This window comes from Dermacentor variabilis, chromosome 6 (assembly GCF_050947875.1).
Source record: "Dermacentor variabilis isolate Ectoservices chromosome 6, ASM5094787v1, whole genome shotgun sequence".
NCBI classification, from domain to species: Eukaryota; Metazoa; Arthropoda; class Arachnida; order Ixodida; family Ixodidae; genus Dermacentor; species Dermacentor variabilis.
Window position 1 is genome coordinate 153,069,136 of NC_134573.1, and position 122,015 is coordinate 153,191,150.

General features: G+C 47.2%; 3 protein-coding genes across 4 annotated transcripts; 2 read left to right on the forward strand and 1 right to left on the reverse strand.

Moving 5' to 3' along the window:
- Window positions 1-45,256: 45,256 nt before the first annotated feature.
- On the reverse strand, window positions 45,257-91,383 carry und (methionyl aminopeptidase und). The gene is made up of 12 exons (XM_075696301.1): window positions 91,210-91,383; window positions 90,672-90,782; window positions 90,146-90,190; window positions 87,343-87,448; window positions 85,978-86,083; window positions 82,690-82,745; window positions 78,433-78,614; window positions 75,879-75,973; window positions 73,574-73,670; window positions 72,512-72,615; window positions 62,108-62,223; window positions 45,257-50,086 (listed from the first exon to the last, which is right to left on the reverse strand). Exons 1-12 carry the CDS (start codon window positions 91,361-91,363, stop codon window positions 49,834-49,836), a joined length of 1,425 nt encoding a protein of 474 aa, XP_075552416.1. The 5' UTR covers window positions 91,364-91,383; the 3' UTR covers window positions 45,257-49,833.
- A 3,966-nt stretch (window positions 91,384-95,349) lies between these two features.
- LOC142585508 (uncharacterized) lies at window positions 95,350-99,955 on the forward strand. Of its 2 annotated transcripts, none has more exons than XM_075696303.1 (3): window positions 95,350-95,561; window positions 98,807-99,019; window positions 99,496-99,955. In XM_075696303.1, the coding sequence occupies exons 1-3, from the start codon at window positions 95,492-95,494 to the stop codon at window positions 99,795-99,797; spliced, it is 585 nt and encodes a 194-aa protein (XP_075552418.1). In that variant the 5' UTR covers window positions 95,350-95,491; the 3' UTR covers window positions 99,798-99,955. The 2 variants fall into 2 exon arrangements, with proteins under 2 accessions (XP_075552418.1, XP_075552417.1); XM_075696302.1 differs by having other exon boundaries at window positions 95,356-95,561; window positions 99,493-99,955.
- A 7,788-nt stretch (window positions 99,956-107,743) lies between these two features.
- Window positions 107,744-115,831, forward strand: LOC142586327 (uncharacterized; the record flags this gene model as incomplete). The annotated part of the gene is made up of 5 exons (XM_075697575.1): window positions 107,744-108,083; window positions 110,497-110,603; window positions 113,253-113,446; window positions 113,543-113,660; window positions 114,276-115,831. Coding segments are annotated over 5 exons (951 nt in total), but the record flags the coding sequence as incomplete, so codon positions are not given.
- Between the last annotated feature and the right edge of the window lie 6,184 nt (window positions 115,832-122,015).

Here is a 122,015-nt window from a genome sequence, read left to right on the forward strand (position 1 = left end):
TCCTACAGCGCGTATAGCGAAATTTAGGGACTTCAGACACAGCAATACCGTGGGCGTGCTTTCTGGTTAGGTTACTGGACTGGCTATTTTTAGCCTGTTCTTTTATTCTTAAGAGCTTCGAAAACTGGGAGGTTATCGTAAACATTTTCCTTCAGCGAGTTTAATGCAAAGGACCTTTACGGAGAAAACATTCATACCTACTTGGCTTTTCTCACATACGGCTTACACCGCCTGTGATCCGTAGATTATAAAATCCATAAACAAACTATGACTGGGCGCTCACTGAAGCACATATCTGCTCTTGTATTCTGAGTGAGATAAGAGTGCTCTACGAGAAAACTATCACCTTTGAGGCATCAGTCAACTGAGTGCAAGTTCACAAGCACCCACAGTCAGTAGCACGTCCAGGCTATGCTCCACCTTTCCAAGCGCAATAAAGCACGCACGTACATCCGCAGCAGCGTTAATGAAAATTAACTTGGAAACAGCAGTTTGATCTGATTAATCACGAACATCCTCAGGTAAAAACACACCCTCCAGCTCTGGCTTCGTCTCTCTTACAAAGAGCTCTTGTGTGCTTATACACATTCAATTCACAGTGGCAACACGGAAGCCGGTGCGCACATAAGCGACGCACCATCATCAGGCGTGCACCCCGTGGAAGGGTGCAATCAATCGTCAACAGTATAGCGCAGCTCTTACAATAAAGTCCGAGTGCACTCGAGAACCTCGCGTCGTCATCGGGAAGGGAGGGGGGGCGGTAGCTCCCACTCGTCGAGGCAGCCAGCGGTCGTCCAACGGGAGGAACAGCAGCAGCATCAGCCTTCACCATAATTAAGGGGACCACCGCGGCTCGGCTTCGAAGGAGATTGGGACGTGGGAGAGAGAGAAGCTTCAATGTAGAGGAGGACGACGCGCGGGGTTGAGACTCGGCGGCAGCCAATTTCGAACCCGGGGTCCCCCCGGACAGAGTTTGGGACCTACGAACGGAGCAGCGAGCTCTCCGGTGGGCAGTCTTAATTGCGTAGACTTCTCTCCGTGGAAAGGGGGAACAAAAGGACCGAGTGCCTCTCAGCGCGGAATGCGAGAGAAAGGGTCGCGGCAGTAACCGATCGCTCGCGAGCAAATGAATGAAATAGAAAGCGAGCTGTTCGTTCCGAGATAGACTGCCGTGCTCGGGTTCTGCGCCTGCGAAAGGAGCAATAAGGGTTACGAAAGGGGGGGCGAGGAGGTAATAGGGATAGAGGAGAGGGCACTTGCTCGAGTATTGGCTTCCCCGGGTTCCCGTAACAAACGCTGCCTTCGGCCGCCGCGAACAAATGTTTGCCGTATCGGAAACCGTGCCTCCGATGTCCCACACGCGTGTTCCTTAATTCTGGGGACATCGCGAGGGCGCACACATTAGAGCGGTTACTATACTACTGCGATAGAGCGGTTACTATACTACTGCGGGTGTATTGAACGACGAGGCGAGCTGAGCCGTAACCACACCGCAATTTCCTGCCCCCCTAACCATTGTTTTCTTATTTTTTCCCTTTACCTTACTGCCCAAAGAGGTTAACCGATCACGATGGAGCAGCAGATACCAAGAAACTCGGCGCTTAGTAATCAACTCGAGTTATTCGAAGCGGAAACAATAAGGACAGAGATATAAACGAAAATACAACAAGAGTTCTTCGCTATTGCTCAAGAGGTACCCTGCTTTTGAGCTCATTATAATGTATTGCTTGTCTTCGCTTGGAAGACGAAGCACGTAAATCACGAACTAGGTAGAAGCAGAAGCGAAGGGGGAACCCTTAATAAACAGCCTTTTAACTTTAACATCTTTAACCTTTTTGATATACACACGTGTGCTTAACCTTTTTCCGGGGACTGCGTTTCACCTACTAACAGCCTAAGGTTATCTCAGCGCAAGAAACGTCGGCATTACTTGGAATTTAATCGAATGCTATCATTGAGTCTCTGTTGTGTATGTTCTCACCGCACCTTGTTTAATCAGATTGTAGTAAATTGTGTAGTACTTCCTGGAAGGCACACGGGCACCAGCGATTGCGCTGGAACCTTCGACGAGTCATGTATAAAAGCCTATGAGGTTGCCCCGCAAATAAGATTTTCGACAACTGTGCTCGCCGCTATCGTTGTGCTTCGAGTGTCAGGTGTTTATGGGGGCACGGGTTTATCCAATGAAAAGTTAGCCTCGTGATTTACAATTTTGTTACTGTCCTCTTTGCCGGCACTACAACGTAACAGTATACATAATTCCTTCATGCATTTTCGTCACTCAGGCAGCCCTTTGAAAGTTGGCGCAATTTCCGTTACATATTTGTTCGGCAGGAAGTCGTCGGAGACGTCGGCGCAAAGAATTCCTGCGCGTTGAAATAATACCTTGCTGGTCTCCGATTGGGTTCCCAGGAGTTTAAGGTTTAGGTTTATAACATGGGGAATGTTAACTTATGAACTAAGAACCAGCGATGTGTTATTCGCATCCTCTAGCAAGGTTACAAATATATTTTCTAAAAAGTGAGAAAATGTCCTGCCCCCCCCTCCCCTGCTCGCCATGCATGCAAATTTTGAGAGCCAGAGCAACTTTAAGCCTACTAGTACTTCCTGAGAAACAAAATACGAGCAAAAAACACGAAGTAATGACAGCTGATACATACCTTTGCATAATGCAGCTATAAAAGCGAAGTCAGTAGCGATCAAATGCGCCACCAGTAAGCACATCGAAAGAAGGCGTATAGAGTTTCGGCAAGTCAGCCGGTTTTCCCAGATTCACAATTTCTTGCTTCTTTCTTTCTTGCTTTCTTGATTTTCTTGCCTTTCATTTCTTTCTCGCACCTTTTTTTTTCAAGCACGTTTCCTCTTTCTCGAAACTGTTCTCCCTGTTACAACTCCTTTGTAAAACTTCTTCCAAAGTAGGCATCTCTCATCTCTTTTGCAAAGTGAATATTCAAGAAACTCGCTACCCAAGCTTTTCCTAAGCCGAGAAGAAAAACGTAAGAAAAATAAGATAGGAAATAAACATCCAATATAATAATTTTAAAACAAGAAGAAGAAAAAAATTGTGAGGAAGAAGAAATGCTCCGGCACACCATCGTTTCCTCCGACACCCGACACTAAAGAATGCAAGTCGCGAGGCGCGGAGCAACGCAGCTCTTCATGCAAAGGGAGACACTTGAAGCGGCGGCAGTTTCTCCATCTGAGTTTAAGGAGCGCTTCGCGAGAATGATAGTTGTCTGCGGAAGAGTTTCAGATTTCGCAGGAGCAAACTTTTCTGGCCCACTTTATTATTCTTATTTTTTTTTACCCCGCCCTCTTCTTTTTTTATATATATATAACCTCGGCTCTCATGAAGACAGCTTCCGTGCTATACATTTACCTTCCTTTTGCTCCCAAGAGACCTAGCTCGGCGAAGTACTTGTACTGAGAGCCAGTAGGTTCCTTTATTCTTTTTTTTTTTCACTACTTCCTTCTGGTTGCTTTCACTGCAACGCTTCGAAATACTGTCGGCTATACGAGTAGGCGTAAGTATGGCAATGTATCTTAGAGCTTGCGAGAAAGAGAGCGTGGGCGTAGGCTTGGGAAAGCAAGAGAAAGATTTCTTTTTAACCCTGTGCTCGCAACAGTAAGATGTGGTCAAGACTGTAGCTGGACCAGTTTACAGGGTCTTGGAGCGCCGATAAAACTATGTTCGTATTTACACACAGGCTTGAGTATGACCCGCCGTGGTGGCTTAATTGATATGGTGTCGCACTGCTAAGCACGAGGTCGCGAGATGACATCTCGACCGCGGTGGATGCATTTCGATCGGCGTGAAATGCAAAAACGTCCGTGGTGCCGCGCATTCGATGCACGTTAAAGAACCCGAGGTAGTCAAATGTAATCCGGAGTGTCCCACTACGACATGCCTCACAATCAGATAGTAGCTTTGGCAGATGACACCCCCGAAAAAATATATGTACAGTAATTTTGTGTACTATACTAACTGCTGAATGTTTTGTGCACCTCTTACATCATTTCTGATATATTTCCGCTAGGTCGTGCCCTAACGATTGCACGCTCTAACGACACGTCGCTAGAGAAGTTTCAAGGTACAGCTATTTTCCGTTTACAGCTCTCCTCCTTGCACGTTAAAGAACCCCAGCTGGCTAATCCGTCCATCCGTCCATCCATCCATCCATTTCTGATTATGAGGCACGCCGTAGTGGAAGACTCCGGAAATTTCGGCCACCTGGGGTTCTTTAAGGTGCACCTAAATCGTAGTACACGGGTGTTTTCGCATTTCGCCCCCACCGAAACGCGGCCGCCGAGGCCAGGATTTGATCCCGCGACCTCGTGCTCAGCAGCACAACACCATAGCCACTGAGCAACCACGGCGGGTATTGTACCGCCTTCGTGATCGGCCGAGGTAGAACATGTTTTTTAACCGGAGTACAAGTTGTACCCCTCTTGTAGCATAGGCCACAGGACATAGACATGGGTGCATACGATCGCATAAAATGCCATCGGAGATGACGCAACAATTCGCGTTCCTCTCGCTTATTCTTGTCCAGTATCTACAACTATGTAGAACTCAACAATCGACATGTCGTAAACATGCGTGGAATGACTGCAGCAGAAGTCATGCCGTCGCCGTCTTACAATCGTCGTCACCGTTATCACCATCTCGCTGCTGTCGTCACATACACGTACACTTGCGTCTCGCGAATAGCTGTTCGACTTACACAAACACGTTGGACCACCCGTAACGCTTTGCGGAACCCCAAACAATGCTGGATTTCGAGCTACCTGCAAGATGCTTCGCATAACATCAATTCCCAAATGAGTGGGATCTGTATACTCTTTCGTACAATTTCCTCTTTCTTTACCGCATCATTTTTACATTTCAATCAAAACGACAGCTTGATTTGTCATTTGTCTGTTGCCTTCGTGTGGCTGTAACTAACGTTACCTGTCTGTATTCGAAGTCGGAAACGGCAGTCTCTAACCCGACGATATACAATTGTAATTAAGATATACACAGCCGCCCGCGGGTTCCGCTCGACCGATCTTAATAAGTGTAACGGTAATGAATATGAGTACTCCCGTGAGCAGTCGCTCAGGGAAGGTCGGGGGCGATTCGGAGGATTAGCAGGGATTTACGTTAAGACCACGGACCCCTAATTAGGATTCCCCGACTCTGGTTCCTTAATCAACGCCGAAATCTCCGTGCACCTGCACTTCTGCATTTTATGACCTCCATTAAGACGTGGCCTCCGGCTGCCCCTGACAGCTTACCCAAGCTTGCACACTCGTGCTAAGAGCAGGCGAACGTTCTGGTCACCAATCCATCTGCATCTTGCCGCGAGGCAACACGTAAGCGAGCGTAAGAGACTACGCTATTAGACAGACAGGATGAACAAGCAAGTGGTAACTGGCAGGGCAACATCAATTTTTTTTCAGCAAGTGATGCAAAGTAAGAAGATAGGCCTCTCTGGGAGCCGGCTGTTATCGCGGTCATCGTCTTTGTTGTCGTTGTTGTCGTCGTCCTTGTCGTCGCTGTCGGGGTTGTTTCGAGAGCTTTGCTTTCACTGGTGCAAACGGCTGTGACCGCACACAATCGCCCTTCAGTAGGCAATTTCCAGACTAGGTTCCTAATGCATAACTGTTGAATAGTACTAGCTTATTTTCCTTAGATGCGACACTACACCTGCGAAAAACGAACTCGTTTTTTACAGCGGTGGTGGTGCGGCCGTTCAGTTCAGAGTTCAAATAGATTGGCGCTGTAACCTCCGTGCACGTTTTCTCGCGTATAAGCAGCGAAATATGGCTCTAGTATAAGCTGCATCCAGTTTAAAGCGTAATCCCGCGTAATAAACACACTCGGGTAGTAGACACTCATCCACAATTAATAGGGGGGCGGGGGGGTGGGGGTAGATCTACGGTAAACTCATTTTTCGCGAAAATGTAGGCCCGAACCCTCGTTATCCCGAACCATCGTGCAGCTATGTTACCGAGAAGGACACTGTTTTCCACATGTTGGCTTGAACACAGAAAGTTCACAGAGAATGCACACTTCCTAGCTCATTCACCTTTACTAATTTTATCGTTAATTATCGAATATCTCTGGCGTGCGCGCCTGCATTCAACTCGCCTTCGCTGTCTGAAACATACGCTCGACGTCAAACGCAGGGCTATATGCGCAGATTAGTTGGCTTGGCACGACAACCACGTGCAGTAAATGCGCCGGTATCATGGTACCTATGCGTGACAAGTAGCAGGGAGCGGGTCAGCTTATTCTAATTAGTCTTATTTTTCTTACAAGCTCGCAGTTGCCCTAAATGCGCATTGTTTGTTTAGCTATAACGTGCGCACGCGCGATGTACACATGATTGCATTACACCATAAACAACGCGTCACTTCTTCATCACATGACACCACAGGTACACGAGGGACGCGTAAATTTTGTCCGCGCATGAGTGCTCGAAAAAAGAAAAAAGTCGAATAGAGCCACCGTGCCTTTAAAAGAGAGACATAGAAAAAAAAAACGGCGGAAGGCAGGGAGGTTAACAAGACGGACGTCTGGTTTACTACTCTGCGTCGTGGCAATGGCACCGAGTCTTCGGCTAGTTGGCGCGTATTTGCGGTGTATCGGCGAAAAGCCGGTTGCTCGCGAAAAGCAACGCAATACGCGGTGGTGCGAAAAATAAAAAAAAAGACGTCAAATCACATAGAACGTACGCCACATGCGCCTGTGGTGCTTGTGAGTGCAGCTCCTCTCCATCGTGACGAAGGCTTGCACATCAACGGACATGTCAGCCTTCGTTTGTTTCGCACCATTGCTTCTAATAAAGTTATCCAGTGTCCTAAAAAGCGCCCAACGCAAAAGCAGCTGGTGAGCAGCGCCTGCAAACGATCATGGGGTGGTCATTTTCAAGTTTTACGCTATGAAAAACAAAAATTACTTGCGGCATACAGCACGATTCCATTCCTTGAGCTCGACTATTCAGAGAGGTGGACATTAGTTGCAAGAGAAGTCGAGACATATCATCAACTAATTGACGTAAGTTCACTAATTAACTTCTTAATTAATTACCTTTCAGCAAATATTGCAACTTACAAATTGTACAAGGTTGGTTTGCAAGACATATCCACTAGGAACAAATATTGAGGTTTACAAGGGTTTCGAGATGTGCATCATCTACATGGCGGTAAAAAATTCACCGTTGTTCCACCTACTTCTTTAACAAAACGCCCTTCTTTACGTATTGAAGCACTAAAGTAACCGGAACGACCATGTATTTCGTCGCGCACTTTGGCAATCAATATCTCAAAACTGGCTTCATCCTGAACATTCATTCTAAGCGCATACGCCTTGCAAACTCACCGGCTACTATTCGTAAATTGCAATGTGCGCCGCAAAGTAATTATTTCAGAAGTTGATAAATGTATTTGCGTTAACTAGTTGAATACGTGTTTCGGTTTCTCGTGCAAGTAATGCTGCCCTCTTTGAACATTCCAGCTGAATGAATGGAATTCCGCTGTCTGCGACAGGTGATTTGTGTGTGTGTGTGTGTGTACGTGAAAATTCGGTAAAACCTAAAAGATGATCACCCGGTAGAGTTCGACACACGCGCCTGAATATTCCGCAGCGTGGTTTTCAAGGCGCGCCCGTTTAAAACGCGCTTCTGGGAGATAGGAGGTCGAAGACCGAGCTCGGATCGGAGGAACTCCGCGCGGGGCGCAAACCGCCACACTTCGAATCAGCTGCGTCGGCGTTTTAAAATATTGCACTCGGGAGAAACTCTGACAGCTAGCACGCGCGCACAGCCACCACGCGCGGGGCTCTGAATTTTGTACTGTAGCATTCGCCCTCCCCCCCCCTCCCTCTTTCCCATCCCTCCACTCCCCGTCGAACCGCATCTAAACTTTCCGCTTTTCGGAGAGAGCCCGAAGTATACGCGGTAAAAAAAGGAACAAAGAGAAAAAGGAACAAAAGAAAGGAAACGTAAACGGCTGGCCGACGATGCACAGCCGATATTACAAACAAGATTCGATGGATCACGACGACGCGCTATACTACAGAGATTGAATTCGGGCAGGAATCCTTTTTTTTCCTTGCCGCTATTACGAAAAAGAAAGAGATAAAAGGCGAACGCGTTTGCGCGGTGAACACATAAAGACATTTGCGAAGCGGAGACAGCATTAAAAACGGTTTCGAATCTAGAGCTCTGGCAAGAAAACAACGCTTCGCGAATCAGGATCGGATGGGTGCGCATCTGTGTTGCACGAATTGGAGGGTTTTCTGCGAGAAGGGAAAAGGGGGGGAAGAGAGAAGGAAAGTTTTGTTGAGAAGACAGAAATGTCATGAAACTAATAAGAAAAAGAAAAGACATACGCACCGCCTGCGCCCACCCCTCGAATACACGGACGGGCAACAAAACGCTCGTCGGAGCAGCGCGACGGCTGGTTGGAACCGCGCGTTGCGATCGCGTATACATCATTTATTAAGGACGCATTTGTGTCCGCTCGACGCGTTTTGTTTACTGCGCCTGCATGTTTCGTGCCGCCGTGTTCGGACGCAAACCAGTTGCGTGCAGTGCGAGCCGACCACACCGACGGACGAACGAGCAGCGGCGGATAAGCCACGCGCAGGCTTCTTGGCGACGGAGGAAGGAAGCGGTCGGCTGGACACGTAATAACGCTTATTAGTCGCTGAATTCGGCACGCGAGAGGCATCGAGCAACTCGTCATCGCCGTCGCCATCTGCCTAATTAACGCACAACCCTGCTGTGCAACGAGCTTTCCCGGAGACGACGCCAATTATGCGTATCCTGTACGAGCTGAGAATGCCCGGGTCCGGACGGGTTGCTACTGGAAACTCGGGCAATTACGCTCGTTCGAATAAAATATCACCGGTTTTGCCGAATACAATGGCTCGCTTGCAATTGATTCCTGTGCTGGAGTCACGTTCATGGCGCACGAAGAGACGTTCAGGTGCACGTTTGACCGCGTCGAGTGGAAATGGAAGCAAGAGCAGCCGCAGCCACTTCCTCCTCGCCCACCTTCCTCCCCCCCGACTATAGTTCGAGGGTGATTGTGCTTGCCGACATTTGTTAGATCTATCTGAACCAGGAATACCGGACAATGCGTGCGATATAGCTTACCAGCATCCCACCTGTACAGCATTTGCGATGAACCATGATGGTGCGGTAGGTGCTGAAGCGATGCTGGTATCCAGATCCGCATTATGAGCGTGGGCTTAAAACTGGTAATTATAGTCTATGAGATAACAAATACATGCATGTCTTAACACAGAACAGCCAGTTAACAAGTTGGTACGTATGCCGACGTATTGGGATGTCCTTAATGTAACCGCAGTAATGGTGCTTCGGCATTCGTGACGCTGAGTTCGTCACCTTCTTTTCAAGGAATACCACGTCGTTAAGCACTGCGTTAGGAAATGCGCCTCCATTCCAGGGTGTCGTTCTCATGCAAGACATTTAGCAAACCCAGCATCAATAGCATCGCCTGGATCACGATGCGCCTGAAACACTCACGTCTCGGCAGATGAAAATCCTGGCCTCCCCCGTTGCGCATCATTGCAGGCTCGAAAGCTCTGACCATCTACAGGAACGGTACAGTAAATCAGCAGCGACTGGCGCAACGAGTTATTTGAACGGGCCACTAGTCGCTGCGGCTTCATTTCTCGGGTCCCCAAGAAAAAGGCGTGTCGCTTTATGAGAGCAGCGTCAACTGCACACAACAACCGTAGCTGCCGACGCAACACAGGCTCCCGTATCCGCGCGAACCCCGCTGCGCAGCGCAGACCGCGTTTTCTCGAAGAGCTCGAAGGATTAAACTGAAAGCTGTTAGAGAGAAAGAAAGAAAAGAAAGAAAGAAAAAGAGCGGTAACAAACAGGGAGTGTGAGCAGCGGTGCCAGATCGGAACTGGGGATAGAAGCAAAGGCGACGGCGCTCATTCAAAGCTCGTTGCGTTCTTCGCCGCCCCACAATGGCGGGTGATTGATACGCGAGCGATCGCGCCGCTGTATTCGAGCCGTGTGCCGTGCAACGCGCGCGCGCGCTCTCTGGCGTGGCACGAGAGAAAAATGTGATGAGGGGTGGCAGCGGAGGCGGCGAGAAGTGGGAGGAGCGTTTCAGCACTCCTGGCCCCCGTCGCGGAAACTGTCGCGATAAGAGCTAAGAATTAAAAGATTTCAAAAAAAAAAGAAAGAAGATGTTGCGCGCATGAAAGATTGAGTAGGAAAAGAGTGAACGGTATCGGTGTACGCTCAAGCGCATTACGGCAGTGAGACAAAGACGTCGCATGCATCCCCCCGTGGAAGAGCGGGAGAGATTGAAGCGTGTATCAATCTGACGAAAAGTACCGCTTGAAGTTCCCCTGTTCACTATTCTTTCTTTTTTTTAAATCTTGCGTTCAATTGCAGGACGTTTTCAGGAGGCCGCCGTTCTTACAGAGCTCTGTTTGGAACTTTTGCAAGTGTTTTTGATGCCTGCCTTCCTTTTTGCGATGATCAGCTACGCCTCGCCTCTGGTCTGAGCTTTCCCCACCATGCGTGACTTCCTCGTACATGTTCGAAGCCTCTTATTTTCGCGTTTGCCTAATCCCAGGATGATGGACCTTAAACTAATGTGAAAGTTTAAACAGTTTACAAAGCAGCCATTCCTACCGCACTGCCCGTTTAAAAGAACCGTCGCATGAGTCTGTGATGCACAGATACGGTTCCAGCAAGACAGTATAGTAGAACAGTCGCCTGGTACATGCGTTTGATTGATGTGGATTACAGCATATGCTAAACTTTCTATATGCTCGGGCTGTTCTTTTTCTGTCCTTCCTAGCATCATTTTTGGGTAACACGAGACCTTTGCGTTCCAAAAGCTGGCGTCCCACAAGTTGATTGACAGCTTATACAAAATGGGGACGGTGATAAGAAACACGGAGGAAGGAAATAAACTAGGAGAGAGTATTGCGTCACGCAACCGAGCCTTGGCAGCGAACTCACCGTGAAGCATTTCTCCTCGCTTTTTCCCTCGCAGTATCGGCCCAACACGTGACCTCTGAAACAGTCTATTGACCGAGAACATTTGGTTCCCGGTAGTTTTTATTCGATGCGCACTTGTTCAGATGCCCTGTGGTCTTTCGCCTCACAGCAATTGAGCATGTGGTGCAACATGCACCAATACTCTTCACTATTTCAATGAGTGCCCGATAACTTATCAGATTTCCTGTTTGCTAAAAGACAATCCAGACAATATGATCACTACTACTCACTTTCAATCATTACTTACTGATAAATAAAAGAGAGCACTATTAATTCGACTTTACCGGGCTATTTCTTCATTCACGTCCCCTGCTTGCTCCTGAACCAGCAATGTTCCACTTTCTCCATCTCCATGTTTTTCTTTCTTTCCTTTCTTACCTCAGCTTTCGCGTTGTCGGCTCCTTGTTTACGCCGGCAAAGATGGAGCATTTCCCCGAGGAGGACACGACAGACGGAATGTCTGACTTCTCATCGCCTGTGCTTTTCACTCTCTCCTTACAATATACTTGCGCATTTACATATTCACTTCACATACCTCCCCACTGCTTTTCACTCACACACACCTCTCCTGTTACTCTTCTATATCTGTACTCTTGTCCCAGGAATATCATGCATCTCTGAGTTCCTGATTTTCAGAGTGAACCTCAGTGAGTACGGGCACGAAGGCGTCACCCGGCTCACCTGCCGGGCACTTTCAAGGCTCAACAACCTGAAGACTGTAAAGTTTCTCTTCTTTTTTTTTCTTTTCTTTCTTCCTGCTCTTTCTATCTATTTACTTTTTTTGTTTCTTTACTTTTCTTCTACATGGCATATTTAATCTCATTTCACGAATAAAACACACGGACAGAGTTAGTCGAGACGTTACATGCCATTTCAATACTGGCCTTCTCCCGAATACCATCATCAGTTAACTTCAACCTTTTACTTCCCACTTTTACTTACCGCGTACACCTCGGTATTCGTCGTTTATCTATATCTGGCTTTCTCACTAAATCTCCTTTTCGGTTTTCTAACCCTCTTCCTCTTTCTCTTAATTGGCTTCTAACCTGAGATACGTCTGGTGGTGCGGGTTTTCCTCCCATTTATTGAGGTTCCCTTTCGCATTGAAGGGCTCAAAAATATGCCCTGCCATAGCTCTGCCTGCATAGCGAGAGCGCTAAATCCTGCCACGCTCTCTGACATGAAGATCACGGGTTGGGTGCCGATACGCTTGGTTTCTATCGTGTTTCGCGTTGCTTTCACCTAATTTTTCCCTCCTTCTTGATAAGCAAGAAGCAGCGCTTATCACCTGTACGCTTTCGTTATGGTATGCGCTTAGCAATGGAAAGGTCGCCAGTTAACATGTCCTAGCGGCTCCAAGTGCGCAAAGCCTTGTGTTATCCTGGATGGTCCTCGATCATTTCTTCTTTTTCTCAACTAATTCATGGTGTTTTGCACACCCACAAATTTTTAAGTGCTTGGTGAGTTCTCAGCACAACTCCTGGCGAATCCGGGAACGTAGTTCCAAAATTTGTCTCATAAAACCACTGTTACCGATTCGCTCTCACGGTGGCTATCATCTAGTTATTCTTTCGTTTCAAACAATGATCGGTTCTCATGTTTCGTCTAACCTCAAGACTTTCTTAAACCTAAAAAGAAAGCAGTCCTCATTCTACTGTGCGACAGAATGCACAGGCGATGTCTCACAGCCTTTTATAGCTGCGTGCGCCCTGTCGCAGCGTTTACGCTCGATGCTATTAGGTAGTTTCCTTACCACTTTGATGACATTATCTTCGACAATCTTCGTATTGCTTCCGGCATAGGTTACTGTATCGACCAGATGGTCGTTCTCCTACAGGTATACGTTGCCGATGCCAGTCGTTTGGGCTCCTCGGGAAACGAGACAACATTCTGAAGGCTAACAAACCGGTTAAGCTAAACTGGTTAACCTCCCTGCCTTTCCTGCTCCACTTTTTCCTTCCTTCCTTTCTTCTGAAGCACAAGATACAAGTAGTCGCATTCGTCACCCACACATCCCCGGGTTTGATGTGCCGAGCCTTATCCAGTCCCCAATGGTACTGGAGCGTTAAAATTCTCGTATTCCGCATTACAAGCGAGAGCATGCGCAGTAGCGCAGGACATGTGCCGTTTAACTACATACATGCTAGATACGCAGAACGGTCGGACATTCTTGCCTTGAGATAAAAAGTGGCAGGCGGCATCGCGTGTGTGTGCTGTCTGGAAATTTCTTTCATTCGCTCATGCGTTCGTTCAGGTGCTGCCGTAAATATGAAAAGCTCCGGCGAAAGGTGCCTATTCTCGAGATTCACGGCTCAAACGAACGTGGCACTCGAGTGATAAATAAGGCTGGCCTCATCACATCGGGAGCGCTATACAAAACTAGAATATTAGGTGACTCTAGGGAGCGCGGACATGCGAATGCACGCATTCCGGCTCCACATGTCTCTACACATTATCGCATTATTGGCTATGTGCAGAGTGCACGTGTTCGATCAGCCTGCAGTTCCCTCGACGGGCGGCCCCTTTGTCGCTAGCTCATCAGTTTCTGCGAAGCCAGCGTAGACACGCTGTCTCTACTTCTTATTTGAAGCCCGAGGGAGTTATACACGCGCAGCATAGTGGTCTGTGTTCTTCGACAGTCTGTGCGGCGCCTGTGGGACTGACCCCAGTTTTCGCAATGCGTTTGCAGAGCGACGAATATGTACAGCGTCGTATGCCTACTGCGGCAAAAATATCGGTTCACGGCCTTTTTAATGTGCTCAAAGACTGACGCCACTTTTAAGGCTCAACAACCTGAAGACTCTGAAGTTTCTCTTTTTCTTCTTGCTCTTTGTCTCTCTTTCCTTTTTTCTCTCTCATATCATATGACGAATAAAACGCATGGGCGGAGTTAACCGAGACGTTACATGCCATTTCAATACTGGCCTTCTCCCGAATGTCATCATCAGTTAACTTCAACAGTTTACTTCCCACTTATACTTACCGCCTCCACCTCGGTATTTTTCTTTTACCTATATTTCCCCTTTTCACTCAATCTCCTTTTCGGTTTTCTAACCCTCTTCATCTTTCTCTTAATTGGCTTTCAACCTTACTGATTCGCTCTCGCAGTGGCTATTATCTAGTTATTCCTTCGTTTGAAACAATGATCGGCGCTCATGTTTCGACTAACCTCAAAACTTTCTTAAGCCTAAAAAGAAAGCAGTATTCCTTTTACTGTGCGACATGATGCACAGGCGATGTCTTAGAGGCTTTTATAACGTCGTGCACCCTGTCGCAGCGTATCCCCTCGATGCCATTTGACAGTTTCCTTACGTCTTTGATGACATCATCTTCGACAACCTTCGTATTGCTTCCGGCATAGAGAGAGAGAGAGAGAGAGAGAGAGAGGAAAGGGGAAAGGCAAGGAGGTTAACCAGAGAAAAAGATCCGGTTGGCTACCCTACACTGGGGAGAGAGGGGAGGGGGAGGTAAAGTGGCAACAAAGTAGAGATAAGGAAAGGAAGGAGCGTAGACACACAATCACAATCGGTCACTGGCACCGAATACTGTCACCGCACAGCACAGTGACACTTGCCGCACTATCAACATCTGTTCAGGCTACAGCCGCCTGTCCAATTCTGTCGCCCTCAAAAACCGCAACAGTGCCCTCGTCGCCCTCTGCTGCGATGGCTTGTGATGGCGGTATTTTAAAATACGTTCCTCTGTGAGAGGTCTTTGGTCAAAGCGCGCTATCGCGGTTGCGAGTGATTGTCTCTGCAAATTATATCGAGGACAGTCACAAAGAAGGTGTTGAAAAGTCTCCTCGTTACCACAGTCCTCACACGTGGCGTCGTCGGCCCATCCAATTCGGTAAGCGAAAGACTTGGTGAAAGCCACCCCTAGCCATAGTCGACAAAGCAGGGTAGCTTCGCGACGGCAGAGTCCAGCTGGAATACAAAGGCGTTGAGGGTAGTCAAGATTCTGGAGTCGGTAGTCGTGAAAACTTCCAGCGTTCCAAAAGGAGAACGTGATGTCACGGCTGATAATTCGAAGTTTTCGAGCGGCATCTGTCCTTGATAACGGTATCGGCTCCTCTTTGTCCCCTTGAAGAGCCGACCGAGCAGCGTTGTCAGCGTGTTCGTTCCCTATGACTCCGCAGTGACTTGGAAGCCACTGAAATGTCACGTGGTGTCCTTTCTCAGTTAAGGTATGAACGAGTTCTCTAATCTCAAATACCAGTTGTTCGTTTGGTCCGCGCCGCAGGGCCGATAGCAAAGATTGCAGTGCAGCCTTCGAGTCACTGAATATTGACCATCTTCGAGGTTGCTCTTGGCTGACGAGACGAAGTGCAGCGCGAAGGGCTGCAAGTTCCGAGGCCATCGGTGTCGTTGGGTGACATGTCTTGAAACTGATGGTGGTGGCTTTCGCTGGGAAGACCACGGCTCCAGAGGAACACTGGAGAGTTGCCGATCCATCAGTATAAATATGTACGTGTTCGGCGTACCTCTCGTGTAAAAGGAGCAGAGTTAGTTGTTTAAGAGCAGGTGATGACAGCTCAGATTTTTTCCTGATTCCTGGTACGGTGAGGTGCACTGCGGGTCGAGCCAAACACCATGGAGGAATCGATGGCTTAGTTGCGGGGGTGAAGCCTGACGGGAGGCAGGTGTAATACTCCGAAAGCGTAGTACAAAATGCTGCCTGCGGCCTTTCTGACGGTAGTGTTGCCAGATGGTGGGAACAGGCACGGGCAACGTGCCTAATGTGCACTCTCAACACTTCTACCGCAATGTGTGTTTGTATAGGTTGGTCCCGAGCAAGCGCAATAGTCGCTGCTATCGATGTGCATTTTGGCAAACCAAGACAAACCCTGAGAGCCCGAGCTTGAATAGCCTGTAGAGCACGAAGATTTGTCTGGCAGGTGTTGTTCAGTACGGGCAAACTGTATCTCAAGAAGCCCAGAAAAAGAGCCCTGTACAATTCCAACAATGCATGCACTGACATTCCCCAAGTCTTTCCTCCCAGAAACTTGAAAAGTTGGGAGATTGCTGTCAGACGCTTTTTCAAGTAGGTCACGTGCGGGCTCCATGAGAGATCTCTATCAATGATTATGCCAAAAAATTTGTGAGTCTTCTCATAAGAAATTATCTGGCCATTTATTGATATGGCGTAGGGTGTCATTGGTTTGCGAGTGAACGCCATCAGTGCACATTTGTCTGACGAGATTTCAAGACCTTGGTTGCGGAGGTATATAGCTATTAGAGTAGCAGCTTTTTGAAGTCTTGCACGTATCTGAGGACGTGTCACACCTGAGGTCCATATACATATGTCATCGGCGTACATTGATATCTTGATCGCTGCTGGCAGATGATCAACGAGACCAATGAGTGTGAGGTTGAATAGGGTAGGGCTTAGTACATCGCCTTGAGGAACACCTCGGTACGTGTAGTGTAATGCGGTTTTACCATCACCGGTACAGAAAAAGAACGATCTCATAAAAAGGTAATGAGAGATCCATTGGAAAACTCGACCACCTAGACCAACCATCTCAAGAGCATCGAGGATAGCCTCGTGAGATACGTTATCGTACGCCCCCTTGACATCCAAGAACAAAGCTGCACATCAAGTCTGCAATGCTACACGCCGCGCGCACGGTCACGGTTTCGTCGAAGCACACGGAATTGGATATAGAGTTGGAGCGACTTCGTGCACTCCGTCGTCGTGCGGAGCGGCGTTACCGGCGTACAAAATCCATCGAAGACCTTAGGACAGCCAGACGACTACAAAAATAACTTCAACGTCGCATGGATAGATTGACATCTCGACGTTGGGCAAGATTTTGCCAGTCACTAGACCCCCGAAAACCACTTTCCCACATCTGGAGAACCATACGTGGTCTACGTTCCTTCCCTGAACAACGCTTCCCATTCAAAGCGCTGGCGCTCTTCCAGGGGCGGCTAGAGGCTGATGTTGCAGAAGACTTTTGTGCAAGGATCGCTGGCCAAGCCACCGGTCCAGGCTTTCGAGCCCCCAGTCACATCCCTGTTTCACGTGACGGCCGCATGGATCTTCCTTTCATAATGGAGGAACTAGATGCGGCTCTTGCTCTATGCAGGCGTTCTTCATCCGCGGGACCAGATGGAATATCCTACCGCGCCTTGAACAACCTGAGTGATGGCGCACGGAGAGAACTGTTACATCTCTACAACTTATCTTGGCAGGATGGCATGGTTCCCGAAGAATGGAAGATAAGCCGCTTGGTCCCTCTCCTGAAGCAAGGCAAGTCCCCACTTGAACCCACCTCATACCGCCCAATAGCGCTGGCCAGCTGTGTGGGAAAGATAATGGAAAAGATGATCCTTGCCCGCTTGGAGTGGTACCTGGAACACTACAACATGTTACCGAATTGCATGGCTGGTTTTCGTCGAGATCGCTCTTCAGTAGACAGTGTTGTTGATCTCGCTACGTACGTCCAGCTTCAAAAGTCACGCTTCCGGCATAGGTTACTGTATCGACCAGGCGGTCGTTATCCTACAGGTATGCATTGCCGATGCCAGTCGTTTGGGATCCTCTGGAAATGAACACCAGCGCTCATCGCTGGTGTTCAGCACGCGGCGCGAAGCACCAGGCCCTCTTGCCGTACACGTCCTAATCACAAAAGCGAGCTTCGCCTCATAAACATGCTTATTGTGGAGAAGCGAGTCCTTGTGAGCGTTTCGTGCGCTCGGGACGCCTGGTCGCAGGTAGCTCCTTTAGACGTGCCGCAGGTTTCCGTGACAAAAGCTGCAGCTTAGTTGCGCATTTCTGGCCGCTGAAAATAAGTGTTTAAATGAAGTCAGGCGGCCGTGCGAATAGCCGTTTGAAAAAATTCAAAGTAAGCGGCGTGGTTTTCTTTTCTGTATATCCCGAGGCGAAAGCTTCATCCAAGCAATCTGCGAAAATACAGACACGCACGAACCAATATGCATATATGTTTTGCAGTACGTCTGTATTTGTTCGGTATGTCGAAAATAAGTGGCCGGGAAACTGGCTGCCTGTCTAAATCCATGTAATGCCGCCAGCTTGGACTAAGAGACGCCTCGCTTCCGACGAGCCGTTTGCAAGTATACAAGCGTTCAGATTTCCTACGTATAGAAATGCAGTTCAAAGAGAAAATGCTCACAAATTCGCGAACATGTATCATGTGGCTTTTATTAATATTTTTGTAGCGGAAAAAAACCAGTACACGTCCAAGTCTCAAAAGACCGCGACGAGTCATTCAGCAAACCCACAAGCGATTCTAACAAGCTATGATCCACTTTCTTAACAGAGGGTTTTGCCCCTGATGTTTTATTTCACCGTATTTATGCCGACAAAGTTATATGCGACCCTTGGGGACAGATTCTCAATTATTTTCGTTCGTAAACAAGAAATGCTTTAAAACTATCTGGCGTTCATCCGAGCGCGTGGCACGCGCTTGTTCGCGTTATCGCATTATCGCGATATATGAAACTCATATGGTAACAAGAACGCTGGCTGCGGCACTTTGCGATACGGGCAAGTTAAATTGCGTCAGTCTTTTAAAAAGGCCGTGAACCGGCATTTTTGCCATAGTAGGCATACGACGCTATACTTATTCGTCGCTCTGCAGACGCATTGCGAAAACTTGGGTCACTCCCACCGGCGCCGCACAGCCTGTCGAAGAACACAGACCACTGCGCTTCGCGTGTATAACTCCCTCAGGCTTCAAATCAGAAGTACAGACAGCGTGTCTACGCTGGCTTCGCAGAGACTGTGCTCGTTGGCACATTACATGCCCCTTGAAAACATTTGATGCCGGTAGGACATCGTAATCATGAATTAGCGGCGGCATTGCGAAGTATTTTTTCGCCCCATTACACGAACTAGGTAACAAAGTACTGATTTCTGTTCAACGCAGAGCTCGAACTATGGATAGATGGGTTGGCAGGGTACTGTTCACATAGCTCGCTGTTTTCTTATTCTTTTATATTTTCTACTTTATTTTCCTTTTTATGCGAGAATTGCAACACCCTGGGTCGGCTTAAATTCGAAGAATTCGTGAGTATCCGTGGCTACTATAAAAATGGCGCCCCGCTAACTGGAACTCTAAAGCACAGCACTGTAGCCATTACTATCAGCAGCCGCGCATTACTACAACTCGTTTTAATGGTATACGCCACACTGACCACGTGCAGTGCGGGCAGAGTCTCTCTTTCCTTTTCTTCTTTCTTTAATTTTTTGCAAGGTTCACTTTCGAAGAGACACTGGCGCCGAGCACTCCGTGTTTGAGTGTTGCCTACAGGGAACCAGGGCAAGCACGTGGCTGGCGCTCAAGGTTGGTAATAAATGTTATTTACTCTTTTGCGGCTGTTGTAGTTTACTATTATTTCGACCGGATTACATCCGAGGAAAGACTTCGTTTTCTGAGTTTTCAAATTTGGGAGGTCGGCTTGGAATCGAGGCCCGCATAAATATTCGAGTAAATACGGTATTTCCAAATGTCTTGTCTCGAACACTAAGCATACACGTCCACGCAAGCACGCACACAGAGTGCAGTCCTTTTCCTTTTGTTCCTTTTTTCAGAGTATACTAGAACTAAAACGCTATAAATAAGCGGAAAATAATGAACTGGGTGCTCCGCATCACTGAAAACGGCAGGGATGTTCTAGTACAAGGCGGAGAAGACTGAGGAGCACGACCATCCGGGAAGTTTTTGCCAGTATAGAGATCGGAAACACAAAGACGACTCTGCTGCTCCTGATAAACGCTGATGAAAGGGCCGTCGGCGCAGGCGTCGAAGCTAGGGAGCATGAATTGGTACGAAGAGGAAAGTGTAGGGGAGAAACGAGAAAAACAAGGAATAAATGGTGTAAGACAGAAAGGAAAAAAGAATGAGAGAGAGAAAATGGTAAGGGAGTGCCGTTTGTTTCCTTCCTCTGTTCTCGCTCAGGCTCAGGGCACTTCCTATTTGCGTCCCGTTGCTTATCGAGAGAACGCGAGACAGCGAAGAACAAGTATAACAAAAATAGGAACATAAAGGCGTGCAACGTTGGTGTATAGGGACTGTCTGTTTCGTAGGCGCCACGGAAAGATACGTTCGTCGAGACCCATAGTCTGAGCGCTGATTCGGAGCAGCATGGCGGAAAGTGAAGACGCCTTCCGTCATTGGAATAATCTACTGCAGGATGCTGTTTGCACAATAAACCACGACACAATTTGTCCAAAAGCTGAAGAATGTTTTTAACATCAATTGATAGTCATATTCGAATTCCTGCGTTTATTGCCTGTCGATATTAGGTCTTGTTTTGTATACACGTACGCTCATTTATATGCATATTTGCTTTCTTGATGTTGCGAGCAATTTGTGTGCATTTCTTCTTTTTTACATTTCTGTAACAAGCCCAAGTAATACCCAGAAAGGGCCTTTAGAGTATGAGAAAAAAAGAGAACGGTGATATGGTTTTTTGGCATGGTATTGAGAAGATATTGCTGATTCTACACAGGTTCGTGCAACGGTACAGCAAGCACCAAGAGGCACATGATTAAAGAAAAAGTAGAACCACGATCTGTTATTAGTCACGTCGTAGTGGGATACTCCGAATAAATTTTTACCACATGGGTGGGCCTAGCCAGGTGACGTTGATCTTGCTTACGTCTATGGTGGACAAAATAAAGTTGTTTCACTCACTCACTCACCACATGGGGCTCTTTAACGTGCGCCTAAATCTAAGTGAACGAGCGTTTTTCTTTTTTTGCATTTCACTCTCATTGAAATGTGGCCGCCGTGGTCAGGATCGAACCCGCTACCTCGAGCTAGGCAGCGCAATGCCACAGCTACTGAGCTACGACAGAGGGCCTCACGAGAAAAAACGTTTTAGAAGTGTTTCAACGGCGGCTATAGTTGATATGAGATGCCTTGAAGGTGCAAGTTTTGCTGCTCACGTGGAAAACACAAGGACAGTGACGTGTAAACAAGAAACGTGCGCGATGTCTGTACGCGTTTTATGTTTACGTGTCAGTGTCCCCGTGTGTGTGTCACCCGAATAGAGCAATCTTGTAACCAACAAGGGCATTACATGGGCTTTCGCGCATGCGCGACGGTTCACCGATGTGGAGGGCTTCCATCACAATTTCAGTTGTAAGTTAGCGCTCGCGTGCCCCGTTTTATTCTTTCAGTGTCGTGTGTTTCTCGCTATTTAAACTTTTCTTTTTTTTTTCTTCAATAATGCGCCCCACATCGCTTTCTCCTGTGTTCTCGACTGTCCGTTGTTTCTGGTCATTGTGACACCTTTTAAACAAAAGTACGCAAATTTGTGCTCGCCAATCTATACGCGCGATAACATGTACGTCGCCGCATAAGTGTTACTCTGTGAGTTCACTATTCAAGGAGCCTTCGAGCCACAGAAACGTAGCTTGCGCTGCTTATCAAGAGATGAAAATACCGGCGAATACAAAGGGCAAGCTCTCTGAGAGCACCGCCCGCAGTGTTCGTAGGTACAGCGGCGAAAGGTTTCTACAGAATAAAAACCGATGAAGGAGCACCCCCGAAAAAGAAAGATGAAAAGCGTTCGGCGCTGGAGACACGTCGGCATTCTGTGCTCAGTGGAATGAAAATGACTCTGGACCTCATCATGTGCTACCTGTCTGATACGTGACGACGCTGAAATACGCATGTATGCATTAAATTTTTTTTAAATGCTGGCTCTCCCGTAATTGAGAGTAGATGTAAGCATGAAATCGCTACCGGAAAAGCAGATTGGTTGCATATGATGATGAAAATGTGTGTAGTGAGTGTTCTCAACGGCACACCACAACACACTACACCGCACCACGCCATACTGTTCACTAGTCCATAACGCAATAGTTTCCTGTCGCAGACCGAACCTCTTTGCGAGTCTCGGTCAAATAGCCATCGGCGGTGCGCCGGTTGCTACCGGCTTGGACGCTGCCGGCGCGCCGAACGCGCCACGGGCCTCACGGTCCACTGGCGTTGAAAAGAGCACAGTCAACTCTGTCTCAGCGCGAAAGTATGACAATCAAGTGTATAATGCACTGTATCCGCCTTTTGAACGTCGCTATTGGAAATGACGCTGTTCTCTTCAGTGTACTAGAAGTTACAGCTTGGGCGATATTGTGAACAAACATTTAGAAGAACTCGGAAGCAATTTTTTGTATCTTGTTCGCGAAGTAACTAGCCTATGTAATCTGGTCTTGACTGGTTGCCCGGATGATCTCGTTTTGTTCTCGCAACTTGCCCTGATGTTCTCGTTTGAGCGCCCCGATAACAGCTCTGATTTTTGGCTCAAGATCACTTGAAGGCACCGACAACGAGAGCTAAAAACATTTCATGCTTAAAAAACCTGGATCCGCGCTTGGGTGAACCCGTAACAAGGCAAAACCTTTCACGTGAATGGGCTTCGCCGCACTATAATTGTTATTGCCGTGGTGCACCCTTTACAGGAGCAAAATCTGGAAGCTGCAATGGAGCACTTGCGGCGTACCAGCGGTTTCCGAGTAAAGGAGCAATGACTCTTTACAATTATTATTGCACTAATGCAATATTTCTGGACAAAAATGCAGCCCGTTTACTAGAACGGTGCCCCCCTTACGTGGCAAGCGCACACACGTCAGGCAATTTTTCCGTATTATGATAAATATTGCCATAGTGCACTCTATTATTTAGTGCTTGACAACTCGGCAGTTGCAGCGGTGCATTATTTACAGGGATAAAGCTCTGGAAGCAGCTTCGCCATATCATATATAATTATGTCTTTGTGCACATTTTACAGGGTAAAAAAATATTCGGCCCTAGCGAACAAGCAATGTACTGTGAAAAGCGCAACGAGATAGACGACACTAGGCGACATCTTTTTTTTTACAACTGAAATTTTTGACAGCCGCCATTCTGTCCTAAGTACCTGTTCTAACATTTACAGCTGTACAAAACTTCTTCATTACGATCAAAACAGCACAACACAGAGTACTTCGGCACCACAGTTCACTCGCATCATTTGCAGTCTTCAACAGCTTCTTTGTGTTACTAGTATTATTGCCGTGTTGAAGTACTTACATTACAAAAGTTTGTAGGCTAAGATTGGTGCTACCGCGATGCGGCTTTATCTAAAGAAAGGTAGGGGCTAAGGTAGTCTCATGAGATTATATTTATTACTATCATAGCACACTGCATAACACAGCATAGCATAGCATAGCATAGCATAGCATAGCATAGCACAGCATAGCATATCACAATCTTTGCAGGCAAAAAAGAAAAACAAATACGAAAGCGCCTCGGCGCAGATATTATTCAGTTTCGAGAGGTAAAATCTTTAGACCTTTAACTATTACCAGACACCACGAAAATACTCGATACGAAAGCTTCGCTCTCAATTTGGAAGATAATTTGCTGTCGTATCGATGCCGCTGACATCACTGACCGCTGCAGTTGCAAAAAGCACAGACAACTCTGTCCCAGCGCCAAAAGATGACAATCAAGTGTATCGTGCCCTGCATCTGCCTTTTGAACATCCCTATTGGAAATGGCAAATAAAACTTCAGCTACTAGAAGTTATACTTTGAGTGACATTGTGAACAAACATTTGGAAGAATTCGGAAGCAATATTTTTTAACTTGTTTGGGAAGTAACTTGCGCATGTAATGCGGTCTTGGTTTCCCGGGTGCTCTCGTTTTCTCAATTTGCCCGGATGTCCTCGTTTGAGTGCCCGGATGACGGCACTGGCTTTTGGGCAAAGTCACTTGAAGGCCGACGACAACGGGAGCTAAAATCATTTCATGCTTAAACATTTGTCCTATCCACAACGTGCGACAAATTATTGAATGATGGGGTTTAACGTCCCGTGGTACTACTCCGTGGGACTATGAGAGTCACCGTACTGGAAAGCTCCGGACCACTTTTGACTACGTTGGGTTCTTTAGCTTGCACCTGAAGATGCGTAAGTGCAAGAGCACTTTTGCCTTTCGACCTCATGGAAATGCAGCCGCTGCGGCCCGCAGTCGAACCCAGGACCTCGTGCTCGGCGGCAGAACGCCGTAGCAGAACGCCAGTGCCCCCGCGGTGTCTAATGTAGGACCGAGCATTGCACAAAGGAAAGCGAGAAAGCAGGTGTTGACATCGACATCGGCATTGTTTCTTTAGCATTGCGTCACTGTATGAGATTGCTCAGGTGACGACTACCTGAAGAAAGGTGCAAGTCTTGGGGCCACTGTAGGTGTTCCATTTAATAAAGGAACTTGCATACAGCGTAGAGGAACGGCGATGAAAGAAAGCATATTCGGACAGAACACTTTGTGTTATCCCTTGGATTTTGTTATTGTTTTTCTTTTTTTGTGTGTGCTACACCTTCACCTACATATTCTTGAAGAATGCGCAAGGATACTTTCGGTACGCATATTTAACCCGACAATAGCGGACAACTCAGAGGGACAGTGGGTGCACACCCGCAACACAACGAACAAAGTACAGTCAGTCGGCCACAAATGTTTACGGCACGCGGTATTTGGGAAAAAAATCTGAATCTGCGCGAAAATATATCCACGAATTCAAAGTTTCACTGTGTAGTATAAACTAAAGGCCGCATGTTTTAACGGAGCATTGATCCTCATTTGTCGCGGAACCCGCGCCCCGTTAACTTTTGTGGCCGATTGTACTATTGCGGACAACTGAAACTCAAATGAGAAAAACCAAATAAGAATAGAAAAATTGGAAGATCAAGAAGCTAAGATAGAGTGCCTATTAGCGTACTTTATTACAGCTTCGATGTGCGATATATAGCCTTCATTTTAAAGAAAAACGAGCCGCATCTCCATTAAGAAATACTACAAAGAAATTGCTTAATTTTTCAGTGTGTCTTATACCGGTGTCACAAGGCCACTTTCGAACGCAATAGAGCCCGATACGAATCGAGATTTTCGACCGCGATTGGTACCCTCCCACACCTTTCGCAAAGAAGCCAACCGCGACAGAGAAATTTGATCCCTACAGGGCTCAATCGCAATCGAAAGTGCGCCGTGTGACACCGGCATAATTGTCCTGATTACCTTTCATTTGCCCACAACCACATTCGTAACCATGAGACAGACTCGCCAGAAGTGTGCGTTTCTGCGACATTTCTTGTCACACGCGCCAAAATTTACCGAGAAAAGTTGGGTATGTTTTCTCGCAGTTAGCTACAAGTAAATTTCTCCTGGAGGTTCATCCTGGAGAGCCATTTCAAGTGGATATGCCGTGCAAACTCACCGGCTACAATTCGCAAATTGCAACGTGTGTTGTGAAGTAATTAATGAAACAATTAATTAGTGTACTTAAGTCAATTAGTTGAACATGTGATTTCGCGTGCTAGTAATGTCGGCCTCTTCGAATAATACAGCTCATGGACAAGAATGATGCTGTCTGCCGCAGGCGATTTCGAAAATTCCGGAAAACTTAAAAAAATTACCCCACGGGCATGTGTGTCGATATATATAGTCGTTTAACTCCTCAGCAAAATTGGCGCCAGCCGAAGGGTCCTATATGTCGTGAGCGCCAAGTGTGCATACGTTAGTTTTGTCGTGCGCATCATCACCGTCGCAGAACGCGTGCGGTCCCGATCCCCGTATACCATTGGTTTCCCACATAAAATTTTCAGTTTCGTCCGAAAGCGAAGCATCGAAAGCGACAACAAGGCTTAGCGTTACGTTTAACGTTACGTTGCAGGCGTCGCGACTCGGGGGTGCACGAGATGAGACCAATGGAAAGAAGCCGTCGGCGTTAAGTTAACGTCCAAAGGAAGGATCACATAAATTTAGCTTGGCGTTCACTGTTCGTTCCGCCCTGAACAGTGTATGCACTGCGGCGTGGTCAATTTTTTTTAAACCTCCTTGGGTATGGTAATGAACTCGAAGGGGGAACTCGAAGGGTCCGATACATGAACTTTATGAGCAACCAGCTGATCAATAAACCCTCGTACGCTACACGAAGTCATCAAACCCTACCGTAGTCGAGACCCTCGCTAGGAGATGAACGAGGAGACTGTTGCGTTTCGCCTGCGACACGTGGTTTTGCCGGCGCGACTGCGGCGGGGCGGCAGACATTTTGGCCCGATCGTCGTCGCCGCAACACTCATCGCCAGGTGTTTCCAGGCGCGTCTGCGGCGATGCGACCGCCTAGGGATCCTCCTCGCATTCCAGTCATTGTGCCCGAAACCGGCGATGCCAAAGCAGGGATCTCATTCCAGTTATTGGGCCCGAAACAGGCGATGCCAAAGCAGGGATCTCGTTCCAGTCATTGTGCCCGAAACAGGCGATGCCAAAGCAGGGATCTCATTCCAGTTATTGGGCCCGAAACAGGCGATGCCAAAGCAGGGATCTCGTTCCAGTCATTGTGTCCGACCAGCAGCGCCACGACAGGGTGCTACGAGATCGTGCGCAGCGCCACGACAGGGTGCTACGAGATCGTGCGCAGCGCCACGACAGGGTGCTACGAGATCGTGCGCAGCGCCACGACAGTGTGCGTCACCATTAGCCCATTGTACATTCACGTGCTCGTCTTTTGAGGGGTTCCTTCTTGCCCTCAACTGCGAGAGTATAAAAACAGCTGCCCCCGGACGCCAAAAGGAGGGCTCCGATTTCTTCTGTTGAGTGAAGTGCTCTCCCGTCTCTCTACTTCGGTCAAACCTGACCGCCAACTCTTTGCGATGTTAAAATAAACAAGTTGTTTCGTTGTTACCAGTCGACTCATGCTTTGCCGGGACCTTCGGATGCTTCCAGTTGTACCCCAGGCCGCCAGGCCAACGCTACCCTTGGGGCTTGCGACCCAGGTACAACCACGGGCGTCAGCGCCGAGTTCCCAACAGATCGTACCAGCGGTCGGATCCAAACATCTGGTTGGCAGCGGTGAGATCGCCTACGACTTCAAACAACGGTCTGCCAGCGGCGAGATCGCGACAACGGAGGCCAGCAGCAAAGAGATGCAGTTGACAGTATGCTGAGCAGCTCAACGACGATCCGGGAGCAGTGCAACGAGCCCTGTGTGACGACTGGTTGCCTGCAGCGGAACGACTGCGCGGAATTCCTGCCTGCGAGGTTTGGTGAGTGCGGGACTTTCTTCTTCTGAGCTTTGCCAGGCTTTTTGTTAGTGTCAGAAACAGAGCTGGTAATTGTGGTTGTCGTTGCTGCCGGGTTAGTTTGCGGCAAGACAATAGTAAGCAGTAGAGAAAGCAGCATTCAGAGCAGCCATGGATTTGAAGTCGTTGCGCAAACCGAAATTGTTGGAGCTTGCAAGAGAGTTGGGTCTGGATGTCTCAGACAAACTAAGAAAACCTGAACTGCTAAAGGCTATTCTTGAGTTAGAGGCTGAGGATGACGAGCTGTCGGAATGCCTTGAGACTATTGAAGAGAGGGAGACTGCAAAAGAAAAAGAAGAGCGTGAACGTAAAGAACAGAAAGAGCGAGAGCAACAAGAGCGTGACCGTCAACACGCTTTGGAAATGAAGCGTCTTGAGGTAGAAATGGAACGCGCTCGTAATGGAAGTCAGGCACACGGTGCAGGAGAACGCGTATTGTTCAAAATGACTGACCTGATGCGGCCGTTTAAGCTTGGAGAGGACATTGGTTTGTTCCTGGTTAACTTTGAGCGAACGTGCGAGAAGCAGGGGTTCTCTCGGGAAACGTGGCCACAGCGCTTGCTCACTTTGTTACCCGGCGAGGCGGCCGACGTAGTCGCTCGCTTGGATAGAGAGGAAGCAGAGGATTTCGACAAAGTAAAATCGAGTCTGCTAAAAAAGTACCGGCTGTCTGCGGAGGCGTTCCGTCGGAAGTTTCGGGAAAATGAGAAAGGCAAAAGTGAGTCATATACAGAGTTTGCGTATAGGCTTATGTCGAACATGCAGGAGTGGCTCAAAGAAGAGAAAGCGTTTGGTGATCACGATAAAGTTCTGCAGTGTTTCGGGCTAGAACAGTTTTATAATCGGTTACCGGAGAACGTGCGATACTGGGTCTTGGATAGGCCAGACGTTTGTACGGTGGCTAAAGCCGCTGAGCTAGCCGAGGAGTTTGTGACGCGTCGGGCTCGCGGAGCTAAGGACGGTCAAAAGGGTGAATTTGGCTCGAAGTTCGAGAGGCCGAAGTTCACACCCATGAGAGCAAAGGGGAACACGCGTAGTGCGGATGCGAGTGGAAGCAGTGCGACCGAACCTAAGGAGACGGCGGCAGCCGAGGCCGAACGCAGAAAGCGGTTCGAGATGAGGCGAGCGGGCGTTTGTTATACGTGCCAGAAGCCGGGTCACTTTTCAGCGCAGTGTCCGGAAACAACACCAAAAGTTGTGTTTTTTTCAATAGGCAGCACTGACGAGAACATGAAGCTTCTCGAGCCTTACATGCGAGACCTCCTCGTGAACGGGAAAGAGTGCCGAGTGCTTCGCGATTCCGCAGCTACGATGGATGTAGTTCACCCGTCTTACGTAGAACCCCATATGTTCACGGGCGAGTGCGCGTGGATCAAGCAAGCCGTGGAAGCTCATAGCGTGTGTCTGCCAGTAGCAAAAGTGCTTATTGAGGGACCTTTCGGAGCGCTTGAGACGGAGGCGGCAGTGTCATCTATGCTGCCACCCCAGTACCCGTACCTATTTTCAAACAGGTCCGATCACCTCCTGCGCGAGAAGGGGCTTTTGTTTGGTGAAGCTAGTGTTCAGGCCTTAACCAGATCGAAGGTTCGGGAGCTCGCTGCAAAGGCGGTAGTTGCGGGGCCGACGTTATCAAACAACGAAAAAGGGTCAGAGGCGCAGCAAGCTGATATTCAGAGCACGCCCGAACTGAATAAAATTGAGTCTGTAGCGTTAAAGGCGCCAGATACTGGAGAGGAACCGCCCGACACGGGAAAGTTAGAAGAGCTATCTACTGATTTGCTCATCGCGCCTACGTCAGACGGACTTGATAGGTTGCTAAAAGTCAGCCGGTCGGCTTTGATAGCCGAGCAAAAAAAGGATGGCAGCCTGGAAAACGTGCGCTGCAATGTCAAAGAAGGTATCGCCAGGAAAACTGCGCGTTTTGTGGAAAGAGGGGGAGTCCTGTACCGGAAGTATCTAGACCGCAGAGGAGTGGAGTTCGATCAGCTGGTCGTGCCTCAATGCTATCGTCAGGATCTGTTGCGCTTGTCACACGGGGGTTCGTGGTCCGGACACCTAGGAGTTAAGAAAACTAAGGACCGTCTCTTGCAAGAGTACTATTGGCCAGGGTGTTTTCGGGACGCAGACCATTTCGTGAGGACATGTGACACTTGTCAACGGGTGGGCAAACCAGGGGACAAATCGAGGGCGCCGTTGAAATTGGTACCTATCATTACGGAGCCTTTTAGACGGCTCGTTATTGATACTGTGGGACCTCTGCCGGTAACAGCCACGGGGTACAGACACATTTTGACTGTGATCTGCCCAGCGACAAAGTTCCCTGAAGCAGTGCCGCTTAAAGAACTCAGCTCAGTTGAGATAGTTAATGCACTACTGTCCATATTTGCGCGAGTTGGTTTTCCTGCAGAAATTCAATCAGATCAGGGCACAGTGTTTACTAGCGCTTTGACGACAACTTTTCTCGAAAGGTGTGGGGTAAAGCTGTTACACAGCTCAGTGTACCACCCACAGTCGAATTCCGTTGAGAAGCTCCACTCCGTCATGAAGCGCGTGTTGAGAGCGTTGTGTTTTGAACATCGAACTGACTGGGAGCTGTGTCTGCCTGGGGTGATGTTTGCTTTAAGGACCGCGCCGCATGCGGCTACGGGGTTTTCGCCAGCTGAACTGGTGTACGGTCGCTCGCTTCGATCTCCGCTTCGCATGCTTCGAGAATCATGGGAAGGTAGGGGCGACGACCCAGTCGTGGTGGAGTACGTACTTAAGCTCCTCGAACGCTTAAGAAGGGCACAGGAGTTGTCAGGTGAAGCAATGGCAAAGGCCCAGCAGAGGGCCAAGGTTTATTATGATCGGACAGCCAGGGCCCGTCGTTTTGAGGTTGGCGATGAGGTCATGATATTGCGCACATCGCTAAACAACAAACTAGACGTGCAGTGGGAGGGCCCAGCACGAATTGTTCAGAAACTGTCGGACGTTAACTACGTGGTAAGTCTGCCAGGAAAGCGGAAAGCACAGCAAGTTTACCACTGTAATCTGCTCAAACCTTATAGACAAAGGGAAGCAGTGGTGTGCCTGATGGTAAACGTTCCTGAAGAGCTTCCGGTCGAGCTTCCGGGACTAGGCTCAGTGACGAACAGGGAAGACACCGGTCAAGTCATTAGTGACCTTATCAGTAAAGCACCGCTGTCGCCTGAGCAGAAAACCGAACTACACCAGCTATTACAAGAGTTTCAAGGTCTGTTCTCTGAGAGGCCTGGTAGGACTTCGGTACTTACTCATGATATAGAACTTACCTCCCCAGAGCCAGTACGATCCAAGGCGTATCGGGTGTCACCCCGCCAGAGCGATATTATGGAGGCTGAGGTAAAGAAAATGCTACAGCTCGGTGTTATTGAGGCAGGTGAGAGTGATTATACCTCCCCTTTGATTTTAGTTGAGGTACCGGGCAAGGAACCTCGTCCTTGCGTCGACTACCGCAGGCTTAATTCCATCACTAAGGATCAAATTTATCCGATCCCTAACATCGAGGAGCGCCTTGAGAAAGTTAGTAGCGCTCAGTTTATTTCCACCCTAGATCTTGTCAGGGGTTATTGGCAGGTTCCACTTACAGAAGAGGCTAGTAGGTATGCGGCGTTCATTTCACCAATGGGAACATTCCGTCCTAAAGTGTTGAGTTTTGGTTTGAAGAACGCGCCATACTGTTTTTCAAGTCTCATGGATAAAGTGTTGCGGGGACAGCAAGAATTCGCTTTACCGTATCTAGACGACGTAGCGATATTCTCCGCATCCTGGTCTGAGCATATGGCACACTTGCGGGCAGTGCTAACCCGCCTGCGCGAAGCGGGCTTGACAGTCAAGGCTCCTAAGTGCCAGTTAGCACAGGCCGAGGTTGTCTACCTCGGTCGCGTGATTGGTCAGGGTCGTCGCCGCCCCTCTGAAATAAAAGTGGCCGCTGTGCGAGACTTTCCGCAACCGCGCACAAAGACCGATATTCGGTCGTTCTTGGGTGTCGCCGGCTACTATCAGAGGTACATCCCTAGGTACTCTGATATCGCGGCTCCCCTGACGGATGCTCTAAGAAAAACAGAGCCTCAAACAGTCGTCTGGGACGAGACAAAGGAAAGAGCTTTTAGCGCCCTAAAGAGTGCCCTAACAAGCCAGCCTGTGCTACGATCGCCAGACTATACAAAAGGGTTCATTGTTCAGTGCGATGCTAGTGAGCGAGGCATGGGCGTTGTACTGTGCCAACGGGAAAATGGAGAAGTAGAACACCCCGTCCTGTATGCTAGTCGTAAGCTGACCAGTCGTGAGCAGGCGTATAGCGCCACCGAGAAAGAGTGTGCGTGTCTCGTGTGGGCCGTTCAGAAATTGTCATGCTATCTAGCCGGCTCGAGGTTTATCATTGAGACGGATCACTGCCCTCTCCAATGGCTGCAGACCATCTCTCCCAAAAATGGCCGCCTCCTGCGCTGGAGCCTCGCTTTACAACAATATTCCTTTGAGGTGCGTTACAAAAAGGGGAGTCTCAACGGTAACGCCGATGGCTTAAGTCGAAGCCCCTAACGTAGGAATCAGCCTCAAAATTGTTTGTTACTGATGTTTTTCTTCCTGAGGCAGGATTTTTTTTAACATATTGCTTTTGTTTAGTGTTTCAAAGTGATGATATGCTTTCTAGTGCAATTTTTCAATTTGTGGACGCGTTCTGAGTGATGCTAGACTACTGTAAGGAACTAGGCAGTGGTATAAACAGGGGAAAGAGCCTGGCAGGGCTTAGTGAGGGTTGTGCCGTGCTTGCTGACTGAGCGGTTGAGTTTTCAGCGTAGTTCTAACGCTTGCCGGGAACGAGAACAAAAATGTGAACTCTCCCGAAGTCACTTTGCAGTGTCCCGTGCGAACCTGAACGAGAGAACGAGGCCTTCTCTGTGCGCTGCGCTCAAGAAACGTCAAGGGACGCCCGACTTCGGTTATGAGCATCATCGAGCGACATCCCTCCGGACAGCGGATGCAGTCCCCTGTCCATCGGGATCTCCTTCCCCCGGCGGGGCGGTCTGTTGCGTTTCGCCTGCGACACGTGGTTTTGCCGGCGCGACTGCGGCGGGGCGGCAGACATTTTGGCCCGATCGTCGTCGCCGCAACACTCATCGCCAGGTGTTTCCAGGCGCGTCTGCGGCGATGCGACCGCCTAGGGATCCTCCTCGCATTCCAGTCATTGTGCCCGAAACAGGCGATGCCAAAGCAGGGATCTCATTCCAGTTATTGGGCCCGAAACAGGCGATGCCAAAGCAGGGATCTCGTTCCAGTCATTGTGCCCGAAACAGGCGATGCCAAAGCAGGGATCTCATTCCAGTTATTGGGCCCGAAACAGGCGATGCCAAAGCAGGGATCTCGTTCCAGTCATTGTGTCCGCCCAGCAGCGCCACGACAGGGTGCTACGAGATCGTGCGCAGCGCCACGACAGGGTGCTACGAGATCGTGCGCAGCGCCACGACAGGGTGCTACGAGATCGTGCGCAGCGCCACGACAGTGTGCGTCACCATTAGCCCATTGTACATTCACGTGCTCGTCTTTTGAGGGGTTCCTTCTTGCCCTCAACTGCGAGAGTATAAAAACAGCTGCCCCCGGACGCCAAAAGGAGGGCTCCGATTTCTTCTGTTGAGTGAAGTGCTCTCCCGTCTCTCTACTTCGGTCAAACCTGACCGCCAACTCTTTGCGATGTTAAAATAAACAAGTTGTTTCGTTGTTACCAGTCGACTCATGCTTTGCCGGGACCTTCGGATGCTTCCAGTTGTACCCCAGGCCGCCAGGCCAACGCTACCCTTGGGGCTTGCGACCCAGGTACAACCACGGGCGTCAGCGCCGAGTTCCCAACAGATCGTACCAGCAGTCAGATCCAAACAAGACGGAAAGCCTAAAGGGCTGATTTCTCTGAATCACAACAATAAGAAGCCAACAGATAATGAAGCCAAGGAAAGCAAAGTGAAGTTACTTGAAATTTGAATTGAAGTGTAAAAATGATATATTAAATGGAAATGAAAGTCGATTAGAAAAAAAAAAATTGGCAGCGGCTTAGCTTGGCTAAGCCTAGTGGATTGCGAAAGCAATCTTCTGTTCAGGTTGTAGAGTTCCATATTGCTCATCGAACGTGTAGATGCAGTCTCGTCGCCATTTAAAGCATCCATAAGGCTTGCTGTCGAACGATCAGGGGTCGCCAAAGTCGCGTCAGCATTGAGAGCATGCATGATACTTGTAGACGCACCCAGATCAAGAGATGTTGAACGCATTCGCCTGGCTGCATAATATGCACGCCGTTTAGCTAAACGTTGTTCCCGCTCTTCCTCCGTTTCTTCCGCACGCCACCGCTTCTTAGCTGCAGCACATCGTTGCAGCTTCACCTTATACACATCATCCGACATACCGCGGAGGATTCGCTGGGACGATCGCGACGAGCCGAGTTGGGGGGGTCGCTTTTCCACAGCTGGCATGACGTCACACATAGGTCACGCTAAAGGTCAATGGTGGACTCTCCGGGACGACGGCCAAGAGCGGAAAGCTCGAGCAGTATTGCTTTCGCAATAAAAAGAAACATGCCGTCGGTGGAAGCCAAACCCACAACCTTCGCATTACATTGATTCATCCTTTCTGATACACTTCTATTCAAAACTTCACATAGCTTCTCCTATGCTTTACCTTGACTTCATTATACGTATGTTGGCTTCTTATATGCTTGCGTGTTGTACGCACAAAGCTGCTCAGCGAGAACGCAACTGTGCGTGCGCACAACGCTCACGCCAACATTCGAAGCTAAAGTCCCTAGATTTCATGCTCCTGTAAAAGCGAAAAATATCTAGGGACATTAGTCGAAGCCAGGGACGGCTGCCTTCGCTCCGGCAGTGCCGATTGTATAGAGCGTAACGGTGCCTCCACAACGTTCAAAGAATCCCTGAACAAAGATGTTTATTCTCTTTCTCTCTCTCTCTCTCCACGTGGTTTTCTCGATTTTGGAGTCAAACACACCGAGCCTCTCTGAAGGCCCTACATTCCTCCGCGCGCGGGACGCGCATGCGCCGTCGATAGGAGGACAGCGCGACAACGGCGAATGCGCCTCGAGCCTCCTTATGTAATTGCTATTGCATTAATATTGAGAGGCGATGGCAACTGGTATTTTCCTAGTTATAAGTTTGCCGGGCTAGCCGTCCCAAAGGGTAAAAGCGTAATTCATTTGGGGACCAACGTGTATGAACGTTGAAAGGGTCTATTCTCGTGTAGGCAATTTCCCGGCTTTAAATGGTCCTACTAGAAAGCGAGGAGGGAAGGAGGGGAGGGAATGGGACGCGACCGGCTTGGGGCGTTTTCTCTCCACACGCCGACTGCGCATGGCGGTCGCACCGCGGCGCGCGAAGATCACGGCTTCACGCTGCAATGCACCGAACTGCCTCAGTGTCGCAAGCGAAGTGGCAGTCGAGGACCACTTCGCCATGCGGCACTCATTCTTCTCGATCTGGCGACGACGCGTCTCCTCAGCGCCGGAAACGTTCGAGCCTGGCGGCCTTTTCATGTCGGGCCGAGCAGAGCTGCATCCCAGACACCCGCTTCTTTCCGGCCCCCGTGGGCTCCTGCTGGCGTTCTCTATGCCGGCTCGCTGCAGCGGCGTCGTATTGACGGAACGTTTACGTGTGAATGCGGCGTTGGTTCTTCGATCGCGTGGCAAAAGCGCCATGGGCGTATCACTATATGGTGTCTCCCTTTCAGTGCAGGCGCTTTTGTGCCACCGAAACGCGCTCTGTTTTCTATACGTCGCTTCTCTTATTTCTCTAGTCGAATGTGAGATCCTGCAGTAGAGGTTGAGCGGAGACGAGTTGGCACAGTGGTGTGTTTGAAAAGACGGCACGAAACTGCGAGATCAGAGGAGATGAGAAAACACACGCGACTTGAGAGCCCATCACGTGCGTTTACTTTCATATGTTCGTTCTATACCCGTATACCCTTACTCCCGCTGTCTGTTCAAGTACGTGGTTCTGCTTTGCGATGAAGTTGAAGTGGACAGCCATTTTCCTTGTTGCCTATTTGGTAGAGCGTTGCGCTATGCACGACGTTGTCCGCTTATGAAATGTCGAGGAATCAAAATGTGAAGAATTTTTTTTTTCTTTCTTGGGGGGGGGGGGAGGGGGGGGCATAAGTGGCCACACCTTTCCCGGGCAAATTTCTGCCCCGCCAGCTCCCCACCCTTTCTTCCTCTCCGAAAGAAATATCTTGGCTACTCCACTGCTTATGGGAGAATTTCCCCGCAGGAAAAGTGCTCGGAGTGTGCCCCGCTATAACGCATATGGGAAAAAAAGCAGGGTAAACGAAATGGCCAACTGAACATGCACAATTTAGACGTAGGTATAAGGAGGGCAAGGAAAAGTCGTCACGCCAAGTATAACGAAGGCAAATGAATTCCATAGCCTCACGGATACTGCGGCTGCAAAAATAGACGAAGCATCCGCCTACAGTAACGTCATCGCCATCTGGCTCTGCGGAGCTATTTTGCACTCGAAATAAAGTGTCTGTCAACATGTAAGCAAATTGGCGGAATAAGTTTGCGTGTTTTCACCGCAATATAAGCCAACCACAGAACGGGGCGATCGAATAAAGGGTCGTGAGAAACGTCGTCTTCGATGTGGGAGCGAAGGCCAGGCAATGCGAACATTCGGTCTAACGCTGTCGTCGGAGGCGACAACAGATCGACCTGGGACACAGTCATACTGCAAGCTCTTGTTGGGCTCTCAGAATATATATCTGCATTCGCTCACCCCTCGTGTTGCTATAGTTGAGCGTCGTGCCTAGTTAAATTGAGCTTGGGACAGACCCGATTCAACGTGGCTCAATTCTCACAGTCTGTCTTCACTGTGACCGCCAGTGTTACGGTGCCCTTTGAAGGGTGTTTTACGGGCTTGATTTATAATTGAAACTAGCCGTTTACAAAACGAGCGTTCTTTCCTCCTTCTTCCGTGCTGTGGTGACCAAATAAAGTACAAATTCGCAATTCAAACAAACAAACAAACAAATAAATAAATAAATAAATAAATAAATAAATAAATAAATAAATAAATAATAAGCGTGGCACATTGTTGTGTATATGTCAGGTAACGTGGGCGGGAAAGTAGAAGTAGCGGAATTGAATCCAATCGCTCCTATAGTTTACACATTCGACACAGATTCCCTTTCAAAGCGTAACCCTGACAAGACGCTTTGGCAACTTCTCAAACGACAGTTTGCGGGCTTCGTGCCACTTAACAAAACCGCTGACAGCCACAAACTAGGTAATGGCGCTGCCTTGATAAGCACCCGTCGCACGCCCATACCGTATATAGTTTCTTAACTCAAAATGACGCAGTAGTGTTGTTTGAGTGATTGATTGTTTGTTTCTTAACGTCATTTATCGGCTTTTGTTGCACCATTGCTGTCCCCGTCAGGGCAGGCCTAGAACTCCTCCACTGCCGCAGTGGTAATGGGTTGGAGTGGGGTTGGCGATGGTTAGGAGTAGCAGAAATCGAGACGGACTGCCCACACGGATACTGATTCCAAAGTACCTGACTCCCTCAGTGACGTAACCAATCGAAGGCGATCGAATGTAAGAAAGAGGCGAAAGAGTAAAAAAAATACAGTTTAAGAAGAAAAGAGAAAAGGAAGAAACAAAAGGGCGATGCTCGGACAGCCTCGACTCTGCTGCGAAACGAAGACTGACACTGAACACTGAAAGCCGATCGTGTGCTGCAAGCCGAGACGAAGCCGTGGCGAAGCCCCTCAATCACGACGCGACGGCGAGGCACTGCTATTCTGCGCCCCGGTGGCAGTCGCGCCACGCTCTCGCAAATTGTAGGCTTCGCCGCCCGGCACCCCCGCGGCACAATGGGAACTCATCCCCAATCCCGATTCGGGAGACCGGCGCCCGCCGAAGGGACTCTAATGGCCGTTTTCGATCCGGCTTTGATTAGTGGTCTGCGAAGGAGCTCCTGGTCCCCCACGTCCGTGCGCGGCTCACGTTGCTGTACGGCGCGCCTCCAGCAGCGAGGCCTCTACGGAGCTAAGTTCGCACCGCGACGCTGGCTTTGCTGCGCAACCTTCTAGTTAAGCAGTGAAGCAGAAGCAAGCGAGTAAAACCGGGGTGGACAGTGCGAGTGGGAGTTGCCACGTTACGTAAGGGAATTCCTTAGCACGCACCGGTACTTAGCCCTTTGATGTCCAGACCTTACTTTCGCTATGTAGTGGCGCAAATCACTGCCTAGAGTTTCAGCTTGCGTCAAGCATTACAAAACACTTGGCAGCCACAACTGCAGATGAGCGCTACGTAATGCGAATTACATTTCTGTTTATTAATAGGTGGGCACTCACGAACCATGGTAATTTTCTGAAGCGAGGCATATACTGTAGGCTGAAAAGATGGAATGTTTATATTACATTGCGTTGTTATAGACTATGATTATGTACAATTTTGTTACAGTACGCCCATTGTTGCAGTAGGTACAGTTATACATATGTACATCACTGGACATAATTACTCAATGTCCATCGGTTCACTGGTTTCGAGAGAATTTCGACCGTGTATTGACCAGTGACATCACTGACTGTGCGGAGCAAGACCAATGAGCGTCATTGCTGACGTCAGTGCTCACTTGGAACAAACCAGGTGCTCTACACCTAGAATGCGAAAGTGAGTAATTGACGGCACACAGATGTCAGTAAGACCAACAGCGGTTTCTGTTACGTGACCCTTTGAACCGTCAGATGACCTCTATCACTGAGTGCTATCACTGAGTGCGTGGTAATGCTCTGGTAAACTTGAAAGTCACATTAAGCGATATCTGGGCGTTTGGTAACAGCTGTGCGCTCCAGACGCAGCTCTTAGTTACAGTTTGATACGATGTGTTAGACTGCCCTGCCTTCTGGATTGGCCCACGAAAACGGTAAGATACCCGGCAGGAAAAACCGGTATACACTGCACAAGAATGCTTCGCATTAAAATATACTATCAGAAAGAAATTTAACCTCCATTTTTGAAGGCGCCAGAGACTTGTTCTAATACGTTAGCATTATGAGTGTCAAAATGGAAAAAAAAAAGTGCGTGTGTGTGAAGTGTGGAGAGCCTGTCACGTGATAGAGGAGTCTGTGTGTTCTGAAGGAATTCTGAGGATGGCACTGTTCTCGAGATATGCGCCGTCAATGTCGGGCTAAAAATGCACTGTTGTTACACTTACCTTCTTCTTTTCTTTTTCTTTCTGAAAACACTGTTTTGTACATCGAATCACAAAAGTAACTGGAACACCAATGCATTTCGTCCGACACCTTGAAACTTAATATCTCGAAACTGGTGGACTGCTGAAAATTCGTTCCAAGTGGAAATTCCTTGCGAGCTCACCGGCTACAAATCGTCTATTGAAATATGTACCGTAAAGTTATTAATTAAAATTTTAAGTAGCATAATTGTGTTAATTATTAAATTAAGCATTTCGATTTCTCGCAGAAATAGTGACCGTTTCAGCGAGTAATTTGGATCAAGGGTTAGAATTGTGCTAACGGCCACAAACAATTAAAAAACAATTGGACAGCTAAAAAAGTACCCTGTATATATATAGCACAACTGGCGATGGTCTTCTTTGGATATCCGTCAGTTGCACTTCGTTCCTCGAAGAGGCACGACGTGTGTCGAGGGAGCGTCTCAACAACACTTCACAATGTGGTGAACGCGATTTAAAAATCCGGGACCTCAAAGAGGTGCGACGCTTTTCTCTTGCATTTACAGCTAAATTGTCATTGAATATTTTTTTCTCGAGAACAGAAAGAAGTAATAATGTACGAGCGAGCTCAAAGTTACGTTTAACGACATCTTAGCATTCTTCTAGATTAAGAGCAGTTCCCTATGCTTTCTTTGTGGTGTTTACCCTTGCCTTCGTAACTGAAACATCCTTACCAACCAAAGTAGCGAAGGAGGCCAGTGGGTGAGGAGGGCAAGGTGTGAAGGGGGCAGTGGGCACTACCTCCTCCTTTATTCTACTCCATCTAAAGATGTGCCGGTTCATCTCATGTCATTTGGTCTCACCAATGGCATAAAGGTAATTCAACAGGTAATTGGGAATAGCGTGATGGCGCCACATAATGAGCGCAAATTTCCGATACGCTAATTTATGATGAAATATTCTTTAATGACTGCAACAGAGACCTGCCAAGATTACGTGCATGTGTATACAGTAAACCGACAGCCGCTAAAGGCGGCGAGGAACAGCGGCTGGGAGGCACTGCCTGAGGGTTCGCCGCTCACTTATCCTCCTTCCTCTTTTCCTCCTTCCTTATTTATTGGGCGTCGCTGCACTCAACTACAATCAGATTAGTAGCGCCTCATCCAGACAAAAAAAAAAAGACTATGGTGAATGAGACGTCTAATTTCACACAGAAAATGCTTAAAAACGGAGGCGGCGCAACCAAGAGCGGCATTTTACGTACGCGTCGTTGAAGAAGAGGTTTTCCAACATTTCAATTATCTGTGGCAAAGACAAAACGCACTAGTCAACTATCAATAATTTGAGCTCCATTAATACGACTTTCCGCTCAATTCGAACGCACTAGAAGACTCCGGCGAGTAGCCATACATTACTAAGGAAGGAAAATTTGTCTAGCTCGAACGCGAAAGCATACGCTTCGGTTAATTCTACACATACCGACCCCCACCGGCGCCCCCTCATGCCCTTCTACTGCACCCCCCCCCCCCCCCCGCCCTCACGAGCGTTTACCATAAATAAAAGCTTGAACACACAAGAAATTCAACAGGCGACGTTACTGGTTGCCTAGTCGTGAAGTTCTATCTTTCAGTGGCCGACGGGGGCTCCTTTCGTCCGTGAAGCCATACGTTCCCGCTTGTTTTGTGTCGTGTCACGCCCCCATATTCAGCAGTGTGCTTCATCCGTACAGCAAGGCGTTGCGTGGCATTTACACAACGATGCCTACCCCCCCCCCCCCCCCTGATCGAGGATACGAAAGAAACTAGTTGGGATGTTGAGGTGTTCTAAGCAGGAAATAAAGCGGTAAAAAGGAAACGTATGCGGGCATCGGCATACCTGTTGGTCGAAGAGGTGTCGCAATGAATTCTCGAGGTGAGGAACCATTCCATCCTTTCATTTTCCTGCCGTTTGTTAATGCAACCTTTCGGATAATTCTACCAAATCCTGTAGCCTCTTGAGCATCGAATTAAGGGAAGTCAACTTATCAGTAACGTGAGTGGGATTTAAGACACACAGGTCGACGCGCAGTCCGCGTCTTCCATATTAAAAAAAAGTGCTACAGAAATTCTGAGTATTGTCTACTAATGCGTAAGCATTCTTTGGCTCGGCTGTTACTTCGCTTTTGCTTAAATGCTTTTCCTAGCTTATGCATGCCTACCCAACAGTCTTCCGGTGCCAAAGAAAAAAAATACGTCTTCTGAACTTTGTGGAGATGAGTTGCCAGGAAGCTGCATGGCCCCTTCAAAGTGATCATCTGAGCCGGAACGTCGTCGCAACCGGTTTCAGTACAGCTGTTCTCTACACTTTTTTAATTTTATTTTCTCTTTTTCTTTTTGTTACGATCTTGACGCGGCGATGGCGACGCCACCAGTTCTGTTTAACGCTACTAATCATAAGCTTATATTTTTTTATAAACAGCAGCTTCATAGCAGGCTTCTCTGCAGGCACACCCGTAATGCGAGAAAGTAAGCTTTGAAGGCATCCTGACAAGAACGATTTCCCCCTCCCCCATCTCTCTCTATCTCTGATCAATTTCATTTACTTTAACACGAAATTGTTTTATGCCGGGGCCCACCATCAACTTCCTGCAACGGATGTGACGTCGGCGCGAACGCGTCAAATATAGTCTCTCTTGACAGGGATGGCACCGCCATATATGAGCGGTGAAGCGAAGTACTGCATCATGCCACTAACGAGCGCCGAAAGTGAGCGCTGGTCGTCTCAGCGCAGCGGAGATTCCAACGCGGCGTAGCCTGGTGTAGGTGGCGTAGGCCTTCTGCTGAGGTGACGACGCAGTTTCCGCACATGGTTTGTCCTTCACGTCGGATTAGCCTGACGGAGTGCAGCTAAGGATTCCGCGTCGGATTAGCCTGTGACGCCTCGTCGCCCACTGAGTGCAGCTAAGAAAACTAAGGGAACTGCTGCGCTAAGCGGCGCAGAAAGGCAACGACGCCGACGGGCGAATCTCGCTTCGGTCCGGCGTCACGCCCGCGTGAAGCAGAACGCCTTCGCGCCTTCGTGGCACGCGCTGCGAACTCTGCCACTCGCATTCCTGAAGCTGAGCGCGTCGCAACTCAGCTGGCTGCCAAAGACACTGCGGAGCCGGAACAAAATGCTCGCCCCTTCGCCGATGCGACTCGGCGGCAGGACGCCGCTCGCCAACATGACGCCGCACACCCGTCGTGGTTTCTCAATGGCTATGGTGTTGGGCTGCTGAGCACGAGGTCGCGGGATCAAATCCCGGCCACGGCGGCCGCATTTCGATGGGGGCGAAATGTTAAAACATCCGTGTGCTTAGATTTAGGTGCACGTTAAAGATCCCCAGGTGGTCGAAATTTCCGGAGTCCTCCACCACCGCGTGCCTCATAATCAGAAAGTGGTTTTGGCTCGTAAAACACCATAATTTAATTAAAAAAAACAAAAAACAGGACGCCGCACGTCAAGCAAACCTGTGACACAGTTGCCGACCCGCAAATCGTGCGCCTTTCGCTACAGCGGAACGCGAGTTCACGAAGCGATTTACTAATAACCCGTTCGGTTTCGCTTCTACGGCTTGCGAACGCCTGTGGTTTACGGCGGATTAGCGCAGAGCTCCGGCGCGTGCGATGAACAGCTTCTGCGAAGACAAGCTTCGCTTTCGTGCTCTACCGATTCCAATGAAATAGGTATCAACCATTTTTTTTTTTCGTTTCAATTGTTCCTTATTGCTTATAAAGCTACCAATCGTCTACACTTACAACACTATAACAATTAAATGTCTTTAACTTCACAAATTACGCACTTTTGTGCAGATACAAGGCATTACACTTTTCGCGTGACAGACAGATTTTGTTGGAGTGCTCGCCAAAGAAAGCTTACGCATTAAACCGAGAACGTACGCTCCATAATCTAATGTGATCATATGGGATGTTCCAATTCATACCCACACGTCCATAGGCTGAGTCTGATTTCTTTAGAATGCGATTCCTTCGTGATCGATAAAACAATGAATTAACCAGGTCCGAGCAGGCACTACCAAAATCATGAACGCTGGTGCGGGAATTTGAAAGGGTTCCATAAGTTCGGTAATTGCAAGACCACGCAGCGACGATCGTACGTGCAAAGTAATACGCACTTATGTGCGGTCGCGAAAGCAGCCGTAAATCCAAGCGAAGGTCCACAAACCTTCTTCGTCATAAAAGCCCGTCTGGCGTACCTCATAATCATATCGTGGCTTTGGCACGTAAAACCCCACAATAAAAAAAAAAAAGAAATTAGAAGAGCTCGTTTTCTCGCCAGAAGAGACGAGGTTAGAGCGCACGCCTACAGCGCATAAATAGCAGCTAACAACTCGAACGTTCCCCGATGTTCCCGGGCGAAACGCAGGAACAACTGGCGGGGAAGAGAGCTAGGCTGTTTTCTGCAGCCCTTTGGAGAGCACGACTCTGTGCCTTGTGGAAGGGGCCATAAACAGAAAAAAAGAGAAGATAAGTAGATAAATAAATAAATAAATAAAGACAGGCAAGGTCGTAGGGGCTGCCACACTCATGGCTGACAGCGGCAGGCAGGCGGCGAATTTACAGGTTAGACACACGCCCCGCGTCCTCCAGAAGCCTGTAAGGAGGTGCTTGAAGCCGGAGCTGTGGTGCCGGCCGGGGAACAGAAGTTGCGATACCGAGACCTCAAGAAATACCAGGCGTCGCGCAAACCGCCGCCGCAGCAAGGAAAACGGAGATCGAGAGAAAGGATGGAGAAATCGTTACGTAAATGTCACGTGACCCTTCGGCTGTGATAAGAGGGAAGGCAGGAGGGAATGTCACTTGCGGGCGCTGGTCGGGGCTGTGCGAGAGCGCCTCTGCTGCGAGAAACGTAGCTCGCCCTCCCGCTCCATCTCCTCGCAACGCTTCGTTTGCCCCAGTTTTCGTCATTGTTAAACCCTTTTCAAAGTCGTACGGTAAAGCACTCACTGGTAATGACCCTTTAGAGCCTCTACAACATCCAGCGTGTAAGTAGGAGACGTATTCTCGCACGATCACTTTGGCCGAAACTATCGCCTTCGCGTTACGTATTACTCAACCAGCCAATCAGGTCATCCGGTTTTGCTCAACCAGCCTATAAACGCGCACTGAAAGTGATATAGAAGAAAGCCGCCTTCCAAGAATATGCTCCGAGAACATCTGACGAGCCTATACTCAGGGGCCCTTCACGGTACCCAACCATGTTTCGTTCTTTTTTTTTTTTAATGACCCAAGCTAAACTGCGGGAGATTAATGAAAACATAGTAGAGGGACTGAATTTTTGGTTCATTTGTAGTGGTGCGCGAGTAGCAACTCTTTAGAGCAATTTCGATATTGCCAGAAAAGAATTGAATATTGAACTTTTCAAATCCTTCAAAATAATGATCAGCAGTTTTCAACATTATTCTAAAACAATATTCACACTCTAGCGTAGTCAGAACGTTAGCAAGTTCCTGTCCTAACACTGCATGTTACAAAGCATTTATTAAAACAAAGTCTAAATGAAGTCTTCAGAACAAATAGGAAGTTTGTTCGCCTTCTCCTAAAAAGCAATGCCAAGCTTTAATTTTTCTATCCCTTGGAGACACTGGCTTAATTGACAAGCTCTAGCCTGTTTATACAAACACCATCACCTTTGTTTCACCTGTAAATAGTGATGAACATATTCTTTTTCTTTTCTGCCCTTCTCCTACTAGGGCACTTCTGTTCCCAGTCTCGTTTCCTATGCAAAGTAGCATATAGGCGCCTATATCTCTTGGAGACGAAATTCTCCGCGTTTCAATAAAGTGCTTTCTCTCTTTTTGTTCCCTACCCAGCATTTTTCAGCATACGAATAACTGCGACTTAGGAGGAAAAGGCTAGCTCTCTCAATGTCATAGTGCGCTCGAGTTGTGTTTTATATCTACTACTATGGCTGTAGAATAAAATTTACTGCACTTTTGCTTCAATTTTATGCTCGACCGGGCACACTAAATGACTTACGTTGTTCAACAACTATTGGATATTCAATTTTAGTTATTAATGCCAGCTATTCGATTCGAGCACCGGAAACTTTAAATTGGATACTAATGCCCCATTTGGTTCGAAGACTGAATCAAATAGGGCATTATTCGATTCATTTGAAATTTTCAAATATTTGTTCACCCCTAGAGTTTTTGTTCACGCTGTTCCAGCATTATGCCTTGGTGGACTGCCTCTGTGTTAAGCAAAATATTCGTTACTTTTCTCAGTGTTCCATGAATCACAGGATCAAGGTTGTTCTGGCAATCTGGAGAGCTTGCTCTTTTGGAGTGTTTTCTGCTGATGGGCATTTGGTCTGAGCGCTAGCTCATTCAGTGCTTTTCCAGCTCTCCTATTGGACTTGTTAGCATCTTCCTTTCTTGCTGATTGACAGCGCAGTTAATTGATACAACACAAAGAAAGAGGCACACACACACACAGTGTGTATATATGTGTTTCTTTGTGTTGTATGAATCATTGCGATATCTATCGAAAAGCATGCTAAACCAAATCATTCAATCCTCAACATTAGCATATCTTTTCTTTTTTCTTCCTATTCACTGTGACTCCTCTAACTACCTTTGCTGTGCCCTTCTTATCTGCTTTCTTTTGAGACAGGTGGCTGTAAAACAGTTCTGGAGGCAATTCCTATCTTGTCTACAACTCTCGTTTTTCAACTGAGATAAAAAATAATTTGTCACCTGGCCCAGCTATCTGTTCCAAAGCTGAGAAAGTAGACCAACCTAGCCAACGAGCCATCATAGCAGAAAAACAGACCTGCCTGGTTTGTGTACCAGTCAAATCAGCTCTTAGCATGCATTCAAAGGAACTGAAACTACACAAGACTACAAATTCAAACAGGTTGACAGTTTCCAGTTCAAAACATGCCTCATGAACACTTTTATTGAGCAAACAAAGGCCTTTATAAAACTTTCAAAAAAATGGCAATGCACAAGATAGAAAACAGCAGCTACCATCGCTCAATATCTAACCATATAATCAAACTTTAGGCACTGAGGCAGTTTCCACAGAAGACGGAGAATGCCTCAAGATAAGTGGAAACAAACCATCTGATGACAATTAGGGTGAAGATGTTTATGCACTGCTTAAACCAGGAAGCGATGGGCAAACAGGACCCGTTGCAGTTATACACCGCCTCCCGGGTTCAATGCTTTTACATCCTTCACTGATCTGCAAGCAAACTTCTTGCATAACTACAAAGTATTAAAAATAATGAGTACAGAATTATTTTCATGCAGATGTTTAGCGAGATGCTGTGTATAATTTTGAATAAAATTAGACAGCATTCACATTTCCAAATCACAATTCTAATTTCTAGCAGCTTTATTCAAATGCATTATAAATCTAATTTGCAAAGTTCTTTCCTCTGTATTTGCAAGCATTACTAAACACATCAGTTCAGCTTCATTACGTCAACTTCCAAGAAAGTGTGTGCTATGGAGGATTAGCACTGCTCAGTATTGAGATGCATGGTTAGCTCACATATCCAGTGAGCAGTATTTTTTGGAAATTCTCACTTAGGTAAAGACCAGTGCATTGTAATGATAACATATGACAAAAACTATGCCTGTCAAATGGCCACAAATAAGATCCAGTTGCAGAACAACAGAATGTCCATAAAGTTTTTCAACACCTTCTGGTTTCGACAGCTATTTCTGGTTGAAGAGCGCTAAGAAGCAGCTCTTGAAGTTTCACACTTTTTGCTGCTTGCCAAGAAAGCACGTTGGTGCAAATTAAATATGGTAAAAAGCACTGCCGTCTTACTTAAAGAGAGTGGCAATCTTCTTGCCACTTTAAAGCTGCAAAATGCATTACCTCATAACATCCGGTGACACTTTAATTATACACTAAAACAGTGACCAAGAAACATTTATCAAATGAATATATAAAGTATGCATCTTGTAAAAGAGAGTTAACCAACAGAGAATCCATATTTTCAACAAGCATATTATGCACTCATCTTTATTAAGTGCTGATGCAGTCCTCAACAAAGTCATTATAGTAGTTATTACAATTACGTCAAATTAAAGGCATGAAAGAAAGCACAAAGAAGTGTAAAATGCTTGAAGAAAAAAGAAAGGGTACAGTAACAAGGCCAAGGAAGCAACACAACGCTGCATCCTACAGATTCTGTAAGGAACTATAGGCACTGGACCCACAGATACCCTGCAGGGACAGCAGTCAATGCTTCACAAGAACTGTGCGTCTTGCCAACAATGGGCTGTTAGCGTGAACAAACATCTTTTTTTTAAGTCTTTTAAGACCACTACAGCTTTGTGTTGAGTGTTAAGCACTCCATTACGCAAAAGTTTTCAAGCTGAAGAGCTTGTGACCATACACGATATAATGGCACATAAAACTGCTGTGTGTTTGGTCGCATAGGGCTGATTCTTCAGTTTGGAGGTAGCTGCTGTGCTATATCAAAACAGACTGATCTGTGTCAAAGAGCACAGTATTATGAAACAGCATCAAGTTCAGTCTGGCTCCGAGTACTCTGATCGGATAACTTTTGTACCTGATGGTGTCTGTCTTGTATGACAATGCTCATCAGAGACAACAGTACATTCCACTTTGTGTAAACGTGGATGCAGACAAATATGCTGAGAGTGGACTCCATGTCTTCACCCAGTGAGTGCCAAAGCACAATGGAGGCATGAAGCACACACACCGATAGTTCTGGTTGGTTATCCACCTAAACCAATGGGGAGATGTGAACACTTGCTTGTAACGCACCCGTTAAATGCTGCATGCTTGTCATATGAAGACCATGTTTGCAAATCCTCACCCCAACTCCCCTTCTGGGCTAAATTGACTTGCACGAGAACCTTACTACAAAAGTGCAGGCTTGGAAGAGAGCACTTAAAATCCTCGTTAAAAGTTAGGAGTGGTTTTATTCAATGAATTACGAAACATTCCGATAAGCTGCTTCATCAATTAAAATTCACTTTCATGAACAAATGAAACCGAAATAGTGCCATTTAAACATGAAAATAAACATTGGGAGATTTGACTTGATTTTATATAATACCACTGCACGTCATTTTTTGCTACAAGAGCGTTGCACATTTAATCAATCAAATCTTAATATAATTCCTAATTTTAAAAAAATGTATCAAGGCCGTAATCAAGAGTACTATGACGTGCCTTGCCCCAGCAACAGTCTTGTCATACTAACTTCATTTTCCTGTTAGGGTTCCCTTTGTTCACAAGAGTACTGCATGATTTTGTGAAAACCGAGAAGCACTTGCTGCTTTATGTAGAAAAAAGTCCAATACTCCAGTGTGTCTGATTCCCATATTGCAATTACTGCGAACAACAGCTTAAAACTAGCCATAGGTATGCAGACTGCATGAACATAGTGGGTCACCTGGTTGCACATAAAAAGCTCTCATAATTTCGAGCAACATGTAAGAAGCTTTTCCAGACATACACGTTTAGTGGTGCACTTCCTAGCTTATAAAGGCCGCTTAATTTTCAACATTTCAGTGCAGCCTGGCCTGTTCAAATTCCCAAGGAGGTACTCACTACCTCTCACTCCAATCCATGCATATAAGAACAATCTCGGAAACAGAGTGGCTTGATTTTGTGACATCCTTGCGGAGCCCTTTTCTATCAATCAGTTATGAATTATGATGCATCATCTCCCAGCTCTGAGTGATGCACCTCCAACACAATGAGTGTTGACTGTTGCAAATGAACTAGTGAACAGACACGTTTAACCCATTCCCTGGATCACAACTGCTATTTAAGTTCTCAGCCTTGCTTTCATCATTGTCCTTCCTGCACAGAGTGCAAAGTGATGCAGCAAAGAAATAGCACACAGCAATCATGGGGGAGATGGAGACACCCTCTTAGCATCACAGGCATCAGCGTGGTGGCTCTGCTGGTTACTGTTGCACACGAAATTGACAATTACTGCCCTTGGATGAACAAATGAACCCACAAGCTTATCACGTCCTTCCTTAGCTATAAGAAGCAACCCAAAGGGTAGTTTCAATGTTGCAGTTGCAATACAGTGCTTTTCATATGCAGCCAAACGAGTTGTATGTTCAGTCATTCAAGCCAACTTACCCAGACATAGTTAGTACAATTCCAGTTAGTGACAGCCTGCACTAAATATGTGCTCTGGGAAAATGCCAGAACCGGCTGATGAAAGAAGCAAACAAAAAAGAGCAGAGTCAACAGAATATACCATTTAACAAAAATACAAACTAATCAACAAGCATGAAGCTACATGGGGCATCAACTTTGCTTCCAAATAAAGGAAGCACAACAGCAAGAGAGCAGGCAGTGATCTAAAAGGCAAGTTAGCATGCTACTGGCAAATTTTGTAGGCCAGTCTCAAAGGTGGCATTGTGATAAAGTTTTCTTCCAATGTTAATGCTCTGCATAAATAAAAGCTGGTGATAAAAAAGAAAATGTTCAGCTTTTTATAATGCCAGCAGCACAAGTGCAACACCAACACAACCAGAAAGCAATTGCCTGTGGTAATGATGGGACCCTCCCAACTCAAGCCCCATTGAAAAAAATGAGAAAAAGAACTAATGCGCAATCATGTTGTCGGTGCACCAACCATGTGTATATGTGCTCTACTTTCAAGAGAATAACACCTAGAATTCCACAAACTCATCCCACAACTATAATGACACCTGTTAATTTTATGACCTGTGGCCACGAGACAATAAGTGCAGGTTAAAAAAGGTCAAGAAAAGAGGTAATGTGAAATTCAAATGAAATCTTTCTCGGGCTTTCTATCTTTCTTTTTTCCTTTGAAAACTACTCACTCTTTTCTTGGCAAAAACAACTATCCCACATAGCTCCAACATTACAATTTCTGCAATATTCACAGTTCCGCAACCTAAATCAGGCACCAGTTAACAACAGGGCTAAACGTACACAGTCATGAGTTCATGCGGATGCCCAAAAATGCAAATTAGTTCCAATCAATCAGAAAAATGCTTCTGTCCTTGCCAGCTACATTCTTGCATGTTTCTAATGGCCACTAAATTTGTCTCCAAAATCCTCCTATAAAGTTCTCAAGCCCTCAGTGTACCGTGCAGTCTACTTTAAAAGAGAACGTGTGAGCACAGGTACACATATTGCACTGTGGCAAGTTTGGAGGTGCCCAGTTTTAAGGCAGACTTCCACTACATGACACAGGCTCCAGTGCGCAGTGGCACAGCTCAATGGCATTGCTTCAGCTGGCAACTGCACCTGGTGAGCTCCCAAACTGTGAGCCGTGCATTTGCAAGTTGCCTTTACCAGTGGGCTGCACAACACACACCCAGAAATGAAGGAGTATGCAAGACACTAAAAATTACTGTCATTCGGAGGAGCAGTACCTCAGCTGCATTGCTAGCTTGCGTTCTAGACCACTGCTGTGTGGCGGGATGGTCTATAACAACACCAGCACTTTTGGGGTATCTCAGTAGTCTGTTCCACGACTGATAACCTCCTTGCACGTCGGGCGAAGCAGGATGGTGTGCTCAAACTGGGCCGTGTAACACCCCTTGGTGTCGCACAGAGGCGGGTACGGGTCCACAATGCTCTTGTCGCAGAGATCCTTGAGAGCCATGAGGTACTTTGTCTGGCCCAGCCTGTCAAGCCAGCGGCGGCAGAAGGCCAGAGTGCCAAAGTTCTGGTTGATGACGCCCAGCAGCTGCTTGGAACGTGGAAGCCTGTCCGAAAGAAACATGCAAATGCTCTGTGTTGCAAATTCATCATGAGCTGAACAAGTGTGCTGAACCAACGACACACCGAGAAGCAGTAATAAAGAGTTTTGACATAATACAGTCATGAGCAACAGCACTAGTGGCCACTTATTGTGTCACCGTGTTGAACCCAAGCATGCAAGGCTTTTATTGCTATGATAAACTATGATGCGTCGGACGCAACCAGAGTTGGAAAGTCAGAGGAAGGAAACTACACCCTAAAGGAAAGAAAGACTTGGCCACAGAAGGGACAGCAAAATGACGACTACAAATCTGAGCATTGGCTTTAGTGGCCAAACTCCAGAGCAATTGCACCTTAGGAGGCGAAGACACGCAACTCACATGGAACACGAAGCTCTTGCATATGAACGGCTCCTTTATTAATGTTAGAACTAGACAAAAGCAAAGCAGCATCAGAATGTGCAGTGTTCAGCAATTGGAACACAGTACTCGGAGCGCGCGGCGGCCATAGCTTTCTTTTTGCCCCACTGGTGTGCGCTGGGCAATTGCCATAGGACCAAATGCAGCCACAATGCATCACAAAGGCTCTCACTTTCACCTGTTACAACAATGCATCAGCTCGGTGTCCCCAGAGCTCATAGTCGACGCAAAAAGTGCTTTCAACCATGCGCTAAGCGTATCGTGTTTCAATTGTAGAGCATTGTACGTACAACTGCCTAAAGACCGTGCATATCCGGGCTTTCCGCCATTTCATATGGTGAGGCCGCGATGAGAACCGATAGTCATAATTCAGTAACTGTTTGTGCATTCAAAATGTGACATGGTTGTTCTTATTTGGTTCCTCGAAGTATTTCAGCAGCGCAAAACAGAAGAAATGATGGAATATTCAACCAACATTTCTGGCGGTAGCACCTGCTGCACTCAACCCGGCTGTCACATGCCATTAGATTCATGGCACTGCCGCACGAAGCGCCACCGCTCCAAACTTATCCTGCGCCCGGTGCCTATTGCGATGCTCGGGTGCTGTGTGTGTGATCCCCACATTGGGCCAAGGTCAGAGAGCGCTTGCAGGGACAGAATCCACTACCGTGTCAGCCTGTGCAGTCTGTCCGCTGCACCCAACGCTCCTTTTTTGCCTAAAACAAAGTGAAATGCTCGCTTGGGCGGCATCAAGCATGAGAGACTCTGTAGTGTACATAATATGTGGGACTGCACATGCCCTTACACCGAATACAGTCAACATCAGATTTTGCAGACTCCCTAGGGGTAGCGAAAACGTCAGAGAAAATGAATGACACCTTTCACTGCCCCACAGGCACATTTGAAATAGTTTTGAAGGCTTGCCAGTACACTTGATAGACATATCGGTAATGGTACCATTACCCACGACGGCGGGTGCACTCATTTATTATTGAGGAATATTTACTGTGTCCCATGACAGTGGCCCCTTTTTACTCTTAGTATACTTCATTGCAATACATCATGCATGCTCCACCGCGTAAAATCGCTGTATTGCGGCGAAGCTGATTTTGGGAACTGGCATCAGTTAACACTTCATGCTTTCTGCACTTCGTAGCGATCAGCGAATTACAGAGGCTAAATTGGCACCATTGCTGACAGTAGAAACTTGTTTTAATGAAATACAGTACAGAACAGCAGGAAGCCTGGTAGCAAAAGTCGAAGCAGCTAGGCCTAGCATTGCCGCAGTGGTGACTATGGCTGCCAGTGAATCGGTGCGCAGGAACGCGAGTTCGATGTTGCAAGATAATCAAAATGGCGGCAGTGGTGGCTTCAATTAATGCCATTTCAGACCTGTGATCATGGCAACAAAGCCAGAAAATCGGAGGACAAAGAGATGTTGCAACCGAAATTTCAAATGTATTTATACGTTCGCTCTATGGGGTATGTGGTGGTGCCGCAAAGGCAACCGAATTTTCGGGCATGTCCGAAAAAGTGGTCATTGACTCAAATCGGTCGTTGATCAAATATGTGAAAAATCAAATATAGTAGATATTCGACTCACTGATATTCGAGTATTCACACACCTACTTATCATAGTGTCCTTGATGTACCTACTACTCATTGTATTGCCTCTGACATTTTTTTGCATAATTACAGCAATAAATGGCTTTTGTGTGAGTGCCTGCGTCATTTCCTTTGTTCCTGAGGGCAAAGCACAGAGAACCGACTTTCACACCAAGTGTGTTGCAATGTATTACACCAAATGTATTGCAATTTATCAGCTTTGGCTTGCCATGCAAGCCAAAGCTGATGATGCAAAGGGCCACAGAGAAAAGCCGAATGACTGCAAAGGATTGTTTCTTGTTGCATCTTCATCACCGAAATAACTGCTTCCTCTAACGTAGCTGTCAAGACTCATCCAAGTTCACTATAGCGGCACAACAGGTCTTGTCAGCATTTTGTGAATGTGACAGCGGAGTGCTGCCTGCATGTCTGCAATTACATAAAGTGTTCTTCATTGAACACAAGTGGAAGCTTTTGATCACAAAAGAAAAAAAAAAAAAACAACGCTAGCGTCCAGCAATGAGCTCTGCACTAAATCTGATGCCTGCAACACTCCGCCAGCATGTTCACCAAGTGCTCATAAGCTGAATGATCATTGAGAACATGAGCAAATGTGTACTTTTTAATGATTTACAGTTAGACCTAGATATAACGAAGTTCAATATAACAAAATTCTTGATGTAACGGCGTATTTCACTTTTCCTAATCTCTTGTCCCTTGAACACCATGTATTTAGAACCTCAACTTAACAAAGTGTGTTTGTATGCGATTTCAATATAATGAAATTTTCACTTCTGCCGTAAAAAAATGCCAAGACGATAAATGGAAACTTCCACGGACGTCGAAGTTCAAATGACTGAATTACAAGCATCTGTTTGCAAACATACCTCTCAAATCGCACAGTGTGACAAGAGTGACTGCCGCAGTGACACCGCATCATGTTCCATATAAAGTCGCAGTCAAGGGCGACATGTTCCTATCGCGGCCCATGCACCTTGTGCTTTAGGTGCGAGTGAAAGTGTGTGAGGGGGAGACAAGAAAGAGTGTGGCTTCACGAGTGCCGCCTTTCTGCGCGAGTAAAGGGAAAGAGGGAGAGGGGCACTCGCTCGTGGTAACGCAATCAAGCATGTGCGAGAGAAGCGGGGCCAAGATACATGCTACGAGGATTTTTTTATTTTTGGCAAAGCACGGAAAAAATTCTGGGTCTCTCACATGACCTTGCGACAATACACCACGGTAGCAATACCAAAGCAGCATTTCGAAACTTTGACAGGGAAGACAGCGGCAGACATGGCGGCTGTACGCACGACTCATGCAGCTTTCCCCAATGCGCAAGTGCGCGTTTGTACAGTGATCTGCTACACAGCATAACAGACACCGTTTCATGGAAACACTGTACCTGATGCTGCGTGGTACCAATTGTCCCATGTGGCTTGCATACAACACGTCACCTACTAAGGACACACCATGACTGTGCCGGGATGCTTGCTGAAGTAGTATTTTTGGGCAATCACTTTCAGAGATAGTGTCACGTGGTGGTTACGTTGAAGAACACAGTAGCAATACTGTGTAAGACAAAACTAACTTTTATTGGGTGAACCTGTGCCCGCAAAAACAGGCTACACTTGTAGCACAACGATAGCAGCGAACACGGTCGGCGATAGTCGAAAATCTGATCAGCGGGTCAAGCGCGTCGGCTTTTATACAGCAGTCGTCGAATGTTCCAGACTAAGCGTTGGGACCCGCGTGCCTTCCACAAAGTTCTACACCATTCGCGTCATGCGATGAAATCTGATAACACAAGGTTCGGCGACAACAGACAGCCGGATAGAAGCATCGATAACTTTCCAGAAACTTCGGATACATGCAGGCGCGTCCCGCGCTGTGCGATAACATTTTTTAGGCAGCAAAACGTGGTCGCCCGATAGAGATAACTACACGTGTCAATACCCCCCTCTTAAAAAGCATCGACCCGATGCTGCATACAAACGAAAGTAATAAAGAAAAACACCCGTAGCAAAGAAAACAACAAAATAAGGAAGTTCGTCAGCATCCGTAAAAGGGTTTCAGAAGCACCACGTGGACCACTTCAGATCGTGCGCGGCGCCGCTGTGAATGCGAAATTCCGTCTGGCACGACCTCATAGTCCAGTGCGCCAATACGTCAAATGACCTTGTAGGGTCTGAAATAGCGGCGCAATAGTTTCTCACTCAGTCCTTGTCGGCATATCGGGGTCCAAACCCAAACACGGTCGCCGGGCTGGTACTCAACAGAGCGTCGGCGGAGGTTGTAGTGTCGGCTGTCGGTCCTCTGTTGGTTCTTGATCCGTAGGCAGGCGAGCTGTCGGGCTTCTTCGGCACGCTGGAGATAGCTAGCGACATCAACATTCTCTTCATCAGTGACGTGGGGCAGCATGGCGTCGAGCGTCGTCGTCGGGTTCGTGCCGCAAACCAGCTTAAACGGCGTGATCTGTGTTGTTTCTTGCGCCGCCGTGTTGTAAGCGAAGGTTACATACGGCAGGACCGCATCCCACGCCTTGTGTTTGACGTCGACGTACATTGCTAGCATGTCGGCGAGGGTCTTGTTCAGGCGCTCCGTGAGACCGTTCGTCTGCGGATGGTGGGCAGTTGACCTCCTGTGGCTTGTCTGGCTGTACTGCAGAATGGCTCAGCTGTAATGTAATAAGCTGTAATGAGCTCAGCTGTAAAAGCCCTTCCTCTGTCGGTGATGAGGACTTCTGGGGCACCATGTCGCAGCAGGATGTTCTCGACGAAAAATTTCGCCACTTCAGCTGCGCTGCCTTTTGGTAGAGCTTTAGTTTCAGCAAAGCGGGTGAGATAGTCCGTCGCCACGACGATCCACTTATTCCCGGATGTTGACATCGGAAACGGCCCTAGCAAATCCATCCCAATCTGCTGGAATGGTCAGCGAGGAGGTTCGATCGGCTGTAGTAATCCTGCTGGCCTTGTCGGTGGTGTCTTGTGTCGCTGACAGTCTCGGCATGTTTTGACGTAACGGGGAACGTCGGCGGTCAGACGCGGCCAGTAATACCTTTCCTGTATTCTCGACAGCGTCCGGGAGAATCCGAGGTGCCCAGCGGTTGGATCGTCGTGTAGGGCATGCAGTATTTCTGGACGCAGCGCTGACGGTACAACAAGAAGGTAGCTGGCGCGGACTGGTGAGAAGTTCTTCTTCACAAGCAGGTTGTTTTGTAGCGTGAACGAAGACAACCCGCGCTTAAGGGGGGACGCGGGTCTTGAAACGGCAAAAAATCACAAAAAAGTTGATTTTCGGAAAAGTGCATTTTCGCTACGTTTATACATTGAAGAATCCCTCCGCGAAATCTAGAAGCTAAATTTAATCGGAAAATAATAAAAAATCGCGCTTAAAGAGGCCAGGGTGAACGCGATATCAGCAAAATTTGGTCAAAAATGTTCAAACTTCGCGCCGTCACCATTTGCGAACGCGGTGGCCGATGGCCGCCATCTTGCGCTTGTTTTGAAGCTGTTTTCTTTGTGCGCATTTTGCACCAGTTCAAAATGGCGTCAGTGAAGGGAAACCGACGCTATCGTGTCATTTCTGGAGGATGCGTCCGTGCTGCCGATTGGCCAAAGCGCGCACACCCCCCGCGCGCCTCGCTCCTATTGGTTCGGTGCTCGTCGGCGCGCGCTCGACCGCTCTCGCGTCTCGCTACGTTTGTTTATCTCTGGTTTCATCGCGCCGCTGTCTACGTTTGTTCAGCCGCTTGCTTCGCGACATTTGATAAGATGCTCATTTCGCTGCCCGGATGGCTGGAAAAGATTGTCGTCTCAAGGCTACCACGCGTCAAGCGGCTGTGGAATGCGCGACGGAAGGCGGCTAGGCCTGTCATACTCGCGGAGTTGCCGGTCTGCCTGGACATTCTACCGGATTGAGTTCCGAGCTGCAAACTGGCACGTCTAGCGTCAACACTTCGTCCGCCCACGCCACGCGCGTTGGCACAGATCGTGCAGGCACCGTTTCCGTCACGACTGAAGAAAGTAGCGAGCGCGCAGCGAGCGCCGGAAAACGTTCGGAGCGCCGGACCTTCGAAGTGCTAACTCCAGCAAGAAGCGAGAAGCCTCTTTGAGCGCAAGGAAGCTGGTGAAAAAGCGGCAAAAAGATAGGATGTATCGAGATTATGCCCCTGGTGAATTTCCTTGAGATTTTATTGGTATGTTCTCAATAAAAATGTTGCAGAATGTTTTTCCTTGATTTCTCAAAACAACAATTCCGACAGACTTCCAATTTTGGAGGTAAAATAGCTTCTGTCCTATTTCAGCTATCAAATTAATTTTTTTTTTTTGCCAGAAAGATAAATGTATGCAGTAAGCAATATGCACCTTTTCAAAGCAGCACTCTTCTCAAAAAGTTTTTGAAATGGGTCAGGTGCTTGACATGTCAAGATGGCATTTTTTTCTCACAACTTTGATGAGCTCTAACTCTTGCTCAGATTAGCCTAGAACATTGAATAATACCTATTGGCACTCCCTGAACATTCTAGATAGTCTTTATACTCAAATTACTGTGTTAGGGCTTTCTGTTTAGATGCTAATTTTCCTCCAAACAAAGGACTCAGCTTATACAATGCATTTAGAGTGTATCAGAAACTACTTATCCTGTGGCAAAATTAATTATATTTTTAGAATCTGCATATTAAAATACACAAAGTGTGAAAATTTCGTTCAGATCTGTCCACAAATAAAAAAGTTGTATTTCAAGTGTAGAGGCTCCTCCCCCCTTAAATGCCCTAGGGACAACGTCGGTCTTCCCTTCCAAATACTCGATGACGCCTTTTAGCTCAAGGTCTGCTCGTTGCTGTTCAGCGAAGTCTTCCGCACTTATTATCCCAAGGAAGGCGTCGTCGTCCTCGTCGTCTTGCGGCAGGGGATCGATGGGGGCGCGTGATAAGCAGTCGGCGTCGGAGTGTTTTCTTCCGGACTTGTATATTACCGTGACGTCATTCTTGCAGTCTGAGGCTCCACCGCGCCAGCCCTCCTGAAGGGTCCTTTAAGTTAGCTAGCCAACACAACGCGTGATGGTCGCTGACGACTTTGAATGGCCTGCCATAGAGGTAAGGGCAGAATTCAGCTGTAGCCCAAATGATGGCGAGGCATTCCTTTTCAGTCGTAGAATAATTGCTTTCCGCTTTTGACAGCGACCGGCTAGCATACGATATCACCCGTTCAATTCCTTCTTTCCTCTGGACTAGGATGGCAACGAGGCCTAGGCTACTGGCATCAGTGTGGATTTCGGTATCAGCGTCCTCGTCGAAGTGTGCAAGTACCGGCGGCGACTGCATGCGTCGTTTGAGTTCTTGAAATGCTTCGGCCTGCGGCGTTTCCCACTTGAACTCGACATCACATTTAGTTAGATGTGTTAGCGGCTCCGCGATGCGTGAAAAGTCCTTGACAAAGTGCCTATAGTAGGCACACATTCCAAGGAATCTGTGCACTGCCTTCTTGTCGGTTGGCTGCGGGAACTTTGCGATGGCAGCTGTCTTCTGTGGGTCGGGGCGTACTTCTGATTTGCTGATGACGTGGCCTAGGAACAAAAGCTTATCGTAAGCGAAGCGGCACTTTTCTGGCTTCAGAGTGAGCCCTGATGACTTGATGGCCTCTAACACTGTCGCAAGCCGCCTAGGTGATCGTCGAAATTTCCGGCGAAGACAACGACGTCATCCAAGTAAACAAGACCCACGTGCCACTTCAATCCTGCTAACACCGTGTCCATGACGCGCTGAAACGTTGCAGGCGCCGAGCACAGTCCGAATGGCATGACCTTGAACTCGTAGAGGCCGTCTGGCATGATGAAGGTGGTCTTTTCGCGATCTCTCTCGTCGACTTCTATTTGTCAGTAGCCAGACTTGAGGTCCATCGACGAGAAGTATTTAGCGTTGCAGAGCCGATCTAATGCATCGTCTATCCGTGGAAGGGGGTAAACATCCTTCTTCGTGATCTTGTTGTCGAAGATAATCGACGCAAAAGCGTAGGGTTCCATCCTTTTTCTTCACCAGAACTACAGGAGAGGCCCACGGGCTTTTTGACGGCTGGATGATGTCGTCGCGCAGCATTTCGTCGACTTGTTGCCTAATAGCTTTACGTTTTCACGTCGAAACTGGGTAAGAGCTCTGGCGGAGTGGTCGAGCGCACTCTTCGGTTATTATGCGATGCTTTGCAACTGGTGTTTGTCGAATCCTTGATGACATCGAAAAGCAGTCTTTGTATCGTCGGAGAAGACTTCTGATCTGTTGCTGCTTACTCATAGAAAGGCTTGGATTCATGTCGAAGTCTGGTTCGAGGACTATGCTCATCGGGGTAGATGCGGCAGAATCCGAGAGGACAAAGGCATTGCTGGTTTCCCTAATTTCCTCAATGTATGCGATTGTCGTGCCCTTGTTGATGTGCTTGAACTCTTAGCTGAAGTTGGTTAGCATAACTTCCACTTGCCCTCCGTGGAGTCAAGCGATCCCTCTTGCGACGCAAATTTCACGGTCGAGCAGTAGATATTGGTCGCCCTCGATGACGCCTTCTACGTCAGCGGGTGTTTCGGTGCCGACGGAAATAATAATGCTGGAGCACGGCGGGATGCTCACTTGATCTTCGAGCACACTCAAGGCGTGGTGACTACGACAGCTCTCCGGTGGTATCGCTTGATCTTGCGACAGTGTTATCGATTTTGACTTCAGGTCGATGACTGCGCCATGTTGATTCAGGAAGTCCATGCCGAGAATGACATCTCGTGAACACTGTTGGAGGATAACGAAGGTAGCAGGGTAGGTCCAGTCATGAACGGTGATTCTTGCCGTGCAGATTCCAGTCGGCGTAATGAGGTGTCCTCCAGCAGTCCGAATTTGAGGGCCTTCCCATACAGTTTTTACTTTCTTCAACTGGGCAGCGATGTGTCCACTCATAACGGAGTAATCAACTCCTGTGTCTACTAAGACGGTGACTACGTGGCCGTCGAGAAGCATGTCGAGGTTGGTGGTTCTTTGTCTTGCGTTACAGTTAGGTCTTGGCGTCGGATCACGGCTGCGTCGCGTGGACCTGTGACTGGTACGTGGCGTTGTCAGGTTGTCTTTCGTCGTCGTACTCTTTGCTTCCACACTTCGTCGATACGGCGGCGTGTCATTATGTCGTCGAGGTAGTCTATTCGGCGTCTTCGTCGGCGGCGGAGGATCTTCGTCAGTTTGACGAACAGCAACCGCACCTCCATCGGTTGCTGCTTTTAATTTTCCGGATACGGGGTCGCTGACCGGCCCCGGGCTGGGCCAGTGTATGGTCGGCGCTGTGGCGACAGGTAGCGGCCTGGTGATGGCGAACGGGACGGTCGTCGAGCGCTCCACTGAGTGGCGGCGAGGTAGTCGGCGATATCGTGAGGTCATTCACCAAGCTGTGGTCGCAGCGCGTTAACGGCGACACCTCGCAGTCTCATCTCCCGGTATGGGCATCGGCGGTACACATGGCCGGCTTCTCCGCAGTGGTAGCAGAGCGGGCGGTGGTCGGGGGCGCTCCAATCGTCAGTCTTCCCTGGAATGCTGCGTGGGTTGACGGGTTGGCGTGCTGGTGGCGGGGTTGATGGTGGTCGACGGAACTGTGTAGTCACTGGTCCTGGCCGTGGGCGTGGAGGGGGAACGTGACGGCGGGCTACAGCGGCGTATGTCATCGCTTGCGGCTGAGGCGATTCAGGGGCTACTCTGAGTTGTTGTTGGAGCTCCTCACGCACGGCGTCGGCAATCGAAGTCACTTGAGGCTGTGATGACGGGAACAGCTTCTGTAGCTCCTCCCGCATGACCGCTCGGATAGTATCGCGCAGGTCGTCGGTGGGCTGAACTCCCGCGTAGCTTGTCGTGTTCGGGCGGCGGTCGAATTGCCAGTTTCGCATCTCGAGTGTCTTCTCGATGCTGGTGGCCTCGCGAAGAAACTCGTCGACGGTTTTTGGTGGGCTTCGTACCATTCTGGCAAAAAGTTCCTCCTTCACACCACGCATGAGTAGGCGGAGGTTCTTCTCCTCGGGCATTTCAGGATCGGTGTGGCGAAATAGACTGCTTATTTCTTCTGTAAAGATGGCAACATTCTCGTTTGGTAGCTGCACTCGGGCGTCCAGCATAGCTTCGGCCCTTTCCTTGCGCACGACGCTTGTAAAGGTGCGCAGGAAGCTGCTACGGAACAGGTCCCACGTTGTCAAGGTCGACTCCCTGTTCTCAAACCACATTCTGGCGGCGTCTTCTAAGGCGAAGTAGACATGCCGCAGCTTGTCGTCGACGTCACAGTTGTTGAATGTCGCAATTCGTTCGTAGGTCTCCAGCCAGGATTTCGGGTCTTCAGTCGCTGCTCCATGGAAGGTCGGTGGATCCCGAGGTTGTTGTAGGATAACGGGGGATGCTGGGGCAGCCATTGGGGTTGTCTTGACCACGATCTTCTTTGTCGTCTCAGGTAGAAGTCCGTGCTCTAGGGGCAGTCCTTGCAGTCTGCGGCTAGCACGCTGGTCTTGGGCGATGTTGGTTTTGTCATTGGGCTTTGGGCTTGGATCGCGGCTTTGCGGGGGCGTTCGGTACATGAACGCACAAGCACCTCCACCAGATGTCACGTGGTGGTGACGTTCAAGAACACAGTAGCAATACTGTGCAAGACAAAACTAACTTTTATTGGGCGAACCTGTGCCCGCAAAAACAGGCTACACTTGTAGCACAACGATAGCAGCGAACACGGTCGGCGATCGTCGAAAATCTGATCAGCTGGTCAAGCGCGTCGACTTTTATACAGCAGTCGTCGAATGTTCCTGACTAATCGTTGGGACCCGCGTGCCTTCTACAAAGTTCTACACCATTCGCGTCACGCGGTGAAATCTGATAACACAAGGTTCGGCGAGAACAGACAGCCGGATAGAAGCATCGATAACCTTCCAGAAACTTCGGATACATGCAGGCGCGTCCCACGCTGTGCGATAACATTTTTTAGGCGGCGAAATGTGGTCGCCCGATAAAGATAAGTACACGTGTCAATAGTTTCATTTTTGCACAACTTGCTACCAGCCTTGTGCACGTACAGTGGATAGCGTTTCTGACAATGTGCTAGGCTCGCAACCCATGCATAGTGCCAATAGCGCTGTCGGCTGTATACTACGCCCAGTGCCGACTCTCGTGAAATTTTTCAAAAGTGAAACAATATGCAAAAGCGATCGCTTGAGAATACTGTCCCTGTACCATGTGCATGTGCGTTTGCTGGCAGACCTGCACTGTGCAAGTGCAGTCAGGTTTCTACGTGACCGCACCACTCCTGGCTGTGCACGCTTGCAGTGCGTATCTTGTCGAGCCAATGCACTGACGGTGGGCTACTTTCACTTCTGAAAGTGACATGCACTTGAAGCGGTCCTGCTCAATGAGATGGCAGAGAACGGAGGTGCTTTTGGGTTATTGCCTATTAAACATGTGCAGTAAGCTTACAACAGCAGCTAAGCCCTGTGCCCGCCACACACACTGGCGAGCAGGCAGCTGAAGATGCTTATTGTGATAACGTTGGCGGTGATAAGTCGAACTGGCACGCCCATCAGATGTTACAGTCCTTGCTGAGGCCATCACCGCACTTCCATGCATTTCTGATGCTTATCCGTAGAGGCATCATCGCATTCGAACCAAAGCAAGAATCATTTGTCGACCTGTCACCGTACTTTCCAAAAAGGCATAAAAATGTTTGTGGCACAGCTTGGCGCTGACCACAGCGCGAGCTAAGGTGACGCAGATGACCATTACACGACAAAAAGTGATCGTGGTAGGCACTAACCAATAGTCATTTGGCTTTAGTGGTGAGCCAATAAATACATTATGTTCTAGGGTGACTGGGCCAGGAATTTGTCATTACTATGTTTCAAGCGGGTATGTAGTAACAAGGTTTTACTACATTTGACTGCTGTTGATTGGTTTGAAAGGTTTGTGGCTCACTTATACATGCACCATGAGTGACCCGGGCTCTTCACTTTGCTTACCTCAGCGGCACACGACCAGCATCAAAATTCTTCATGTAATGAGACACCTCCATGTCATCGTGCACGTAGCCTTTGCCCGTGCTGCCAAAGGTTTCAATGGCGTACACTTCACCTTCCTGCAATGCAAGGACAATGTATTGTAGACTTGTGATTCCCATTTGGCACAGAGTTCAGAATGAAATAATACAGCACGTAAAGGCCAACTGCAACAAAATCTTACTTGGCTAAATTTGTTATAAATGACAAGTATACACCATTGAGCCAATCTTGGCGAAGCAGCAAAGCTGGTAACTAGTTTTTTTCTTAGCGGCATTTACACAACACCTCAGCAGACGATGTGTGCCCTTGGTGGCATAGCTATGACATACATCCCAGCATGTCATGTCCGAAAGATATTTTAGTGCCCCGTGGGGGCACCGGGCACTCAGGCTGGCTCATGCACCCACGCCTGGAGAAGCACAGAGACCAATTAGAGCATGTGATAGCCCAAGCTTTTCGGCGGCAAAAGGACTCGTCACAGCACCTTGTGGGCACCACAGTATCTACGCTATGTAGCAGTGTGGCATCCGAGGTTGCACGAATGCACCCTTGCTATCTCAGAGGTCGTGCCGCAGAGCCGCACATTAGGTCATGCTTCCCTGTCAGCACGTAGTAATGGCCGTGTTATTTTTTTTGTTGTTGTTCTTTCAGTACCAAAAACTACTTGTTATGTGAGCTCTTCGTGATGCTTCTGCTCGTATTTCACACATCAAATTTTGTGTGGAGGCTCCTCAATAACTAGATTATCTTAAACAAGGCTTTTTATGGGGTCCAACTCTTTGTTGCAGTTGGCCTTTTAGGAAGATGAAATGGGATATGCTACAAACAGAACGTTAGCTTGACTGACTGACATACAGCTGACTTTTGTGATTATGTCACTTGAATCAACTCGCCTTTTAATTCAACCACAATCCTAAGTCCTAAAGGGTCGCTATACATGTTACAGAAATCACAATTTTGCAAGTACTATCTGCAATGTTGAACTGACAAAAAAACACTGTCAGCTTTGGCTACAGAGGTGTACATTTCCTTGAGGTCCAAGTGCAAATAATTTATTGATAATAAGCATCCTATACACACAGGCACTTACAAACACAAAAGTAGCATGAATGGTACTGTGCTTCACTGTGTGCGGACGCTCGACTTTCACGCATCCCCTGATGTTGTTTATCCCACATGATGCTTGTGTCTCCTGTAACCTTGCTTCTCCGTATAGCTAAGTGCCACCAGCAGGGGGTATGGTTCCAGATTAGCATGAGAGATGGTGCGAGTGTTGCACTGCTGACGCCACCTAATGGCAGGGTTAATCAGAGGGCAAAACCTCTTGGCCTGTTCCTCTTTCGCTCGGGGTCGGCTAGCTGCGTGGACGTTTCATGCGCTCACCGGCTGTTCACGCAACGGAATGAATGCACAAACACGATTGTTCGAACGCATTCGAATGCAGAAACGAACGCATTTGCACAGCAGCATGCAGGCATGCGGCTCACGCAACCAGGCACGTGCAAGAGAGAGAGAGAGAGAGAGAGAGAGAGAGAGAGAGAGAGAGGTCAGTGGAGAAGTGCAATAGTGAGCTGCTGCTTGTGCGCAGCTGCACAGCTACGCGCGGCAATGAGAAGAACCAGCATTACTCTACGACGCATTCAATGTGGGGACGCGGGAGTCTTGAACTGCCAGGGCGAACGAGTGCCAGAAAGTACTCGGCCCGAGACGGTTGGGGACCTTTTGGGTTTTGGAGATGAATCTGATTCACTATATCCATTGGCAGGGCAATTTTACTTCATTAAAACAAGGTTTTAAATACATGGATCTCTATGGAGAATTTCAAGGGGAATTTCATTTACTTTGTTATATCCTGTTTCACTATAACAAGGTTTGAGTGCACCTTCACTACACCCAATATTTGTTATTTCCATACGCGCCGGTATATTGGCAAAATGAGATCACGATCAGGGCTACGTGAAAGGAACGTACAGTTGAACCTCGCAATAATGAAATCGGCGGGAAATGCAAAAAAATTCGCTTTCACCAGAATTTTGTTGTTGCGAAATGAGACAGCACAGATAGGTAATGCATTGAGGAACAAAACTTTACTGTCGAAATTCCATTAGCCTACTTTGGCAAGCTTTGCTTGAGGATATAGAACCTCACTGCCGCCAGTACAAAGTGCACCGCATTCGTCGATCAGAAGTGGCAGCACTGCCGTGGAGCAGTATTCTCGGTAGATTGCTTTTGTAGGTACGATCACTTTTGTGAGCTATTGCGTAACTTGGCACCAGACGCAAAGCAACAGTACTCCACGCATGCAGCAGCATTTCTCCACTGCATGCTGTCACTCGTAGAAGCCGACGCGTCCAGTGCCGAGCGCGAAAGTGATCGTATTTCGTACACCCGAAGGAAGTCGATCGAAAATACAGCTCCTTCGCGCAAATCCACATCCGGCGCCAAATCTGCATGCGATGCCTGTCGGGTGGCACCAAAACCAGCGTTCCTTGACACTCGTTCGATCACGGCTCGATGCGTAGCACTCCATGCTGCGACCGCCATCTCAAGTGCCATAAAGAATTCCACATTGGTGAGAGGTTGATTTACTTGTTTTTGCTGCATTTTTCTCGCTGTGGCACACATACACACTGCGCTAGGTGTGCGAAAACCATCGTTACATGTCAGTAGCAACATGCTGGCGCTTCAAATGGGCAATCAACAAACAAGATGGCAGCCATGGCGTGTGTCCGGGGTTTGGTTGTTTTTGTAAACAAACATGGCGGTGACCACGTAAGTGTAATGTGGTGGTGTTTTACGCAATTTTAGAACGAAGCAATCACATTTGAGCACATTTTATGGGCTGCTAACCTGGCACGAGTAGGTAATATACACTGTTATGTTCCAGCACATTTCGTTGATGCAGGATTGTAGTACAGCAACATTTCGTTGGCGAGAGGTACAAATGTATTGAATCTTATAGGTGTTTGCAGGGGATGATGCGAAAATATTTCGTTGTCGCAAGAATTTCAGAGTCGTGGGATTTTGTTATCGCGGGTTTCGACTGTACTGTATCTACATGTGTAAGGCCTTCACCCGCACTTTGGAAAGCAAGAACATGAGGAAAAAAAACTTTCACTAAATGGCATAGACATGTCTTCGCTAAATTCCACATGTCACTCCTAGACAGCCTTAGCTGTTCTGCCGACGATGGCCTTACCATCTCTGTATCCTGCATTCTGCACCAAATTGCAACTTTGGCCACCAACTCTGATGAAGCAGCACTGGTTAGGCCTAACAGGCAGATGTGGCGGGTGGCAGGCTGTTACGAGAAGTTCGCCCTCAAAATGTTTGTACCAGTGGACCACATAGGCAATCAGGCATATGATGATATACAGGGACTGGACTGACAGTTACGTGCATGATGTGAAGTTTGGGTCCGCAGGCAATCACCTGCAACTACTATGACTGCCTAGTAAGTTCTGTGTGCGCATGCTAGACAGACAGAACGGTGCAAGTTAGCATGTAGTCATAAAGTCAATAAAGCTGTGAACAGAACGGGCGAAACACACCTTAACCTGAAAGTGTCATGGAGTCAAGGTCACCTGCACGCTAAGTGAACGAGAAATGCACCTGCAGTTTAGACCATCACGAAATTTCAAGTAAATTTTATTTTAGTGGAGCCCAACCTTGGGCAAAAGTCTGCAAATTTTTGTTCTGCTGGCAGTCTGAGATAAAGTCTAACCAACTTACAACGATCCCAGACCAAGTACGCCTGTATTTCTGCCAGTTTGTTGCTGTCGCCGTACGCCAATGCAATGACTGCAAAGGCTCGAGCCCACATATGAAGGCTCCGGAGCAACGGCACATCATCATTATGATGTGCCGGTGGGAGAACTTGCTCAATTATTTCGCCATCCTTCAGTTCGGCACACAACACCGCACTGTTGATGTCTGTAAAAACTTCAAATGTAACGGTGGCAGAAATCAGCACAGCGCAGCCTAGCAGGTCATCAATGACGTCTGCATTTGAGCCCGTTGTGGTAGGCGGCAGGTTCAGGCTCTTCAGTTGTGGAGTCACTCAGACTGCAACTCGAGACTCATTCTGAGCCGGACTGTGAGGGCACCGCTGGTGACATTTGACGCGGCCGGTCGATATTGTGACACGCTGACGAAGATGTCAGCTTGGTCGGAAGACGACGACGCTCTGGGCTTCGCACGCTGTCTACCATCTTGTCAGCTGCTACGATCATTGTAAATATCCTGTTTATATACGTCTGACTGTTTTTAACCCCGTAACATTTTTGGTGGAGGTGCTGGGTACCGACGGGCCCGAAGCATCCTCGTCTTGTGCTGGCATTGTAGATGCAGCCAAGGAGCACCTGCTGCGTAAATTCGTCTTGATAATGATCCTGCAACCGCGACTAAACACAAACTTGCTACTGCTTACCATCAACAAATGAATGGTCTAACCGAGCACCTTAACCACCCCCTTACTGACATGCTGTCCATGTATATCTCCGTTGAGCATCGCGACTGGGACGTTGCACTGCCGTTCGTTACTTTCGCCTATAATTCGTCTCACCATGATACCACCGGCTTCTCTCCATTCTTCCTCTTGTTTGGCCGCGACCCTACGCTACCTTTCGACACCATTCTGCCTGCTAGCCTGAATTCCACGTCCGAGTACGCCCGTGAAGCCATACTCAAAGCTCAAGAAGCACGCCATATTGCCCGACGTCGACTTGTGGAGTCGCAGGACAACCAGCGGCGCTTATATGATGCCCGCCATTGTGGCGTCCATTACACACCGGGCACCTTGGTTCTCCGTTGGTCGGCGTCGCGACGCATTGGCCTCTTGGAGAAGTTACTTTCACGCTACTCTGGCCCTTACCGTGTCTTGCGTAAAGGAACTGACGTCACGTACGAAATCGCCCCTCTCGAGCCAATCGTGGCTCAGCATCGCTCCGACGTGGTCCATGTCGTGCATCTTAAGTTGTATCACTCGCTTGCCTCCTAACCAGCACCGAGCCAGTGCTTCCGCCGCCGGGGGTCATGTGACATGCTGACGACGAAGATGTTGTCAGCTTGGTCAGAAGAAGACGACGCTCTGGACTTCGTGCGCTGTCTACCATCTTGTCAGCCGCTACGATTATTGTAAATGCAGTCGAAGCTCGATATATCGAACAGCGTGGTGATCGCAAAATAGTTCGATATAGCCAGAATTCGATATATAAAAGCACATAGAAAACGCTTCAAAACCTAGCATAAATCAATCAATGAACCAATCGTGGCGCAATAGATACTCACATGAAGCTTCAAACAAAGTATTTATTTTGTTCGCTGAAAGTACTGAAGCAGCGTAGCCTGCTTCATATTGGCAACCGCGTGCTTGACCACGGCGTCCTCAACATAGTCCAAACGGTCCACAAGAGACAGTCCAGTGTCTTCTATTGTGCCGCAGTAGCGGCGTACAACGGCCAAAGCAGCTACAGCCTCAGTTGCAGTCGGGAGTGGGGCAACATCAGCGCTTGCTGGATCGGCCTCGGCAGCGTATTCGTTTGGCCGCTCAGCAGTCACTTCTGCTGCGATCTCCACGTCTGTTAACTCTGCCACTGTTCCGGTGCTGTCGTCACCACCACCGAAGTCCTCAATGCACATGCTGTGTGGCTCAGCACCGACAAAGCGCTCCAACTGGCTCCACATTTCTTCGAGCTGGCATTCTTCCTCTGTGCCATCAAACGTCAAATCTTCGGTTGCTTCCTCAGAAGCTTGTTCAATGCGGCTCACGAAAATCGCATGCCGAAAGCAGTGAACTACTGTCGACTGCTTGACGTTGTCCCACGAAGCTTTCAGCATTTGAGTGGCACCCAAAAGGTCTATCTTTAGCTCTTGGCCCATCTGCAGCTTGAGTAGCAAAATGTCGATCAGCAGACGCTTATAAATGGACTTGAAAGCGCGAATAATGCCCTGGTCCAATGGCTGCAGCTTCGACGTCGTGTTCGGCGGCAAAAAAATGAATTTCAATACGGCTCAGCTGGACATCTGTGTGGTGTGCTGCGCAATTGTCGACGATGAGGCAAACCTTCCGGCCTTGACGCACCAGCTCAGAGTCCCATGCCTTCAACCATTTTTGCAATAAATCCCGAGTCATCCACGATTTCCTGTTCCAGGCATATGTAACCTGAACGCTGGGGCAGTTGCACATGCACCTCGGGGTTTGAAACTTGCCTATGACAAGCGGCCGCAGCTTCATGCTTCCGTCCATATTAGCAGCCAACAGAACTGTGATATGTGCCTTGCCTTGCTTGCTGCCGTGGCACTTGTCTCCGCGGGTGTCGAGGGTTTGTCGTGGAAGCATTTGCCAGAACAGGCCCGTTTTGTCATTAAATATCCGATTGGGCTCATACTTGGCAAGAATCTGAGGCCACTCTTGTTCAAGCTACTTCTTGATTTCGCCTTCATTGGCGTTCTCACTTTTCCCCGCGAGTGTCTTCCCGACAATGTTAAAGCGGGCCTTAAAACGTTGCAGCCAACCGCTGCTGGCGTTAAAGTTCTCGGCGCCGAAAATGAACCCAAAGTTATTGGTCCCGATAAAGGAATATTCCGGGCCCTTACGTCGATAAACCATTTGTACAGCGCCTTCTCGACGTCTTCAAAGGCAGCTTTGTACACCCGCCGCGCGCCTGAGTGCTGGTTCTGTTCCGCCTTGGTCTTTATGTCACTCTTGTTTTTCAGCAGAGTGCTCAAAGTACTCCTTGGGATGTTGAAAGCTTCAGCAACGCTCGACTTCTTTTCTCCATTTTCAACGCGCTGTATCACTTCCAATTTCGCAGCAAATGTCAGGGACGTTCGCTTCTTCGCGTTTGCAGCCATCACACCAACCACGACAGGCCTAAGCCACACACACACTAACAACTGGCGTAGCACAAGCGGCAGCAGCGAGACGCACGTGTTGTTGACGTTGTCAAACTAGCCAACGTGGCCAAGCCACGGCCACGCCAAGCCGCTGCGTGCGTACGCCGCTATGTTCAAATGGCGCCCTCGGCGCAACTGATGTGGGCAGCTGTCGTACGCAGCAGTCTGGAACACCCGTCGCACCGCCGCTACCTTTGAGAGTGTTGCGGGAAAGCTCGCCTCCTGTCAACAGAGCACACTTGGTCTGGGGCGGCGGAGTTCGATATATCCATTTTACATCTGGCCCCGTGCGAAATAAAAAATTAGAAATGCATGCGATTTTCCACGTAATTTAGAAAGTGTTCGATATACGCAATAATTCGATATATCCGTGTTCGATATATCGAGGTTTGACTGTATCCTATAAATATACGTCTGACTGTTTTTAACCCCGTAGCAATATGTTCAAGAGAAAGACTTCTTGGAGCCAGCAGGGCGCTGTCTGGAACGGAAACTAAACAAACAAGCATAGAATAGCGGAACAGTGTCCGAAAGGCGAACTTAACAAACAGAACGGCTAGAGCAGGCCATGTGTGGGGTCGCCAGAATAGGATGTGATGATCGCAGTGTTGATGCAACCTATAATTCAGGTCACGACGTGCTGCGACCAAGGCAAGGCCTCAGTGAATACCATGAGAACCTATAATATCTGAAATCACACTTGATGTCTTCTTGAGGATGCCAGAGGAGATAATGTCAGCAAAGTCAGCATACACTACAGCCATGAACGGAGTCCAGATAATCGAATGTAGAGCTGGCAGCTGGCGGAAATACCGGTAATCTTTACACATTAAGTCTATGGGGCCATTGGCAGTGCCACGAAACTGTCCGAATTATTGAGCATGTCCGGATTATCGGTGTCCAATTTATCGATCGGCGACTGTATGTCCTTCTGCCATGGGAAGAACAGCCGCTGAAGCGTTTCTATCGATATTCACGCTACCCAAGTTGGCGAGAATGGAGCACCACACGCTGCCACCACATCAATGTTGCAAAGGATCGGCGGTTACTATGCCATTATCAGGAGGCCATGGTTCGGCGACGCTTCCTTTATGCATTGTCCATTGCTGATAACAGCTTGTGGCGTCATTTTACCTGTCGAACATCGCATTTCTTTTTCCCAAGCGACATAGATAACAAATTTTATGGCTCTTGTGCGGCTGATGCGCAGTCGTAATGCTGAGACCACAATGTTCAAGACCTTCAGAGAATGGCAGCATGCCGCAATAGTTTCCGAAGTTTACGCTTCCGAATGTTGTCTCCATCTCGTGGTGCTCCACCGGGAATCACCTAGACCACCGCATCGGTCCAAGGATCCGAGCCCCTCAAGGGGGATGATCAAGTCAGCCGCGTGTATTGCGTGTGCCTGAAGCGGATGCTCCACTGGGAGTGAGACAAAGCGCCACAAGGAGAAGGCCCAGAGCACAAGGAAGGCGTTTATTTGACGACTAGCTTGGAGTTGACTGTTACACCCTACCAGTGTGGCGTGCGCATGAGTAGAAGCTCCCACAAATCAAAGGGTGGCACAACAGCATTAGAAAATGCTGTAACACGCCGCTATATGGGATCATCCAACGGCCACGATACCAGGGCACCATTCCTTTACTTCGGTATAGCCTCCATAGGCGACCTGGTGCAATACAACTGTGCGCATGATGTGAGCCGTGTCTCTTTGGCATAGCCTCCAGAACAGAAGCAGCGAATAGTTGTCCACCCGCCTCGGGTCGAGAACCTTCAGCAAGGTCGGCCAACAAAAGGGGTGACCGGGGGGAATCTGAATAAATTATGCACCGTTTCGCTATCCGAGAGCTTCTCTCTGTGCCTCTGCCCCCTGGACAGACCAATTGCATGAGCCCCTGGTCCATTTGGGGTCAGACAGCAGCAAGTGCTTTATGGTCTTGCTGCTTTGTGGCGTCTTCAGAGGAAAGGGAGAGGGAAAGCGTTAAGCCCGCATAAGCGAAGTTCAAAAGCGACTTCGCCACGATGTGGCCCCTATGCCCAAAACATGCTGCGCTATGGCGCTGCAACAAAATGAACAACCGCAATCCCCCACACGGTCAACTATACTCCGTTTCATACATCAGCTGCAATGCTGTGGAAGCTACACAAGAAGTCTGGTCACCAAAATTTATCACTTCGTGCGTTCCCTTCTATGCTTCGCTGGATGCTAGGACGCGTTTGCTCGTGCGAGCGTGGACGTGAGGCTGCCGCAACGGGCAACGAAAAGACACAACGAAAAGCAAATGGATTTAAAACAACGTATCAGCAGCCGTATGAGTACATGGTTCGTTTGCTTCTAAGAGTAAATTCTTCTTCTTTTTTTTTTCAATCAAAACAGCTTATATAAAGAAAATTTTCACAATAATCGAGTCAAGAAACACAGTGCTATTTCTAAGTGTGAACGCAGCAACTGCAAAAAGTATCTCTAGCCTCCACAGAGTTGCACCTGATGTATGAAACGGAGTATAGAATGCTTTGCTCCCTTGTGCAGAATTGAGAAATGTTCCGCTGCTAGTAAAATATATCACAAGCTCTCGAATAAAAAAAAAAATGGCGGCTGCAGTTGCAGTTTGCAAAATGACAGGTGATTGGAACCAGGCGCCGTTTTTAAAGATACATGATGCCACATTTCATACTTTAGCCACTGAAAATCTGTTCTCAAACCAAAGTGTTGCCCAATGGTAAGTACTGACGCATCCAGTACAACCAATCAAAAATAGGAAAAAAATTTGTTGCAGTTTTTGCATGAAAGGCAAAGTATTCATTGGGACAGAAAACCATTTGACAGCTACATGAAGTAAGGCTAGTAGTCTTATTGACTGTATAAATTGCAATAAACACTCGCTTACTAACTACAAACAACGATGATGTGATGGTACAAACAACCATGATACAAACAACCATGATGTGATGCACGCAGATGCAAACATGAGCAGATCGCACTCGATGACAGCGCACTCGCCATCAAAATACTGGCGTGATGAATGGCAGAAGTGGCGATGAGGAGCACTACAGTGAGGAGCACTCTGGATGAATGTTGACTACCAAATGTTCTTTGACATGAACTGATATCTAGGTACACAGGCGTTTTCACATTTACCCCTACTGCAGCCTTGGCTGGTAATTTAACCTGCAAGCTACTGCTCAGCAGCAGCAACTGGTAACAATGGTAACTAAAGCAGCCTCAGCTAGTAATTCAACCTGCAACCTACCGCTCAGCAGCAGGACGCTACATCAACTGAGCCAACACGACATACTGATGGATCAATCAGCGCACCTATGTACACACCTTCCCCAAGTTGTTTCAAAACTTGACATGTATAATTCTGCTGCACAGCTATCCCAATTCTACAAATGAATCAAGTCAATCACAGGGATCATCATTTAACCTGACTTGGCTGAAAAGATTAAGATGTAGAGTGCACTAACCTCCATTCTCACTGCTTCTCCTCCCTTGACAATAGGCACTGTCTTCCCAGCATGGATCCGGTATGGCCCAATCGAGTGACCATTAAGGTTGCGAATGGCCTTCACTGCAGAAACGAATGAAAGCATGCAACGCTTGAACAAACCAAATGTGTCACCTTGGGAATAAGGCTGCATTCTCTGCCTTCAACAGGCTACATAAGAGAGGCACACCATCTGGAGCACTGCTATGGGCAGCGAAATGGTTGACGTCACACCATACCCGACCATGCTCTGTGTCAATGCCTTTCCTTCAAGTAGTCAAACCATTACCTTCTTTGCAACCAAGTAGACTTTACATATGCGCCTACTTAGTGCCCCCTGACCCTTAAAGTCACCCTAACTAAAGGGCACCTGGAATTAAAAACCTGTGAACGGTTAGGACAGAGCATTAAGCTGCAATACAGCATTGAATTATGGGGTTTTACGTGCCAAAACCACCTTCTGATTACGCCATAGTGGGGGACTCCGGAAATATGGACCACCTGGGGTTCTTTAACATGCACCTAAATTTACGTACACGGGTGTTTTCGCATTTTCCCCCTATCAAAATGTGGCCGCCATGGCCGGGATTCGATCTCACGACCTCGTACGTAGCAGCCCAACACCAGAGTCACTAAGCAACCACAGCGGGTTGCAATACAGCATGATCTACACGTAAAGAAAAAAATAATTTAAATATTTATTAAATCACAAGGTATAGTTTTTCAGAAGAATGCACAGAGGAAAAAAAATTTTTAATAAGGAAATCTTGTATAAACAAGAGTAGTGATACTCGTCACCGAGAAATGGCACTCTTGTAGTTTGGACTGAAGCGCCACCTGTCAGGTGATACTATTTGAGTAACAAAAAAAAAGTCAAATTAAAAGTTGAAACAAAAATTGTATTTCCATGCACTCTGTAAAAACAACACCTTGCTACAGTCTATATTTTTGTCATCTTTTACTGTTTATTTCACATCTGGATTTACTCTAGCTACAAGGTGTGCACAAGTTACCACTCTACACATAACAACTTTGCTCTCACCCTGGTATGTCTTGCCATCGAGTTCCACTTCGTAAGATTCCATGACTTCTTGGATTGCCTCGCCAATGTCACAAAGCCTGACATCTATTCCAGCCGTCTGCAATGCAACAAAAGTAAACAGTGTTATTAAGTAGTCCGGAAAGGTAAAAGCATGTGCTGCTATACTGCAGGTCTTTAATACCGGTGTCACATCACACGACCACGCTTGATCACAATCAAGCCCAATCCAAATCGAAATCCTCGACTGCGTCTGGCTTTACTGAGTGCTGGTCGATAGGATACACCACCTTTGTGGCCTGAAGCTGTGGGAGCTGCATGTGGCTTGCGCAATTGTTGAGGAAGAGCAGCACATTCCTCTTCTGCTTCTTCATTTTGCTGTCGAACTCCAGTAGCCACTTGTTGAAAATATCCTTTGTCATCCAGAGGCTTTTGTTGGAATCCATCCACAGGAATGTGCACACGCCGCAGGCATAGCAGTCTTCGTGGCTTCCCTATAACCAGCAGCCTTGCTTTTTCACTCCCGTCCGTATTGCAGCAGAAGAGAACATTTACGCACTTCTTCAACTTCTTGCCCCCGTGGCATGTGTCTGTGAAAAAAACAGGTCTTTCCTGGCCTCAACTTGGAGAAAATGCCACTTTCATCGGCACTGAAAACGTCGCACGGTGCGTATTCTTTGAGGTGTACTGGGGAAAGCCTCGGCTTATTAACTGGCCGCAACAGTGTCATCAACACTGGCCGACTCTCCAGAAAGGCCCTTGAAGGAGATTCCATTTCTTAATTTAAATCGGCTGAGCCAACCTTCACTGCTAATGAACACTTCTTGGTTCAGAACAACGGCAAATTGCTCCGCACGTTTCCATAGAGGCAGACCATTCACAAAAATGTTACGTGAATGGGCGCCACAAAGCCACACAAGCAGGGCCTCTTCGACGTCGGGGAATAGATAATAATAATAATAATATTTGGGGTTTTACGTGCCAAAACCACTTTCTGATTATGAGGCACGCCGTAGTGGAGGACTCCGGAAATTTTGACCACCTGGGGTTCTTTAACGTGCACCTAAATCTAAGCACACGGGTGTTTTCGCATTTCGCCCCCATCGAAATGCGGCCGCCGTGGCCGGGATTCGATCCCGCGACCTCGTGCTCAGCAGCCCAACACCATAGCCACTGAGCAACCACGGCGGGTGTCGGGGAATAGAGCCTCGCGGAGTCAAAACCTCTAGGGCTGCAAGTCACCCGAGACTTTCTTTGCTAAGATTGCCTCCTTGGCGCTGATGATAGTGTTGATGGTTCGCTTTGATAAGCCGAAGGTCATGACAACGTCCACCTGCTTCTAGCCATCCTCAACTTTCTCGATATCAAGCTTGTCCTTCAAGGAAATCTGCTTGCGTTTCGTCAGTTCCGGTGGTTTACGATGCATGGCGTTGGCTGATCCATTCGACTCCATCACACTGCTAATGTCCTGACGGTATGTTCGCACCCACAGGCTGACAGGATAAACAAAGCACACGTCGTGCTAAACATGAACGCCACAAAACATTTTATTCCAAGATGGCGCGCTACCAAGCGAATACATTTTTTTCTTTCTTAACTTTGCCAAAAGTATTATGCAAATATAAGTGGCAAGTAAATACTGCTTTTATGCTCTTTTTTTTTTTACGATTTGAGTCAATGGCTGACTTTTAAAATGCTCTGTTAGACAGCAAACAACTGCTTATCGCTACAACGGAGATCAGTGACCTCTGTTCTTAAGTACCAGTGCTTCAATATTAAAGAGTGACTGCTTACATGCAGTTGTGCACTCCAAATCTTTGATCTCTTTCTCTCGATTTTTTTTTATTCTGATGACACTGCAAATCATCCATCATTATATAAAAAATTTTCAAAGCCAGCCCAATTTCAAGCCAGTCGAATCCAAAACAACTACAGCCCCCTCGGAACGGCCGCCGCCTGTGTTGATCCTGCTGGCACTGTTCCCAACCCGAAATTATGCCAAGCGATGTTTGAAGTTGGAAGCTATTGAATTTAGGACGTTCGTGGTACAGAAATCTGCTCTAAAGGAGCGCTGACCAGCTTGCTGGCCTTATTGCTTAGTCAATTATATCCTAATGTATGTTGTATCAGAATCCATTGTATGCGAAGCTCAATCAATGGAAGAGATAGGAAGATCAGCATAATGCTGCAGATTAGTACATAGTATCCGAATGTCTGTTGTAAGCAGATCCGTTGTAACGAGGTTATACTGTATATGGTGGTTTTTAATGTTACTGAAACTTTAGTCATTTTTAAGACATGTTCTTACCCTTATTCCTGTGTTAGTGGCATCTCGTACCGCTTCTAGCAGTTTGTCATATTTGTTGTTGAAAGTCAGTGTGAAGGCACAGTCAATAATTTGGCCTGGAAAGATCAAAACAAATACATAGTCACATTTTATACAGAAAAGCAAATACTATACTGAACATTTGAAATTCAAGCAAGGATGTGCTTACGAGATAACGGGTAGATATGTTGTAATACATTCAACTAATGCATTTCTTAGTTATAGAGAAGGAATTAAACTTACTATGGTATAATTAATCCTAGCCAACCACAGCAATGAATGTTGGAACTCGTGTCAATAGGAAAACTCAGGCTAGATGTATGCATTATGCAGTATACCAACTAAACCATAAATCACAAGAACACTAAACCGTGTTGAACAAACAGCAGAAAGCCTTGGAGCATAGTGTTCACAGAGCACCCCAAACATTCAATGCAATAGCAACAAGCAACCAACCAAAATGCTGCAGAATTTCCGTCACATGAAAGTAGCTTACCGTATTTACTAGAATCTAACCTGCACTCCTTTCCGATAAAATGGGTCCAAAAATTGCGGGCACATTAGAATCAAGTACGGCCCTAAATCTGCGTTGCCATATTGCCATCGTCATTTCGAAATGGCCACCTCATACGCGCTTCGAGTCTTGCTACCGTAGCTTTCTCTACGTGCTGCAGTACACGTGCTTAGGCAATGCTTCCTTTGGCTTAGGTTAGTGCACTGTCTGTCTTCCCATTTTCTGCGTTTGCTCTATCAGTATGGAAACGTCGACTGCAAAGACATGCAGAGTTCATCACGATGCCGCAATTAAAAGGAAAGCGATCACATGTGCGGAGACGGAGGGAAGTTGGGCCACATCACGGGCATTCAGAGTTCCCGAAACTTGCGTGCGGGAGTGGGGCAAACAGAAGAGGCGCTCTACGCCGATCGCTGCTACATACGGCGCGGCCCCCATCTTGAAAGTGATCTGTGACGGAGACTACGCATCTCGGCGCACCGCACTGTGTTCTCGTTGTTTAGTTTGCGTCAAACCGGAGGTCGCATAAAGGTCAATTCCTTCACTGCTGCTACTGCACTTCCTCACTCCAGCGTTTAAAGAGATTCCGCGGTCATTGAGTGAGACGCGTCCATGTTTGTTTGTGCGTGTGTGGCACCATGCTTGTTAATTTAGTTAGTAGGCGCTTGCTTAAAAGTTTATACAGCCGATAAAACTACTGTCCTTACTTTTCGTATAGCTGTCTACTAATTTGCTATCGTAATCGATCCTTCTCCTTTCGCGCGAAACTGCAACTTCTTTTATTTATTGCAACTTTAGTGCATTAGGAGTAAATCTTTTGTTATTTCCAAATTAGAGAAAGTTGCATTTCTGTATGAAAGAATGAGGTGCGTGGTACTGTAAAGGACTTTCCTTGTTTTTTAGGTCACGGCAAATGGGCGCACGTTATAATCGAGGCCGCGTTAGAATCAAGTAAATATGGTAAGTGGAATTGCGAATTAAATGGAACAACTGTCTCTACATCATTCAGTCATGCATTTTGGTAATGCAAAAAGCTCTAATTGGTATCAATATTTTCACATCTTTCTGTAAACAAAACAGCGGATGATGTTGTGACACATCCACAAGCAGACATGGCTTTTCTTTTTTTTTTCTTTTCACGAAACAGTTAAGCTCTGAAATTTCTTTTGCAAAATGAGACGTGTCCACGTTTGCTCGTGCACGTGTGACGCCATGCTCATTAATTTAGTTAGTAGGCGCTTGTTTAAAAGATTATACGGCCGAGAAAACTAACATTTTCTCTAGGGAGAAGTCCATTCTTAAAAAGTGGTTGCAAAGACTCAAGCACACAACAACTGACACATTTTTGTGCACAGCAAGTGCCAATACCACAATAAAGTTTGTGAACTCTGTGCGTCAAAGTGCCTTATCATTTTCTTTTTATGGAAAAAAAACTAGCAGTTGCATTCATTTTTTTAATGCTTATCACTTCTGAAAACAGAGCTGCCTACCTCACATCCTGGCAAATTCGTTATTAAACCGAGGATTTATACCGAGGAAGTATATTGTGCGGAGGAACTTAAATTCTGGGGTCTTACATGCCAAAACCACAATCTGATTATGAGGCATGCCATAGTGGGGAATTATGGATTAATTTTATTCGCTTGGGGTTCTTTAGTGTGCTCCCAACACATGGTACATAAGCACTTTTACATTCCACCGCCATTTGAATGCAACGGCCATGACCAGGATTGAATCTGTGACCACATGTTCAGCAGCTCAACATCACGGCCACTGAGCCACTACGGCAGGTAAGAGAAACTTGCTGGCAAGATTTCCAACCTTTTGTAAAATGTGCAGTCCCCCCGCAGCACACAGCCATTCCCAATCACATAGCTTAACAACTCTGCTGCTAAGGTTAGCAGGTGCAAACGTGCAATGAAGGTTACAACAGTTAGGAAGACAAGAGCTGGGCTAAGACAGACAAAATAACAAGACAGAAGATGCCTTCTCAATGAGGGCCACCAACTGTGATCTGCTTGCCATTGATGTGTGTGCCAAAGTCAATCTTGCACACATCGTCGTAGCCCAGCACCGTTGGGTCGCCTGCGTTCGGTGTGTAGTGTGCGGCACAGTGATTGAGAGAGCAACCCGTGGGGAATGCAAGCCCTGCACTCAGCCCGTTCTCCTTGATAAGTGTGCGAGCTGTAGACTCCAGTGTTTCACTGCAGTGAAAACAGAAACAAATGAATGAGACAGTGATTGCAAACCTTTGCTTGGCAAGTTCAGATGTGTGCAACTTAACAAGACCAAAAACTCTGGAATGAGCGAATGACGGGCCAAGCTATCAAGATGCTTTATAAGAATACTTCAACATCAAAAGTTTTTCCGAACAGTATCACATTTTTTCATATAGTATATCCCAACCCTCGACATAGCTCTTGCTCCAGACTACAGTTGCCAACAGATAATTTGAACTCAATGATGACCACCATAAAATCCGAATAATCAGAAGTCCGAAATACTGAAATTGGCATAAATTAAGTGACTTTATTCCGCAAGTGGCCCCCCCAAGAAAGGTGTGCCCTATTCTCGGATCGCCACTTTCGGGGATACCTTCAATTTTGCGTGATTAGCGCAAGACACATCAGTGTCTACAAGTGACGGCATCCTTGGCACGGTGCCAGAAAGGCTGTTGCGCACCGACACATCCAGTGCTAATAATGCAAAATATATCGAACATGAAAGCACCTTCAAAAACGTTCATCAAGGAATATGGCCAAAGTTTGTAGACACATTGGTATGTGCACATACCGTGGCCGCGATGTTGTAGTGATGGTTTCTTAAGCTATTCCTCTTCATATTTTTACACTTCATCAATCCATAGTGAAAGCGACACTAGCCTGCGCTATCACGACACTAGCCTGCGCTATCGCGACACTAGCGACACTAGCCCGCGCTACATTAGCCTACGCTATCAATATCCCGGGATCAGCTGGCCATGAATGGTGGGCAATAAGAATGACATAGAATCAAGTGGAAGCAACCACTACAAAATTGCAGCCTATATCTCAATCACTGTCATTCTGCCACAGCGACGAATGTAGTCAGTGTATCCACTGAATCTTCCTCTCCTGGCAAAGTAACAAAAATCTACCGCACTGTGATAACTTAATGTGCCTATTTCTTCGTAGCTGTCACCGTGTGGCACTTCCCTCGCCGTTAGCATCAACACAAACTTGAAGGTAAGGTGGAGTTGATGCCACTAGAAACTGCTTGAAGTAGCAGACCCCACCCCCCCAGGACTGTATTACTATTTAACACGTAAATTAACAAGCGTTGGACGCATGGAACTAACCTCACAAAAAAAAAAGCAAATTTGAAGTGCAGCCTTAATGATTTAGTGTCTTGGCTTTTCCTGTAGTCGGGGCACTGCCGGCAACTACTAAATCGAATAGACTTCGCTAGTTTCGATTTTGAGGAGGCGCTGGCAACATGGCTGACGACCATGCCAGTGACTTATCAAAATAAAAATATTGATATTTCTGCTAGACTTGGTGGCCAAATTAGTATGTGGTCTGACGACCGGAGTCATTGCACAAGACGAGCGGACGACGAAGAAAGAGAAGTGTGTGCGGAGGCGTGGCTCGCAAGAATGAGCACGTGCCGGGCTTCGATGGCGGACGGATCGGCGGAAGGAGCTCGGACCGGACAGGACCTGGTGGGACGTTTTCCGGGGTGTTTGAGGCAGTTACCTGTCCGCTTGGGCGGCTGACTGTTCACAGACCCAGCTGGGCCCGCCTACACATGAGCAGCTGACGGTCCACTTGGGCACTATCAAGCACCGCAGACCACAGAGGCCACAGAACGGCTCTGGCGGCTGACCGTCTGCCCTGTTGGCTGTGCTTGCGGTCCCGCCTGAGGGCCGCTGCCGCAACCACACAGCCCTACAGCTCGCGCCGCTGCCAGCCGTGCTGACGGCCCTTGCTGTGGGGTGGAGCCAAGGGAACTCACTGCCAACAGGCCAGTCCAGCGCCACAAGCTCAGAGCGGCGGGCATCTCTTCCTGCCCCGGTACCTGGGGGCGGCAGCTTCGCCTGCCAACACAGCCACGACTGTTCAGCCTACTGTGAAGCCTCGCCATGGTACTACGGGTGGGTGAGTTGCCGGCGGAGTGACAACGAACACTTGAAGTCGACGAACTCTTGTGCGTAGCCTCAGACAATTAAAGAAGCGCCGCAAAGGCATTTTAGAATTTTTCCAAGTGTTATATCTGTTCATGTGTATTGTGTGCTGGTAAATGCCATACGCACCCTCATATACAGCAGATAAATGCAATGTTGGCTCACCACGTCTTCCTCACTGTGTGTCGAGCCTCTGGACCCACAAACTATTTCTATCGCATTTCTATCACCGTTTCTATCATAGAGAGAAACTGTCGCCGGGCACTGCCGATCAAGTGGCGGGCCACGTCCCAACGTCCCTGGCCCTGCTGAACCAGGCTTTGGCCCGGCTTACAGCGCTGTCCTTGAAGGCTACCTGGCAGATCCTGCCGTGGCCAGGCTTTGCCCCGGCTCCTGACGCTTCAGAAGCAGGCTGTGTTGCGGCGTTCATCGCCGTGCTGCGCTGTCGAAGCTGACTTGCACTACGACTCCTGTGTTGCCGAGATAGGCTGCAAGGCGGCGTTCATCGCCATACCTCACCCGCCGAGGCCACGCTGCGTTACGGCTCACGTCACTGTTGTAGCGGCTTGCGGCTGAGCTACGCCCCAGCCAACGCTACCCAACCGCTGCGGCTCAACTCTACCATCACTGGAACTGTGAATGGTGCAGAAGCTGAACTGAGTTTAGCGACAAACCTGTTAAGTGTACTAACTGTATTTATCCTTATGTGTCTATGTCTAGTCTCATGTCTGCAGTCTGTGTATAAATTCATTCCTCTGTCTTGGGTGATTCTTTAGTACGTCTGGCTGACCTGCGCCTACATTCATTAGTCCACAGTGGTCATGCAGTCAGGGTTTGAATTATTGCACAGCACAATGCAAGATGTTAGAAATTTTGGATGCCTCGTTACGCCTGTGGGGCCAGTGGCAGTACTGTCCAAATCCAAATAATTAAGCATGTCAGAATTTGAATCCATATTCAAATTAGTATCAGTCAGCGACTGTACTACATTGTGTAAAATAAGGAAGACAATGCATATAACCCATGCAATTACTCACACACAACATTCAAGCCGCTGTAAAAGCAACCTGGTATATTTGTCAGCACAAAGCACACATCTCGAAGCAATCTTGTTTCATATACACAAACACACACACACAAATGAAAAAAAAATGATATCCTTATTTAGCTGCAGTAACGTTTTATTTCTTGTTCTCTTCCAAACTCTTTGACAAACCGGCACATTCGCACACACAACTAATCTGCTGTACCAGCATCGACATCGAGGAGGATGAGGAGAATGGAGGCTGGCTAGGGACTGGCCACTATCTAGGAAGCGAAGCAAGTGCATGCTTCAGATCACGTGCAGCCTACACAAAGTCGCTGGGAGATTGATCCGCCGAGGCAAATGACCGTCAGCTAGGGCCTTGTGCTTAGTAAAAATATACTCCTTTTTATTGTGGCTCATTGTCATCACTGATTTTACACGCCACAAGATTGGTGACCACGGACAGCGGACATGGCTGATGACAATCGCAACATTTCCAATCTGCTATGATCACGTACAAAATTGCAGTATGCGTAAATAAAATAAAAGTGCTTAAAGGGACACTAAAGTGAAAAATTATTTCTTCTGCATCAGTAAATTACCGTTCTACAACACCAAAAACACTACTCTTACAACGATAAGACGTTTGGTAAGCCAGAAAAAGCGCAAGAATGAAATACGGGTGGCGACGCCTACTCCCACACCTGGGGGCTGTGACGTCTTGGATTTTGATGGCATCTTCAAGGGCCTACTAATTATATATAGTGGTACAGATTGACAACATTGTGTTCTAAAGAAACCAAATATTAAACATGGCAAGTTTCGGGAACGTTTATTCAGCCAACACAGCCCAAATGCGAAAAGATATTTTGGAATCCCTGACGTCACGCCGACGTACCGGCGCTAGCGTTTCGGCGCGAAATTCGAATACTGATACTTGGACCTTCATTTTCTCATCTAATAATCAAACTAATTTTTTTACATGACTGCCTGCAAGGTTCTCAAACAATGCTTCATTAGTCTAAACTGATTTATTGTTTCGCTTTAGTGTCCCTTTAATAATCCAACGAAAAACATTTCTCTTACTCACCATATATCGATCATAGTCATTCCAGGCTTGATAACTTTCAGCATATACTGCCGTGTCTGAAATCAAAGAAGCAAGAGAGTGAGCACAGGGACAATCGGGGTTCTCCCCACAGTGGGCAACGGTGGAAATGCTGCCCACCACTCCAGTTAACCAGTCAAAATTTCTGATTCTCTATTTACTCTACCCTCATGTGTTTCTTTATGATGTGGGGAAATATCAAAAAGAAAAGTGACATTGAAGTGGAGAAAATCGCACTTTTTTAGTGTGCTGTCCAATCGCACCCTGAAGTGCACGACTGGCCCGACTTTCCGTTGACGTAGCACTGTCATGTCGAAACCATCATAACACTGTCATTTCGAAACCATCATAAAAAGCAGAGATCTGAGCTTCAGATAGCCGCAGCACCATATTCTGCCATGCAGAAATAAATGCAAAAGAAGCGAACAGAAAATTTAAAAACTAGCATCACAATTTGTTACTGCTGCCATACACACACATGATGCATTCATATTCGCTGATGCAGATTTGAATTGCCAGCACGTGATTTGCATGCATTTTGAAAACGGCAAGCTGTGCATTCCTTTGTTCCAGCAAAGTTTCACACTCTCAGTATGATGCGTTGCTGGCTCAGGTTAGTTTCATTAATGCTTTAAAAAAATTGGTGAATTTAAAATTCAGGGTGAGGCTCAGCTGCTAGTGCATGTTGCAAGTGACAATACGGGAGACAACTGCAATGGTGCCATTTTCCTGAATTCTGTGTGCTAATGATTTCTGAAAAATTGAGCGAGACGCTGTATGGAAACGAAAACTTTGACAATCTCCAAAATCGATCGGCGACATGGCGGCATAGTTTTTTGGCTTGTTTTGGCTATGAGTCATGTGAATGGCAATGTGAATAGCTTATCAAAGCCATAACTCTCGATTCTACGTTTTGAAACATATATTCGCATGTTCCGAATAATATGAATATTCTGAGCAGTACTGAAATTCGATCTGAGGCAAATAGCAAATTGCATAACATTCGATCGAATATTCCAAAATCTAGAATATTTGTCCAAGCCTATATAATACACAGTCATTAGCACCTTTAGTTCCCTGGACTTCCTGCTGCCATAGATGAAACTTGATCCCATGGCAACTTCTATGCATTTTGCAGGTGAGAACAATGCACCGGTTGCTTCTGCATATTGAATGTTGCCAATGTCTGACTTACTTGCTCACAAACACTCCAAATATGGTAGTTATACTACATACACTGATGATCATCTGTTCCTGTTTAAAAAGAATTGTTTTTGTTTCCAAGTGAAGGCAATATGTGTTCCAGCAAAATTTCAAAAATGAAATCAAATTACGGGTTTCCATTGTCTAAAAGCAACACTGGGACTACGAGAGATGCAACAGTGGTGGGCTCGGAATTACTTTTGAAGAACAATGGATCTTTAACATGCACGAGAATATGAGCACATGAATGTTTTGGATTACATCTCTACCAGAATGTGACCACCACAGCTGAGTAGCCGATTTTTTTTTTTTTTTACCTGTTGGATTATTTGAACGTCTCTGAGGCACCGTCTTATTCTTTATTGAACTAATGCATAATGGTGACTGAAGTTTCGCATTCTGCACGGCGTCTCGCTCAATTTCTCGGACAGAATCCACATGCACCATGTAAGAAAAATGGTGATCTTGAAGAAAGACAGCTCCATTCAAGTTGTTGAGTGTTGACATTTGGCCTAGTTGGTACATCATGCAGGTTTTTCGGTGTAGCATAACTAGTACATGGACACAAGGAAGAACAGGACACGCATGCAGCCCTGTGTGTGTGCCCTGCTCCTCTCTGTGTTTATGTACTAGCTGGGCTATACCAAAAGAATGCCGTTCAAGTTGACCCCCATACTAGGGTAGCCATACTCTTGCTTTTGTTGGCTAACTGGTTTCTTGGATTTTCAAGAGCCACACAGTCACTGTGAATCGGTCTGCACTAATTCAGCGAAAAACTAACTTTGGTTGCAAACTCCCGGTGAAGCAGCACTTGTTAGGCCTAACAACCAAGACAGAGAAGCCATGATGAAATTTCACTGCTGACCTGTGCGGTGGCAGGCACCAAACCACTGCAAGTTTTCCGCTTATCGAATGGCTCATTAAGGGTCCGGCCTGGGATCATGTGCATGACTGAGGGCTGTAGAAGTGGTGTTCGAGACCACGGGTGACAAATTGACAATTATGGCGAGCGCGCCACCAAGTTCGTCTATGCGCTTACTGGACAGAACAGCTGGAAAAGATTAAGCTCACACGCATGCTAACAGCACCGAGCTGAATTTGTGCAAAATGCTGAACTGCCAGGGTTATGTAGTAAAGGTAACACTCGGCAGCATTGTGGCAACACTACATGCACATCAGGTTGCGAGATGGGCAAGTGCAGAACGCTCCCGCAGCCTTGACAATACAAATTTCAAGTATACTGAACCACAAGATTGAGCAAAAGTCCATAAAGAAATGCTTGGTACTGCTGGCAATGCAAAAATGTCGAACAAACGTTTTTGCATATAAATATCTGAATAACAGCAGTTTAAAAATATGTTTGCAAAGATGAAGCTCTTTCCATCTTTGCAACAATCTTATTTTTTTCTTCTGGCTGTTGCATCAAGGTTTTATGCAAATCCCAACTATTCACACACTTCAAAATTCTTTGACTGTAGTACTACTAGCAGTTGCTTCAACATCACTTCGAACCAAAAATATTTATATTCGCACAAGCCTAATTTCTGAAACTTCAGGCGAAATTCCAGCACTTTCAGCAGCAAATTCCAGCAGTCTAATGTCACGGATTTTAACGTTTCTTTTTTTTTTATTTGGACTATTATGGTCCAGTAAATGTTCTTAAAACTTGTTGAGTTTAGTGTTTGACTGCTTTAAAATTCACTGCAGCTCATCTTTAATGATAAATACACATCGTCACTATCCATGGCATCCCACCAAGCTGCTGTGGGAACTTCAAAGTGGCGTTACACCCGCCTTGTCTTAGAATGTTTTCTGGCTTACCAGGCCTCCTGTAATTGTAAGAGTGTCTTCTTTTTGGCATTGTAGAAGTGAAACTTACCAAGCCCAACTCAATTTACTTTTTAGTGTCCCTATAAGATATTCAATAAAACAAGTGGAGGGGCTGGACACAATTCATATAGCCGTGCAAAATTACTGGGCGCACAGTTTCCATTCCGAACTCTGATGGGTGGTTACAAGTTTGCACACAGCTGCAATTTGTTTCCTAAAGCTAGTTCAAGCACTCACCTGGCGATGAGCTTCAGCTGCCTGCCTAATCTCCTTGTACTGCTCTTGCGACATGCTTTCCAGAGCTTTCTTCTCTGGATCAGTCAGCCGGTTCCTTCCTGTACGGCTGCATAAGTGCAAGTACATTTCAATCACTCTAAACTCAAATACAACCTTGTCCGCACTGCTAACATGGTGGGTTCATGTTCGCATGGAATGTGCCTAGAAAATTTTTGTGAAGTGGACATTGACAATAATAGGGAAGGAGGGGGATAGAGGAGGAAAAACACGCTCTGACAATGGTGAATGTTCACTTGAAGAAAAGGACACTAAGAAGACGTGGACTAAAAGAAGAACATGTACGACGGACAAGGCGCTACTTCCAACTAAATGTTTTTTTGAAGAAACAGGACTTTAAATAGATACAACTTAGAATGGCCCATCGTGACATCGCGACCTCCCTATCTCATTAGAAAAGCTATCTCTTTTTCGGTAAGCGTCACTGAAGGGCAGCTAATGCACGTGCCTTCGGCCTTTGCAATGTAGAAAGCTTCTAATGTCTCCCGTTCTAGTCTATGTCTAGACCGTGCCAGAAACCTGGTGTCGCGAAGATACGGACGGCAATTGTGACATTTACAGTGTTCTGCCAGATGGCCCCCCGCATTGTTATTTACGGCCCAATTGTGCTCACGCACACTTTCATTAAAACACCGTCCGGTTTGACCGATATAAACCTGTTGGCAACTTAGGGGTACCTCATATGACATTACTTTTGCAAGCCGTGTACTGCGCTGCATGATTCTTAGAGCATGGTTCGGGTTTTGCTTTTGTCATCATAGGGCATATCTTGGTCAGCTTACACGGTGCACTGAAGAGAAGATTAACACTCTACCTTTGCGCCACCTTCTTGAGATTGTGGTACACCCTGTGCCCGGAGTGATAAGGAATCACATGTAATCTCTTCCTACCAAATGGCTTTTTTGTGTTAGTGCCCTCCCTTGCCTGTTTGATCTTTTGAAGAAGCTTATCGCAAACGCTAGAGATCAAGAGTGAAGGGTGGGGACTACTTAATGTTCAAAGTGGGGACTACTTATACTCAACTCAAGTATTTCACAAACCAAATATTTCATTTTTGTTGCAACTGTCGAACAATGGAAACTACTTTGAACATCTATTCACATACATTACTATAGCCCCTTCATTTTTTTTTTGTCTTCTTCAAAGGTTAGATATACCAATCACTCTCCACCTATGTATCTAGTCAAGTCAGTACGCATCGTTTTCCCATTGCCATGCAGCACTTTACGAATGCACTCCCTGATAATCAAGATATGGTCTGTAAGGAAAAATAAACCTGAAATGTAATAGTATCAATCATGTTCACACCTGTCATTTGGGATGGGGTGTTCCACTTCCTCTCCAATTGGAAAGTTACCATCGGGGAACAGATCACAGATCGGAATCGATGGCGGGTCAGTCTGCTGCTTTGGACCTGTGGATTGCCAAGAAGAGAGAGTTCCACTTGCCGAACCAACCAATCAAACTATGCTGGTTCCTAGCACATGCCTTTTTCCCTTCTTGATCACATAAGTCACTGATGCGATGCTTCCGAATTCTATTACACAGTAATAGCTTCACTTCGACAATTTCAGGATGCTTGCACTTTTAAAATAAAATAACCTAATGACCAACGCAGGCGCGAGAGTGCAAGTGTGCATGCTCTTGCATCAAGAAGTCAAGACTGTCCATATACTGAAACTCAAATCATGTTCAGTTCAGCAAAACCTAAAACCTAACGAAATGTGTTGAAACATAGAAAAAAGCAAGGGCATACCTTAACCCTTTAGGTGTTTTGGACGAGCTCAGCTCGTCAATGGCAGTAATCCCATTTTCAAAGAGAGTTAGATGCCCTCAGCATGTACACTTATATTTTTCCTTTATTACATAAATGGCTGCAGCGCCAATATTTGAAATCTGTGGCTATCTTATTTTTTACATAGTCGTCAGGGTCTTTTTCGTGCCTCGAAGGCTGCGTTGATTCAGTTCACGTGTTCTACAGCATGGATGGCGGCCATTTTGTCAACGCAGGAGGGGCGCATTTATTAGTCTTTATTTTGTACTATGAAGATGGCAGCACTTTGTCAGCGCTCAAAGACCACATTTTTGAAATTGTGCACTTTTTCACCAATTTGGAATGATGGCGTCTGCCACTGACAGCTCGCACGAGAGTTGCATGTGCAAAAGAAAGCGGCTGCTTGACTTTGACAGTTAAACGTGAGAGGAAAAGCAATGCGCACTGGATGATAAGGAACAAATAGAATTGAGCGAAATGAATTACCTTATGGCAGCCCTGCTTCCAACAGTTTACCTTTTTCAGTGCCGACATGCCCCACCAATTCCTTTCAAACATGATAGCCATTACCGATTAATTTAAATCCCAGAGCTGCAGAACTGGTAAAAAAGCAAGTGGCAGCAAAGAGCAATTAGAGAACATAAAGGAACATTTCATGTGCACTGAAATCTCGATGTGTTTTTGCATCTCAGTGAACTGCAGCACTACCCCAGCTATATAAAAAAAGAGGGGCCGTGACTCCTTCGCAATTCCTTCTGCTCAATGCTATGCTACCCTTATCATCCAACGTTCACGGCCAACTGATTCAACAGATAATGCGCAGAGCATCACTCTGACAAATGACAAAGTGAGAAAAGGAATAGGATGAGAAAAGGCATCACTAAAATATGGCAGCCCAGAAGGCCTCAATCAGTGGGCTTTTTCGATTTCCCACTTCTGGCTGCCCGCAGGCTGCCAGAGGCAGGCAGAGCGTCTTCGTTTTTCTCTGGTTGCTCAACCCACCGCGCCACACACTTCTGCTGGGCATTCGTTTTGCTAGGGCTGGACAGTTCTGGTTACCCACGGGCTGCCAGAATCTGCTAGGTCGATTTTGGTCTGGCTGCTCTCTGGCTAGCAGACGACTAAATGAGGCGATGGGCGCTCGCCACCATTCTTGTGGAGACTTCACGGATTGCAACGCAGGCGCTTGAGAACTTAAATTTACTTCGCCCAGCCAACTGTCTACAGTCATCTTCCAATTTCCTTACTTCTAGCATTATCTTTTTAGGTGCTAACGCACCGTTCCGCATTGCGAAGCGGTGCGATAAGAGCAGTGGTGAACTGTTTGAGGCGTTTGTGTGTGTATGTCCCCAAGGCTTCTTCGCGGTGATCAGCATGCCGCACTCTCATGCGTGCATGTTATCTGCATCATGTTCCATGCAAGTTGTTTCACATATCTCAGGTATGTATGCAGAGATACCTGCTCTTTCTGCAGTTAGCGAAGGCGTTGCAGCTGTAGCCCGCGTTCGCTCTGTCTCTCCGTCGTGTGCTTGGATGGCAGCTCGAAACCGATAAGCGTCCGAACTGCAGGCCGTTGATGTAAGAATGTACTGGTTGAGTATTCGGCACATGTACATTATACACACGTACATTGGCTTATTGCTCTCATGATCGCGACCAATGTTGTTTTTTGTGTGAAACTTGTCGCTGGTCACAGGCAGCGTGCATTTTCACGCGCCAGCCGCGTTCCCAGCTCCTTAGGGTCCAAATGAGAAGCACCATCAGCCACAACAAACTTTCTGAAATCGAAGCCCAAGCAGGTCGGCACGAAATTTTATGCACACAAGACACGCTATATATCCTGCTTTTTCATGTCTTGTGAAGTGATGACACAACGCCAACTCACCAATGTCGCCGGTGGGCGAGGATACAATCACTTATGCACGATTTCGCGTCTTGTCACCGGATGCATCGGAGGCCATCTGTAGCGCTGCACAAGGTGAGGTGGGCCCAGTGCACGTCCTGTGCACAGTTGCGCGAAAGTGATCGTATCCCTGAATGCAACTATAAATTTTCAAGCTGGCAACGCATAAATGGGCCAACTACACCGTGTGTGCCAGCCTCGCCGGGCGCTGCCATGCTGGTAGCATGTTTACATTTGGCCATCTGTCCCGGCGTTCGATTTTGCAAACTTCGGGCAGGTTCGGGTTGTCTTGGGAACCCAGGCCACGTGACTTCCTATCAGGACCGGCACTAGCTGGCTGCCATCTGGCTGCCAGAACTCCAAAAATGGAAGAGGCTTAGTGTGCTACCATAATAGGCTTGATAGTAATTATTACACTGTGTAACCAGAATTACCTTTAGGTTTCTTCTTTTTCTTCTTCTTTGCTTCCTCTCCATCACCTAGAAGTAGAATGTCGTTTGCAATTATGATTAACTTAGGAAATGAATGTATCAAGTGCAAAACTGAGGGAACACATAAAAATGTGCATAACAAAACCAGAAAGAACATCTCAGAAAACCAAGTTACAATTACATATGACTTGCTTTCTTTTTCTTTTATGTTTTGTAGACACCATGGCACGTGTGCAAATGAAATAACTTATTATTGACAGGAAAATTACAGAGCCATTCTTTGAAGCAGTTTGCAGTCTCTACTGCAACAAAGAAACAATATGACAAAAGTGATGAACTTAAGTGCTACAGCATGCCCCCGTGGCGAAAGCAGAAAAAGAAAAGAAAAGAAAAAAGAAGTCAAGGTTCGATGGGCCTGGAGACTTCTATTTTTTATCTTTTATGCTGTTTGCGTAATGCACTATTATGCTTAGTAGCCACATCAGATCGCAGAAAAACGTGGTCCGAAGAGAGAAAGGGAGGCAATTACCTTTCTCCTCGGTCTTGTCGCCTGTGCCATCGATATGCTGGTTCTCGAGCGCGGCTGCTACCTCTGACACTTGAGTTGACCCTGGCTCTATCCCGTTGGCTTCTTGAGGACCTAACGAGGAGTAGGACTAGGTGAGAAACAATACAAGCCGATAACAAAAGTGCGCGGCGCAGGCTGATCACCGCTTCGACACGTGAATGAGGAGGGAAATGTACATACGACAACAGCTGTTTGTGTCAGCAAAAAACGACCCGCCTGCATTTCAGCGGTCTCCCTCTGCGTCGTATTTTTAGCAGTCGCGGGCAACCAAACATGCACAGGTAGGGCACTAGTAAACTGGGCGCTGGCGAAGCAGCGGATAAATGTGAGGGCTTAGATAAATACGCATTTTGCTATCGTTCATCAGGTCACAGAAGTGGCATTCAAATGTTAATGAATACGTGCCCTCACGCGCTAGTAAACAAATAAGGTAAGCGCCAACAGAATGAAGCCATGTGGGACGGCCGGAGTACGGCCAGCAGGGGTTTAGGGCCTCCACCTTTCTTTTTCTTCTTCTTCCGTTTCTTTTTTTTCTTGGCGGCGTCCTGGGGTCCAGCGTCGTCCTCGGCGTCATCCTCCTCATCACCGTCTTCTATAATATCCTCTTTTTCGTCCACATGTTTGCTTCCGTGATCTTGCACCACAGCCGCCATACTTAATTTTAGTGCGGTAGCTCCCTGTGGCGTGGCGCCCCGCGCGGTGCGAGGCTGCGCGAGGCGCAAAAGCAAAACAAGACAGAACATCCTTCAGTCCCAGGCTGGCAGCTTCGTTATAACGTACTCAGCTAAACAAAAACGTTTTCGTTTACTAAGTAGCTCATCATATGAGTTTAGGGCTTCAAAAGCTTTTTTAAAGTGTGCGGCTCTGAAAAATAATCACAACACGTTTACCAAATGTTCTGCGAAAGCAAGCAATGATAACTATTCTCTAAGTACGACAGGTCTCTTGGCTGTTTATCCATTTTTTTATTTTGATCTTGTGTGGTAGCTGTCAAAGCAATTCGCAGGCATTTCTTTTGTCTATGATATTTCAAAATGTAAGTTTCGGTTTTACGACATTGTGGCGATGTGTGGTGCCTGTATTGCCGATGGCGGATAAAACTTGCTACAGTGCTACAAATGGGCATTTGCTCAATGTAGCGCCACATGGCCGTTCAGTAAACGAAAGGGAAAAAAGATATCCGAGCCCTTCCACTCTGCGGAGAAGCAGGACCAGCGAAGCTGTGAATGTTAATGTGCGAATGGTTAGGCCCGGCATTGCACTATCTTCGGGATCGGCCCATGTATGGTGAGTGCTTCACACCTGCTTCACCTCCGTCGCGAGTCGACCCAGCATTGGACTATCTTCCGGATCGGCCCACGTATGGGGAGTTTTGCGTCTACACACGGACACGATCCTAGGGAAACTAGCCCTTAACAGCTTCGCTGTAATTCGCTGTAAAATTGATTACGTATTTGCGTTTCTCAATTAATTAATTAATGACGACGAACGCGGTAGCAGTGGCGCGTTCGCGCGGTAGCGCCAACGAGCCAGCTGTGGAATAAGACAACGACGCTGAAGCCAATACTGATGATGATAGTTTTGTGTCTACACACGGACACGATATCCTGGGGTAACTAGCGCTTAACAGCTTCGCTGTAAAATGTACAGCGCGACTTCTCAGAATCATTCTCTCGACTACACAATGGCGTTTGACTCATCCGTGTTTTCAATCAACGGCATTACGCTTACCATGTGAGACTTAATTCACTTTTACTACATTTTAATTTCCACGTTAAGTAAGGAAAAGGTCAGATGGGCTCCTTTTGAAGAATTCTAACTTTCAAAAGTCACAAATTACTGTATATTCTGAAGGAGTTCGTTCTCTCTCCTACAGTTACCAGGGCAGTGCGATTACAGCCACATCTGGGGCGCTGCTGTTGTTGCAGGCATTTCGTGCGTGTGCATGCGCAAGGCACCTGAATATAGCCCAGAAAACATATTTTGTGTGATTTTAAGAAAACACCTAGCATAATATTTTATTGGAAAGGGAAGGAAGAAGATGTTTTTTATTTTATTTTTTATATTTTTTTCTTCTCACGTTTTGCGTTTCGGAATGCTGGGTGGGCGCAACCGAGAGGACAATGAGTCGTGCAAAAGACTTCTAACCTCGCGATGATCAGCCGAGCGAACGAAGGCTCTTGTACGCGAGTGAGAGCTGGTCTGAGATCAAGTTCGACGTGTTAGAAAAGAGATATTCTGGCAGAAACCATCTCAGGATGACTGTCGACGTTAATGCGATTATCAGTGAAGCAGTGTAGCGACACACCGTATAATGCCACCGCCGAAACGCGTCATGCATAAAGCGTGTATACTTAAGCCGGGCTCCTCTCTCACGCTTGCCTCTAGACACTACAGGCCATCTAGCGGCGCGGCCGCGAAGTACGCGCATGGCGCGCGTCCTATTTGAATGTACATATATGGCGTGGGCTTGATTCTACTCAGCACCGTAAGTTTTTTGTTATTGAATAACAGTACATAGCCAGCGGTACATATGAAGTGACCAGTGTTCCTTGGCCCGTGACAGGGAAGGTGGGATGGGAGGGGAGACTGGGGTGGCCGCCTACTAATCCGAAAATTTCAGAGGGGCTCGTGTAAATACGGCCTTTCAAATATTTGTGCAAATACGGTTTTGCATGTTATCAATATCCCATATAATTATGCATTGTGCCGTGGGAACGTATTGGCATTTGCTTTCCTCACTAATGCTTTTGTTCTCAGAAAAGTAACATATGCAACCTGGTACGAACGAAAAACACGCCGACGCGAGAAACGCTGCCATATAAAAACATCTTTTAGACCTGCAAAGTTTATGGAATTTTCATGCAGGTTATGTCACAGGCACGGATGTTCGGTGAAAAGGCACACCGTGTGTCTTTCCATCGAACGGCAATGCTACAGCAGCATATGCAGAGTACAGTGCTCGAGCAAAATCCAAGTTCTGCTAACTTCTCAGTGGTGATTTATTTAAATTAAATTCTGGTGTGTTACGCGCCAAAACCACGATTTGATTAAGAGGCACGCCGTAGTGAGGCAAGGTACACTGGATTAATTTTGACCAGCTGGGGTTCTTTAACATGCTCCCAACGAACGGTACACGGGCGTTTCTGCATGTCACCCCCTTGGAAATGAAGCCGCTGCGGCCGGGATTCGATACCGCGCCCTCGGGCATAGTAGCGCAATGCCATAGCCATTACTTCACCACGGTGGGTTGGTGTTTGATGCGTCAGGCGCTGCATGCCTCTGTATGATTCACGCGCTTCTGTCGCCTCAATCCCAAATCTCGGACTCTTCTCTGCTTGTCAAATATCTCAGATTTCCAAGCTTTTCTCACCCTTTCCAAGCCAAATCAGTCTCTTCACGGGCTTTTGTGTCTTTTGCGCAATCCTGGGGCACACCATGCAGGCACGTTGCGGGGTCGTTAATTATACTAGCTCTATGGTCCCTGCAGGGCACCCGGTCCTGGGGTACCTACTGTCGGTATAAGCTCTGCCATTCCAGCTGATATTCCTGCAGCTATCACATCGTGCGTGAGCCGTGAGCACGACGCATGCACGAGATGCACTTTCAACTCTGCATAGTAGTTGTCGCTGCAAAAAAATGCGTGTAAGAAACTGGGACCCTGTAGCAAAATAATCTAATGTACTTGCTAAGCATTCAAAGTTTCACTGAGCTAAAGAAAAGTGGGTACACGGAAGTGAGAACAATACATTATGAATGGTGAGCAGTTAACTGCCACGTCATGATAGTGCGTTGGAGAAAAATCCTCTTTGCACGTCGTGTCGGTGATAACAGCGCAGGTTATAAAGAGGGGCGGTCTCAGCTGACGAGAATGTGTACGTACAAGAGAGTAAAATAAACCAAAGGGACTGCCAGAGGACAAAGTCTGAAATAGAAATGAAGATATTGGATCAGGGGAGAAAAAAAAAACATTAAGGTTTAGAGGGGTAAAAGTATATAAGCGTCATTCAGAGGCCCTGCCTCGATCTTGCCGATCGACTTAACGCGTCGCGGCCAGTGCCTCCATGGGCACGTGTTTCTTGTCCCGCAGCCTGAAGCCTCGGTAGTACAGCTGGGGTCTCGGTCTGCGGTTTACATCAGCAACCAGCGCCTATACTTTCCCGACCGCAGTTTCTGGTGTTAAAACACCGCGTCGGATCTTGCGTACGTGTCCTTGGCGTTGTTGAAGTGCAAACAGTTACCCAAATATAAGGCGACCGTGAAAGATATCCATCTACTTCGTTACACCGGATAATTCGATATATCGCTTTTTTCTTATGCCGAGTCTCAACTGCATTAGTTCAGCACTCGACAAGACACTTCCGACAAGACCCTCGCTACTGTGCTCGCTCAGTGTCAACCCCCCAGTTCAAAGTCCCAAAAAAGAGGAAGCGTCGAGTTGTTTTCAATCTTAATCACGGCACTGTCGGGCCGCGGAGGTCGACAGCAGCCGAGAGAAATACAGGGAGAACAAGAGGGAGAGGCAGAGTGCAAAATGAAGGGGACAGAATCTCGGCGCCGCGTCGTAAGCGGATCGCGTTCTTTCTTTTCCGATTACGTGTTATCGTCGCGGAGGGCGGCGATAGGCAGACGCCTGCTGCCACCAGTCGCGCACGCTCCTTGCGTGTAGAAGAGAGTGGCGAAAGGCACACGGGAAGGCGCGGCTACAGTCGGCACTCTTTAGCTGGAAAGAGTCGAAAAGGCCGGATCCCCCCGCGACTTCCAGTCATCGCGATCTCAAGATGAAGCCGCGGACAAGTTGCATCGCTCTGGGCGTCCTCGTCGCGGCGCTGTTCCTCGCAGAGACGACAGGTGAGTGGCAACGCGTGGTCACATTTTCATATTCGTACATATGTATATATCATCGGCAGATGCTTATATTGGCGACTTATACAGATCAGCAGAGAAATTCATTTGAAATTTGCGCGCTCCGTCGTTCTTGGTCGACCACTTTCTGGGACGGTTTCACTGCCGAGTAGACGTTAAAGGCTCATCCCATAATGACTCGCTGGAGCGACGCAGGCATATCCCGTCGGCGGCTTAGCCGATCAAAATGTAACGAAATCGGTATAATCGAAAGCGACTTATTGAGTGCGCGATTGAGCCAGATATTTGCAATTCGCGTTTCTCCTCACCTTCCGAGTACAACATCAGTAACGTATATATGTACGGCGGTCAGCGCGTGCGCGCGGAATTGATGCTGGGACACCACGCGTGGTGCGCTCATTTCCCTCTCGCAGGGGTGCCAAAGGGGTGCGCGTTTTAATTCTCCGCATACTCTGAGAATGGGCGCGCTGCCAGATCTCTGAGGCCATCATTTTAAGTGTGCCAGGGTCATCGTGCCATCGCGTATAATGCGCCATTTACAGCAGCGGCTAGTAATTTGAAGCGCTGATTCCGGTGAGTGCTCTTAATAAATATATTTCGTTAAAAGGCGTACTCACTGGATAAAGCACTTCATCCCCGTTATTTCTTTTATTTTTGTTTTGCCTGCGCGAAAGATTCAATAAATATATTTAAAAAATAAACAGACTTGAGGTATAACGGAGTTCACGCAGTCTCATTATTGCAGTGTCTAACGTTAATGGCGCTAATGTTCCGAACTTTCATTAGATATGAATCGACTGTGCACTAATACGTATTTTTTCCCTACATACCGCGACTTTCTTTCTTTGTTTTTCTTCTTTTCTGTGTGCAGCGAACATTGTTCCGATTGTACTCTCGTGGCGCATATCTTTCACTGGCGAGACGAATGGGGGGCTGCATTTTGAAGAACGTTTTCTATAATGAAGATTTCGCAATCGCCACGCTTTTCCTGGCGTCAGCTTGTTCACCCATAGTCAGGTTAACTTGTGCGGCCTGAACCAGCTTGGGAAATCACGCGGACGGCCCTACGCGACGACATTTACGCGAGCTCGTCTATGTACCTAACGAGTCGAAATCGCTGCACGGCAGCTTGAGGCGAGGTAAGAGAACACAGCGTATACCGTGCATCGCCGATGGCCGTATCGAACCGAGCCGTTCGCGTTCACATAGTAGTAATAGTATTGAGAGTTTTACGTGCCAAAACCACTTTCTGATTATGAGGCACGCCGTAGTGGAGGACTCCGGAAATTTTGACCACCTGGGGTTCTTTAACGTGCGCCTAAATCTAAGCACACGGGTGTTTTCGCATTTCGCCCCCATCGAAATGCGGCCGCCGTGGCCGGGATTCGATCCCGCGACCTCGTGCTCAGCAGCCCAACACCATAGCCACTGAGCAACCGCGGCGGGTCGCGTTCACATGTGCGCTGCATGTGGGTCAGGCTAAGTCAACTATATATTATAACATGTACAGTCGAGCAGAAGCAGCCTGTCTCGACGTCGCTCAGACCGAACCGACTATAGTGAATACGAACGCGACACGTAACTCTTAGCTCGGCAAGTCAGCTCTATGTCCATTTATGTGGTGTTCAGGTAAATGTCCCGGATGAGCGTGTTCTACGGGTTTCCTCCGCCATGCAGCTGCTAAGACAGTTGCTATGGCAACGGTGCTCTTTGCTGTACTGCAGGCAATGTGAAGTGAAGCCACTGCCGCACGTTATCCAATGATGACCTGTGCAAGTACACTGCTGTCGCGGTGAAATTTAGCAAATTGCAGATCTGAGCGAATAGCATCTTGCGTTTCTTTTATCGAGCCTTGGCTTGTTTCCCACCTCTAAATTTGCGCCAGAGAGCGAAATACTGATGATTCATTGCGTATAGGCGACAGTAACCTCACTTCTGGCTCTAGACGATTTTCGCTTATCACCGTTTCATACATAATATAGTACAATATACATACAATATTGTACTGTATACGCAAAACAATATATATCATACATACGCTATCATACGTATACATAAAAGATCATACACCAGACATCGTACTTCTTTCATAGTTCATATACATATGTGCTTCATACATAAACTGATACATTGAACTTCCTTTCTTCCACAGGGAACCATACCCTTAGCCATACCCTTAGCCGACCAGCACGGATTTCGAAGAAACTCGTCAACTGTCGCGCAAATAATCGGTTTAACCAAAGTGTTTATCGCCTTTTTCTTTCCTCTTGTCCTGGACACCTTCGCTCTATCTCTCTCGAAACGGACACCTGAACTGTTCCACGCACCGCGGTGCCTCAGTGGTTACAGCGTTCTGCTACTGAGCATATGATGTCTTGGGTTCGATACCCATCCACGGCGCCCACCTTTCCATGGGGGCGAAACGCAAAAACGACCGTGTGCCGGTCTTTAGGCGCACGCCTCCCCCCCCCCCCCCCCCAAAAAAAAAGAAGAAGAAGAATATTTGGGTTTTTACGTGCCAAAACCACTTTCTGATTATGAGGCACGCCGTAGTGGAGGACTCCGAAAATTTTGACCACCTGGGGTTCTTTTAACGTGCACCTAAATCTAAGCACACGGGTGTTTTCTCATTTCGCCCCCATCGAAATGCGGCCGCCGTGGCCGGGATTCGATCCCGCGACCTCGTGCTCAGCAGCCCAACACTATAGCCACTGAGCAACCACAGCGGGTAAAAAAAAAGAAGAAGAAAGGAAAAGAAAGAAAATACAACTCAGGGGGTCAAAATCAATCACGTGCTCTCTATATACCGCGTCCTAATAACCCGTTGCACATTTGCAAGTTCAACCCCAAACTTAAACTACCCGCCGTGGTTGCTCAGTGGCTATGGTGTTGGGCTGCTGAGCACGAGGTCGCGGGATCGAATCGCGGAATTGAAATGCGGCCGCCATGGCTGGGATTCGATCCCGCGACCTCGTGCTCAGCAGCCAAACACCATAGCCACTGAGCAACCACGACGGTTTAGCAAAATGTGCTTACCAGCACGCCCAACATACAGCTGCACTGACGACATATGACCAGAGGATCAAACGGGAGTGAGGCCATAGCATTTTTCGTTGGTACAGCTATAGCCATCAGCGACGTTATCACCAGGGAAGCTGCGTACACGCGAAATGTATTAGAAGCGGTGTTCTGGACATGCACTAACAATGGCGTCGATGACGTATGCGCAGGTGTCCCAACCGAGCCGTCGGCGACCACGTCCGAGCCTTGCCCAACGCCACTGTGCTCGGGACCCAGATGCCGGGGCACCAAGTTGGGCCCAAACGGCTGCCAGGTGTGCGACTGCGACGGGCCTGAGCAGTGCCCCATGGTGCAGTGCGCTCCGGGATGCAGGCCCGAAGAGACCGCGCCAGAAGGACGATGTCCCACCTGCGTCTGCAATGGTGAGCACTACATTGAAAAGTCGCGGAGGTGACGCCTACAGACTAGGGGGAAGAACCCGTACGCTGCTTGCCGCTGGCGCAAAACGCGAAAGCCGGCGAGCGCAATTTTCAGGCTGCGAAGCGATTAAACGCACTTTTAATGCGTTAGCATTAGAAGCGTCAAAATGGAAAGAAATATGTGTATGGTGAAGTGTGGGAAGCCGGTCACGTGGTAGATGTGGAGGTAGGTCACCTCTCTCTCTCTCTCTCTCTCTCTATATATATATATATATATATATATGTATATATATATATATATATATATATATATATATATATATATATATATATATATGAATTGATTCATCCAAGTTACAAAGCTTACAAAGGCAAAATATTTTGCGCGCACGCCAACGTTGAGAAAACATCGTGAAATTTCGTTTCCGAGGAAGTGCGATAGTGAAGAGGCAATTTTTTGTTCGTTTCGTCCACAGCAGCGCCGTCGTACAGCAACCGCGAGGTGGACGTGCCCTGTTTCACGCCCCTGCTGCGAGAGGCCCTGCGGCGCCTGGCCGAAGTCGAGGAGCAGCTGCACCAGCTGCGACACCTGACCCAAGAGAACGGGATGAGGCTGCACAGGCTGCTGCCACCGGCCGAGCACCACCCGCACCAGCATCCGCACCACCACCAGCCGCACCATCCCGCACCGCCGCACGCCGGTAACCCGGAAGCCCTGCCCCAGCCTGCCGCCGCAGCGCCAGCTGGCGGCGATGCGAAGCATGCGAACAGCACGGCTTGACACTGCGACTAACACAAATGCCGAAGTGTCGCGAGCATGACTTGTTGCTACCGCGACGAAGCATGGCGTTCTGAAACAAGAAAAACGACACAGAAGTGCTGTCCTGCCGCATGCGCCACTTGCCCATAACGTTGCCAATAAACTCTACTACCACTCGCGCTGCTTCGCTTGGCTTCATCTAACCACTTATCTAGACGACGCTATGGGGACAAAACTAACCGCGAAGGAGACGTACTGCGCTCGGATGCTGTATTTTGTGACTGTTCTTAGCAGACCTCCGCAGCGGGCAGTGACTGATCACAACTTCTTCAGTTGACCCTTGAAGAGATCGTGTGCAACGTCGGCTTTCTTCGTATCATCCTTGACGAGCCTTTGATCGCAGCTGACCATTATGATTCCGAACGGCCAGCTACGTCTTCTTTTTTTCCCGCGTAGTTGCCACCGCACCTGACCCATAGTCACTGCCCAAGCATTATCATTCAGTGTTTAAGAAATGCATCTGATTGCGAGGGTTGGGATATATATATATATATATATATATATTCCTGTTGGGTATATGAGTAGTACGACAAAAGCGTAGCTCACTATATCTTCAGCTTTATTTCTCAACTTCTTTTTAAGTCTGAGAGGTTCTTCTTTATATCTCGTATGATCTATCTCAGGATAACCACAGACGTGACACTTTTTGGACACGTAAGAAAAATCAACGGCGAAGTTTGGTGAGCGTAAATCGGCTTTAAACTGCACCCGCGCGTAGTTTGCTCTTTCACCGGTGAACCCCCGCGCGTCTACTCCACTATTGGCTAACGTTGTATTCTCTATGGTAGCTTCAGTCACAACCGGATGGCTATTACATACAAATATATAGCCTCCGCCAAACTTAGTGCGAACAGAGAAGACAGATGTAAAGCGGCTCAACTTTAACAAACTTACGCGTCTGTAAGGAACAAACATAGAAGGCATCGGAAGGAGCACGCTCTAAACTAGCACGTTTATAAAAGCGCTGAAAGTTGGGCGAGTTGGTAAAGATGCACATTATGATACTGTAGCACGCTCAAAACAAACAAGGACACGCGCTTGTGTGTTACCTTTTGTCTTGTGTTCTTGTTTTTTGTGTGAGCGCTTCAGTAGAATAATGACTAGCACTTTTAATGCCGCTCAAGAAGAAATTGCCAGCTCCCGTCGCAGTGGAAGCGAAAATATGCGCGCCCAAAGCGGATTCGGATTAAGCTAGTATGATGGCGATTGCATGTATGTTTCTTCCTATATAGGAAAAACAATTTAGCTGGCTTATCGGTGAGGATTTCAGAGCAATTCCGTTGTACCGGCATACCGGTTTAAGGTATTAGTACTGGCAGTGATTACACCCGGCCTGCATGTGCTTTAGCCTGCAATTTTACGGAGACAATTTCATGTGGCCAATGAAAGACATGAGGCCGAGTAAGCCTCCTCTCATGCTGGATTTCCAACCGCTGCTAAGCCCAGCACTGACTTGTGATAGGTGATGCCATCGAAGTGGCGCCCCCAAAAGTGCTTACGAAATTTATTCACACCAAATATAGCGGCGACAAGCACTTCCTTGTCCAAGTAGGAATACAGAAGAATCTTAGTAAACGGAAATCACTGAAACAGAATTGCCGTTTAAATAGAACAAGAGCCTCTAAATTGGTTCGTTTTGTAGTTGTGTAATGCAAAATACTTTCGTTATTCAGAATCGAAATTCCCGCAACTCTCAATAAACGGAACCGCAGAAGCAAGCACTAACGGATTTTTTCAGAAAGGTACAGGATCTGAAATACATTTTTGCGACACTTGTCTTCTATACAGAAAGCCATCCCTGAATAGCGATGGAAAAGACTCAAACAGACAAAAATTACGGATTTTTAATGCATACGATCTATATACCTGCATGGATGGCTTCGCGGCGCCAAGAAGTGAAAATTTATAGATCTTTTCTTGCGTAGGACGTGCATACCTGTTCAGCTTCCTGGCGCTGCCACTCACTCCATAGACATCCAAACTATAAGAACAGCCGAGATTTTGGGCACCCTACAGAGCGCGGCTTGATAATTCAGACTCCCTGTGTACGACCGCATGTTATTCGGTCCCCGACTGGAGCAGTAAGAGCTATGTTGCTGTTTTGATGCGAAAACAACAAATCAAATGGCCTACTGAGCGAAAAGCTCGCGTCTATAGCAGCGAAATGGCACCTAAATTCCCATTGGCTGAGACGCCACGGCACGAGCTCGCCTCGACGAAGCAGAACAGGCGAATCGTACCTGCTGCCGCAATAGCGCGCCAGGTGTTGCGTGAGGGGAGAGGGCATCGCCGCGACGCCACGTCATCAGCGCGCCTCGACGGAGCAGATACGGCGACGCGACGCTGCGGGGCGAGTCGGGTTGTCGTTGGCGAGGCAGTCGCGTGATGCGCGCGTGAGGGTGCCGCCGTCACACTCTCGGAAGCCGGCGCGCGGACCGTATATCTCTTTCTCTCTCTCTCTCACCCCCAGTGGGCTCAACTGGTGCGCGCGCCTGCCGGTCTTGGTGGCCGCTGCTGCTTCCTCGGTCTCTCTGCTACTGCTTGCTGGCTCGGACAGCGCGCGCCGATATGGTACATTACTCGCAGCGCAAAACTCGAAGGACCGCTCAGCGGCGTTTAATTGGGCAGTAATACTTTCGCATTCACAACTCATAAGAAGTGCATAGGTGTCCTCGGATCTTTTCGGTACGTCGCCGGTGTCTCATGGAAACTGAAATTAGCGAAGCCTAATCAAACCAATAGCCATCGACCGCACCAAATCCACCGGACAAACTGACCCCTACGCACACTCTCTTCTTTACGCTCAACATATCTAACAGTGCTAAAATGGTGTATGACACATAGTGCTGACTCTTTGCATATCTTTTTGAGTAGACGGAATATCTGTCAATTGGAACAGATTTCTCCGGTCCACTGAGGTTCCAACTAGATTCTTCTGTAGTCACTTTCCGCTGGGGCAAAGCTTAGAGAAGCAAATGCTAAATGGTCGCTCGATGCCACCGTTCTCTCTGTGCGAGGACAGCTCCAACGCTATAGGCGTCACAAACGAGAACCAGTGGTTTTATATGAACGAAATGTGCGAGAGCTGCAACAGACCGCAGCGACATCTTACTGCGTTGGAATGCTTTTTCCGCTCATCTCGCCACTTTCACAGTGCTTTTGTCGCCTGCTTTAAGCCGTAAGTTTTTTATTCAAGTCTTAGACGTGAAAAGAAACAAATGCAGCACAATAAATGACGTCTGCTGGCGGAGAGAGTAAAATGCTTTAAAACGTCAGGCCGATGATCCAACACATGTAGAACACAGACTTTCCTACAATAATTACTAGAGGGCATAGAGTTTCCTACAAGATACCAAAGGGAACTCCGGCGCCGCAGTCGTTGACGCACCATGGGAATGATGGGAAGTGCATGGTTTTGCCTGATCTTCGTGTTTGTGGCTTTGTTTATTACGCTTTATATGCCTTCACTGTCGCAAATTTCAGAGCAATCTATACTTTTCGAAGCGCAGAAGACCCGGCGAAGACGCACACTCGCTACTAATTGCAACGGTTCAGCTTGTCGAGGTGGCCAAACCAAAACGCGCCAAGCGTCTCAAGACACTGGCTTTCCCGCGATAAATTCGTAAGGGAGTTCTATGTCGCTTGTCAATGCATGGGTCCGTGACGTAATAGTTTCAATGTCGGGCTTCTCTGCTAAAGATCATGTGCTCGAATCCTGCCGTTGGACAATTTTAATATCGGTTATTTAATTATGCATTACGCAGCACTTCGCTGAAAATGACGAAGCCGTTTGAAGCCAGAAGGACGAAGTTTAGGCAAATCCACGAACTTCCCATAATTTCCACGTTGGCTGAAGCGGCCCTATTGCATGCAGCTACCGTATACACTAGCGCCAGAATTCTTTCTAGTGGTTATTGTATGAAACTTTATGATGTTGAATGATACTCCATTCTACACTGACGAGTTATGACGAAGATAAACGCGCTGCTCGACTAGAAATCACCTATATTGATGTTTATGATTGGAGTGTCACGTAGATAACCATGACCTCGAAAACTGAGGCGACAACTAAGTTATTATTAGACGGACATCAAATTTCCCAGCAATTTTCAAACGTACTATATTAACGAAATCCTAAAAAATTCCAGTTTCATAATTACTAATTAGCGATAAGATTTGAAAAACGCCAGACGCGACACGAAAGCTAGCAAGAGTGCAAGTTAGTTGTAAAATCATATTATAGCAGCAAATATAAACAGCCATACAACTAAAAGTACTGTTTTGCGTGTACGAGCGATGTAGACAAACTCCAAATTCACGTACAGAGAAACCCGCAAACAGAAATAGAGGTATTCGGATTTAATGACTAACCGAAGTTGCGAAACACATACAACACGACGTACAACTGACCAAAATCATGGACAAGAGTACGAACTTATATAGCGTCCGCTCATACTGCAATGACTCATAATGATTGTTTGAAGCAAACTCTCCCCAATTCCCTTCCCCACGGAGAGTAGCCTGTCAGCGATGTCTATACGCCGGCTAGAATATCTGCCTTTCATTAAAGGGTTCTCTCTCTCGCATCTTGAACATCGTGTTTCGGTAGCGGAGGTTTAGCAGCTAGTCCAAGAGATTGCTTGAATTGGCAGAAACAGTCAAAATATTTAAGATAGTAAATCAGTGCTACTACAGTTCCAGAAAGCAGGGCAGTATGATCATCAAGTAATGTATCATCAAGTAGTGATCATCAAGTAGTTCCTGCTAGCAAGGTATTTAGGGTGAGTGAATGAGTGAAACAACTTTATTTGGTCCACTATAGACGTAAGCAAACTCAACGTCACCTGGCTACGCCCACTCGGGAACCATCAGGTGAATCCTGACGGCCCTCTCGCGAGCCCTCTGGAATGCCAGGATTTGAGAGGCCTGATCCTGGGACCTAATTAGCTTCATCATATCCTCTTAGGTGAAAGGGGGACCGGCAGGGGGGGGGAGGGAGTATCTAGGGTAGTAACTAAGCTATGTCGAATCTATACACAGGACAAGAACTAGAAAGCGGATGCCCAGAGTGACGGGGAGAAGAGCGATGACCTAACTTGGGGAGGTTGCGAGGCTCGAACGTGACCATGACAGAGTCTTTCCAAGCTAGAAAAGCTGCACATAGGACCAGCATAATGAATGAATTTTGCATCCCGTGATCATGTAAAAGTGCTGCGCCTGTTCACAATGCTGCTGTGCAGCCAAGCCGTCTGTACGTGGATGCTGCTACCACGGTGATTGTTAAGAGCCCATTACCACCCACGCAGCCTTCGCGTACACTGTGCGCCATTCCTAGAGAGCAACCATGTTGCTTGTAACACCTCCTACATGCAGACAGCCACCTGACACACAGCCTTATCCTTCTCACAACGCATCTTGTTGTGTATTGAACCTCAACGCTACTCTTCTAAGTATAAATAAACAGACCTGGAGGGGAACTATAGGTGCACCGTCTCTTTGCGTTTGCCTGGAGCAGGGCTCTACCACAGGCTGATGATATTGAACAAGTATCTGACGAAGTGCCTGCGTGTCGTTGATACGGAAGTGCGCACAGTACTTCTCTTGCTCATCTTGGAGCGCTGCGTCATGCGTAGGTAGACGTGCTTGTTGACGGTGCCGAGCACATTCGTGAGGAAGGCAACCTGGCATGCTGCCTTGGTCCACGCTTTGCTGCTGTCACTCTTCGAGCACTCTACCGGGAAGAGCTCGACGATCTTGGAGCATTGAGCCCTCTTAGTTCGATTTGCTAGCTGACGTGGCTGAGGTAGTTCGTGACGGAAGACAGCCTGGAAGAATGAATGGGTCCAGGCTGTATTGTTTGAGCACAAGTTCGAGCTCACTAGCTACCGGGGAGAGTTCGACGAGCACATTAATGGCGCAGATCTCGTCTCGGTAGACGGGCTGCCAGGTGATGACACTCGCCGTGGCTGTGCCTCTGTTTGTCATCATTGAGCACTCCGCCCTGTGTAGTTAGACGTGTTCAAATTATGGGGATGCGCTCATCCTTGGCTCAGAACAGCGTCACTTCTAGGTTGAAGAGAACGTGTAAGGAAGCAGAGGAATTTTTGTTGATATGAATCAGCTGTAGCCCTTTTCTGTCTCTCTCAAGATACTACACTCACATTTTCTGCTGCATGATGTCGCTATCAACGCGTCGTATCTGGTGCATGGCCTGGAGCATGGCTAACACATGGGGACAGGCATGCGCCCATGAGGTTGCAGTAGACGGCAGCATGCAGCCACAGATCAATCGATTACCTCTCTGTTCTGAGATCGTTCCTAGCCATACAGCATCGCCGCTGTCCCTAGTCGCTGCCCGGATAACCATACAGTTTCCAAACCCAGTGTGTGATGCAGTGATGTCTTTCTCGTGAAAACCTGAGTGGCGTCTTGGCCTGACTGGCCAACGCTGCTTCAAATCTCTGTCAAGATTTGTATGTTGATGTTGATTGGTCAATTAATTGGTTGGTTTTCCGCTGTGACTGAATCCTTTTCAACAGAGTTTTTTTTTTCTTCTGCACGTTCAGGCAGAAGCGGCGAAGGCAGAAGTGGCGCATGCGGAACACATTTAAATCCTCCCCGCCATTTCCTCTTTGTTTTTTTTTGGCTTGTTATCACTCAGCTGTACAAACTCCAAGGAGGAAGGACTGGCGATAGCAGTGGTAGAAGGGAGTGCGAGAAAGCTTAAGCCCTAAGAGCACACGTTGCGTGCGAAAGGCTGGCCTTAAACCTGCAAGAATCCCGTCGCTACTGCACCAGTTCATCTAGTGTATTTCTTTGTTTTGTTATCACACTTGACAAGATGTACCATCCGTCGTCAAGACGCCGAAGTGACGAAGGATTATAAATGTTCTTAGGGCTACTTAAAAGTAAGATTACGCTTCTTTTCTTGCAATGCCAATCAATGGTTGAATAAGACAGCAAATTATCGGTATAACATTAGATAAGAGGGGTCACAAAAAGGCTGTAGTAGTTAGAACTTGCGGTGCATAAGCTTCTCAAAAATTGGATCCAAGGAATAAAAGGAAGGTACATTTCTGTCCTCTTCGTTCTTAAGCACTGCAAAAAATCACAAAAAATTACATTTTCATTGAAATTCAGTATTACAGTGGGAATTTCTTATTCCGCACTTCGTCTGCTTGCTCCACATTGCATTTGTCAATCGGCTGTGCACAGGTGATGAAGACGTTCCTAATCACGGTAATATCTTATTCACATTCGTCCACGGTGTTGTTCTGGCCCTTTAAACACCGCCACTTGTTATCGTTCGTATGTTCTGGAGTCGCGAAAGACACCAAGCGAAGTAGCACATCAAGCTGTGGTGCTACTATTTAAAATCAAATAATATAAATTGTAGTTATTAATTTTTAGCAATATACAAAATTCAGGGCTGGTTATTTCGAGTGTTATAGCATTTATATGGCTGAAGCTGCATGTTCTAAAGTACATGTACACGAAACACAAATAAAATCACTTGAAAAGTGAAGAAAAAATTCGCTAGAGCTAATGAAACACTTACGCAAGGTTGTATTTTCGTAACACCTACCATGATCTCTGAAATTACTTTTTTACTTGTTCGTTCATAGTGTACTTTTTGTTGTTGACCATAGCTTTTTATGTTGTTGGTGCCACAAGTTGCCCAGCTTGCAAGTAATATTTTATGATTGGATCCGCCATTCCACGGCTAAGAGCCTAAAATTACTTCTTTGTTAACATTTACGGAAAGCAAATGAAATCAAAGTTAACATATCGCTATTTTATAACTACCCTGGCAAGTTATCGCTCTTTCTATATTTTAAGAAGAAAAAAACTTTAATTTCTTGGGTGATTATGCTTGAGCAGAAATCGTGTGAGTCTAGAAGAATTAACCTGGATTCACTTCACTCCTTCGTGGAACAGCCGCTGGCGACGATTCTGAGGATGAAGGTGGCGAATCAAGTGTTGACAGACATACAAAGGAGAAAAAGTCCGGTCGCGTACAGAGCAACGCTCTCGAGTCGAGGCTTCACGGCGAGCGCTATGATAGCGACGAAGTTACTGGGAACGACCAGGAAGGAAGTCAGCAAAGCCACAATCATAGCCACCGACACCACCAGCATCACGGTAAGAGGCCCAGCTTGCATCATGACTCCGAGGCGGTGCATCACGACCCACGACACAGGGAGCACAACCGGCTGCTACAGCGGGAAGATGCCAAGGAATTGAAGCGTACGTAACACGTGTGCATGGGTGGTTTACAGGGAGTGGCCCAAGGTTGACGAAACTCTTAAAGGAGTAATGACATGGCATATCCCACCTGTCAGATTTCTTTTCTTTTTTTGCTTTACACAAACTTTGGAACCTTCTAAACCTTAGAAAAAATGCTAGGGAGCACCTTCTTCTCTCCGTCTCCCTTCTTTCTTTTCATCCCTTCAACCCTTTCTCCGTGTAGCGTAGCAAGCCGGATGTGTGCCTCGTTGACCTCCCTACCTTTCCTTCTTTCCCTCCTCCTGGCAAGCGCCAGAACGTCCTATATAACTTACCCTAATAGTTGTTTCTGCGAACCAAATTTAGTAGCCAGGAGATCGATGTCACGATACACTGGCTCGCTTCGTTTTTGTGATTGTTATGACTGCCACACGCGACCGTAGCCAGAGAAAACGTGCGCAGCGCTCTCGTTTATACTCATTAATGTGATTAGCATTCTTACGATACTTTATGCACTTTCCAGTATCCATACATGCCTTTGCCTGCATCTAACCGTTTCCACGCTCAGTGACCCAAGTTGTCTACTAGCTTGGGCTACTAGGTAATGTGCTCGTGGTCGTTCCATCATCCTCATTCCAGCTTCATCATCCGATTCTCGTCATGCGATCATCGTCAGTAATACCATTGTCGTCATAGCGTCTTCTTCGTTCCATCGACTTCATTCCTTTCTCGTCATGCTGTCGTTCTTTAATCGTAATAATCTCGCTGTTGTCATGCCAATATCCTCGTTACGTAATCGTCATACAGTCGTCGTCATGCATACCATCATCGTGATGCCCGTCGTGACCGTTCCACCCTAGTCATACGATTCTCTTCATACCGTCTCTTCATACCTTCATATCGCCACGCCTTCACGGTCACGCCGCCATCGTGACGTCATCGGCGTCATACGCTCGCCATCATCCCATCGTCATCATTCCGTCATCGCCACGCCTTCACGCTCACGCCGCCATCATGACGTCATCGACGTCATGCGCTCGTCGTCATTCCATCGCCCTCATTCCGTCGTAGTCACGCTGTCGCAGTTAAACCATCGTCATCATTTCAGAATCGTCATCCCACTGTTGTCATGGCTCCGTCGTCGTAATGCCTTTGTCGTTCGAGAATATAAATTCTTGCTTCTTTCAAATAAACCCCAGTTGGTGGTCAGCGTTTGTCCTTGTCGCTTCTTTTTGTGTTCCATGTCTACTTTCGCGTTGGTCATATCATTATGGAATACCAACTAGCCCGGTCTCACACCTTTCTCGTTCCATCGACGTCATTCCTTCTTCGTCATTGTATCGTCGTCACTGTGTCGTCATCATGATCATGGCCGATCCTGGTGAGAGAGTGCCACACCAAAGTGGGCTTATCGCGGATACATTGTATTTAGCATATAGCGGAAGCAATAGAAATCTCAGAGTGACCACAACATATACTAAATAAGGGTGTCTTCAGCTTGATTACTTGAATGCTAATCTCATTAACATTCACAGTCATTGTGAGATGGGCTCTACCGGAATTAATCTCTTTAGCGATATAATTGTACATAGCCTTATTGCTACACGAGGTCAGCAACTTTTGTTGTGTTATGACATCGCGATAGCGTCCATGACGTTAAGTCCCGCATTTCGAGACTAAGTTTGGTGTCAAATTAAAATACATACGTGCTAAGTGTGATCACCTTACATGCGACAAGCATGTGGAAGTTTCTACAACTTCAAGGATCTCTGTCAGCACTCCTTTAACCCCCAATTCCTGTACTCAGTGGCTCATTGAAGCACCTTATAACTCAGGGTAGCCAGCCAGTCTGAGAGCTGGCTAACCTCCCTGTCTTTCCATCTAGTACTGCTTCTATAACGCAGAAAGGACAAGAAATATAGGTCCAATTTGCTTGATAACAATCGAGCAAGCCGGGTGAACAACACTAAAAAAATTTTTGTTTTCCCTTGCTGTAATGTACACGCGGAGCGATCGCTAGCATCTCTGTGAGCGAGCAACGGAGGAAATAGAGCAACAAAGGAGAATGCTAGATACAAACTACAGGTTGATGCTTGTTAGTGCATCTTTGGCGATAAAAAAAAGAAAACAGTGCGCACACGAAAACGAGGACACAGGCAAAGGTGGCACCACAACACCTTATAAGTTTTCTCTGACCTCTCTTCCCGTTTTCGTGTGAGCGCAGTTATCCTTCTTCTAAATACAAATTTCAGAGGTTTATTTACGACTGTGTATGCTCGAAAAACTAATGAAGGAGAAGAAAGTGGAGGTAGAGTGCTAGTTTCAATCAATGTGATGGTTTCATCAGGTATATTGTGCCTGCAACTGAACGAGTGGCGCCGTATGGAATACGGTCTTCGAGTTATCAATTCATGTTTTTTTTTTTCTAACGCAGTGTCGGCGACCCAGTACGACTTTGCTATCTGTCGGCTACAGCCAAATATAGCCATCGCGAAGGAGCTTCAGCAGCCAGTGCACGGATTAATCAGCCTGTGGCAACAGGTAACGTAGAGAAGAAAAAAATGTGCCTTCGCTCTTGATGTATCTTAAGTACGATACAGTTGAAGCTTGGGTAAAGGGAATAAAAAGAGAAAGAAGAATAAGAAGAAAAAAGAAACAGAAAAATTCACACAGTAACGCGATGCTACACGCTACAACATTCAAAGACGGTCGCACAAGTCGCATGTCCTTAAAAATTTCAGCAAAGCCCTTGAGGCCTTGAGTGCCGAAGCCCGTCTGGACCATTGTCCTAGAACTTTTTCTTCTTTGAAGGGGCGATTGTCCAGCTTTTTGAACGCGGTTACGAGCACTTTTCTTGGCACATTGTAACGAGGACAGTCACAAAGGAGGTGCTCTATCGTCTCCTCGCAGCCGCAGGTGTCGCAAGTAGGGCTGTCGGCCATTCCAATGCCGAAGGAATATGCGTTCGTGAATGCCACGCCGAGCCACAGTCGGCACAGAAGTGTTGCTTCCGCTCGTGGCAACCCTGGTGGAAGACGTAGTTGCAGACTTGAATACAATCTGTGGAGACCCCGACTTATTTTTTTTTTAAAGAAGAAAGTAACAGCAATGGGGTTGTCATTCAGCTTTCAACAGCTAACGAGCGTGGTCGCATTTTTAACAAGTGGTTACGTTGTACGTTGATAAAATTTGGTTATATCAAATGTATGAAATGAAAGCGCATGACCAGTTCAAGCATAATCAGCAAGGGTACCTGTATTCATCAATGCCTCATCGAAGACGTGTCACTTTATCGAAACGTTATCTTCAGGCTGAGGGTCCTCTTGTTGGGTCATTGTTCATCACTTCAAGTTCTGTCTTCCTGACAATATGTCTTGCATCGCAAGTATAATGTTTCCCATATTTTATGATGAATGAACTCTGGTACGGGTGGACGAAAAGGAGTAGGCTTCGCTTATACTTGCCCCCCAGTCTGTGGGCGGTAGACTGCACAATTTCGAAATTAATTTCTTAAGAAGTCGCAATTTTAAGAAATGGAATACAGAACTATAAAACCAACAATGAAAAAGAAATACTTGCCGTGGGCATGTAGCGACGAAGATGGGTCTTCGTATTTTCATCTATAAATAATATTTTCCAAATCATCTATAAGGTTAGAAGTCATTTTATGGTGAAGAACTCAACATTTTTGTTGCAACCGGTGCACGAATATTATCTTCTTGTTTTCAGTACATTCATGCACAGACAACGTCATAATTAATTACCTTCCCTTTCATCTACAATTAATAAACAACAACAAAAATATGCAGAAACTCCACTGGAGTTGTCGAAGTATGCGTAAGCATACCCTCCCAATTTCAGTTGGCTCAGCCCCAAATTTAAGTTGGGCCACTCCTGAATTTCAAATCTGCCCACTCCCAGCTTTCATGGCTCATCCCTAAATTTCAACTTGGCCCACAACAAAATTCAGATTAGCCCATCTCCAAATTTCAAGTTGGCTAAACTCCAAATTTCACTTGGCCCACCCCCGTATTTCAAGTTGACCAACCTCCAAATTTAAGTTTGCCCACGCCCAAGTTTCAAGTTGACCCACCCCCAAATTTAAGTTGGCTCACCCCCAAATTTAAGTTGGCCAACCCCAAAATTTCAATTAGCCAACTTACAATTAAAGTTCAAGTTGTCCCGCCCCCAAATTTACGTTGACTCACCCCCGAATTTCAATTTGGCCCAGCCCCAAATTTCAGCTGGGCCACACCTACTATAGGCTTCTCCGTGCATTTTTCTATGGATCCCTATGTATCCCTAACCCGCCGTGGTTGCTCAGTGGCTATGGTGTTGGGCTGCTGAGCACGAGGTCGCGGGATCGAATCCCGGCCACGGCGGCCGCATTTCGATGGGGGCGAAATGCGAAAACACCCGTGTGCTTAGATTTAGGTGCACGTTAAAGAACCCCAGGTGGTCAAAATTTCCGGAGTCCTCCACTACGGCGTGCCTCATAATCAGAAAGTGGTTTTGGCACGTAAAACCCCAAATATTATTATGTATCCCTATGGGAATTCTCTCTGATCAATTTTCTTTTTATTTGGTTTCGATTGTTCCATATCGCCTGTAAAGCTTCCAATCATCTGCATTTACACAAACATAACGTTTAAAGGACTTCGCAAATTACGCACTTTTCTGGACGGATGGACGGATGGACGGATGTATGGATGGATGGCTCATCCCTAAATTTCAACTTGGCCCACAACAAAATTCAGATTAGCCCATCTCCAAATTTCAAGTTGGCTCAACTCGAAATTTCACTTGGCCCACCCCCGTATTTCAATTTGGATGGATGGATGGATGGATGGATGGATGGATGGATGGATGGATGGATGGATGGATGGATGGATGGATGGATGGATGGACGGATGGACGGATGGATGGATGGATGGATGGATGGAAGAACTTTGTTGCGGCCCTATAGGGCGCGCGTGAGTGCGCAGCCTGGGCCTCTCCCACGTCGGGACAGGAAATTTTTGTGTAGATACAAGACATTACACTTCTCGCGTATCGGGCTGGGGTACTCGCCAAAGAATGCTTACGCACTAAAAGAAGCCAACTGCAACGCGGCGTGTCAATACTGCAGTATGTCTCCCCGTCTGTACAATCACCAGTCCAATCAAACCGCACTTCGAATGTTCCGCGCAGAAAGGTGGCCGCGATCTCAACGTGCACGTCCACGTGATGGGGCTCAGAGTGAACGACAGTGCCCGCGATCACCGTGCCTTCATGCATGGCATGCATGTGCATGAGCTGGGAAACCTGAGCGACAGCTGTCAGTCAACCGGGCCTCACTTCAATCCTACAAACACCACGCATGGAGATCGCAGATCGAGCTCAAGGTAGGTGCCGCTGAGCTCTACGCTAAAAAAAAAAAAAAATGTTCAGGCGTGAACTCTCAGGAGCTCAACGCTCAACATTTTTCTCTTTGATCGCAGGCACGTTGGGGATTTCGGGAACATTGCCTGTGACAAGCATGGCGAGAGCAACGTCGTCTTCACTGACACATTAGCATCGCTCACTGGCCCTCACTCCATTGTGGGTCGTTCGATCAACGTAAGGGCTCCTGCTTTCCTCCTTGTCTTTTTTTTGTTCAAAGTGTCACAATATTCTTCTACTCGGTGCGCATATTTTTGCGCCAGCGAAACACTATGCATTTGGGAAAGAAATAATAGAACGCCGACCCGAGGGGATGCCTTGTTCACCAAGCTGGACTCCATGTAGAAACCGAAACGTCTTTTAAACCCTTTACCACAGCACTTTGGTCGGCATGCTTCAGTTTCGCTTAATAGAAATCTGCTTCCCGTCGGGACGAGATGTCGTCTAACTATCAATTTTCTAAAGTACGCGCTTGAATAAATTAGACGTTGGAAGAACAGGCAAGCAGATGTTAGCCACTCACTCACTCACTCACTCACTCACTCACTCACTCACTCACTCACTCACTCACTCACTCACTCACTCACTCACTCACTCACTCACTCACTCACTCACTCACTCACTCACTCACTCACTCGCTCGCTCGCTCGCTCACTCACTCACTCACTCACTCACTCACTCACTCACTCACTCACTCACTCACTCACTCACTCACTCCCACTCTATAAATAAATAAATAAATAAATAAATAAATAAATAAATAAATAAATAAATAAATCTCGTTTCGCGCAGATTCACGCTCGCATGGACGATCTCGGAAGGAACCCGGACAACCCCGCCAGCGTGTCGTCCGGAGATGCTGGACCCCGGATCGCCTGTTGTGTGGTCGAGAAAGTGGACAAGCTGCCGCAGCTGAGCAGCAAGACCGCTCGGCGAATCTTGCGCGACATCATGCAGCCGTTCAGCGACTTCGAGAGCGAGTGAAAAGTGCCCGCTTGAACTGTGCGGTGATGGGCACGCGGGAGCGAGCGTCGAGTGCCCAAGAGGCTGATTTGTTGCCTCACTTGTTTTATATTACCTCATTTTGACTGCATGCAAATATCTTGCAATGCATCCTTCACTTATTCTATGAGCGACGCAAAAAGTGACACTGCGTTTTCCGCGAATGGCCGGTGTAACAAAGCCGTTACGCATCGTGTCACGTTTACCCTGATCGCCTTAGTTGCGCAAAGCGCTCAAAAAGCGAAGGAAGCGTCGACGACACGAGGTCGTCATGTCGTTTGTCCTCTCATAAATATTACGGGTGGCGAAGGTCAGGCATCCTTGAAAATTGTGCGTTGGTTTGAGAAACCTACCATTGAAACGACCAAGGAAGAAGAGCTGATAGTCTAGGTAAGGTTTTATGCGAGGCTGAGGCTTTTAATTTGTGCAACCTGCTAACTATTCGCTGTATCAGTTACTTTTTTTTGTTGCTTTGAAGCAGTCTAAACATCACGTCAGGCCCACCAAAATTGTGAGCTACAGTACGTGCATCCTCTTCCAGTAATTTCTGCTAGCGAAGAAGAAGATGATGGGGACGAACATTATGCATTTTCTACATATTAGCCACGCTTAATTGTCTCAAAGGTGACGTTGTGTTGTTTAACAAATACCGCATCTCTTGCTCGTGTCTTGGTAGCATACGACGCGATTATATTGGTACATTCTCTCGTTTAACAAGGAAAGGTGCCCATATATACTGTGCAAGATCAGCGCTTAATTGTCAGTGGTTTTCAAATATCGGGTTGTATGCTTACCAACAAAACCGGTAGAAATAATTTTATCTAAGCGCAAACGAAATCAAATAGGTCTGTTTTGATACGAACTACCGTTATAAAGTCATTTTTCCCCCTTTATATTTGGCGTGTGCCTAGTTCTCAACGTAATGCCGTATCCGTATGCAAGTAATAAATATATTTCTGTGCTCTGCAACATTCGTTCGTCGGTATTTTCGGTCCTGCATCAAGAAGTTGCCAGTAATTCATTCTGGTCGCATTCTTCGACAGCTGCCATATCCGTGTTCTGGTGTACAGTGCTCAAATACTGAAACTTGATGCTCGAAACGCATGGCAGCGGACACTTCTTGCACCTCTGGTGAACACTGGATGAGTGCTCGAGGCCCAGATGCACTCACAAAGCGTCGCCAAGGCTCTCGCTTTCATCGTACACCACAGTGCACCGCACCGACCTCCCCAGAACACACAGTAGGCGTAAAAAGCACAGGCAGGCACGTGCTACGAGTCTCGAACTTGAATCTCTGTGACTTATGTATTCGAAGCCTCAGAAATAAAGTGCGGTTCCCTCTTCTTTTTTTTTTTTTGCGATGTGCGTTTTTGAGCCAACTGGGATACACTGCTCCACTTTGACATTCGAATCGTAGTGTGTCACGCTTGTTGACCACTCCTCGAACCTGAGTGGCGAGAGCAATGGTTTGTTTTTAGAGCACTCGTCGAAGTAGGCGAGTCGCATCCGGCGAGAGATACGCGAGTTCGCGTTTCTCCCTCTGAATTGTTTGCGTGTTGTGAGCGAAAACGTGGCGCTAGACGGGACTGAGACGCCTACTCTTCATTCGCGTTTCTGTTCTCTGCACCTTCACTTCAACGCTATCACGGAGTCTCGCGTGAAAAAGAAAGAGAGAAACACCATATACGGCGTAGAAAAGTTTCTGCAGTTGCCTCTCACGCCAGCTCGAGTCATTCGGGGGTTCTCGAGTTTCAGACCTTATCTGGGCTGCCTCCGCTGACTTGACCCGGAAAACATTCGGTCTGGCAAGAGCCCCGTGCAGTTTATTCACGAGGAGAATAAATAATAAAGGCGCCTGAAGAGGTTTTCTGCCCGTTTCCCGCGCATTATTATCTTTTTTTTCTCGCTCTTCACCCGTTTCCCGCAGAAACGAAGCACGTAGACATTGCTTCAGGATAAAAAAAATACGCAGGTAGCACACTTTCTCAGCGTCTAGATATTCCTGAATAATATAGCCGCTGGTGGACGGAACCGCGGTCGAAAAAAACAACTCGAGAGTTTTGTCGACACAGTGAAAGACTAGGAACTCTCTTTCTATCTTCCTGTGGAGATATGCCGTACGTTACATGGCGAACGCGACCAACAACACGCGCCGCCAGCGTCAGCTAACTTGGTATCTTCGAAGCACGTGTTGAACACCGTTGTAGACTGAAGTAGACACTGCCTACGCTAAAACGTGCTCGCTCGCATAAACTTCGCTGCATCAACGGAGTCAACGTATTGCTATAAGTTTCGGTAGAGCTCTTGAAGCTGCCGTTTTTCCCTGAAGTGTTTTCTTCTTCTTTATAGTCAATACTATAAGCATCGTGGCAGGAGCGACACGTGCTCGACATTAGTGAGTAAGCAACTTCGAAAAACGCCTTCTGGCAGCGATATCATGCTTGAAAAGCTTTCCGCGGCGTTCTTCTATTTGTGGCTGCGCAGTTACGCAGGTAACTGTTTTCGTGGCGACCACATTTCGAGAAAATTTGTTAGGAGGATATGCACATAAACCTCACGGCGACATTTTTTTTAAAGGCAAGGCGAAGTGCTACATCTTGCTATGAAATATTTGACGACGGCGACGACGACGACTCCAAGAACAACAACAAACAAGCAAAGAAAGAAAGAAAGAAAGAAAGAAAGGAAGAAAGAAAGAAGGAAAGAAAGAAAGAAAGAAAGAAAGAAAGAAAGAAAGAAAGAAAGAAAGAAAGAAAGAAAGAAAGAAATGTGACTAAAACTAACCACAATATATTATGGCGTTGTGAAAACACATGAATGCACTCCTAAAAGAAAGAATAAATAAAAGAAATAGCTTGACAGACGTAACTGCCCTCTCGGGTAATTTACTTCTACTTGCCAAACTAGCCCGAATGCACACCATACTGATGTTCCTAGACGTCGCTGTTTGATTACAGAGAGAAACACAGAGATTTTGATAATAGGAAAGGAGAAGTGGTTCGAGGCACTAGGTCAGAGCGCCCATGTGGCCTACCGCTTCACACTAGCGTAAGGGAGACGGTGACGGCACGCAAGCGGTGAGATAAGGTGCGACGTGACGATACATTAACACAATGATCCATGTACACCGAGCCCAACGTGCAATGCCCTGTAAGTGCAATTGTTCAACGCCTTCTCGCACGACCAAATGCACTCACATACACCGCACACGATCTGCGTCTTCGTGTTAACATACGCATAGTGCACTTACGGGATACCTGAGCAAGGCTTGTTTGCCCAAATCCATTTGATACAGGAGCTCTAGTAGTGCCTTATCGTACGTCGGCCACGCTCGATGGCTGTCAACGCGCTAAAAATATTCTTATATGATAATAGGCGGGAGCTTAGTATCGCCGTTTAACGAGCACTGCGTTCAGCGATATTGCTTCTGGGACGTAGCAGAGGCAGCGGTAGGGGCTCCGCTTACGTCAGTCTCTTGAAAGCATCGGTGGTTGTCCGCGACTACCTTGCTACGACCTACCCCTTTGCCTAATCTTGACTAATCACTCTCGTCGTTCAGTTACTGCTCTGCAACACCAGTTAATTAGGAAAGAGGCGGGATAGGCTTGATATACCTTCAATCTGTGCGTCTGTCGCTAGTTCCAGTGAAAGTGTTGCCGTATCTAGGCGTACTTCTTGCCACCCACGAAATGCAGGCCCAAGACGAAAGTGGCATTTCGTGCACTTGATAATCAGCACTTTATCATGCAATCTGCAGCAATCTTCCTGTCACGAAGCAAGTTCCCAGTTGCGGTCCGATTCTTGTTTCGTAAGTTTCTTGAGATCAGCTTAGTTGACGGCTATCTGTAGTGACCGATTGAGAGCATCGCGATAAATGCCCTGACCAAGAAACCTCAAGCAGGCCAAGGAAGATCATCAGATAAGTTGCTGTCGTAAAACTTCACAGACGAGACGGTAATATCACCAAACGTTACTGCCGTTCATGCACAAATATAGCCGCAGCTAGTTCATTTAACCAATTAGCATATCTTCTCTCTTTCAAAGATCACGGTCGAGTTTCCAACAAAATAAAGAGTTTGTCCTAAAAAAAGACATCTTTAAGAAGCCTAGTTTCTTTTCGCTGACGAGTCCGCTTCTGTTGCATAAAAGAAGGAAATGTCGATAAAGATGTCTAAAAACGCTGTCGCTTATAACAATCAGCACCAATACTGCGGTCGCCGCGCGATATCGGCGAAGCACTACCTCGTCAAATGGTTTAACTTTGCGTCGCAGATGTTAGCCCATCCGAACAACGTGTTGTTTTCCGGCCTGTCCGCTGTTTTCACAGTCGAGGACTCTAATCGCTTGATAAGATCGAGTTGTATATGCAGTTCGACTATAGTAAGATTTCTCACCTGCGAACGCTCGAAATGTATATGTACGTTTGCTCAAAATCTAGCACACTTGTAGAACTAAATATGTATGTAGCTCAAGACAAAAGGAAATCAAGAGGTTTTTGTACTGTGGACAATTTTTTTCGTTGCTGTACAAGGTGAGCGCTTAAGTAAACGTACGCGCGACTTACGTAATCCGAAACTATGGGCTGTATATATATTATTAATGGTTTAAACACATGTCAGCTGCCATTGTCATGTTTGACAAAAGTTAAATTTTCACTGTTAAGAAAGCTTCCCTGCAAGAACATGTTTGTTGCGACAAAGCCACTTCATTTTTGCATTGGGACCATCCCAGTGCTGGATGTGAAAATAACATAAAAGATAAATTTGCTGTACAATAACACCGAAATGTCAAAGTCTTTTTGTCATGCCAGGTTCACAATCCGAGTAATTTATTGTTTCAGTGGAAAATATATACCTTATCTGAGACGACACTTTTGTTACACAGAGCGTTCCGCCTTCCTGCAAAGAACACCACAGTGTTTTCATTATCGCTTGCCGGTAAGGGTTTGGAATCACTGTGAGAAAAGGAACTTAGGTCTCACTACAACTCAAGCACACTACAAATAACACTCAGCCTGGCTCACTCAGATTTAGCGTTAACAACCTCCGGCTCAAACTGGGTTACTCAGACTCGCGAAGTCATGGGTTCCGGCTCACTCACGCAGGCTCACACACTCAGTCTTACTTTACTCAAATTTGCAGATTCATAACCTACCCCTACTCAGAAACATCAGATCACGCGGTAAGGGTAACTACTCAATTAAAGATAAGATCTGTAAGTAATATCCTCACAATGGTCACGTTGCGTTTGCCTGCTGCACGATCAGCTGGTTTGTTTGATTTAGTGCGTGCATGCGTGCTTGCATGCGCGCATAATTATCGCGTCATAATTTCGCATTAAATATTTCCGAAGATTTACATCTGTTCTTGTGTTACGTGAAAGTAGCAACACTTCTTGACGAAATGTCGACCGTCTTATTGGGCCTAATGACTGACGCGCGTGTTAACTGAAAAGATTTTTTTTTCGGTTCCTCACAGAAGTGATAAAGTTACTAGTTATTGACGGAACCTTTATGAGCGGCAGCGAAATGCCGCATTTTTTTCTATACGTGTCTTAGAGACTCGCTGACAGCGGCAAGACCGAGCCTTCTGAGGCAATCCCCAGAATTTATCATCATCATCATCAGCCTGGTTACGCCCACTGCAAGGCAAAGGCCTCTCCCATACTTCTCCAACTACCCCGGTCTTGTACTAATTGTAGCCATGTTGTCCCTGCAAACTTCTTAATCTCATCCGCCCACCTAACTTTCTGCCGCCCTCTGCTACGCTTCCCTTCCCTTGGAATCCATTCCGTAACTCTTAATGACCATCGGTTATCTTTCCTCCTCATTACGTGTCCTGCCCATGCCCCATTTCTTTTTCTTGATTTCAACTAAGATATCATTAACTCGCGTTTGTTCCCTCACCAAATCAGCTCTTTTCTTATCCTTTAACGTTACACCTATCATTCTTCTTTCCATAGCTCGTTGCGTCGTCCTCACTTTAAGTAGAACCCTTTTCGTAAGCCTCCAGGTTTCTGCCCCGTACGTGAGTACTGGTAAGACACAGCTGTTATAAACTTTTCTCTTGAGGGATAATGGCAACCTGCTGTTCATGATCTGAGAATGCCAGCCGAACGCACCCCAGCCCACTTTTATTCTTCTGATTATTTCAGTCTCATGATCCGGGTCCGCAGTCACTACCTGTCCTAAGTAGATGTATTCCCTTACCACTTCCAGTGCCTCACTACCTATCGTAAACTGCTGTTCTCTTCCGAGACTGTTGAACATTACTTCAGTTTTCTGCAGATTAATTTTTAGACCCACACTTCGGCTTTCCCTCTCCAGGTCAGTGATCATGCATTGCAGTTGGTCCCCTGAGTTACTAAGCAAGGCAATATCATCAGCGAATCGCAAGTTACTAAGGTATTCTCCATTAACTCTTATCCCCAATTCTTCCCAATCCAGGTCTCTGAATACCTCCTGTAAACACGTTGTGAATAGCATTGGAGAGATCGTATCTCCCTGCCTGACGCCTTTCTTTATTGGGATTTTGTTGCTTTCCTTATGGAGGACTACGGTGGCTGTGGAGCCGCTATAGATATCTCTCGGTATTTTTACACACGGCTCGTCTACACCCTGATTCCGCAATGCCTCCATGACTGCTGAGGCTTCGACTGAATCAAACGCCTTTTCGTAATCAATGAAAGCTATATATAAGGGTTGGTTATATTTCGCACATTTCTCTATCCCCTGATTGATAGTGTGAATATGATCTATTGTTGAGTAGCCTTCACGGAATCCTGCCTGGTCTTTTGGTTGACAGAAGTCTATGGTGTTCCTGATTCTATTTGCGAGAACCTTAGTAAATACTTTGTAGGCAACGGACAGTAAGCTGATCGGTCTACAACTTTTCAAGTCTTTGGCGTCCCCTTTCTTATGGATTAGGATTATGTTAGCGTTTTTCCAAGATTCCGGTACGCTCGAATTACAGAATGCAATCTTTTATGAAATAAACTAAAACGATACTTTAATTATTTCTCCCCAGAAGAACAAGCGAATACACGAGAAAAACCGAAGCCCGGTCAGTTTCAAAAGTGCGGCAGTGTCATGATTCAAGTCAGGACAGGGATTTCTTGCTCTGCAGCGAATGCAGTGGTCATTTAAGAAGCGACGCCATATTACACTCATGATAAACTGTACGCAGGGTGTGTTTGCGCTTATCTTTCCTCGTCCACCCTTCGATTTACAATCGAGCAGCATTGTTTCACGGCGGAGTACTCGAGATGGTGGGCGGGCTACGATACGACTGCTTCTTGACATTGCAGAATGTATTGCGCGTTCTTCGATCAGTGGAAAAAACGTACAAACGCATTGGTGTGAATGAAGTGGACTAACAGCAGATGGCAGCTGTGCCAGTACGCGTCCAACGCACCTCTATTATAAGGTCATAGCAATGTGTTGCTGGGCGAGTGCTGGCTTACTGCCCAAACAGCGCGAAGAAGGGATCTACGAAAGAAAGGCTGAATGCGAAAGAGAGGACAGGACAAGTT

Coding starts and splice junctions, on each gene's coding strand:
- LOC142585508 (XM_075696302.1), top strand. CDS start 95,492: ATGAAGCCGCGGACAAGTTGCATCGCTCTGGGCGTCCTCGTCGCGGCG. Junction 95,562..98,806: donor GTTCCTCGCAGAGACGACAG/GTGAGTGGCAAC, acceptor ACGTATGCGCAG/GTGTCCCAACCGAGCCGTCG. Junction 99,020..99,492: donor TCCCACCTGCGTCTGCAATG/GTGAGCACTACA, acceptor TTTCGTCCACAG/CAGCGCCGTCGTACAGCAAC.
- und (XM_075696301.1), bottom strand. CDS start 91,363: ATGGCGGCTGTGGTGCAAGATCACGGAAGCAAACATGTGGACGAAAAA. Junction 86,084..87,342: donor CACCCCATCCCAAATGACAG/GTGTGAACATGA, acceptor GCACTTATGCAG/CCGTACAGGAAGGAACCGGC. Junction 73,671..75,878: donor CCACTAACACAGGAATAAGG/GTAAGAACATGT, acceptor GTTGCATTGCAG/ACGGCTGGAATAGATGTCAG.